The 108,947-nt window shown below is 42.1% G+C and overlaps 3 protein-coding genes across 9 annotated transcripts; 1 reads left to right on the forward strand and 2 right to left on the reverse strand.

Annotated features, from left to right (window-relative positions):
• Positions 1-23,156: 23,156 nt before the first annotated feature.
• SAT1 (spermidine/spermine N1-acetyltransferase 1) lies at positions 23,157-26,035 on the reverse strand. Its single transcript, XM_045855940.1, has 6 exons — positions 25,769-26,035; positions 25,452-25,503; positions 25,271-25,354; positions 23,941-24,042; positions 23,806-23,846; positions 23,157-23,673 (listed from the first exon to the last, which is right to left on the reverse strand). The coding sequence occupies exons 1-6, from the start codon at positions 25,832-25,834 to the stop codon at positions 23,503-23,505; spliced, it is 516 nt and encodes a 171-aa protein (XP_045711896.1). The 5' UTR covers positions 25,835-26,035; the 3' UTR covers positions 23,157-23,502.
• A 15,802-nt stretch (positions 26,036-41,837) lies between these two features.
• On the forward strand, positions 41,838-68,934 carry ACOT9 (acyl-CoA thioesterase 9). 4 transcript variants are annotated; one of them, XM_045855962.1, is made up of 17 exons: positions 41,838-42,082; positions 46,902-46,999; positions 48,206-48,232; positions 49,004-49,049; positions 51,171-51,341; positions 51,601-51,638; positions 56,455-56,538; positions 57,157-57,260; positions 57,359-57,460; positions 62,247-62,320; positions 65,928-65,995; positions 66,488-66,599; positions 66,762-66,852; positions 67,248-67,333; positions 67,792-67,879; positions 68,032-68,182; positions 68,629-68,934. In XM_045855962.1, exons 1-17 carry the CDS (start codon positions 42,063-42,065, stop codon positions 68,715-68,717), a joined length of 1,449 nt encoding a protein of 482 aa, XP_045711918.1. In that variant the 5' UTR covers positions 41,838-42,062; the 3' UTR covers positions 68,718-68,934. The 4 variants fall into 4 exon arrangements, with proteins under 4 accessions (XP_045711918.1, XP_045711919.1, XP_045711920.1 ...); XM_045855963.1 differs by lacking the exon at positions 48,206-48,232 and having other exon boundaries at positions 41,839-42,082; XM_045855964.1 differs by lacking the exon at positions 57,359-57,460 and having other exon boundaries at positions 41,845-42,082.
• A 7,536-nt stretch (positions 68,935-76,470) lies between these two features.
• PRDX4 (peroxiredoxin 4) lies at positions 76,471-92,336 on the reverse strand. 4 transcript variants are annotated; one of them, XR_006787681.1, is made up of 8 exons: positions 91,953-92,336; positions 88,697-88,814; positions 85,659-85,775; positions 83,576-83,698; positions 80,637-80,767; positions 79,360-79,485; positions 76,813-76,859; positions 76,471-76,579 (listed from the first exon to the last, which is right to left on the reverse strand). XR_006787681.1 is itself a non-coding variant. In XM_045856002.1 (8 exons), exons 1-8 carry the CDS (start codon positions 92,200-92,202, stop codon positions 76,576-76,578), a joined length of 825 nt encoding a protein of 274 aa, XP_045711958.1. In that variant the 5' UTR covers positions 92,203-92,336; the 3' UTR covers positions 76,471-76,575. The 4 variants fall into 4 exon arrangements, 3 of the variants coding, with proteins under 3 accessions (XP_045711958.1, XP_045711956.1, XP_045711957.1); XM_045856002.1 differs by having other exon boundaries at positions 79,360-79,394; XM_045856000.1 differs by lacking the exon at positions 76,813-76,859.
• Between the last annotated feature and the right edge of the window lie 16,611 nt (positions 92,337-108,947).

Genomic DNA, 108,947 nt, shown 5'->3' on the forward strand with positions numbered 1-108,947 from the left:
AATACTACTCAGCTGTAAAAAAGAAGGAAATCTTACCATTTGCAACAGTATGGGTGGACCTGGGGAGCATTATGCTAAGTGAAATAAGTCAGCCAGTGAAAGACAAATACCATATGATCTCACTCTCATGTGAAATCTAATCAACAAAATAAAGTAACAAAATAGAAACAGACTCACAGAGAACAGACTGATAGCTGTCAGAGGGGAGGGGGGTTGTGGGGCTAGGTGAAAAAGATGAAGGGATTAAGCAAAAACAAACAAACAAACAGACTCATAGACACAGACAACAGTATGGTGGCTACCAGAGGGAAATGGGGGGGCGGTGACGGGTAGAAGAGGGCAAAGGGGGATAGATGGTGATGGAAGGAGACTTGACCCAGGGTGGTGTACACACAGTACAATATACAGGTGATGTGTTATGGAAATGTACACCTGAAACCGATATAATCATATTAATCAATGTCACCCCAATAAATTCAAGAAAAAGGGAAAATAAATAAATAATTCCTAAAAATACCCACCTTCCATCCAAAAAAGAACAAAAAAAAAAAAGAACAGGAAAGAAAGAACGAATGGATAAAACCTATGCACTGTAAATCGGTACATCCACTCAGGGTTCCCACACTATTTGCTTCTTGTGGCGCTAGTGGGTATTGAATGCTTGTGACTCACTGTCACTGGAATGTTTCCCCTTATAATTCTTTTTCACAGTCGGCCTCCTGGTCTCCTTCCACCTTTGATGTTAACTGGCTAACCTTGTGGTTCATTTCCTGTTATTTGCGACTTTGGATTTAAACACATAAGTGAAGTCAAAGCAAATGAAAAGCTCAGGTCAGCTATCTTGTTAAGGGTCACAGCTGCATTTCTGGAAGGTCCCAGTGTAACAACTGGCTTGTCCTCCCAGACTCCCTCCCTCCAGTCCCTGAATGGAGGCCTCTCCTGTGCAGGCAGTTACCAAGGTTGGCCAAAGTCTCTCAGACAAAGTGTTATCTGCATGAGTGATCAGTTTTTCTATGCCGGATCATGTATTTTGTTGCTTGGGAAATGTATTTGATGAAACTCAAGTGGATAATTTGTTCCAGTTTATTCAGTGTGTAGAGCCTTGTCCTTGAACATCCTTTATCCCTCAGATACCGGGAGTAATGATATGGTGCAAATTTGCTAAATTTGCTTGCTGCTTGTCAGCGGGGGAGGAGGGGACGGTGTGAAGAGGAGGTGTTACAGACAGTTTGTTTCCTAAGGCAAAATGTAGAGTCAGAGGTACTTGCCTTCATTACAGTTTATAACTCAGTTCGGAATTTCAAGGCCATAAAGTTGAACATCCATCCACCTCACAAATTGGTTGTGTAGATTAAAGAAGATAATGTAAGCTGTGCCCAGTAAATGTTGTTTCTTAAGCAGCCACCTCATGTGATCACTTAGTATAAAAACGTTCTGCATAATTAAAATGTCAAAGATTAAAGATAAAGAGAGAATCTTCAAAGCAGCAAAGAGAGAAGCAGAGAATTGCCTACAAAGGAGTTCCCATAAGACCGTCAGCTGATTTCTCAAACTTTGCAGGCAAGAAGGGACTGGCAAGAAGTATTCAAGTGATGAAAAGCAAGGACCTACAACCTAGATTACTCTATCCAGCAAAGCTTTCATTTAGAATGGAAGGGCAGATAAAGTGCTTCTCAGACAAGGTGAAGCTAAAGGAGTTCATCATCAGCAAGCCCTTATTATGTGAAATGTTAAAGGGACTAACTTAGGAAAAAGAAGATAAAAACTATGAACAGTAAAATGATAATAAACTCAACTACCAACAACTGAACCTAAAAAACAAAAACAAAAAGAAACTAAGCAAACAACTAGAACAGGAACAGAACCACAGAAATGGAGATCACATGGAGGGTTATCAACAGGAAGGGGGAGGGGAGAATGGGGAAAAAGGTACAGGGAATAAGTAGCATAGATGGTAGGTAGAAAATAGACAGGGGGAGGGTAAGAATAGTATTGGAAATGGAGAAGCCAAAGAACTTATGTGTAGGACCCATGGATGTGAACTAAGCGGGGGAATGCTGGAGGGAAGGGGGGAACTGGGTGCAGGGGGGCAAATGGGAAAAATGGGACAACTATAATAGCATAATCAATAAAATATACTTTTAAAAAATTCTGGTTTTAATTTACTTTCTGTCATTGGAAAAGAATTGAACAAGTCTTACCTGTGACCCTACTACATACCGGGGTAGTGCTGTACATGCCGGCGGCAGCAGAAAAAGGGTCATTTAGGATGTAGGTGGGGGAATAACTCTCCCTATATGATAGATTCAGTCATAGGAGGCTGTCTATGAGCAGGGGCTATGGTTTGAGTTTGAGCGGGGCCTGATCCCCATGGGCTGGGATGGAGAATGAGAAAGACAAGTACCACATGATCTCGCTCATGTGTGGAATCTAATGAACAAAATAAACTGAGGAACAGAACAGGACCAGAGGCGTGGAAACGAGGAACAGACTGACACAGGGGAGGAGAGAGGGTGGACTGGAGGAGAGTAGCCAAAGCACATATATGCATATCCCTGCATAGCCCAGGGACACAGAACAATGTAGTGAAGGCTGAGGGAAGGGGTCTGGGTTGAGCGGGGCAAAGGGGAGGGGGTTGCGGGGGACATCTGTAATAGTGTCGACAATAAGAAAAATGGATGGAGAATGAGTAGGAGTGCCATGAGGAAGAAACATCTCAAGACACCGTGCTGTTCCCTCAGTGCTTGGCTCTGATGCCCACAGGCCTTTGGCTGCGTTTTGCAGCAGGTGCTCCTTCCGGGCACTGAAGATGGCAGCCAACAGCCCCAGGCTACGGCCTTCAGCCTGTGAACGATCTGGAAATGGTGGAGCTGTGACACACGTGTGCACCCAGCCCTGCGCCAACTCCCGGGGTTGCAGGCGTTTGGAGAGGGGCAGGGCATCGTGACTAGTAGTCTTACCAGGACACCAGGACCACGTGGGTGGAAGGGAAGTTCTGCAAACGAACAAAAGAAGGGAAACGGGCAGTGGGCTGGGCCAAAATGGTAGCCACTACAGGCGACGATGTTTGCAATTCTGATTTTCTGCTTTCCAGACAGAAAACAAAATCCAGACTATTCCATAAAATGAACAAACAAACAAACAAAACCGGAAAGCAAACAACCCTATATGTAGTTTCCCTGCACTGTGTGCAGGATGGCTAGATTAACATCATTGTCACACAGACCCCTATACAGAACAGAGCACTTAAAACACGTTCACTATGTTGCTTACCTGTTCGCCCTGCCGCTCAGCACCCTTTCTCTGTGATTTCTCACAGCCCCCTCTCCCCCTTGGTCTCTCCCCCTTCCCAGCTTGCAAGTCATGTGGTTCTGTTTTTAAATGCTTTCTCTTTCTCCTCGTCTTCCTTATCCTGTAGACTTGTCACCATATTCTCTTCTGAACTTTTTCTGAAACACAGCACTAAGAATGAAAAACGCTCCTAAAAGTTGTTAGGATGTTGTATGCAGCGAATAGAGGAGGAATTGGGACTGTTACTCCAGGAGCCAGCCCAGACCTCACTCTAAGAGTCTAGGTGGGAGTGCAGAGGTCGGGATGATGATGCCAGCCTGTTTTCAAAAGGAAAGAAGTTAGGACACGAACCAGTCCTGGCTGGTGTAGCTCAGTTGTCCTGTAGACAGGAAGGTTGTGCGTTTGATTCCCTGGTCAGAGCATGTATGAAAAGTCAACCAATCATGGTGTCTCTCTCTTCTCTCAAAGCAATGAAAAAATGTCCTCAGGGGAGGGTTAAATAAATAAACAAACAAACAAATAAATAAATATTTTTAAAAAGTTAGGCACAAATCCAACAGCATCAGCCAGAACATCTTCAGGGTTAGATCTTCCATGTAAATACTCATATTAAAAGATCATCGTTTCAGCCAGAACAAATAATCCCCTTCTAAACTTTTAAAATAATCCAGAAAACATATTTGATACATTATTACTCAAATAAGCATAAATACGTTTTGTATTTTCCTTATTTATTTTCAGTACCCAAATAGTAAAGGCAATGGTTTATGGAAGTTCTGAAGATACTGTTTCCTGAACAGGAAATGAAATGGCCAGCATTCCTCAGAGCAGACAAGCACCTAATGTGATGCAGAAATCATGGTGATTCACAGAAGAAAATGGTCTTCAGCATAATCAACTGAACATTTGCGTGTAAGTATTTTTAAAATTGTTACCTTAGAAAAATCAGATTGCCTTGTAGAAAGTCACACAATGGTGTGACCCATACACCATTGTGTGTATGTATGTATTTTACAAATTTCTGATTTACGTGCTGATTGGAAAATGCAAAAGTCACGACCATTTAACATTTTGAGGTAGAGCAGTTGGAGTTGGAAGCAGAAAGAGAAGTTATTGGTAAAATTTTAGAAAAAGCCAAGTCTGGCCATATATATTACTTTTTATTTTTTGAGGGTTTGCTTTTATGATGAACTGTTTATATTTTTGCTTTAACTCAATGAGAAAGTTGCGTAGTTTTACACAGTGTCAAAGGTTTGTTTTGTTTTGTTTAAATAACTGCTTTGGTGGCTGGTTGCTTAGTTTACCTTACAATCTTCCAAATTACTTTTAAAATTATAGCTTGTACTTTTTTTAAAAAAGTCCTTACCTGAGGATATGTTTATTAATTTTAGATAGAGAGATTAAGGGAGAGAAAATGAGAGAGAAACATCAATGGGTTGCCTCCCATCCATGGCCTGACTGGGGATCGAACCCACAACCTTTTGGTACACAGCACAGTGCTCCAGCCAACGGAGCCACCCAGTCAGGGCTACAGCTTGTTATTCTTGCACTGTATGCTTCATCACTTCGCTCACCTTTCCTCACTGGAAAGCAGAATACAAGAATGCCCAGCCTCCCTTACCACTAAGGATGGCTGTATGACACACCCGGCCAGTGAAATCTAGGTGGAAGTGCTTGGAGACGGCTTTCATCAGAACTGAAAAAAAAAGGCCAACCTAGATGAGGACAGGCTGTGCATTTTACCCTGTGCCTTCCCCCTGTGTAAAAAGTGGACACGCTGCTTGGAGCTGCTGGAAGTGATATTTAAGCTGATAGTTGAGGGGAAGTGGGAGCTAAATTAGTGAAGGTGGAGGGGAACAAGGGTCTTCAAGAAATGATATTTAATGAAGAATGATTGAAGGACTGGGTATCTGCGTGTCTCTCTTGGAGTCACGAAAGCCTGTTCAGTGAGTGAGGGGCTGTTCGATCCTCAGTGGCAGAATTAAGGAAACAGTGGGGTGAATGAGAACGACAAAGAGACAGCTTTCGACTGGGAGCTAGCTGGACTTTTTATCGTAAATGGAGCTTTCTGAAAAGGATTTGAGCTACCAGGTAGGTAGTAATTTCGCCATCTTCAAACGTGTTGAAGCAGATGCTGAGTGACACCCACCCAGGAACAGTGGAAGCTCCTGAGTCCCGCATTAATGTAGGGATTGCACTGTTTCAGTGTCTTACTGACATTGTTGCTTGACTATGCCCTGAAACAGGGGTGTCAAACTCATTTTCACTGGGGGCCACATCAGCTTCGCAGTAGCCTTCAAAGGGCCCAATGTAACTTTAGGACTGTATAAATGTAACTGCTCCTTAACTAGGGGCAAGGAGCTCGGCGCTGCCCGCCCCCCGAGTAGAAACCAGGTGCCAAATCGGATAAAACATAGGTGGAGGGCCGTATTCGGCCTGCGGGCCTTGTGTTTGCCACCTGTGCCCTGAAAGAATTTTGAACACTCGTGTAGCCCATTAAACAGTTTATTTTGTCTTTCAAGTGTTTTAATTTTTACATTTTCCCTCAATTTCAAACTGATGTATTTGTAAAATCATAATTACCTGTAAAGAATGTGATTTCTGGTGTACCGTACATTATGCACATACTTTAAATCTATTCTTATTGCTTCAAAATCTTGGCACAGCTCCTTTAGCTCATTCCATGAATGGAAAATGCTTGCTCTATCACCTAATGGCAAAGCCAGTCCTCACTATCAAAGCAATCAGCCCAATCAAACTACTTTTAAAGAATTAATCAAAATGTTAGCCCTCTCTCTGCTCACCAAACAATGGTGGACCTAAAACTGACATGATTCTTGCCTTGTGGAACTTGTGCTCTAACAGGAGAGACAGGTGTTAATCAAAGTGTTTCTCAAATAAATAGTAAATCACACTGGGAAGATTGCAGTGAAGGAGGTGTTAGTGGAATGTATAATAGGAGGTGGGTGGGTGGTCTGGGGGGGGCTTCCTGGAGGAGGTGACATTTATGCCAAAAGCTGAAAGAAGGGAAATAGAAAAATTTAAAGAAAATCTGACTTCATTTTTCAATTTAAATAAGCATGAAATATTATCTCACTTCTACTTCTAATGCTCAGATAAAGCAGTTTGTTACCTGGATAAAATAACTTCTCATTTCCATCATTATAGTTCTTTTTTTTTTTAACCAAAGCGCGCGTGCGCTCTCTCTCTCTCTCTCTCTCTCTCTCTCTCTCTCTCAGCTCTTGAGAGAGAAAATTGTCCCAAATCTAGTCTGGGATAGAACTTTTATGTCCAATGTAATTTGCAGTTGTCTTCTGGGAGATACTCAACAATCCTAATAAAATGCTTGAGCAATCTCTTTGTGGAACATTCTGGTTACCCCCCAGCTGACTGACTGCTGACACTCTTTAACCAGTAGTTCCTTTATTGTACCACTTACATCTCTCTAAAAGAGGATCTTCGAATTGGCTTGCTCAGGAGCCTCTTTCTTTGTGGAATTTGAAATAAAACCTTGTGTTTGTGCTTTTAAGCAATCTGAGAAGCTAGTGAAGGGGAACAGAGTATGTCCCCCCCAAAATATGCTCTTTGACATAAGGATTATCCTGAGCTGGTTGTTTTTTAAGAACCAGCAGACACAGGAGAATCTCTGAAAACTTGAATACACGTTACCCTTTTGTAAGAGACACGTGTCTCCCTCTCTATACCGGGAAGAGGTGGTGACTCTTGATCTCTAGAAGATCTTATCAGTGGAGAAGGCACTGACCTGGAGATATGGAACAACCTTACCCTTTTTTACTGTGTTTTTCCTGGTAAGCTTTCATAACTGACCCCTCGCCCCACCATCTTCTTTTGTGTTTAACTTGGGAGAGTATTGAAGGTGGAGGCTTGGGCCATTTTGGGCAGTTACTCAGTTTTCTTGGGTCTCTCCCATGTGTGCAGGAGGTATATAGATTAATTTAACTTATTTGCTTTCTCCTATTAATCTTTTATTATAGGGTGGTCTCAGCCCAGAACACAGAAGGGTAGAGAGAAAATCATTTTTTTCTCCATGACGCCGAGTTAACGCTCAGGAAACTATTTCCCCAGGAGCTGTATACATTCCTGAATTATTCTTCCATTTGGTGCTCACAGGTTTTTACACTTGAAGGTAGCATATTCTGCTAAGATTCAGGGTGGAGGAGGCAAACACTTTTTTTGCTTTAGGCAAGTGGGAGAAGGGTTAACTATGAAAGGGAAGATGGGTGAAGGGAACCAAATCTGACTTGTTCACTTCAGGAGCATTCTTGTCAGGCAGATTATTTCCAGAAAGAGCATATATGGAATTTGAGGTTGGGAAACCAAGTTCCTAAAACTCAGTCCCCTGGGAACTTCTCATATACCTCAAGTGGCAAGTGTGTACGAGTTTGAAGGCCTTTGACTAGGTAATTCTTGTATGCTTGCAACAGAGGCTTACATAAATGACTGTAGGGTGACTTATTAGAGGTCGCTTCAAGAGGATATTCTAAGGACTCCGGAGTAGAGGTCCCTGGGGCAGCATCCCACATCTTTTCGAAGTTCCTCAAAGGGCATTCTTCTCAGTGGCTCCTTTGAGGACAGAGTGATTATTATTCAGTGGTTAGTGTTGCAGAAAGATCATGTGGTGCTTCAGTCTGAAATGCAGGCCTGGTGTACGGCCATACCACCCTGAATGTGCCCGATCTCGTCTGAAATGCAGGACTGGATGAAATGAACTAGAAAGAAACCGAAACTATTCTGAATTTGTCTCCTACAGGTTGGAGCATTTGATACCTAAGGGTTTGTTTTCAAAGTGAAGTCTCAAAGGACCATCATTTGAACTAAAAGATTGTGTATATTTCTTTCTTTCGTTTTATTGATTGATTTTAGAGGAAGAGAGAAACATCAACTGTTCCACCCATCTATGCATTCATTGGTTGATTCTTGTATGTGCCCTGAGCCGGCATCAAACCAGCAACTTTGGTGTGAGATAACGCTCTGACCAACTGAGCTACCCAGCCAAGGCCTAAGATTGTATATATTTCATTGAAAAAGAGCACGTTCTTTTTAACAAATATGTTTGGTTTTGTCTTATCATTACCAAATGTCAACTTTTAATTTTTGCTTCCTTTCTTGATCCAAATCTCAGGAAGATATTCTTCCCTACCAGTCATTACCAGGAAATACCTAGGTTTTAAAATGTACACTTTGCTTTTTCCCATTGAGTTGTATGAAGAAAGAATAATAAACTTAATGAAATTCAAACCCAGGACAATATACCCGGAAAAATGCTAACACAATAACCTGAGTTACAAAACTTGTTTAGCAAGTTTCAGCTGGAGGTTAATTAAAACCTGCTGGGAAACCTCTTAAATCACAGACTGGAATGAAAACCACACATACCACCACCACCTAGATTCTTCCCTGAGGAGCTTTCTCCCTGCCATTCCCCTGGATCTTGGAGGAACATTTCCCTAGAGTTCCTTCTGGTCTGGCCCAAGACCACAATGTCTGTGATATGGGTGTCCGTGACCATGGCACCATCCCTTTCCTCCCATGGGGAAGAAGAAAATGTCCCCTTTCTCTTCTTAGTTCATCTGGCTGGCTGAATAATTAAGATGCCATAAGACAGATTAAATAGGAGAAAATGACTGAATTTAATTTCTTGAGAACACCGGGCCTGAGGGTAACTCAGCAGCCTGGGGTCCAGCCACCTGCTCCCATGCATAAGCACAACACGGAAATAGGTGAGGAAGGGAAGAGGTTTTTGTTAACAGGGTTCCCAATTTGGGGGAGCTGAGCTCTCCCGTGATCCAAGCCATTCTCTTCCGCAAAACACAGAAATCCACTTGTTCCCAGAAAGACTGAAATCCAAACCATGCCCAGAAGTTCACCAAGGCAGCTACATGAACGGGTCTCCATCTCTCCAGTTTCCAGGCTCTCTGGGGCACACAGTTGTGGGTTCCAGCATCACCATCTCCTGGTGCACTTTCTTCTCCACCCCACCCCGGCTTTGGGGGGCATTGCCAAATCATGCCAGCGGGCCAGCTGGAAGTACAAGGGAAGCTCCCTCTATGGGGTCCCGGTGCCCAAAGCTGCTTGCACCCCTGGGGCCAAGGAATATTCCCAGCCCGTGCGTCTGTGTGCTGCTCTCGGGGCAAGAGAGTGGAAGCAGTCCAGGACCCTTGCCATGTGGTGCTGGGTCACAGTGTCCTGCGCGCAGGCCTGCTCCAGACTGTGCAAGCAGGCCAAGGCAGGAGCCGCAAGTGGGGCCTGGAGTTTCACAGGGTCCTGTGAACACTCTGCCCCACCCTGACTGGGGCAAGGGGTGAGGAAGAGAACCCAGTTCGGTCCACGTTCTGTTTTAAAGCCTTGGCCCACAAGCTCATGAGCAACAGAGCATCTGGCTTTTCAATCAATGAGTTCTTACATCCGCCATGTTGGTCAGCCCCGCATTGTCTTTGCCCCCTTTTGGCTGCCATTTTGCAAAAGGGAGCAGAAGTTTCCCAGTTGCACACAAGGGCACAAGGGTCTCGGCCCAAGGCAGGTGTCCAGCTCCCACAGCCCGCATGGGCTCTGTGCAAACTCCCTCGAGCTGTGTCACAAGCATGCCAGTTTTTGACGCTCCACCAGGATGAGGAAGCGGGCTTGGCTACAATCCACTACCTCGAGTTTTCCTGCAACTTCCCCATTCAGGGGGGCAGGTGCTGGCCCTGGCGCCACTTCTGGGGCCCCCTGCCTGCTCCCCGGCAATCTGGCCAGACCTACCCTGTTACATGAGGACAAATCAGGCAGTTGAGTCGATGGCTTGTATGCCACCTTGAGCTAAGGAGAAGGGGTGTAATTTGGGACCACAAAGGGGACGAAGTCAACTCACAAGGAGGTGAAAAGCAAATGTTCTGTAAGCAAATGTTTGCTGGACCACCTTTCACAATGGCACTTGGATCAAAAGAGCCTTGCTAGGGTCCTCCCTGTCTTTTGCACTAGTTCAAGTTAAACTGTGTATGATGATAGCTGTCTTCCTGGAGCAGATCCACCATCTAAATTCTTTTAGGCAGTTGGGAGGAAGGGAGAAGGTTGAAGGTTCTTCTTCAGTCTTTTTTTTTTAAAGGTTTTATTTATTCATCTCCAGAGAGAGGAAGTCAGACAGAGAGGGAGAGAAACATCAATATGCAAGAGAAACACCAAGGGGTTGCTTCTCATGCACCCCCAACCAGGGACCTGGCCTGCAACCCAGGCATGTGCCCTGACCCCAAATCTAACCAATGACCTTTTGGTTCACAGCCAGCACTCAGCCCACAGAGCCACACCGGCCAGGGCTTCAGTCTTTGTGTCTTAAAAATAACTGGCTTGCCATGACCGGTGTGTCTCAGCTGGTTGGGCAGCGTTCCACAAAGTGAAAGGTGGCCAGTTTGATTCCTGGCCAGGGCTCATGCCTGGGTTTCCAGGTCCTTTCTGGTCGGGGCACATGTGAGAGGCAACATATTGAGGTTTTTCTTTCACATGGATGTTTCTCTCCCTCTCTTTCTCCCTCCCTTCCCCTCTCTCTCAAAATGAATAAATAAAATCTTTTTTTAAAAAGTAACCAGCTTAAAATAATCAACATCTCAAAGAGGCATGTTTTGGTTTTGCAGTTTCTGCCCCCCTGCACTGTCATTGCAGGGAAGGAGCAGTAGGACAGTGGGTGGGCAGTCCTTGCTTAGCAGGTGGCACAAACTGCACGCACGCGCACACCACTCCATGGACATTTCAGCCCCTCGGCGGGGGGGCAGTGTTGGGATCTGGGGCTGGGGGGTTGTGAGAATTTCCTCCAGCGTTTCATGTTTTAAGGTGAGTAGAGTAACTGTTCTGGAAAAGACATCACCAAGAGAAGTCAAAGGCAGAATAAGAGAGGTAGAAATACCATTTGATATTTTTGATTGGCCTATCAGAGACTATTGACATGGTTGAACATTCTAGAACATTAGCTGTCTATTCTTTCATAAGTTCCTGAGGGTTACCGTTGTTATTGATTTTTGTCCAGGCTTGTTTAGAGTGATTGTCAGGTAATTCTGCTGGTGGATAAGCATCTGGAAGATGGGCAGGAAACAAGGCCGGGGTATAATTATAACATAATGCTTTAACAACATTGCACAAGACTGCCTCAGTACTATGTGCCAGAGTACACAGTGACCGTCTGGCTGACAGACATTTGGATGGTGATTAGTGTTGGATCATGTCCTGGAATCAGGCTTGAAGCCAGAAAAACTGGAAAATGATTTTTGTTTTTCAACTCCTTGGAGGCCCGTGTGGAAAATTTAGGAGAGCGAATTTTTTGTTTCTAGTAACAGAACTCAGTATAATTTGAGAAGGAAAGTGAGGCGGAATGGTTCCTGACCCCACACCACGGGCCTTGCCTTGAAGCTGGCCCTATGGGGAGAAGTTGAATTTTCTCGTATAGCCATCCAAGAAGTGAAGGAAGGAGCAGGTAATAGATTCCAAACCTATTCTAAGCACAGGCATGACTTTTTCCAGGTGACAAACAATCAGCCCTGGAGCACCACCAGTGTTAATGACTCAAGGCCACTGTGTCTGGTTAAACTACACAGAGTTGTGGTTCACGGGGTCTACGTGGAGTGCCACGGTGCAGTTCAAATCTCAACTCCATTACCTCTGGTTGTATAACATAGACTAAGTTACTCCATCCCTACCTTCCCATGCACAAAAGGATGCCTTTGTTTCACGGATGAAATGACGTAAGCCATGAAAGTGCTTTATAATTATTAGCTTTCTTTAAAAAAAAAATTAAATTGCAGCCCTGGCTAGTGTGGCTCAGTGGATTGGGCACCACCCTGCAAAACCAAAGGGTCGCTGATTTGATTCCCGGTCAAGGCCAGGGTTGAAGGCCAGGTAGTGCGAAGGACAACCCACTGATGCTTCTCTCGCACATTGATGTTTCTCTCTCTCTTTCTTTCTCCCTCCTTTCCTCTCTATCTAAAAATAATAAATAAGCCCTGGCTGGTGTGGCTCAGTGGATTGAGTGCTGGCCTGTGAACCAAAAGGTCGCCAGTTCAATTCCCAGATCAGGGCACATGCCTGGGGTGTGGGCCAGGTTCCCAGTAGGGGATGCGCGAGAGGCACCCACACACTGATGTGTGTGTGTCTCTTTCTCCCACCCCCCGCCATCAAGAAATAAATGAAATCCTTTAAAAAACAAAAAGAATAAACAAAATCTTTAAAAAAATTACATTGCAACTCAAAATGGGTGCCTCTTACAAGTAATGACCTTAGAGTTGATTCTGTCTCTGTTTCCCCCTCAAACTGGGGCTTGTTTATTCCATTTACTTAACAAATATTTACTAGGTGCATAGAATAAGGCCCTCAGGCTATAGTGATTATGGGACACAGGGTCCCTGCTCTTATGATCTGTTGTCGGTCAAGGAGCTAAACTTTTTTGTTTGCACAATTGCAGCAAAAGGATAAACAAGTCGACCCGAGGCCAAGTAGTGTGGAGCAGCTGCGTAGAGGAGGGCCATGTATCTGATAGAGCATGCACACGTCTGTGGAGACCCAAACACCAGCAGCCCCTGCACTGAATCCCAGTTGCCCAACCTCTCTAAGCCTCTTTCTTCATTTTACAATGGGCCTGATTCAGGGGTGTGCTGAAGCCGGCTCCTATTAGCTTGGGGAGCCGATTGTTAAGTATTTGGGAGGTTTGCAAAACAGTCGTTAAAACCATTGGTTGCTTGAAATCAGCCTTGGTGGAATTATTTACACCGTGTTACCCAGCAAATTGTACCAATCAAGGCGGCCCCACCCCAATGGTCTGCTGGTTGAAACCACTGCTCTACATGCCAAAGGCAAAACTTGACCTTTATTCTCTTGGGGTCTTTGGTGGGGCCTGATAATTTAATTTCCAGAAAACAGATTAACTAGAGAAAAGCATACACATTGATTCAATATAAGTTTTACATGACATGGGAGCCCTTTCAGGAAATGAAGACCCAAAGAAATGGCAAAACCTAAATGTTCTGATACTAGGTGGAACAAGGAGAGACAGCTGTGTGAAAGTAACTCCGATGTATGGGGAGGCTAAAGAAAGGACTCTTTTCACAAGCTCTGTTCAGAATCCTCAAGGCTTTGACTGCCCTTCGAAAAATGTTTCTCTTCTAATACAGGGAAGGCATCTTTTCACTTGGGAATTTTATCTCCAGTTTTCAGAAAGAAAATGTGAGATCACAATGCCCTTTCTGCATCTGCTGTTTTTCAAGTGCCTTTAGCTCAAAATAATCCTTATGCCAATGTGGCATATTTTGGGGTGGCTTATTCTGCTACCCATGAAATACCCTACACTATTGTTATGCAGACTTAATGAAATGAAATCACCACAGCATCTGGTGGTACGTAGTAGATGCTCACAATAGGGTTGCTGTAAGTAGATATGTATCACATAGAATGTATTAATAATGTACACCCTGCACATCCGTATTCATAACTTAATTTAATCCTCGTAGCAACTCTGAGGTGGTTTAATTCGAAGCCCTTGAATGAAGTTTATTTTTATTCCCATGACTGAAGAAGAGCTTGGTTGTCATTCAGTTTCCTTTGGCTCCGAGTGTTCTTTCCTTCAGACCCGAACTGCCTCTGGACCCTGTCTCTCTGCAAACAAGGATCATTGTTGTTGTGGATTTAGCTGTTTCGAAACGACTTTTGTTGTTGTTGTTATTATTGATTCGCTGGATGAAAGGAGCAGTATAAGCAACAGGGTGGAAGGAGTCAGCCCCGGCCCACCACATCTGACGGAAGCCTCCCTGAGCTAAGCTGGAGGGGAATGCCCTCCCTGCTCCCAGTCCCCACTTAAAAGGCACTCCCTGCTGCGGCCCTGTCCTTATCCAAACAGAGAGCTGGGGCCCTGGCCTGCGTGGCTCAGTTGGTTGAAGCACCGTCCCTGTGCGCCAAAAGGTCGAGGATTTGATTCCCCATCAGGGCACATGCCTAGGTTGGGGATTCATCCGCAGCTGGAGCACGGATGGGAGGAAACCAATCCGTGTTTCTCCCTTCCTTCCCTGCCTCCCAACCCCTCTCTTGAAATCAATAAACATATATATATTTTCTCAAAAAGCCCTGGCCAGTGTGGCTCAGTAGCTTGGAGTATTGTCCCATACCTGAAGGGATGCAGGTTTGATTCCTGGTCAGGGCATATTCCTAGCTTCTGGGTTTGATTCCCCGTCTGGGTGTGTGTAATCCCTGGTTGCGGCTCCTGCGAGAGGCCGCTGTTGATGTTTCTCTCTCACATCAGTGTTTCTCTCTCCCTTCATCTCTCTTTAAAAAGCAGTGAAAAAATGTCCTTGGGTGAGGATAGAATAGAATAGAATAGAATAGAAAATAGAATATCCAGAGAGCTGTGTACACTGCTGGCTCCCAATAAATGTTGCTTCCCTGGGAGCCTCTGAAGCTCAGAATTACCTAGACACTGATGTCAGTTCCCGGGTGGGAGACGTATCAGATGCACCTGGGACATCTTAAAAGCAAGGAAGCTAACGAAGCCTTCTGGGGTCATGTCCAAAGCCAACTTGAAGAAGCTCTCACTGAATAATAGGGGCAACCTGAGCTTGGATAAGAAATCTAATGACAACGAATTAAAACACAGGAAATGTTTAAAATCCATGAGTTAATAACGGTACTTGGGAGAGGGGTGAGCCTGATTACAAGATGCTGGAGAAGCCACTTCATTCTTTTGAAAGTTAGTCAATACGAGGGAAGAATCAAGCATGTATCCTGCCTTTACTAGGTAAACTGTACTTTATACAAGATGAGGGGGAGTTCTCTTTCTAGAAGTATTTCAACTAATGAAGAGGGAATGGTGGACATATGATATCATCATTTTGCAACTCCTAATGAATCAGGGGACCTAGATGTTCATTTGAATGGCTGCTAGCATCACAAAAAGAGACATCCAGGCATACTGTGCCTCCTGATGGGAAAGAATCATCTATGAAATATTCTTGCTGAAAAACCAAATCTAATTGGATCAAGTTGGGGACCATTTGGTAAAGTCCTACCTCTGACACCTTTGGTTGTTTTTTCTTTTTTAAACCAAGCAGAAGCTGGCAGTGTTGCATTATGGTCATGGCAATAAGTTCAGTAATATGACCCCATTTAAAGGAAAAGAATTTTCACAGACCTCCCATGGTGATTGAAATTATTCTTATTATGTCAAATATTACTTACTACAGACATACAACTAGATATGAACATTGTATGTTCATAACTCCTATGTAACTGTAAAACCAGTATATATATTTACACATCAGATACAGACAAAACTACCAAACGAATAAAATTCAAATGAACAACGCTGATTTAATGTGAGGGAGGATGTTTTGCTGAAATGAAGTTGCTGCTTGCAAAGGAGCGTGGTACTGATGGCTGGGGTGGGTGTTTTTGCTTCCAACGTTGTACACAGTTGGATGACACAATTCTCCCACCGTTTTCCTCTAAAAACTCTCCAGAATTTTCTCTTCATGCAATGTGATGTCGCTTCAGTTAGTCTTTGCTCACTTGGCAGGAGCTCACTGTCAATGACGTGGTGCCAAAGTAAGCAGTGTGGTTGTACTCCTAACTGTGGTTAGAACTTGGTTACAAGGTGGTGATCTGCATCAGTGGTTCTCAACCCTGGCCTCACCGAGGAATGTCTATTTTCTTAAAACCTCTCTAGGTGATTCTAACGTGCAGCCAGTACTGAAAACTACTGAGCGCTCTCTCGTGCGCGCGCTCTCTCTCTCTTTCTCTCTCTCTCTCTCTCTCTGTGCTTTATTAAGATGCCAGTGATCTGAGAACATGGTGGGTTACATACCCTCAAAAACCGTCTTAACATCTCATCTCGAGCCAGCCTATTTAATAAGGAGAAGAAAGGGTAGGTAAGAGGTTTGGAAAAAAGGTTAACTGGGTAAGAGTTGCAGTCCAGGGTGATTTTCCCAGCACATCTTTGTCTGTTTTATCCGTTGATCAACAATTCTTTATCTGCCTCATGGGCATTCCCTCCCTGGACTGCAACTGCTCAGATACCATCTCCAAGGCTTACAGACCCCCTGGGCCACCAAGATTGACGTGACCTTCTACAGTCCTGCATTTCAGTTCCTGGAATAACAGCTTTCCTCAGGCTCTATGTGCATTCATCACTTAAACTTACCAACGAAGGCTAAAACCTTTAACTGTTGAGTTCCCCTCTCATTCCCCCACTGTTAGTTTTAATTATCTTATCTCTATAAAATTAGTTTCATATGGAAGTAATCATTTCGCTGTTGAATAAACAGTCCTTCCATTGGAAACCATCCTGTAGGCAATTTGAAGTGACTAAAGGCAGATGATACATTACGGGTGTTGTCGCCATTTGTCTGAGACAGTTGTTACTACAATTGACAAAGGTTGCGAGCTCTCCAGCCTGGGCAGCATTAGCGATTTTGAAAGGAAACATTTCCCTGTCCTTCAGAGTTATCATAGGTCCCCAATTAAAGATTTTATTTTTACTTATATTTAGAGAGAGAGGAAGGGAAGGAGAGAAACATCAATGTGTGGTTGTCTCTTGTGTACGCCCAAGTGGAGACTTGGCCTGCAACCCAGGCATGTGCCCTGACTGGGAATCGAACTGGCAACACTTTGGTTCACAGGCACGCTCAATCCACTGAGCTACACCAGCCAGGGTGATAAGTCCTCAATTATATGAACAATTTTGGAGGCTTTCCAGGGGAGGACAAATGCCTGTAAGACATGAAGTAAACTTTGTTCAACGTAGGTTCTTCCCGCAAGATAAAAGTCAAAGACATTTAGAACATTTTTACTAAACATACCTGAATATTTTCACCTCATTTGAAAATAATAAGTTTTCCATAACATGGGGAAAGAATAGAAATCATTGTTTTTGAAGGATGACTTTCAGGTCTTCTTGTGGCCCACTGTTCCTCCAAGGCTTGCTTTACTCTGGTGTGATAAATCCAAGGTTTTATTTCTTCCCACTTCACCATGGCGGGGATAGTGAGGAGCACGTCCCAAGGTCCAGTCCACTTTTCTCCTAGTTGGCTCTCAGGAGATGCTGTCATCCAAGTCTTGAGTAGTATCTTATCTCCAGGTTCAAAGAAATGTAGCAAACCTGTAGGGGACAGGTCTCTAATACAAGTGAGGTCATTCATTACAGCTAAGGTCTGACTTAGATGTTGTACATAGTTCTTTACCTTTGCTTCTTGATCTACGTACATGTCTCCCACCCCACTCACAGCCTGAAATTGTCCATACACAATTTCATAGGGACTCAACTGAACCCCACTTCGAGGAGCCACCCTTATCCTGAGCAGGGGAGTAGGTTAAACTTAGGCCCAGCAGAGATGAGTTTCTTGACACAGCTGGGCTGTATTTTTCTTCAAGGTGTGATTCATCTTCTCTACCTTCCTGGAAGCCTGAGGTCTCCATGCTGTGTGGAGTGTCCACCTGATCCCTAAAAATTTACTAATCTTTCTGATGCTCAGTGTTGGCAGCCGACCAACAGCTGACCTTTGACACAGTCGGGTCGGATGAGATGCATCCGCACAGCACAGGCGACTGTGGCCGGATCTCCTGTCTATCTCTTCCTGTATGCCTGTCCCTGCTAGCAATAGGTGGTGGGATTTTTGGACACCTGTGTGTTACAACAAAAAAAATCTGCATGATGCCTCTGATTCTGCATGAAATGACTTGCTGACCACAGAATAGAGACCCCTAGCAACCCTAATGTTGCCTGTTTCCCCCACCTGGGAAGTTAAGGACAAAATTAAACTATGGGCAGGCCAACTGCCAGAACGCTGAAGGAAGCTGTTGCTAGGAATGCTTCTTAAGGAGTCGCCACTTGAAAGCTTAAGATTTATTAGAGCCACTACCCCTCCCTACAGTGGACAGGAGTGTAAAGAAGCAAGGAGTTCCAGTTGCAAATAATAATCTCAATACATGAAAACGAACACAAAACATGGCCCCCCCAAGATGTATAAATCAAAAGACCTAGGCAAAAAAACAGTAACTTAACTGAGACAAATTTAATTTTAACGGACAATAGTTGATTTCTATACAACCTATAAATCACCCCTTGCACCCTTTTAATTTAGATCAATCCCTAGAATCTTAATAGACACCTAGTTACTCATTGGCACCTGAAAGTTTTATGTCCATATAGCTTCATTGGCTATCTGATTAATGACCCTATTGGTCAAAATAACCTTTGTTTAATATGGTTGATCTGTGGGACCTCCTGTACTTTTCAGTTATTTCTTTGTTTAATATGATTGACCTGTAAACCCTTCTGTGTTTTTAGAAATTATTTCTGTGGTAACCATTTCTGTTTTAATAATCACACTATGCATTGAATGTTGTATAACCTCCCCTGTAAAAATAAAGATTGATTTTTCTCGGTGAGTCAGTCAGGCCCCAAAAGCCTGACTGTCCTCTGGCACCCCACCGGGTGTCTCGCTTCATTCACTTCGCCTTAATCGTGCATCCTTCGGGGACCCCGAGACCCCACCGAGGCTGGACCCCGGCAGCCCAGGGCAGTGCATAACTGCCGCCTGTAAAGGTACCTGAACAGCCTCTAAGAATTTACATTTTCTGTTGCATGCTTTAATTTCCTGTTTATTGGAGGTTAATAGTCTCTTTCCTTTTAGATCCACATCCTCTGTCTTTTAAAGCAGTTCTGCTGGAATACACTTCACCAATTATTTCAGCGCAGCCGTGCATTAGCACAGTCCAGTCAGGCTGTGGGAGAAGGGAGGCAGGGTTTATCTTACAGATTTGAATTGCTTGGTACCTGCCTGTTCTTTCAGCAGTGAACCACAAATTGCCTTTTTGCTCCAGCAGGCTCCACAGTTTGTGGGGTGTGTCGATGGTCATAGGTTGTCCTGAGGAACACTTTGCAGCTTCCTGTAAGAGCTCACAGGTGGCTGTCCCTGGATAGTGCAATCTAGTTTCTGTGACAAAGCCAATAAGACCCCTCTGCCAGGCTCAAGCAGGAACCCAAGAAACCTTACTGCTTGTTGGCAAACCTGGGCCTGAGAACTACTGATTTCGATGATCCAGAAAATTGCTTATAATGACTATTGTTTAGATTATCATCCAAAAGGATGTCAAATTTAATCATTCTTAGAGAGAATATGAAGTTTCATGAAAATATGGCACTGAACACCCAGGGCTTTGAGAAACTTGGTTTGCAGTTTGATGCCCAGGCCTAGTTGTGGGCCCTTATACAACCTCTCTGAAGCCTGGTTTCTCACTATAAAAAGAAACTAATAATAGTATCTACCTCACAGGATGTTTGTGAGAATTAGATGAGAAAATGATATAGAGAAAGCATTAAACATAATGCCTGGTCCCTGGTGAGTACTTACTAAATGTTAGCTCTTATTTATTGTCAACTGTTACGTTGATAACCATCTGGAAACTACTAAAACCCTTTCTGTACTCATGCGAGCCCCAAGAAAGCAAGAGGTGATGGGGGAATAGGATGCTGGGAGAACATCGTGAAGAAGGGTGTTTGGTAGCCTTTGATAGGTGGGGCAACAAAGGCAATGGTGACTGGGGTGGGTTCAGTCAGGGTACAGGCCTGTCCGTCTGAGCTATGGATAACTGACTGGCTCGAAGCCCAGACTTGCAGCACAAACGGATGAAGATGATGCACAAATCACCCTGAGGCGACAATCCATAGGAAGAGATGATGAAGCAAGAAAACAATGATGAGGCCAGTCAAGCAGAAAGATAGAATCCTAGGAGCAGATATGGTTACCTGCAGACTCTGAACAGGAGGCCAGACCTCCCACACTCAGGAGGATGGTAGATGCTTGCCTTGGGCATAGCCAGCTCTCTATCAGTTGCTACTGAGCAGCCACTTACCTCAAGGAGCAGTGATAACTGCCATCCACCTGGGCCCTACTGGGGAATCACAGGTTGGGGGAGAGTGGCATTAAGGCATTCACAAATCATTAGGTTTCTTCTGAGCTGTTGCTTTTGCATTTTTGTGAAACAGACTCTACTGTCCATGGAAAGGCTGTCCCGTGAAATCCAAGCAGTTGAGGGTCTTGGCCTATGCCTGCGTCAATGCCAAACAATAGCTCTACCATGGACCCTGTAATCAGATTTGGAGCAGGATGTCACAAGCTATTTGCAGACAAACTCAGCTACTTCCCATTTTAAAAGTACAGTAGCCCTCCTCATCTGAAGTTTTGCTTTCCACCATTTCAGTTACACATAGTCAACCGCAGTCCAAAAACATTAAATGAGAAATCCAGAAATACACAATTCATAAATTTTATTTATTTTTAATTTATTGATTTGAGAGAGAGAGAGAGAGAAAGGGGCAGCGAGAGGGAGGGAAGAGGGGAGAGAGAGTGTACTAGAAAGAAATATCAATCTGTTCCACTTATTGGTTGATTCTTGTATGTTCCCTGACCAGGGATTGAACGTGCAACCTTGGTGTATCAGGACAGCACTCTAACCAACGGAGCTACCTGGCCAAGGCCCACATTTTGTAAAATTTAAATTACACATGGTTTTGAGTAATGTGATGAAATCTCATACAATCCTGCTCTGTCCCACCCAGGACATGAATCATCTTTTTGTCCTGCATCTCCACACTATAGATGGTCCCCACCCTTCAGTCATTTCGTAGCCGTCAGGGTTATCAGATGGACTGTCGCTGTATCTCAGTGCTTGTGTTCCAGTCACCTTTATTTTACTTAATAATGGCCCCAAAGTGCAAGAGTAGTGATGCTGGCAATCTGGACATGCCAAAGAGAAGCTGTAAAGTGCCTCCTTTAAATGAAAAGGTGATACAGTGCAGTAAGAAATTTTGAGAGATCCCTGGCTGGTATAGCTCAGTGGACTGAGCACAGACCTGCAAACCAAAGAGTCGTTGGTTTGATTCCCGGTCAAGGCACATGCCTGGGTTGTGGGCCAGATCCCCAGTTGGGGGTGTGCAAGAGGCTACTGCACATTGATGCTTCTCTCCCTTTCTTTCTCCTTCCCTTTTCCTCTCTCTAAAAATAAATAAATAAAATCTTTAAAAGAACTTTTTGAGACAGAAACTGAGGTCACATTCACATAACTTTTATTACAGTATATTGTTATAATTGTTCTATTTTGTTATTAGTTATTGCAAACAGCCTAGAGTTTCATCTCTTACTGGGCCCAATTTAGAAATTAAACTTTATCATAGGTGTATATGTATGTAGGAAAAAACATAGTATATGTAGGGCCCCATACTGTCCGCAGTTTTAGGCATCCACTGCGGATCTTGAAAGTATCCTCCGTGGATAAGGGGGAACTGTATCAAAAATTTTGGTTTTATACATTTTTAAGGGATAGAATAAACTTAGCAAATAATGATTATATTTAAAAAAACAGAGAAAGTCCCCTAATATTCATATGTAATAATTGACAAGTCCTTAGGCCTGAAATACTATTCTTCCCAAATGATTATGTCAGGGATAGTATTTTAGAAAAATAGTTACATTAAAACTATCTTCACAGAGGCGTTGCTTACATGGGCTTTTCTCCATCTTTTCCAGGTTTATCGTTGTTTCTTTCCTGTCCTATCATTTCCCCAGAACATGTTTTCTTACTTGCTTGGTGATTTCAAGCTTTAACAGATTTGTTTTATAGTTCAGTTTTTAAAGAGGTGTCTTTGTGATTGAGATGAACATTTAGTGAGCTGATGCTGTGGTGTTTCAGCTTTTAATATTAAACTTTAAGGGACTTCTTTAAAACGGACGCAAAAACTTCCTAAAAGCTTTCATGGTGACAACACTGGGCCCTCAGGGTTAAGCTCTAAGAAGAATGAGAAAACAAAGAGTTATTATTGTAAGTCCCTTGGTTAATCTAATTTATTCACATATTTAACCTCAGTCAGCATGTAGTTGTTTTCCTCAGAGGCCCACTTTCCAAAACACAATTTTCAAGTTTTCTTTCCCCACAAGGCTCCTTGTGTTCAGTTAACCTTTTTTATGTTAGTTAGCCAGCGTCTCTCTCCTAGTTACTTGCCACCCAAGAGGAGCCTGGTTGAGAAGGGACGCTATAAGCCTGTTTCTCGGTGGCAGGCTGTCTGAGCCACCAGTATATCCTAGATCTCCTGTGTATTAAATCCAGTACAGGATCACACTTGTTTATATGGCTGCCTTCTCACTTAGGAAGCTATAACACACACGGAAACAAAGGGATGATATGCAAGTTCCCCCTTCCACTGGGGAGCCCTGTATCCATTCCCTGGAGAACACAGAAACGGGAGTATTGTTTTTCAGGCCTGCCAACATCTTTAGGGAAGACATTAATCTGGGAAATCAGTACAGTGGTTCTTATCAACTGCCATTCTCCTTATTGTGGTAATTAGCGGGCATAGGAATTTAGATCACTGTAATGAGGGTGCTCATTTCCCTTCTTGATACCTGTGCCCAACTCTAGCCTGTTTGCAAATGTCCCGTAAAAATGTGGGATTTTTGTTCCTGCCCTATCAGCAAAGTGATCGTTTTCCTTCTGAATAGTATTTTATGAAGGATGAGATTTTTGTGAAGATGTTTTTCCCGTTTCAGAATCCCTCCCACCTCCAACTCCTTACTTGTGTTAACAAATGGGCTTATTTATTATGGTGGGCATCAGTTTCTAAGCTCTTGAAAATTGCACGGGTGAAATGTACAGTGTCATCAGTGTAAAGTTATCTTACAGGTGTTGCCACATATAAAACCTTGGAATTCAACTGGCCTCTTTCCAGATTTGTTTAAGCAGTTACAAGGTTTTAGGTTATGTTTCTTGGCCATTTTTATTTTGCACACAACAGCAAGAAAACTGTTCAGAAACAGAGGAAGAGTAAAAATGAATACATCAAACGATGAAATCAAAGAGTAGTTTATTAAAAAAGAATCAAAACAGAAACTCTAAGTACCAGTGTGTACATTGTACACATTTAAATGACTCACAAGAATGAAGTTTTTTTTTCATATACATTAAGATCACACCACCTTGTTGTTTATTGAAAGATGTTCAAGGGTAAATCTGACTCCAAACTACATTGCCATTTTAAAGAGACCACATTTCAAACATGCAACAACGCCACTGGTAATAAAGCTTTGGAATGGGTGCTCATTCTATTATTTCACTACAAACATGATAGGAAGCAAGATAAGTTGAGAACTTTTTCTAAAATAGAATGGAAGGTGTAGTCTGCACCAGCACCCCTCACTCCTCTGCTGCCATCTTTAGCAAGTACTCTTTGTCAATCTTGAAGAGTCTCCATCCCTCTTCGCTGGACAGATCAGAAGCACCTCTTTTTTTGTAGAAGTTGATAGATGGTTCATTCCATTCTGCTACCAGGAAGTGCATGCTGCTGCAGCGACATTTCATCGCCACCTGTTATACACAGGGGACAGTAAAACACAGACTCAGTGACATTTCACCTGCTATCCAGGACCCAGTTTTGATTCAGTCATTAAAATAATCCAGTAACCCTAACCAATTCAGAAATGAAAAATCAAAACGTACCTGGCTTAGATTCTTCAGAATCTCTGATCCTATCCCAAAGCCTAAAAGAAAGATGGGTCACATTTTTAAAACGTCACTTGAAGGACTGCAAGCCCTGATTTCTCTTTAGAGCCACCCTCGTGAATTCAACCATACCTCTATAATCACTCATTACGAAGAAGTCCTCAAGATACAAGAGTTTGCCAATCCATGGATCGTAGGTAAAATAGTACATGGCGAAACCAACAATGCTGTGTCCTGTAATCAGAGTATCACATGAGCTACAAGCAAAATGCATTCATGAAAGCTGCAGCTGCAAAATCCAAAGTGCATCACAGGTTTTAGAAAATATGCACGCATGTATTAGCGAGAATGCTTTCATTACTTGTCAGAGCCAAAATGCTATGATCTTCAAGTAAACCCACACATTTTTCACATCCTATTGAAATAGTGGTATGCGGAGTTGGGAATAAGGCTTATGCGGCAGTTCAGCATAGTAGATGTTTGTAGTTCAGAAACTCTGCTTCCTTAAGGTCAGGACATTAGGCCAAAGTGCAAGGTTTACTTTCAGAGCTTGCCTTCCAATGAAAACATTTTCAATTTGCTCTCCCCAGTTTTTAAGCCAGAAAGAGCAGAGGTATAGAGAAACATCCACATTGTCTCTAAATAATACTTCATCCCTTATATTTTCTTGTTTTCTGCTCATTTCTTCTAGCTTGGGGAACAGACTTCAGAAAAAAACACTTAAGCACCCACCCAAATAACTTCCCCTTTTAGTTTTGTCTTCTGACCAGTTAACTGAGACCAGCAAAAAGAATAAAATATTCAGACTCCATTTTATTTAGTGTCTGTAATTCCAAACGGAGGCAAAGATTTCAAATTAAACTTTGTTGCCATCTTATAGTCCTTTGCAAGCACAGGAAGTGAGAATACAGTTTCTGATCTACCGTGTTTTAAGTGTGTGATAATAGGGCCTTACCTCATTTTTATCATGATCATCTACTTTATTGTGTAAAGGATCTTTTAGTTACCTCCCCGCCCATCCATGTACACGGAAGGGCCATGTACATGGCGAAGCTAGAGACTGTAACCTGAAGATTGGGACAAATTAAAACAAACGTGATTTAACAGAATTAACCAAAAAGAAATGTTACAATAGGGTCAAACAAGAACCATTCATGAAACTGAATCACAACAAATGACCTACCTAAGTCCTCCCGGTCTCCACCGCACTGATACTTACCTTTAAACAGCTCAAGTTTTTCTGGGTCTCCACGGCACTGTGATACTTACTCGAACAGCTCTTTTTACCTGCCCTGGTAAGTGCAGCACATCTATTTTATTCCCTCATTAGTTCGAACACTGGCTGCCTATTATTTCTGGCCAACTTCTCAGTAACTTAGGCCTGTGTTGTAAGTGCTCCTACAGGGCATACACTACGTCTATACGACATACTAGCACTTTCTGGGAAGGGGAGGGTGATTACCTTCCGGAGTGCTGTGCTCCTTGGATACTTCTGCCACCAGGCAGTGGTAGAAGGGGTGCTCTCCGAAACCATCTTCCTGTAGATCTGCAAGAAAGGGCAGCAGGGACAGCCAGTGTTGGCCTCGGTGAAGGCGACACACACCCGAAGCTCTTCCCCTCCAGCCCCGCCACTGCGGCGTTACCTTTTTCAGTTAATATTACTTGTTCTTCCATGTATTCATATTTAGCCAGTTCCTGAGGCGATGCACATAGGACAAAAGGTAAGAGTCAGAACAGGGAGGTCCCGGCGCGGCCAGCCTAGAGGGAAGGGGGTGGGCGGGGCGGGGCGGTGATTTGTTCCCGGAATCCCAGAGCGGCGGCACCGCGGGGGCTGGGGGAGGCGGGGGGAGAAACGGGAACCTGACCGACGAGGACTCGGCCCGGGACGAAACGCAGCCACCCCCTTCCCACCCCGCGCCGCCCAGCGCCGCCCCCGGGAAGAGCCAGCGCCTCCCGCTACCTTGATCAGCCGCAGGATGTCACTGCAGTCAGTGGCGGTGGCCGGGCGGATCACGAATTTAGCCATTTTCGTCTTTTGCTTCTCTTCCCTTTGCGGACCAGGCCCCTGTACTTGAACAACAGGAGAAAGTGGTTCTTCATTCGTTTCCCGGGAGCTTCCTCTTCTCAGTCAGGCGGGCACCATGACCCGGGTAGCTTCGGTGAACAGCAGAAACACTTGACCAGATCGCACTGGGTTGGTGTGACCGTTTCGGACGTCCGCTACCGGCTTTTCTTACTTCGGAGAAGCGCCGCCCCGGACTGTGAGGCGGTGGCACCTCGGCCAATGAGGTTGCGACCGCCCTCCTCCTTCCTGGCCCCGCCCTCTCCTCTAGCTCTCCTGTGAACCCCTCCGGCGCAGGCGCAGGTCCGGGCACTGGTGGCGACGTGCGCAACCGGTTCTCTAGCGGCGCCCTCTAGCGGCGTTTTACCGAGCCTTCCCGAAAGCCCGACCTCGGAATCTAGGCGTCCCTGGTAACCTTAGGAAAAGGAGGAGAGGTTCCCCTTGGGGTCCGAGACTTGGCCTTGGGTTTAGGGGAGATTAGAGCAGCGGTTCTAAAAGTGTGGTCTGGGAAACTCTGGTTCCAAGATCCTTTCTGGGAGTCTGTGTCAAAATTAGTTTTGTAATTAGATTGTAAGACTTCGTTTGCCTTTTAAAACCTCGCTGGAATTTTTCAGAAGCAAACTCATGTGTGATTAAGTCATCACTCACATGACTGAAGAAATGGGTGTTTGTATATACATTTGTTTCCGAGAATTTCCTAAGAAGATATGTAGATTTCTCAGTCATTTATTTCTCCTATACGGTACTTGTAATTTCTAGAGTTAACAGAGTGTTTTCTTTTATACTTTTTTCCTTCTTAAATCTTAGTTCTTCCTTGTGGGAACACTCCTTCTACTTTAGGTACACGCATCATAATTTTCTTTATGGAACGTCTGCTTTTGTAAAATTTTCTGTTTTGCTTGCTTAAATATGTCTTCAATCCTTAAAATTTTTGAAGGATTTATTTCACTGCATATAGAATCTGAGGTTGGACTTACTGATGACATCTGACTGTCTTCTGAAGTCCATTGCTGTTGACAGTTGTAATCCCTACTTGCTCCATCTTCTGTGCTTTTAATACCTTTAAATTTTTTTTTATTTTGAAATAACTGTAAGTTTACAGGATGTCTGATGACATTGTTGCCCTGTCCACTAAAGGAATGTGTGTCTGTGTATTCTTATGTTTTCTGAACTTTTGAAGATAAGTATTTTTGCATTCAACACTTTTTAAATGTCCTGAAAGCAAAATGTTTGAGAAGATTTGGATTAGGATGTAGCCATTCCTGTTGTACCCACTGGAAAACGTATTCAGACCTCTTTCAGATAGACTTTTTCTTTTACAACCCATCTTCTCAGACAGACCCTCCTGAGGGTCTTGCTTGAGCTGCCCTGCCAGGATTTCTGGAAGAGTCAAAGAGAAAGCATAAAGGGAGCCTGCTGTGTTTTCAGTATGTAAAATGAGAGGTTGAACTGTCACCAAATGACCTCGCCCCAACATTTTCTGCCTTTACTAGGATTATCCCATATGTAGAAAGGAAAGCAAAAGTAGCTTCTCTGTTATGGTTCCCACCCTCTGGAGACGTCACGGGAGTTTACGAAATGTCTTTCTCAATGATCTTTTAAAATATCATTGATTCCCTGCCCTGGCTGGGTAGCTCAGTTGGTTAGAGTGTTTTCCCCATGCGCCAGGGTTGTGGGTTCCATCCCTGATGAGGACACATACAAGAAGCAACCACAGAGACTGCCCCCTGCAAACCAGATGTAGAGGCTGAGTGATTTTTATTTGTTTGAAAAGATTTTGTTTGTTCATTTTTAGAGAGAGGGGGAAAGAGAAGGTGAGAAACATCAATCAGTTGCCTCTAGTATGATTCCAACTAGGGGCTTGTCCTGTAACTTAGGCGTGTGCCCGACTGGGAATCGAACTGGGGACCTTTTGGTTTGTGGGATGATGCCCAACCCATTGAGCCACACTGCTCAAGGCAAGGCTGAGTGATTTTTAGACAAAGACGTGGTCATATTCCAAGGCTATGAATGTTTATGAGTTCAGATTGGTGTTGTTGACTCAAGGGTCATTGCTCTCTATGATGAACACGTTTTGTTTCAAGGTTCCCAACAGTGAGGCAGTTATTTGAAAGCAGGTTGTGTAACCGTGCAGAAACTTCATTTCCTTAGTATGACCTTTTCTCCTTTCTTTCCTCTTGATTCAAACTGGCCTCATCCGGCTCCCTGACTCACCCACCTCCTTTTCCCTTGCACATTCACTCCCCTAAGCATTAAGCCCGCAGGACAATGAGATTCTGGTTGGCATCCAGTTTTCTTAGGAACAGGTCTGTTGAACACAGACACACAGTTCTAGTCTAAGTAGAGAGAACACCTAGGCCTTAGTCGTGTTTCAGCTCCAGGCCCAGAAAAGTGGTGAAACCAGAAGTGACCCATGGCTGCATCAGGATCAGATGCACTGACCAACTACCTACCCCCTGTCCTACCACTGACCAATCAGTACAGACCACGACCCTGTGCATGACCCTAATTATCTTCATCACCATAATTAATTTTTCCCCAGAAGCCATCTGGGACCTCGGTCTTAGAGTAACAACCTCACCTATGATTCCAGGCTTGGTGCCATTTCCTTAACTAATAAACCTTTACTTTCTTTGCTGCAGATTCCTGTTTGCATTTGACTGGGCTATGGTGCACACAAGTGAATAAACCCCTTTAGTTTGGTAACAGTTGTCTTATAAAATCTCTTCTGTATTAATTATTTGTTGTCACATAAATTAATGCAAATTAATAATAGACATACGTCTATTATTGTGTGCTTTCTGTAGATGGGGGGGTCTAGGCATGGCTTAGTTGGGTCCTCTGGCCAAGGTGTCAGCCAGGCTGCATTCTCACTTGAAAGTGTGATGAAGGAAGAATCCACTCGCAAGCTCAGGCTGTGGGCATTAGCAGAATTCATTTCCTTAACTGAGGGCCTTGGCTTCTTGCCGCCAGTTGAGGCTATCCCCTTGTTTTCATTTTTATTTTTTAAGATTTTATTTATTTCTTTTTAGAGAGATGGGAAGGGAGGGAGAAACACAGGGAGTGAAACATTGATGTACATGAGAAACATCAATCAGTTGCCTCTTGCATGCTCCCAAATAGGGACCTGGCCTGCAACCTAGGCATGTGTCCTGACTGGGAACCAGACTGATGACCTTTTTCTTTGCAGGTTGGCACTCAATCCACTGAGCTACACAAGCCAGGGCTGTCCTTTGTTTTTAGAAGCTGACCTGCAATTCCTTGTCACCTTGGCATACCCGGTATGGCCATTTACTTCATGAAGCCAGCATAAGAGTCTGTCAGCAAGATATAATCTTTTTTTGGTGAAAACCCCCACATAACATAAAATTTACCACCTTAACCATTTGTAAGTGTATAGTGCTGTTAACTAAATGCATGTTATTGTGTAACAGATCTTTGGAACTTGCAAAACCGAAACTCTGTGTATGTACGTATTGAACCACTTCCCATTTCCCGCTCCCTCAGCCCCTGGTAACCACCATTCATTCCACTTTCTGTCTCTGTCAGTTTGAGTATGTACTTTAGATACCTCATATAAGTAGAATCATACAGTTTCTTTCTATGAGTGGCTCATTTCACTTAGTATACTGTCATCAAGATTTATCCATGTTGTAGCCTATGACAAATTTTCTTTTTCAAGGCCGAATAATATTCCATTGTATGTATATACCACATTTCTTTATCCATTCATCCATCAGTGGACATTTAGGTTCCGTCCACCTTTTTGTTATTAGGAATAATAGTACAATAAATATAGGAGTGCAAATATCTCTTTAAGATCCTGTTTTGAGCCCTGGCTGGCGTAGCTCAGTGGATTGAGCGCGGGCTGAATAAGAGTCTGTTAGCAAGATATAATCTTTTTATAGTGTCACAGGTTCAATTCCCAGTCAGGGTACATGCCTGGGTTGCAGGCCATGACCCCCAGCAACCACACATTGATGTTTCTCTCTCTCTCTCTATCTCCCTCCCTTCCCTCTCTAAAAATAAATAAATAAAATGAAAAAAAAAAGATCCTGTTTCAATTTTTTTGGATATATGTGCACAAGTGGGATTGCTGATCATATGCTAATTCTATTTTTAATGTTTTGAGGAACCTCTGTACTGTTTTCCACAGTGGCTGCACCATTTTACAATCCCACCAACAGTGCACAAGGATTCTCTTTTCTCTGCATCTGCACCAGCGCTTGTTGTATTGTTAGTTTTGAAAAATTTTTGGATAGCGGTCATTTCAGTAGGTGTGAGGTGATATGTCATTGTGATTTTGATTTGCCTGTCTCTGATTAGTGATGTTGAGCATCTTTTTAAGTTAAATTTATGGGGCTGACAGTGGTTAATAAGATTATATAGTTTTCAACTGTACATTTCTATGGTACATGATCTTCATATTGCACCGTGTGCCTGCCATCCAAGTCTTACCATTTTCTGTCACCATGTATTTAACCCCCTTTACTCCATCCCCCAGTTCACTTTGAACATTTATTTATATGCTTGTTGGCCATTTGTATGTCTCCTTGGAAAGCTGTCTGTTCAAGTTCTTTGCCCATTTTAAAACCAGGGTTGTTGTTGTTGTTGTTGTTAAACTACAGGGGTTATTTTTGTATTCTGATTCTTGACTTATCAGGTATGTGATTTACAAATATTTTCTGAAAATTCAGTAGGTTGCTTTTTTACTCTGTTGGTTGTTTCCTTTGATGCAGGAAATTTAAGGTTTGATATAGTCTCACTTGGCTATTTTTTGCTTTTGTTGCCTGGCAACAGAGAGTTTTACATAGTGTAACACAACCATGGGAGTGACACCCTATCACCTTCAACACCTTCTGTTGATTAAAAGCAAGTCGTAGGCCCTGCCCACACTCAGCAGACAGGATCACACGGAGGTGTAAACACCAGCAGAGAGGATCATGGGAAGGGGTCACCTTGAAGTCTGTGTGCATTTGAAGGGCAGTGAAAGCCTGCTTATTATTCAGCAAATATTTAGTAAGGTCTGTTTCCTGCCAAGCATCATGCCTGGGGGAATGCTAAAATAAATATCACATAGTCCCTGCCCTCCAGGAACTTATAGTTCAACAATACAGGCCCTTACAGTTCTAGTTATGATTGGAAGGGAGTCAGCCTGCTGGAGAAAAGAGACAGAGCAATCAGAGCTGAGGGGCAGATACACAGTAAGGCACCCATTCAGGATGACTTACCTTCTCCCTGAGGCCCTCCCTTCTCCCCTTCTGAAATCTTGTCCAAAGGGAAGACTCAACTCATAGATCAAGGCTTAGCTCCTCATAAATATGTAGGAAATCTGCGAAGTGCAATCAGTCATCCTTAGGTCTGCTAAAATATCACCTCTATGAATCTGAATATGGAGGTTACTCAGTAAGAAGATCATAGGGAATAATTGCCTGTTAGTACATAAAGTAAAAGACACCCCCTCTTTTCCCTATGGCCCCTGGGCACACATAATAGATTTTTAAAGTGCAGAATCCAGTTTCCCATTCTTTGTACGCTTCATAAACTGGCAGTTAAATGTTAACAGTGAATCCAGGAAAACAGAGGATACTTCAAAGAGGAAAATGTAGGGGAGTGAACTGCACCGGAGCAGCCTCCGTTGACCCGAGGAACAAGGAACAGACCCACGCACTGGCCCTGGTGTGAACAGATATTGGGTATATTCTGCTGGAGGAAACAGGTTATTACCTGAGAACTCGTCCTGGAGGTGGAGAGTAGAGGGTGAGTCATTGCTTTTGGTGGGGGAGATGATGGAAGTGGGAGAAGTGTGCAAGAAGATCGAAAAGGGACCCAACACCACAGGATTCAGAGAAATGTAATACATTTTAAGGTCTTTTAAAAATATATATATTTTATTTATTGTCCTGCTGGTGTGGCTCAGTGGATTGAGTGCCAGTTTGTGAACCAAAGGGTTGCTGGTTCCCTTAAAAAGAAAAGACTTTATAAGCCCTGGCTGGCGTAGCTCAGTGGATTGAGCGCGGGCTGGGAACCAAAGTGTCGCAGGTTCGATTCCCGGTCAGGGCACATGCCTGGGTTGCAGGCCATGGCCCCCAGCAACCGCACATTGATGTTTCTCTCTCTCTCTCCCTCTCCCTCCCTTGATGTTTCTCTCTCTCTCTCTCTCCCTCTCCCTCCCTTCCCTCCCTAAAAATAAATAAATAAAATCTTGAAAAAAAAAAAAGACTTTGTTTTTTTTATTTTTTTTTCAAAGAGGGAAGGGAGGGAGATAGATAGAGAGAGAGAGAGAAATTATCAATGTGTGGTTGCTGGGGGTCATGGCCTGCAACCCAGGCATGTACCCTGGCTGGGAATCGAACCTGCAACACTTTGGTTCACAGCCCGCGCTCCATCCACTGAGCTACGCCAGCCAGGGCTTAAGACTTTATTTATTTTTAGACAGAGTGGAAGGGAGAGAGAAAAAGAGGGAAACATCACTGTGTGGTTGCCTCTCGCGTGCCCCCTACTGGGGATCCACAACCCAGGCATGTGACATGACTGGAAATTGAACTGCCGACCTTTTGGTTCAAAGGCCAGTGCTCAATCCGCTGAGCCACACCATCCAGGACTGACTAGCATTTCTTAGTGCCCACTCTGAGTGGTATGCCTTGCTTGGCATTTTACAGCTGTGACTTCATTTAGTCTTAATTACCATGTATTATTTTTTATTTTTTATAGGTGTCCCACTGTGTCATCTACATTCAATTAAATTGAAAAGATATTTGTTGTTATACTAAAAAGGGGTAACTATACAGTTCCATTCAGAGCTTTGGGGGAAAGCCGGGAGTGAATTCAGCCATTTAAGTAAAGCTGGCCTGGATAAATATAATCTGGAAGAATATGGATTTTTTTCCCTTTGAAGCCCTCCAATCTGTATTGTTGAGATTTCTGTCAATATAGAAGTATGGAATGTTAATGATTTTCTAGTCCAAATTCTTCATCTAAGGAAACTGAAGCCCAGAGAAGGTAAAACACTTGCCCAAGGTCTCAAAGCTAGAAAGTAGCAGAGTCATAAAGGCAATCAAGTCTGACCCTTGGGCAAGAGATCTTTTATTAAAACACTGTGTAACTATGGCCCTCATAGATCTTCTGGCAAAAATGGAAAGTTTAAAAACAAATTTTACCATATCCTGTCCTAAGGCTGGAGCTTAGGCAAAAAGAAAAGAAAAGAAAAAAGCCCCCACAGAAACTGTAAATATTCAACACATTTGATCCCCTTTACACAAATTAAGTTTCTCGAGCACACACCTAGTTTAATTATAACCAGAATGCTTGCTCTTGACAATTCCAGCTTCCCCGATATCTTGCTCTTCCTATGTCTTCCTTCTGTGCCCTGCATCCCCAGCCCCCATACCAAGAATAGGACTGAGAAGTAGAACTATGGACTGTGCATCAGGAACGCCTACTGCCTGAGACAAGGAAACAATCAACTTGCTAAGAGATCCCTGCTGCCCTAAAAGGATGCAGGAAGCTACCCCGATCCAGACTCCTTCCCAGAAGAATTCCAGAGGCCGGAGGACTTTCTGCTCGTGGAGGGCTCCTCTCTGGACATGTAGTCAGTGAATCTGGGGCATCCCAACACCATCACTCTTTCTGAGATAAGTGTTATCCCAGTACTTTGAAGGTGGTCCACTGCTCTCCATTTACGTTCTTCCCTCATAGATGGTGTACACATTCATCATCTGACAGGAAGGAGGGGTTTTCTCATCCAAACAAGAGACTTAGACAAAGCCATCCTGTTGGCATGGAGCCTAAGGGTAGTTGACGTACTAAGTACTTTTTGGTTGGTGGAGTTGAGTGCGTTTGTGCAGCAGAAAAAGCAGGGATTTTGGAGGCCAGGCAGAGCTAGATACAAGTCCCAGCACTGCCAGTTTTCAACTGTGTGATTTGGGACAGAGTTTTGAATCTCAGAGTGCTTATCTGTAAAATGGAGTTAATAGTTTCCTCCTCCTAGGGTTGTGAATATTAAATGCTGTTGTAAAGTCCTTTGTAGAGTGCTTAGAATATAGTGAGTACCCTCTAAATGCTCATTCCTTTCTGTCTACCTGGTGTTATACGGATTATAACAATTTGTGGATCAGGAGGAATCATCATGAATGATTCAATGGGGAAGAGAGAAGGATTTGTCCCGAAACCTATTTTTATCCTGCCCTCACACATGATCATTCTTATTCACTGACCTTTGTCATGAAACTTTGACCATCCTCATGAATAATAAACGTGCAATGATTCTGTTAGTGCCTTCCAACCAAGGAAGCCTGCCCCATGGTCATAGAAGCAGGCATCATCACAGAGGCTGGGTACTCAGTATTGCAATGCCTATTGCACTCTGCCTGTGTTTTGTCTGCCTGGCTAGACATCAGGTGGATAAGATCCAGTCCAGGACACGTCACCAAGGATAACTTATTTGCAATCCTGACTCACTGTAGCAGTGGACCTCATCTGTAACCTGATTAACATGCAGCTATAAACCACACCCGGAGTTAGAAAAAGTTGTAGAAAATGTTGAAAAGGCCATAATGTAGATCATATTAATCAGAACACAACTTTTTTACTTCTTTTCAAAACAGATCTTATTGATTGATTATGCTATTACAATTATCCTAATTTGCCACCCTCCACCGAGCGCCCCTATTCCCTCCAGCAATCACCCCCTTAGTTCATGTCCATGGGTCACGCATATAAGTTCTTTGGCTTCTCCATTTCCTATGCTGTTCTTACCTCCCTCTGTCTATTTTGTACCTATCAATTATGCTTCTTAATCCCTGTACCTTTTCCCCCATTCTTCCCCTTCCCCCTCCCAGCTGATAACCTTCCAAATGATTTCCATACCTATGATTCTGTTCCTGTTCTGGTTGTTTTCTTACTTTTTTTTTTAAGATTCAATTATTGATAGTTGTGAATTTATTGCCATTTTGTTGTTCATAGTTTTGATCTTCTTTTTCTCAAATAAGTCCCTTTAACATTCCATGTTATGAAATAATGGCTCAGTGATGATGAACTCCTTGAACTTGACCTTGTCTGGGAAGCACTTTATCTGCCCTTCCATTCTAAATGACAGCTTTGCTGGATAGAGTAATCTAGGTTGTAGGTCCTTGCTTTTCATCACTTTGAATACTTCTTGCCAATCCCTTCTAGCCTGCAAAGTTTCTTTTGAGAAATCAGCTGACGGTCTTATGGGAACTCCTTTGTAGGTAACTGTCCCCTTTTCTCTTGCTACTTCTAAGATTCTCTCGTTATCTTTAACACTTGGCATTTTAATTATGATATGTCTTTGTGTGGTCCTATTTGGAAGAAGAGAACCCCACAGTTTCTTCTGCCATCCCAATCCCCACTGGTTTTTACAGCCAGAAGTTATGGAGACTTATCTTCCTGGCACTGGAAACTTGGGTTCGGTGGTCTGGTCTGGGGCTAGAATCCCTCGCTCTTGAAGTATCGCTCTCAATTTTTATTGTCCACACGTGGGTGTGGGACCACCTGTTCTGCATCTCCATGTCTCTGGGCATCTCCACATATCTCCACACTTCTGCCTGTCCAACCTGCCTGGATGACCATGACTTCTTTAATTTCTTGGTTGTCAGGCTTTCATACAGTTTGATTTTCTGATGATTCTGGGTGGTAGTTGTTTTATAGTTTAGTTGTAATTTTTGCTGGTTGTGTGAGGAGGTGAGCCATGTTTACCTACGCCTCAATCTTGACCAGAGGTCTTTTTGTTTTAACAGGTATTTTACAGTGATACTAGATAGGGGGAAATTATGCCATTATAGTGCTTAGAATCTGAGCAGGTCAGCAGATAGAACAATTTCTCAAACTTTCTTTCAGTGCCTAGGCTCTGGAGCCACGGTTAAAAACAAAAAGCTGATAAATGGTTGTATGTAGTGGTTAAGCATTCTTCATTTGCCTTCAGCAATATATAGCAATGAAGCAAGATTTATAATTTTGCAGTTTTTTAACTCAATTTCAGAATGTTCCAAATCCATTGAAAACTATGAATGAAAATATTTAAGAATTCCAGGGAACCCCAAGCAGCATAAACATAAAGAAAACCACACTGAGGCACTATAGAATCAAATTTCTGATAACCAGTGATAAAGAATAAATCTTAAAGATGAGACTGATAATTGGTTTTTCCTTAAAAACAATGCAAACCAGAAGATGGTGGAACAACATTTTTGAAGCGTGGAAAGTAAAGCACTGTCAACCTAGAATTTTATATCTGGTGAAAATTCTTTCAAAGATGAAGGCAAAATAAAGACATTTCAGATCTGTTAAAGCCAAGAGAATTCATCACTAGTGAACTTGTACTACAAGAAATACTATGCCCTTGCTGGTGTGGCTCAGTGGATTGAGTGCTGACCTGTAAACCAGAAGGCCACTGGTTCGATTTCCAGTTGGGGTACATGCCTGGGTTTTGGGTCACCTCCCCAGATGGGGAATGGGGGAATGTAGGAATAGGGGCGTGTTTCTTTTCTCACATTGGTGTTTCTCTCTCCCTCCTGCCCTTCCCCTCTCTCTAAAAATAAATAAGATAGTTAAAAAAAAAAGAGGTATACTAAAAAAAGGTATAGCTAGTAAGTCAATGGAGGAGATGAAATCGATTCATAAAAAAGTAATCCAAGGGAAGACAAGAAAAGACGAACAAAGAACAGATGGGTCAAACGGAAGTGCAGGACTACTGTTGTTTCTGATATCTTATATCTATTGGGAAAGTAATGACTAAGGGAAAACCTAAAACATCTTGTATTAATTTCTCAAGATTGGAATGACATAAAGAATAAGTAAACATGATATCCAGACTCCCACAAATGGAATTGCATCGCTTTTGTTGATGATAATATCAGCATTGAAATCAGTTCGGTTTATGATGAAAAAAGAGATTATTTTGGTTCAGAAATGCCTGCAACCTGGCATGACTTGGAAGGATTTGAAAGAAGTAACAGATCAGGCAAAGGAGCGCTGGGAAAGGAGACCTGATGTACTCAGTATTGTTACAGTTGGGGTGGTTGCATGATTTGGACAGTGGAATTAGAAATGAGTGAAATTAGCATAGCCTCTGAAAGCAGAACTTAAAATCCCACAGAGATATTCAAACTGGATCCTAGACCAGTCAATATTTGACTGTTAATGGACTGACTGTATTAATATAGCTAAAGAGAGAAGGTACATCTTATAACGAACTTGATCATTGTATCAGTTAGGAATGCTTTTGACTACAACCATCAGAATACTCTACTTGCAGTAGCTTAAGCCATAGAAACTTTAAAAAGCTCTGTTAGAAGCCCAGAGGCAGTCAGTTGCAGAATGAGTTTAGCAATTGCCCGTGGCCACGCTATCAACGATCTGGGCTGTTTTCCACTCTGCCAGTAATCCTCAACTCATCTCATGAACGTGGAGTGCTGCAATAACTCCAAGCATTATGTCCTCACATCAGCATCCCAAGCAGGGGGGAGAGGTCAGTAGCAAAAATTGTTCTTCTGATGAAGCTTTATCTTTTTGTCTGGGAAGCAACATCTTTCTGAGAATACCCCAGAAGGCTTCCCTTTATGTTTTGAGATGGATAAGGGAGGTAAGTAAAGGTGTCTGCTAGGATAAGTCCTAAAAACGTAGAAGAAGAATCTCAGAGGCCAAAATTAGCACTGCTCAATCTGGCCCTGTACTGGAGCAAGATGGATAATGGACTGATTAAATTTAGGATGCTATGGAGGATAGCTTTTGAGGTTGACACTTATCACAGATTAACTAAGTTGTTCTCCCATACAATAAATCAGCCTTTTTTCACTTTTTTATGGTTGAATCATATTCTATTTTGTATATGCACCACTTCTTTATCCATCACACATACCATCACACACTTGCCTGATTGAGGCAAGAACTCTGGTAGCTGACTCTTGAGATGGGTGTTTGCATATTGTGGAGATAGATACAGCAGTCTTTCCTTATTTAATATTTATTTAATTATGCCTTTTATTTGACAGATTTTTATTGTTTCAGGTGTTGTTGTAGACTCCATAGTAATTATAGCAATAGAAAATTAGACAAAAATCTTTGCCTTCGTGGTACTTAATTTCTAGTAAATGTATCTTAGCTGAATGCAAGTGATGCCAAACTCATCAGTAAATGTTCTGAGTATAATTGGGTTTCTCATGGGACCCAAGCAGTCCCACATTCATTATGAGTTGAGAAACTGATATTCTTATTTCGTTGATTAGTCTTTTGGTTGATGTGAGGCCTGATGGGGACATAGACTCAACTCTACTGAAGTGACAAATCAAGTGTCCGACCTGTGTATCTAGGGCCAGTACCTGAACCACGATGGATTCAACAAGGCATTTCAATGCAGTGAGCCAGTATGGGAGACAGAGAGCCACACAGCCTTCTCCAGTGAATACCCCAACAGCGCCTGTTTTCCCTATTTGGAATGTTTAAACTTATTCATATGTGTGAAAGGGATACAACAAGGGGATATTAAATTAGAAGCATTTACTTTATTAATTTTTATTTTTAAAGTGCTTTTTTGTTAATGAAACCAATCTAAAAGATGTACAGTCAGGCCCAAGACGTGCAATTCATGCCCTGGTGGGTGTGGCTCAGTGGATAACTGAGTCATGGGCAGTCCAGCGGGTTGGAAAACTGTCCTGACGGAGTCCTGAGTGGTCTGGCGGGCTGGGAAACTGGCCTGACCCTTTTAGACTGGAATACTGGGTCAAAGAGTATGTGTGATGGATAAAGAAGTGGTGCATATACAAAATAGAATATGATTCAACCATAAAAAAGTGAAAAAAGGCTGATTTATTGTATGGGAGAACAACTTAGTTAATCTGTGATAAGTGTCAACCTCAAAAGCTATCCTCCATAGCATCCTAAATTTAATCAGTCCATTATCCATGCAGTAACTTAAACCCTTCGAGATTCCCCCGTCTCCTCTTCCATCTGGCACCGTCAGTCTGTTCTCTGTATCTATGAGTCTGTTTCTACTCTGCCTGCTTGTTTGTTTTTGGATGGAGCGTGAATATGATCTCTAATGTAGGCCCTTTGGTTTTTATATTATGCTCTTGGGGGAGGTTCTTTAAACCCAGTACAGCTGGTTTTTGAAGGCTGGGTTAGGAATAAACCAGGGTGTCCAACCTTTTGGCATCTCTGGGCCACACTGGAAGAATGATCATGGGCCACACATTAAATACATTGCAACACGTAATCACAGTACAACAAAGTCTCAATGTTTTAAGTACATTTACGATTTTGTGTTGGGCCGCATTCATAGCCATCCTGGGTGGCATGTTGCCTGTGGGCTGCAGGTTGGACACCCCTGGACTAAACTATCCTTTGAAGGTGGGAGTGTTGCCTACCATTCCTCTGCCCCAATTAGTAGCCCACTCAAAAGCTGGTTTCCATCATCCAGTCAATGAAATCATAACTAGATATTAAGAATGAACTATGTACCCAGACTTAAAATTTAAAAGAGGACTCCTGTCTTCAAGAAGCTTATAGTTTCATTGGAGTACCACAAGAATATTTCTTTTTTTAATTATTTTTTAAGATTTTGTTTATTTATTTTTAGAGATAGAAGGGAGAGAGAGAGAGAGAGAGAGAGAGAGAGAGAGAAACATCAATGTGCGGTTGCTGCGGGCTGTGGCCTGCAAGCCAGGCATGTGGCCTGACTGGGAATCGAACCTGCGACACTTTGGTTTGTAGCCCAAGCTCAATCCACTGAGCTATGCCAGCCAGGGTAGAATATTTCAAATAATTAAAGAAATAATACAAGGCAAAGTATAATTCAGTGATAAATTGTCAGAAACAGACTTAGTGAAATAGAAGTGCAAAGAAAGTAAAAGTTAATAATGATTACAGGAGTCAGGAAATTCTCTTAGAAGAAGCAGAACTTCAGTTAGGCCCTGTGCGTCCGTGAAGGGAGGCAGGCACTCAGTGAAGGGAGTACTACAGCATGAACAGACCAGAACAAGAAACCAGAAAGTTCAGAGCCCCGGTTTGCTTATCTGTGAAATGAGTCAGGAAGCCACACACGAGCCCCTCTGCGGCAGGGGCCGCTATTTTCAGTCTGTGGCTCCAGCATCAAGCAGATTTCCTCTCACGGAGTAGGCACATGATATGTGTGTCTTGACTTGAACAAACAGGACACAAGGAGGAGATGGACTGGAGATCTGTCTACCCGGGGACAGAGTTCATGTTAGCCACGTGGTGACTCTCCGTCAGCGAGCTGGGGCTGAGCTCAGAACTATTCTGAGAGGCATATGACTTCCCCCAGGAAATGGAACTGAGTCATCTGAGAATGCAGCACAAAGGGATGTCTTGCTTATTCAACTCACTTCCGCTGAGGACGCACAGCCCTACGTGCCTTCAGTACAAGTTTTATCTGGCTTAGTAGTGATGGTGACACTGCCAGGTCCTTCAGGAAAGTCTCCTTCCAGGAAATGCTCAACAGGGCCATTGATGCAGTGGTACTTGGCCAGCTTCCACAGGTTCCTTTAATTAAAACAACATACTTAAGTTAGCCAGGTATATATGACAGTGTGAGACAGAAGGGCAAATAAACATGTTCCCCGTTAAGTTTTGGATAACTTTCTTAGCTTTTTTGTAAATGATTTAGTTATGAAACTGGAAAATTCAATTTGGATAATTTATTTAGTCTCGTTCTTTAAGGGAAGAACTCTTGCAAATGTCACTTCCTTTCTCTGGCTTTCCAAGCCACTATCCAGACTCTTCACCAAGACTCCTCCGAAACTCCATCCCAGCTGGATGCATTATTTGATTAAAATTGGCAAATTTTTGGCAAGCATGGGATATCAGAAGAAGCACACAATATGGACACTGTCTCCTAGGAAATTAGCATCTTCTCCAAAGATGCCCTCTCATTACTTTATTTCCTCTTCAGACCACTTTACCATGTTTGAAATATTATTTGCTCACTTGCTTGCTCACTTCTTTTCCTTTCCTGTAAGGTAAGCCTCCTAAAGGCTGGAATTTTTATCTACTTTGTTATGTCCCCAGCATCTACAATGTCTGGCACACTGGAAAAAGCTCAATAAGAATTTGTTGGCCCTGGCTGGTGTGGTTCCCTCTTTCTCCTTCCCTTATCCTCTCTCTAAAAATAAATAAATAAAATCTAAAGAATAAAAATAAAAAAAAAGAATGCGTTGAACTCTGGCTAGTGTGGCTCATGGGGTAAGCGCCAGGCTTGTTGAACCGAAAGGTTGCTGGTTCGATTCCCAGTCAGAGCACATGCCTATGTCACAGGCCAGAACCCTGGTTAGGGGTGTGCGAGAGGCAACTGATGGATGTTTCTCTCCCTCTTTTCCTCCTCCCCTCCCCTCTCTCTAGAAATGAATAAATAAAACCTTTAAAAAATTATTTGTTGAATGAAGTGGAGAATAAGCTGCTAGCTAGGGTAAAATCATCTTGAACTCTGTGGCCTTGAATTTTTCTGCGCTGGACTAGATCTCCAACTTCTCAACACTAGGGGGCAGGCCGAGATTAGAAGAGGGAACATTTTTTCTTTCCCTTTAGGTCAGTGGTTCTCAACCTTTGGTACTTTAGCATCAGCTGTGACCCCTGCTACGCCCCTGACTGACTAAATCAGCGTCTCCAGAGGGTGGGGCTCAGGCATCAGTAGTTTGGAAAATTGCCCAGAAGATGCCAACGTACAGTTAAAGGCAAGAATCATGGACCTGGAGCCGAGGCGCGGCAAAGTCACGGGGCCTGCAGCGAAGACGAATAACCAAGACGAGCTCTAAGGATCTGGCTGCACTTGACTCTCACGTCACGCCCTCGCCACGCTCAGTGGTGCGTTTAATCAACAATGGCGGGGTTAAGCCGGCCCCCTAGTTTGTAACGCGCTCCCCACCAGCTGATTGCGTCGGAAGCTCTACGGAACAGACTCCAGTTTCCCGCCAATGAGCGGAGTTGCAGGCGGAGCGGGGCCCCGCCTCCGAAGAGCGAAGACCCGCCCCCAAACCAAGCGGGCGGAGGGGCCCACCCCGGGAGGCTTGGCTGTCGGGGTGCGGTCGTGGAAAGCGAACTCTGGTTCCGCTGTCGTGCAGGCAGTCGCACGCGCTGTCGCACTCTCCTTTGCCTCTACTTCTCTCTGCCGACGGGCCTGCGGAGCGGGGGTCTCTGGCCGCGTGCGTGGAGGCAGAGCGCGATGAGGCGTGCGGTGCTTCGGTAAGTAGCTGGGGGGCGTCTACGCCTGTGTTCCGCTGGGTTAGCGGGCCAGGCGGGAGGTCCGGGCTGGCGGCTGGCGGGACGAATGCGTGGACATTTGGGCAGAAAGTGAGGCTGGGTGGGAAAGGGCTCCCTCCTCCCGCGAGCGCGCTTCACGGGCCTGCAGTCCACGGGGGGAGCACCGCCCTACCCACGTTAGTGTGTGCTGGCACTGAGTGTGATATTAAAAGCGAAGCGGCGCTTTACGGGAGGAAGTTGGGTGTTCCCTGAAATTCCTTTCCGTTTGGCCATTAGGGGTGTGGTTTGGGGGTAGCCCCTTTTAGAATGCTGGTATTTGGAGTACCACCTGAATTTTCCAGTACTTTGCGCTCCTTTAGGGCTAAGTGCTTGGCCTATTTGGACTCAGACTTAAGTGTGTTGTAACGTGGGCAGAGATTGTAAGGTACCTAAATGGGCTCTCAGAACTGTATGACCAGGACCCCCTGATGCTGATTGGAACTTGAGCTTTAAAGAGCAGCAAAGCAAGGGGAGGGGAGCCTTTGATTGGGTCACTTGGACGAGGAGGATACTATTTTGTTTTTGTCATCATTCCATCACTCCAGGGCACGTCTGGCTCTCTTCCAAACCCCTTCCCTGGCATCTATTTAAGTTCTTTTTTCATGGCTTCGTCCCAGGGGTCTCCCCGTTCTAGGTTCTGGAATCGTCCAGCTACAGGTGCGCGGGCCTCTCTGGTGTGGCCCATAGTGGTTCTGACACTGATTTCCATCAATTCTCTTGGGGGTCCCGGTTCTCTCTCATTATTCCTCTGGACCTTGCTATCAGTTGAGAAAGGTTCTCTGTGTGTGTGTGTGTGTCTTGTTTATGGCGCTTAACAAAATAAAAAAAAAAACAACCCTTCATTACACTGTTTGAAAACAGTTTGAAAGTTGGGTTAAAAGGACCACAGAAGGCTTTAGCTTGCATTGGACACGATGTGAAAGGCCCTCTATAAGTTCCACAGTCTTGCTCACGTTCTTTCTCCCAGGAAACCTTTCTGATCTCTTCTCCCCCAATTTGGAAGTCTTCTCTGCACTGAATGCCCATTCTTGTGAGTTCTACTGAACCTTAAGCAGGCACTCCTTTAGTGTCAATGAGTTCAGAGTATCTGAGATGATTAGGTTATTTGACTGGTGGGCAATCTTCCTAGCTTTCTTTTCTACTCACAAAAGAGCCACCTGAATTTGTTTAGTCTGTAAATAGAGGTGTTCCCTCAGAGTGGAGGGCATGAATGGCATTGCCTGTTATTGTACTGAACAGTCTTCCCAGACTCCCTCCCTAAGCTTGGGACCCAGAACAGAGCCAAGACACTTCTGTTCACACCTTCAGGTGACTTCTGTGACTCCCTAAGCAAGCAATGGAGAGGTTGGGCTCCTTGGTCTCCTTTCATTGGAAAGGTTCAGCTATAAAGGGTAGTGATAAGTGATTCTTCCTCTCCCTCCACCTCACTGCTACATATGTAGAGGGAAGTAGCTGAGATTGTGAAGAGCAATTGCGTGTGTGTGTGTGTGTGTGTGTGTGTGTGAGAGAGAGAGAGAGAGAGAGGGGGGAGGGGGAGGGAGAGAGAGGGATCAGAAGAACTGGGCTCTATCTACTTGACTGGCACTGGGAAAAGTCATCTAATTTGTGCAGGGGTGAGGGGCCTCAGGTTCTTCAGTAGGTTGGTCTGAGTCAGAATTTCTTAATATAGGGGCCTATGGGGGTGTCAAAAGGAGGTGGTCTATAAACCTTCTGAAATAGTATATATCATTTTTATATACCAGTTTTTCATCAGATTATCGGTAGACAGGATGCCAAATTGTAGTAGAAAGTTATCATAAGCTGAATGTTCACAGGATAATAGGAACTTGTTGTACCATGATTAGTGTAGTCAACAGTTTTTAATAAGTGTTCAACTTATGCCTTTGTTGTGTTACAGGGATATATTTCCAAATTTATCAGGACAGTATGCAAAGAGCAGGGCTGCAGGGCCACGGTTTTCGCAAATTTGGCCCAAGTGTTTTTTTATATTCATCAACTCCTTTTACTATCTCCAGCTGATTCGCCATTCAGAGATGGCCCGTCATGGCGCCTAGCTTGTGCTTTCTAAATTTCTGGTCCTTTTTGACTTTTAGGGGAGACTTTGGAGAAGGATGACTTTCTGGAATAATAATACCTAATTTTTTTGAGGATTTATCAGAGTATCAGGTTTAACATGTGTTAATTTCTTTATCCTTAGAGCTATCCTGTGGGATAGGTATTATTATTGTCCCTATTTTACAGATGAGGAAACTGAAGCTCTGCGAGGTTAACTTGCCCAAGTCACCCAGCTAACAAACAGCATGTTCATGCTCTTAACCTCTGTACTATACTGCCTTTCAGGCAGGATGGGATGGTTTTCATCACTCTTCAGAAAATGCTGCTGCTTAGGGTAACAAAACAAAAATGCTTGTGTATATGTGTATTTACCCAAATATGTGAGATGGTTATATACCTCCTGTTAGTTTGTTATGAGTGTTCAAAATATTTAGCTACTCAGAATCACATCTCATTTCTTATATTGGGAACATCTATTGCATCTGTTATAATTGCTGATATATTTAGGGCATGATTTCTTTTCCTCTCTCAGCTAACAGTAGCAATGAAAAATATTAGCTTTTCCCAGTGCGCTTTTTAAAACCTGATACATTCAGTTGCAGAATGCTAGTTTCTCAGAAGGCTGAATAAAGGGTTGTTTTCCTCAGGAAAGGATTTGAACCTACAGAAAATACATAAAATGAAATAGTGAGAAAAAAATTCAGATCCTGTTCTGAGAAAATGCAAATTAGAAGGTCAAGAGTTAGGAGAAGTGGAAAGTTTATTGTGAAAAGATAAATCCAAAATTTTTTAGAGAGGCTTATTAGCTATGTGATTAAAGAATAAACACAGAACCAAAACCCCAAACACTCCAACAAGCGGTCTGATCTTAGCGAATCAGACCGCTTAGCGGACCAGTAGGGATTGTGTCCCAGCTAGTGTGACGACTGGATGGCTAAGGAGCTAAAGTGACCATGAGCATGTGGTCATATTTATGCATTCTTTCAGTGAGATTAGTTGATTCGGTGAAAGGACAAGGCTTTGTTCTAGCAGCACAAATGTGGAGACTATGTGTAGGTCTCACCAAATATTTTTACTGAGAGACTTTTCTTGAACACTGTATATAATTCAGAAGAGAAATCTAAAGTGAAGTTGGGCTCTACAGACAATAAAAAATACAGTGGTACCTCAGTACTCATGAATTCATTCCGGAACTATGAGTGCCAAAACCAACAAGTACCGAACAACGTTGCATTTTCTCTTGCGGGATGGCATTGTGACTCATACAAGTTCTAGCAAGAATGACGAGTCCTGAGCAAGTGCCAAGTGCTGAAACATTTTTTTCTTGTCAATGCGAAGAGTTCAGGGTTTGAGGAGTTCTGAAGCCCACGAGTACAGAGGTATGACTAGATACTTTTTGTTTGGGGCAGGGTAGTCATCATTTGTCCTGGCATTAGGTAGTAAGAATTGGCTAGTAACTTGAGCTAGAATGAGTAACAGTATTTAGAGTTCGTGATGTCTTCAATGCCTTGCCTTCTTCAGCTGTGCTCTCAACAGATCAGTTTGTCAGTGCCTAATATTATGTGTGTGTTATCCATGATATCATAGTGTGTGATTAGGAGCCAGCACTTAAAGCAATAGTGAATCAAAGCCAGCTTAAGTAACTTATTTTGGGAGAATAGGGTAGGCGCATTTGGAGAAATAGCTTTTATTTTATTTGTTGGGGATTAGGAAATTTCTACCTAAGTCCAATAAGTACTCTATTTGAGTCTGGAAAGGGTTAATTTTGTTTTCAAAGTTGATTAACCTGTACTTGGGTTTATCTTATCTACTGAGGAAATATTGTGTGATAATGAACAAAATGAATGTTCATAATGAATTTACTCATTACCAGATTGATTCTGGGCTTCTGAAGCTAATGAAGTAGAAAGAGTAAAAGTAAATTCATTAAACCTGGTTGATATCTTTTATTTATTTTATGGATAGTTACCTAATTAGTCTTTGCTCTAAAGAAATGTTTGCTCTGAGACTGATGGTTATCAGAGGGGAGGAGCTTTGGGGGATTTGGTGATAAGAGTGAAGGGACTGGGAAGTACAAATTGGCAGTTACAGAATAATCACGGGGAAGGAAGTACAGCATAGGAAATATAGTCAGCAATGCAATACCCATGTATACTGCCAGGTGGGTACTGGAAATATCAAGAGGAACACCGTGCAAAGTATGTGATCGTCTAACCGCTATGCTGTACACCTGAAACTAATACAAAATAATATTGAATGTAAATTGTAACTGCAAAAATAAAATAAAATAAATATTTACTCTAGCTAGAGAGATAATTTATGGAGTAGCCTCATATGCAACTATGCATACACTTGAGAAACAAGTGCAGACTGCTACGAGTTAATGTACAGTACGGTAATGCACAGGGATAGTTTTGAGAAATACATTGTTAGGCGATTATGTTGTGTGAACATCATAGAGTGAACTTATACAAACCCAGATGGTATAGCCTACTATGCTCTTAGGCTATATGGGATGTCACCGTCATCCCAGATGTCAGTGGATGTCACCGCATGGTTCGTTGTTGACCAAGATGTTGTTATTTGGTGCATGACTATGTGCTAAGGATGTAGGACAGCCAAGTGCTTTGGGAGGAGGCGCAGGTCTTTGTGGTTGCCAGGAAAGAAGCCATGAAAATGACGCTAAGTGCTTTTTCTTGTTTTGTAGGCTTTGCACCTTGAGCAAGGGCCTGCTTACTCCTGGCAGAGGACTCACTCAAGGGTCCCAGAATCCTGAAAATCAGAGAGTCTTCCACATTCATGAAGGCAAGCATGGGTGTTTACTTTTCAGGCTCATGTGGTGAAAAACCCGGTTTTATTTGGGATGTGTGTATAGATACTTTAGCAGGGGTGTCAAACTCATTTTCACCGGCAGCCACATCAGCCTTGCGGTTGCCTTCAAAGGGCCAAAATAATTTTAGGATTGTATAAATACAACTACTCCTTAACTGTTAAGAAGTCGAAATTACATCTGGCCCTTTGAAGGCAACTGGGAGGCTGATGTGGTCCCCCGGTGAAAATGAGTTTGATACCCCTGCTTTAGGGCAAATGAGGCATACTAAAGGTAGATGTTTCATGCACTTCTCATTTATAAAATGACCAGGATAGCTGTGGGTAGAATTCTGAATTCACATTCAGCATTTGAGCTTTGGTTCCTGGGAACCTTGGGGGCTGAGCCCTTTTAGTTAATTGATTTCCATTTCCCGTGTGTAGGTTCTGAAGGGGAAGGCACAGAAAAAAGAAATCTAGTGCATAAGTAAGAGACGGATGCTTCAGCTGTACCAGCTGAATGCTCCCAGTGCAGTTTTGCTAGAGGGACCCTGTTTAATCCATGTTTAATTGAAATTCATTTCAGTTACTACTGCTAATCTGACATGCAAGCTATGGATGTTTATCAGTTTAGGAGTATTCATTGTAATTAAAATTGTGGCTTCTTTAAAAAGTCCACATAAATATATATGTATACATATAATTTAAAATCTACTTTCCTTCTTGGCCCTCAACACTGGCAAAAAGCAACACTGCTTTTTACACTGACTGAACTAGTAACAATCATTTCACGTTATCCAGCCCCAATAGTCTATATCCTGTTGGGCCTATTTTCTGTTTATTTTTTTATTCAAGGAACTCAGGAGGAAAAAAAATCAGAAATAAGACTATTTATGAATGGTTATTTTTCTAGTTCTCCATGATTTATTTGTAATTAGAGTTTGCACGAAATTTATGGTATATGACAATTGTTTGATAGAAAAATCAATGTTTTTTATGAAAGTTGAAGTGCATGTTAATCTAACGATATTTGGTTTTAATCAATTAGTTATTAAAGGACCATTAATTTCTTGTAACTGGAGTGTATATTTTTAAGTGCTGGGAAAAAAATGAACTAAATGCATTATTTGAAATACTGTAGACTTACGTTTTAGTTTTGAATTACTACTGCTTATCTAATTTATGTTTTCTTTATCCATATAGCATGTTCACCTATACACGTGAATCATGGTGTGTGTGTGTGGTAATTAGTATCAACTAAATGCTTAATTTTTTTTTGTACTAATTCTTTCTTCCATTTTTGAGCAGTGGGCATTAACTGAAATTGAATCACATTCTTTGCCTCTCCTTGATTTATGTCTTTGCTTCATTTTTCTGGCTTAAGCTTTTCTAACAACTACAATGGTATAAATATTCATATATGGGAAGGGGCTCCTACCCTTCATGACGGCATGGATGGAACTGGAGGGAGAGGCATAGGATTGAATGTGGGAGGTGAGAGTGGGTAGGGAAGGGGAGAGTAATGGAGGGATAATGGGGACAATGGTAATTGAACAGAAATTTAAAAAAAGAAAAAGAGATTATACAAAAAGAAACAAAAGAAATCAATTAGAATGATACTCAGATTTGGATATTATTGTTAGTGCCTGAACTAAGTCATTTGACCTACTTCCTATAAGAAGGTAGGTGGGGATTCTGTTCCTTGTATCTCCATCATAAAGGGTCTCCTGCTGACACTGAGTTATCCTTTTTTGTTTCTGTAAACCCTAGTGATTGGCATGAGGGTATTCTTTTCTGCACTAAGGAGACAATTGTTGTTTCAAGTTTTCAGGAAGCAGAGGCCTGATCTCTTCTCTCAGCCATTTTTGTGGCATTAAATGGAAATTCGTGGATCTTGAAAGCTTTCGAGCACATGAATCGCTTTTCATAGTTCTTGAGTTGCCATAATTCTGTTCTCGTATTTCTTTGTTTCAAGGGATGACCTCTTTATTTTTGTTTCAGTTCGAGATAAGTTGCGGGAGATAGTAGGAGCATCCACAAACTGGAGGTACGCGCTTCTGTGTATTCATTCCTTCATCCCTAAAGTGGTGTGCGAGGCTGCATCTGGGCTCAGTGGATGGTCTCATTCTAGGGATGGGGGGGCCTGTGTACGCAGGTGGGTTGAGAGGTATTTTTACTCCAAGGAGGAGATCAACATTCCGACATACTCGTCAGGTTTTGCATTATTGGCATGAGATAATGTGATTTATGTGAACTGTACTTTTTTCAAAGTGCATCCGGCTATATTACCTCACTGGTTCTCAACAAAATTGGTACAGGCTTCTGGCACACATTCCTATCCCCCTTTTTTGACATGGAAACTCAGAGAGATCAAATGATTAACCATCAGGGTTTGGGACTTGAACCCAAGTTTCGTTTTTTTTTTCTTCTCCTGATTCATGCAGCCTGACTCTTCATTGCTTCTTGTTAATTCACAGTTAACGAGGTTCCCATACGGTCTTTCTCTTTCAGCATTATTCTGCTGTAAAATAGGATAATACTCCTTTTAGTGCACAGAATTTTGAGGCTAAAATGAGATAAAAACAAAAAGTACAAGCGATCAGTCCTGGCTGGATAGCTCAGTTGGTTAGAGCATTGTCCCCATATGCCAAGGTTGTGGGTTCAACCCCTGGTCAGAGCATATAAAAAAATCAACCAGTGAATGCATAAATATGTGGAACAACAAATCGATCTTTCTCTCTTGCTTTCTCCTTCTCTTCCCTCCCCCATTTCTCCCTCTCTTTCTCTCTCCCTCCTTTCCTCTCTCTAAAATCAATCAATAAAAAAATTTTAAAAGTACAAGTGATCACTAGACATATAGTAATCTATTTTTGGTATAAAAATTTTGTAATGACTTTTTAACCCTCATAGAAACATTTCAATTTATTGAAACATAGGGAAAAAAGAATACCTATGTTCCCTCCATTTGGATTAGTTACTTACTAACATTTTCCCAGATTTGCTAATACACATATATTGGGCGAACTATTTCTAAGTCAATTATAGGTATCATGACTCTTCAGCATACCTCTCCAATAAAGAATATATTCTCCTATGTAACAAAATCAGTAGTCACGTATCTCCAACAAGCAAGACAGTCTGTTATATAATGAAATTGACAGCAGTTCCCTAATGGTATATTACTGATTTATATTTGTAATTTCTCAACTGCTCCTCAAATGTCTTTTATAGCTTTTAAAAAACACATGAAGATCCAGTAAAGGATTGCATATTGCATTTAGTGGTTATAACTCTTCAATCCCCTGAATCTAGAATAACAGACAGTTCTCCCTAACTCTCTTTTTTAAATCCCTATGAGCCTTACTTTAAAGGGGCCAAGCCATTTGTCTTGTGGAATGGTCCACATTCTGGATTTACCTGGTGCCGTTTAACTTGTTCCTCTATCCGATGTATTTTTTTGCAGGCTAAACCTTTAATGAATACTTCCTAATTGAAACTTAAAAAGACATCTTATTTAATGACATTGTCAACATTTTAGTTTCCTGTTCCCTTGTCTCTCCTCTTCTACCTCAGTTGTCTCTTCTTTTTCTTCCTTTTCTGTCTCCTCTTGTCCTTTTCCTGTTTGCCTTTTGCTCTGCTTTCTTTTGGATATACTCCATTTTTCCTCCTCTGTCTCTCTTTCCTGAAATTGAAGGCAGAGAGAGAGCAGGAGAGCGAGGGAGGGAGAGGGACAGGTGGAGGGGAGAGAGCGCATGCGCTAGCGTGCTTTGGGGCACAGAGAGGATGAGAACTGGCAAGGTGAGACATGGGAATACGTAACTCAGTGGCCGTGTTGCTATTTAACTCACATATGTGTATATACTATTGTGTCCATCTCCGTATTTTTAATTTGATTTCAAATATTCTATTCTTTGAATACACTTTTTGATGAGGATGAATATATGGTTCATTTGGGTATGTTTTTCTTATCTACTAACCTAAAGAATTTTAACAGAAAATTTTAATTGTACCAAGTAGCAGGTATGAAGTGGGGGAAGGAAGAGGAAACGAGTTAGGTCCAGACCTCCTCTTTTCCTCCTCTGATGGTGCCTGTCTGGCCTCTGTGTCACCGAAACTGTGGGGTAGCCCTGCTCCTGTGTTTCATGAAGCTTTCATCCTTTCTTCTCAGAGACCACATGAAAGCAATGGAGGAAAGAAAATTACTCCAGAGTTTTTTGGCTAAGTCACAGGAAGAACTGCCGCCTCGGAGAATGAAAGACAGTTATGTTGAAGTTCTCTTGCCTTTGGGCAGTCAGCCTGAATTACGAGAGAAATATCTGACTGTTCAAAATGCCATAAGGTAACATAGTACTACTTTTATTTGTGTTATTTATTTGTTTTCATTTATTTTCCTTTCTCTATTGCAGCTTTGAGGTATAATTCACACACTATATCATTCACCTATTTAAGTGTGCAGTTCTGTAGTTTTTAGTATATTCAAAGAGTTGTGCAAATATCACCACAGTTAATTTTAGAACATTTTTATGACCCTAAAGTGCGTTATTTTTACAGGGCTATCATCATGATTGTCATTTAATCCAGTTTTCTTTATTTCACAGATTTGGCAGGATTCTTGAGGATCTTGACAGCTTAGGAGGTACTGGTATTATTTTAGTATTTTTAAATAGATACTCAGAGCTGTACATTGAATCCTATGGCTACAAAGGGATTTTTAAATTCTTTAACTTGCACAGATGAGGATAGTCTAAAAGAACAGAAAAAGAAGGGTTACTACCTCTGAATTGTCATAATTTTATCCTGAAAATTTTGATTTCTATTTAACAGTTATAATCTGATTAATCCTCCTTTCCAATAACTTTTTGAAAAGTCTCAAAAGTTGCAAATAAGTACAAAGAATTGTTCTTCCCTAAATCATGTGAGAGTATGTTGCTGACATGCACATCACCCTCAAATATTTTCCTGTGTATTTCCTACAAGCAAGGACCTTCTCCTACATAACCACATTTAATGGTCAAAGTCAGGAAATTAACACTGGTACATTACACTGTCTAATCCTCAGACCCCATTCAACTCGCACCTGTGGGCCTTTATAGCAGAAGGATCCAGCTCTGAATCACATGTTGCATTTAGCTGTCGTGTCAGGAATAGTTTCTGAGTCTTTCCTTGACTTTCATGACCTTGCCACTTTTGAAGATTATAGGCCACTTCTTTTGTGGACTTTCTCCCAATTTCGGTTTGTTTGATGCTTCCCCAAGATTAGATTCAAGACATGCATCTTTGGTAGGAATGTCACAGAAAGGATACATCTTACCAAGTGGTGCATAATTCTAATTTGTTCCATTACCACGATGTTAACCTTGATTCCTTGTTGAAGGCAGTGTCTGCCAGACCTCTTCACTGTAAAGTTATTCTTTTCCCCTTCGTAACTAATAAGTACCTTGTGGGGAGGCCCTTCGAGACCTTGTAAATATCCCATTCCTCAGACTTTCAACTTATTACTTTAAAATCAATATGGACTCATGGGTTCCTATTTATTGAGTGGGTTATAATACGTTACTTCATCTGTTTTGATGCTCAGATTGTACCAGACTGTCCTAGTCCCTTCAGGCTGGCTTTTGTGTGTGTGTGTGTGTGTGTCTGTGTGTGTGTGTGTGTGTGTGTTTTAAATTTAACATACACTTTTTTTTTAAGATTTTATTTATTTATTTTTAGAGAGGGAAGGGAGAGAGATAGAGAGAGAGAGAAACATCAATGTGCGGTTGCTGGGGGTTATGGCCTGCAACCCAGGCATGCACCCTGGCTGGGAATCGAACCTGGGACACTTGTGTGTGTTTTTTTTTTAAGATTTTATTTACTTGGGTGGGTGGGCTGGATTGGGAGTAAAAGGGAGAAAACTGTACTTGAACAATGATTAAAATAAAATTTAAGAAAGATTTTATTTATTTATTTTTAGAGAGGGGAAGGGAAGGAGAAGGAGAGAGAGGGAAACATTGATGTGCAAGAGAAATATTGATCGGTTGCCTCTCACACACCTCCAACTGGGAACCTGGCATGCAACCCAGCCATATGCCCTGACTGGGACTCAAACTGGTGACCTTTTAGTTTACAGGACAGCACCAAACCTACTGAGCCACACCAGTCAGGGCCGTGGTTTTTTAAATTTTTAAAAAAGATTTTTATTTATTTATTTTTAGAGAGAAGGGGCGGGAGGGAGAGAGGGAGCGAAACATCAGTGTGTGGTTGCCTCTCATGCATCCCCCACTGGGGACCTGGCCCGCAAGCCAGGCATGTGCCCTGACTGGGAATTGAGCTGGCAACCCTCTGGTTTGCAGCCTGCAGTCAATCCATTGAGCTAGACCAGCCAGCGCTTTTATTTATTTATTTATTTTTGGGATGTGTTCCCATCATTCTTTGAGCACTTCCTATCTTTCTGACATGGCAAGATGTTCTAGGTTTACTTGTGCTTTCCCTGCCCTTGTCCTGGAATCAGCCAAATCTCTAAAGAGCCCTTGTTCTTTTTAATGGCGAATGACATTTAGAAACCAAGATCTGGGAGCTAGAAGTGGTCATTGCTGCTCGGCTGTGACTGCTCCCTTGCCCCTCCATTGAATGAGCTGGGGATTATATGCACTCACAGATTTACCTCTGTGTTTATCTATCTGTTTCTCTATGGAAACCATGAGTTCACTGATAACTCCAATTCAGCACCACAGCTTCCTTCTTATTTCTTCCCCTTTCGTATTTGTTAATTCCCTTCTCCAGCTGACTCCATCATCCTTAATACATTTATGTATTTGGCCGCTTCCCCTGGATGTAGCCAATTTCACCTCCCTGCCCACCCCGAGCCCCTCATTGAGACTCCCTTCACCTCACTGGGGTTCTACTCCATGCCAGGTCCCCTTCCGCAGGTCACGTGGTCACCTTCCTCATTGTGCTCAGGGTGCAACATGCTGAGCTGTTGCTCTCCTTGCCTCTCTGCATGTCCTTCTGACCCCACTTGGGTTTCAGCACCCTACTCTGGGCCACCTTGCTTGCTCCTGCCTAATTACTTATAGAATGAACTGCTGGGAAAGGGTTTAAATAAAGAAAGGCTCTAATTAACTTTAAAAATACAGATAGAACTCAACTGTGAGGCTCATACCTAGCTACTTGTTTTTCTTCAGAGTAAATAAACGTGGTTAAAATTTCCTATTAACCTTTTAAAAGTTAAACACATATATTTGACTTTGGTTTACTCAAGTGTCCCTAAATATACAAACTCGCCTGCCAATACTCTGTTTTTCCTTCATTACATTCTGTTGATGGCCAATGCCTTTCACCTGTTTACTTGCTTCTGTTCCTTCCGTTTCTTTAAGGAACTTGCCTTATCACATATTTAAATCTCTTTTAAAATGAAAACTATGTGAAATTCCCTTCCCAATAACACTCTCCAGCTGTCTTTCTCCCTCACTTCAGAGCTAAGTGAGGGAGAAAGAATTCCCTTTCTAATTCTCTCTGGAAAGAATTCGGAAAAAAAAATCATTTCCTCTCATTGCTCCGTACCCTGACCTCCTGTTATTTCTCAGCCTGCCATGTTCTGGCTTCTGCTCCTCATGCCACTGAACTGCTCTGGCCAAGCACTCCATTGGCTGCCTCATTGCATGATCTTCTGGGCACTTTTTGGGGCTTACTCAGACCCTCTGTGGCGCCTGATGTACTCAGACTTCTCCTGGGGCTTTGCTGCCTTTCTTTCTGCCTCTCTGGTTATTGATTCCTAGTCTCCCACGTAGGCTCCTGTTTCTCTGTTGATTCCTTAAATGTCGCTTATTCCCGGGGTTTTGTCTTCTGCCCCCTCCCTTTTTTTTTGGTTACCTGCGCATTCTCTAGAAATAATCTCATTTACTTCCCGTGCTTTAGTTGCTATCAGTATGGGGCATACTTAGGAAGGTACTTTACCTGGCCTGCTTTTCTGAGTTCCAGACCAACTTGTCCTCCTCTGTGCTAGACGTCTGATGGGCTATAGGGTTCTTAAATTCAACCTGTTGAAACAGCCCCTTCTCCTCTTCCTGTATTCTCTTTTTCAGTGAATGGTACATCATCTTCATTCATGCCAGCTGGAAACCTGGGTTTAGTCAAGCCTTATCACGTCTCCCTGCTCCTTAGCTCTTGGATCTTTCCTGTTCTCTTCATTTCCACTACTATTGCCATGGGTCAGATGCATCTAGTTTCTTTTCTGGGTACCATAAATGCTTTTTTTTTAAAAGACACATTTATTTATTTATTTATTTTTGGATAGAGGGGAAGGGAGGGAGAAAGAGAGGGAGAGAAACATCAGTGTGTGGTTGCCTCTCACACTCCCCTTACTGGGGGCCTGGCCCACAACCCAGGCATGTGCCCTGACTGGGAATCGAACCAGTGACCCTTTGGTTCACAGGCTGGCACTCAATCCACTAAGCCAAACCAGCCAAGGTCATAAATGCTTTTAAATGGAGTTTCTTTCCATTAGCCTCTCATTCCCCCAGTACATCTTTTAGCAGGTGCATGGATGGAAGGATTTATTGTCACTCAGCAAATACTTATTGTTCACAGACCTAGTCCTGAGGGTTGATACACATTTGAATGAATCATGGAGGAAGCAGGGAGGCCACTAAATACAGAAGCATAATACAACTTTCAATGAATTGATGATTGTGAGGTACATAGAACCATGTTTGGCACAGACAAATACTTGTTAAAATATGAAAGATACGCAGATAAGCACAGGGTGGTGTAGGAGCCGAGGGTGTTGTGGGGAAGGCTGCATAACTCTGAGTGAAATAATTGCTTCATGATTAGGGAAGAGTCAGGAGGAAAATAGGTAGCTGAGTTTTTGTAATTGTTTTTCTTTTCTGAAAATGTCTGATGCTGTCAGAGTCATGCGCTGGGGTCTTTTCCTGATTCTGGCACTGTGTCTCTGTGGAGTGGTGACAAGCCACCTGGTGGGCCTGGGCTTTGGGCTTCAGTTTCCTCACCAAATCTAAAACTGATTGGGCAGTTAGATTAGAGGATCCCTAAAACTTTTCAGTGTATAAAGTCTTGGGTCCTAGGGTATGACCACCAGTGGAACATGGGGGATTGGGTCTTCGAAACAAGGTAAGACTTTTTAAAAAAGATTTTATTTATTTACTTTTAGAAAGAGAGGAAGGGAGGGAGAAGGAAGGGGAGAGAAACATCACTGTGCGAGAGATACATCCATCAGTTGCCTCTCACATGCCCCTAACTGGGAACCTGGCCCGCAACCCAGGCTGGCCCAGTGTGCCCTGACTGGGAATTGAGCTGACTGTCCTTTGGTTCACAGGCCAGTGCTCAATCTCCTGAGCCACACCAGCCAGGGCAAGCAAGATAAAACTTTTTATAGATTTCAGGGAGTGAATTGTAAATGTTGAGAAATAATTTTGCTTTGCCTTTATTTGTTCTCTTCTCTTTTCCTACAGTTCTTATTTGCTACATGCACACCAAAATGCATTCGACTAAGATGTCTCCTTTATCAATAGTTACAGCTCTGGTGGACAAGATTGGTAACCAATAATTATTTTCTATGCATACTTAGAATTCTTAATAATTGTAAGATGTTATTATTTTAAAAAATCATTTTGTATTTTTCAGTTACAGTTGACATACAATATTTTATTAGTTTCAGGTGTACACCCCAGTGATCAGACATTATATAACTTACTAAGTGTTCTCCCTGATATTTCCAGTACCTACCTGGCACCATACATAGTTATTAGAATGTTACTGACTCTATTCCCTCTGCTGTACTTTACATTCCCATGACTATTCTGTAACTGCCACTTTAATTACAAGATATTACTGAAATTAGAGAAAATATTTTCTTTTTATGGGGGAATTTTTATGTACATATGCATGTGGAAATGTCTAGAATGCTATATACCAAAATATTATCATTCGGATGGAAAGAATTTAGCATGGTTCCAGTTTTATTTTTTATATTCTTTGCATTGCCTATGTATTTTTCAGAAAGACACACAGCTGTCTTTGGTATATTCAAAAAGTCATTATGTGCGGGAGCCAAAAAAAGAAATGTAGTGGAATTTACCAGCATTTTAAATTCCACTTACAGCACAGAAAATTCTGGGTGCAGTTTGAACGCAGATTGATTTTCTCTTTTGCAGATATGCATAAGAAGTGCCTAAGCCCAGAACAGGACATCAAGTTCAGTGGCCACGTTAGCTGGGTTGGGAAGACATCTATGGAAGTGAAGATGCAAATGTTCCAGGTGTGTAAGCGCCCACAGATTGCCCGCTTGTTCCAATGCTGGTCAATTCCACTACATTTCTTAGTGAAAGAAAAACTTATTTATTGACGTGTCCTTAGACACACAGCTTACCAGCTCCAGAGAAACGATTGGAAGTTCGGGTCACAAAATTGGTGGGTTATGAACATCCTCCTCCTAGACAAAGATTGACATGTTACTTGGTGCGTATTGCTTTCACATCATCTCAGCTCCACGTTAGAGTACTTGTTTCTGTGTTTGTCTGGAGAATTTCACAAAAGTCTGAGTTGTGTTAGGCATGAATGGGATTGCTCACTGTGCGAGTTTCCTAGGGCTGCTGTAACAAAGCACCATGAACTGGTGGCATAAAATACCAGAAATTAATTGTCTCACAGTTTTGAGGCTAGATGTCCAAGATCAAGGTCTCAGAAGGACCATGCTTCCTCTAAAACCTATAAGGGAGAATCATTCCCTGCTTTTTCCCCTGCTTTTGATAGTTTGCTGCCAATCCTTGGCATTTCTTAGCTTGTAGCTATAACACTGCAGTTTCTGCCTCCATTGTTACATGGCTTATCTCCTTGTGTGTCTGTGTCTCCGTGTCTCTTCTTGTTTTGCTTTATTTTTATTTTTTAAAGACTTTATTTATTCATTTTTAGAGAAGGGGGAAGAGAGGGAGAGAAACATCAATGAGTTGCATTTTACACACCTGCAACTGGGGACCTGGCCTGCAACCCAGGCATGTGTCCTGATTGAGAATCGAACTGGCAACCTTTCAGTTCACAGGCCAGTGCTCAACCCACTGAACCACACCAGCCAGGGCTCTCTTCTCTCTTTATAATAACATCATTAATATTGGATTAGAGCCCACCTTACTCCAGTATGACCTCATTCTTACTGATTGTATCTGCCACAACTCTACTTCCAAATAAAGTCGTGTTTGTAGATCCCAAAGGGTTAGGACTCAGACATACCTTTTTGGGGGACACAGTTCAACCCAGAATCGTCACTTAGACTGTACAGCAGTTAGAAACAGTCTCTCTAGCGAGCAAAACACAGGATAGCTTTTATAAAGAAATAAGCAATTTGACAAGAAAAACTACCTCAAAGAGGATGATAGCACAGAAATCAAATAATTCAGCGTATGTCCAAGATTTCATTGTGAAAACTTAAGAATGACTAACTTGTGCCCAGGTATTCAGTAGACCTGTTTTTCAGATATATTTTTTCTGTTATGGAATTATGAAGCACTTCACCTTTTGGAAATGTCTGAAGCTTGCTCTGCAGTAATTAAATTATTGGTGAAAATAGTTGAAGTGTTTTTTATATGATGCTGTGTCTAAGCATTTGGATCCTGTAACTCCCATGTAGTTGTAAATGACAGTAATACTGGTTTTTTAAATTTTTTTTAAGATTTTTATTTATTTATTTTTAGAGATGGAAGGGAGGAAGACAGAGAGAGAGAGAGAGAGACATCAATGTGCGGTTGCTGGGGGTCATGGCCTGCAACCCAGGCATGTGCCCTGACTGGGAATCGAACCTGCGTTGCTTTGCTTCGCAGCCCGTGCTCAATCCACTGAGCTACGCTAGCCAGGGCAGTAATACTGTTTTTAAAACAAACATACCCTAAGTTGTTGGGGATGCTGCTGTGAGTTGTCCACATACTTTTTTCATCTTCATGGCTGATTCCTAGCCTGCTCAGTGCCATGTGCAGTGGACTGCAGGTGCAGGGCCAGCTCTCTAGGGAATCTTGAGATTTTGAATCTTGGACAAGTACGTTGACAAAGAAATACAGGAATTATTGGGAGGAGAGAGCCAGTGAAAATCGGTATGTCAGGCAAGTACACACTTTTGTTTTAAATTTGCATGTCTCCCTTGCTCTTTTGCCCAGTAATTCATTACCTGAGTGATCCTTTCTATTCCAGAAAGGGAGCTTGGTGATAGGTGCCCTGCCTCTGGTTTGAGTGCACGTAGGTTCAAATCCCAGTTCTGCTGCTTATTAGCTGTGTGACTGTGGGTAAATCATGTACCTTCTCTGGGCCTCTGTTTTCTTCAGGGCACTGTGGAAATAGTGGTAGCACCACCTTGTATGGTGTGGTATAGGTGAAATGGAAAACAGCCTACCTCTCTGAAGAATTTGATACATTGCCTGTCACACAGTATTAACATTAATGTTAATTTATTATCATCACTGTGGAGATGGTCCCAGATCTCTATTCCGGGCTGGACCTTCAGACCTCCCTCTCTGAATACCTGTCCTATCTCCACCGACATGGGCTCTGACTCCCTCCAGTCCAATGTGTTTCAAATTGAGCGTGTCAGCTTCCTTTCTAATCCTGATCTTTCTCCAGTTTTTCCCCTTTGCCAGCCTCCTGGTTTCCCAGTTCTAAACCTTTGTGGTAGCTTAAGTTTTTCCCTTTCCTGTGCAGCCTTTTGCCAAGTCCTGCAGATTCATCCCCCTCAGCAGCTCACCAGGGTCCTTTCTTCCTCTTCCCCTTGGCTCTTGTGTTCTAGTCAAGCCCTCACTGCCTCTTGTGTGAATACCCGAGCTGTCTTTTAATTAGTCTGCCTGCCTCTAGCCTGTTCTTGCTCTCTGTTAATTTTACACATTTTTTATCACATCTCCCAAAGCTGATTTTACATCACATCATTCCTCTAAAACTGCCCTGACTGGTATGGTGCAGTGAATTGAGTGCCAGCCTTCGAAACAGGGAGTTGCTGGTTCGATTCCCTGTTGGGGCACATGCCTGGGTTGTGGGCCAGGTCCCCAATTGGGGGCGCATGAGAGGCAATGACACATTGATGTTTCTCTCCCTCTTTCTCCCTCCCTTTTCCTCTCTCTAAAAAGAAAATAAATAAAATGTTTTTTAAAAAAACACCTTCATTGACCATTATCTGTGCACTAAAGTCTAAACTCCTTTGACTAAGATCAAGGGTGCTCTTAGTTAGGATCGAGGGTGCTCTGTAAACTAGCTCCAACCTACCTTTCTGTCTAGATTCCTTCCAACATCATTCAGGTACTTTCTTAGAGCCCACTGCTGGACACTTGGAACATCCTGAGAGTAGGGACTTGTTCGTCTTTGCATTCCCAGTGCTTGGTGCTAGTAGGTGTTCATTATAATTTAACAGCAAGCAAGTGGCCGAGCATCATCACCTAGGCTTTTTCCTCTGCCTAAAATCCCTGTGTTCTGGCTCTGCGCAGCCACATTCCACTTGTGCTTCCAGGTCACTCCATACTTGAACCCTTCCCCGGGCCTCCCAGCTCCCTGTACCTGTTCCCGCCCACGATGCCTTCTTCAGTACCCTGCTCCTCAGAGCTGCGGAGCAGCATGTTTTCTCTTCCTCTAGACCATGTGCTCCTCAACCTCAGGACGTGGGTATGAGTCACCTAGCCCACCTCCCAACATCGACGCATTTAACAGTCGCTTAGCAGTCATTTATTACATGCCTGTCCTGTGCTAGATGTGCAGGCATGCGCAAAACATAGTTCCATTCTATTGGAGTTTATATTCTGGCAGTTCTCAATAGTGACCTGCCTCAGTTCGCTCGTCGGCAGTCATTGGCCAGGTATCTGCTATCTGCCAGTCTTTATGCTAAGCGCTTGGGGCACAAGTGTGAGTGAAAATGGTCTTTGTCCTCAAGGAACTCATGGTACAGCAGGGCGGCAGCCACGTAAAGAAATGGTCATGATTTAGTATGTGAAGTATTATGCAGTGTTTCTCAACAGGGACACGATTGGCATTGTATGTGGGAAAATTCTTTGTTCTGCAGGACTGTTCCCTGCATTGTGAAGTATTCAGCTCCTTGCTTACCCCTGTTCCACTAGTAATGTCTCCCAAGCCATGTGGCAACACAGACCAGCTCTACATGTTTCCAAATGCCCCCCTACAGGGATGGGCAGGTGAGAACCAGTATCAGGAGAGGACTTTTTTTCCGTTTAGCTGGCAGACAAAGGAAGGAATGATGAACTGTGCCTGGGGCGCAGGGATGGGTATTGCTCTCTGGGCCAGGAGGAGTTTGTGCGGAAAGCAGCCGCTTGGGAGGTATTAGGCAAGGCAGAGGAGGTGTTTGATAGCACGGTCCAAGGTGTTTGACAGAATGGTCCGTTCTAGGACTTCCAAGTTGTCAGCCTCACTGGGGGGGAAAGGTGCAGCTGTGAGGGAGTGTTTGTGAACAGCTGGAGAGGAATCTGAGCTCTGTGGTGGAGGGCTTTTTGTACTGGGCCAACAGGCTTAGAGCAGATGCCAGAAGAAAGTTGAAGGGAAAGGTACTAGGGCCTGACCAGGCATTAGTGATTGCATACTGGTGATGAGGAAGGAACTGAGCATTAGGTTATGATAGGATTTTATGATGTGATTGTCCTGGAAACACACATTTCTAAGGGATAAAGAAACACCTTAAAACCTCAAAGGCTTGTGCATTATGAATATTTGGCTTAATCCACAGGATTATCACTGATCTTTCTCCTTCTTGGGAGCCTAGGACCTGGGCTTGGCTAAGGAATCCTAAGCATGTGCTGGTAGTTGGCACACTAAGGTTCCCTGAAAATACTAGAATCTGTGAGCGCAGCAGGAGGTCCACCTGGCTCTGTGTGCCCTTCGTAGGACAGGTAGGCCTGAAGGAAGCCAGAGTTCTGCATGAGGCAGGTCAGTGAAATGATGCAGAAGGTCCCTCTGGAACTCCAGCCCCTGGGTCACAGTCATGCGTAGTTCTAGAGCCTGTGGTTTGCGTCTGTCCCAGCATTTTGCGCAGTGCACTGTTGGGGATTTTGGGGTGTCTTTCTCCTGCTGGGCCACAGGCTCCTGGTCATGCTGCCATCCCCACCCGGAGCCTAGTTCTGTGCCTGGCAACTCAGCAGCTGGTGGTTCATGAATGCGCTTCTCTTTTTCTAACTGCAGCCTTTTTCAAAGCATGTGTGATGACTGTTCTAACTGTAGGTTTCCCCAGGAAATGCATTTCTTACATCTGCATTTTCTTTCCTTTGTTCTTTAGTTACATGGCAATGAATTTTGTCCTGTTTTGGAAGCAACATTTGTAATGGTGGCTCGTGATTCTGAAAATAAACGGTAATTGTTCTTTTTTTTCCTAATAAATCATTTTGAAAAATTTCCAAGATACATAATACTGCAGAGAAGAGTATGAGGTGGATGTCTATGTACTTATTATCACCTAGACTTAAGAGTTTTAACATTTTTGCCATATTTCTGTTTTTAAAGTATATTATTTTCTTTATAATATTTTAAAGCAAATCCCTTGCCGTGGCTGGTATAGCTCAGTGGATTGAGTATGGGCCTGTGAACCAAAGGGTCACCAGTCCAATTCCCAGTCAGGGCACATGCCTGGGTTGCAGGCAAGGTCCCCAGTAGGGGAAGCATGAAAGGCAACCACACTCTGAAATTTTCTCCCTCTCTTTCTCCTTCCCTTCTCCTCTTTCTAAAAAATAAATAAGTAAAATCTTCAAAAGAAGTAAAGCAAATCCCAGATATAATGACATTTTACTTCTACATACTTTAGTGTAGGCATCTCTGTAAAAATGAGGATATTTTCTGAAATAACTATATTACCAGTAGGATACTTAACTAAAATACTAATAAATTCTTAGTATATTCCAACAGTTCATATACAGTTTTCCCCAAATATCTTTTATGATTTGTTCAAGTTAGGGACCGAAAAAGGTCCCTATATTACATTTGATTTTTATGTCTTGTAAGCCTGTTTTGTTGGTTAATGGCTTTATTGAGATATAATTCACCCATTGAAAGTATTCAGTTTTATGGCTTTTAGTGTATCACAGATCACGGAGTTGTGTGGTTTGTAAAGTCTCTTTAACACCAGAGCAGCTGTGTGTCCCTACTGCCCCCTCATTGTTTTATCAACTTGTTGAAAGGCCGGATTGGTTCTTCTATACAGTGTCCAACTTTCTGGATTTGTCTGATTGCTTCCTCATGGTCTTGTCTTTTCTTTTTCTTTTTTTTTTTTTTTTGGCAAGAATACTTCATAGGTGATCCCCTCGGTGTATCTCATATCTCATATTGCATCTTATCAGGAGGTATAGGTTGTCTTACTCATGGTGAGGCTAAGGTTGATGTATGTGTTCAAGTACTGACAGACTGATCTTTCCACTGTAAAGTTCAGTTTATCTGCTTATGATCAGGAATGATCTACAGGGCAGAGTACAGTGCAGGGTCCAGAGTATACCTCCTCCTCCTGCACACAGCTCCCTATCACTCTTTCTCCAGGGCTCTTAATGTCCTTTATTGATCATTGCTTTAATCATGTGGGAGTTGTAAAGTGATTTTCAAGTTCTGTCATTCCTTCAACATTTATTAGCTGGAGTTTGGTTTCCCTTATGAACTAGGGCAATTTGGTTTGTAAAGGGAAGTCAAGACTAATGTTTCATTGCTGCCCTTTATTTACACATTTACAAAATAACGAGATGGTTAATTAGCTAGTGATGACTTGGTTTTTCTACTTTTTTTGCTTTTTAAAAAAGTATCATTGTAGCCCTGGCTGGTGTGGCTCAGTGGATTCAGCACGGGCCTGGGAACCAAAGGGTCGCAGGTTCGATTCCCAGTCAGGGCACATGCCTGGGTTGCGGGCCAGGTCCCTGGTAGGGGTTGCGCAAAAGGCAACCACACATTGATGATTCTCTCCCTCTCTTTCTCTTTCCCTTCTCCGCTGTCTAAAAATAAAGAAAGAAAATCTTTTTTTGAAAAAGTGTTATTGTGAATTCATGGATTTTAATCTATAAATACATTTTTCTGAATTGCAGCCGTTGCTCTTGCTGCTCGTAGTTTACCATATGGTCTTTGGTCAGTGAGAGTTCCTTTAAGCTGGCTCATGTAACAAGCTCTTTTGACATTTCCCCATTAGTCTTTAATAGCTGCCTGCTCTCTGGTGCAAGGTCATATCTTGGGCTTATCTTACCCATTTCCTGCCCCAGGCCTAGAATCAGCCATTTCTCCCAGGAGTCCTGGGGTTCCTATAAGTGGGAACTGGTATTTAGAGTCTAACTCTGGGCTCTCGAACTGTGTGTTGTTACTAGTTTTTCATTGTGTCTAGGCCTTTTCAGTGGATAGAGCTTGGATATGTGTTATAAAGCAAACAACCTCATGAATTTATACTGTCATTTTCAAGTCAGGTTTAATTGTACAGGCTTTAACTAATATTTGGCTTCATACTTCATTTTTTTCTCTTAAATTGAATTCTTGGTTCCAAACAATAGTTACACGTAAGGCCTTCAAATGGGAAAAAACTGACCTGACTGTGTGTGTGGGAGTGGGGTGGGGGAGTGTTAGAGGATTCCTGTTTGTACAGGGTAGAGTCTAGAGGCCAGTGAGAAGTCACCTTTGTGTTAAAAACCTGGAGTTAGGAGTCTGCGATGAGAAGTCATTTCTGCTGTGTGGAAAGCTGACATGGAAAATTCTGTCAAGGTTGAAAAAAAAATAACTTGGTGACTGACATGAGTGAAGAATACACCCATCTAGTCTAAGTCCTTCCATCAGCCCAGCCGACCTGCTTGCTGCTCCTGGTGCCTGGCTGGGGGCTCCTTTGCCAGCATTAGGGGGCATTAAAGCTCCTGGCTCAGCTGATGTATTTCAGTTTTCCAAGCTGCCATTTCAGTTCTTGTGTTTTCCTTTGTTGTTGCATCAAACTTTTGGACCACCACAGTGAAATCCTCTCTTCCTTTTTGCTCAGTTTTTTATTCTAAAACGTTTGACACCTACAGAAAAATGGAATAATGCAATTAACACCCATATGTCCTTCACTTAAATTCACCAGTTAACATTTTACCACCCTTCCTGCACTGTGTATAAATACACACGTATACACATTTCCACCCTGAATCATTGGAGACTATTTCACCCAGAGATAGTTCAGCATGTATCCCCTAGAGAGTAAGGTAATTCTCCTACATAACCTCAATGCTTTTATGAGACCCAAGAAATTTAACAGCGATATCATTGTGTTATCTAATATATGATCCATTTTCAAACTTTGCTAGATGTCCCTAAAATATCCTTTATAGCTTCTTCCCCTAAGGCAGTATCTGATCAAGGATTGTGTGTTGCAGTTGGTTACCCTGTTTCTTTAAAATAGTCTCCTTGCCATTTTCTATCTTTTAAGACATTGCCAATTTTTGAAGAGTCTGTTCCAATTGTGTTGCAGAATGTTCTACAACCTATTTTGACTGTTTCCACATAATTAGAGTCAAGGTGAAACATTTTGGTAGCAGCCCTGTCCTGTTTATAATGTGACCTTTCTACTGTAAAGATAAGTCTGTAACCAGAAGCCTCCCCTAGTGGTTCCAGAGTTTTTGTGTGAAGCAGCCAGTAAGCATTACTCAAATTGACCAGCAAAGAATTTAAAAGTAGTAGGTAATTGTTCATCTTTCATTCTTATTGGATATAACATTTTATTTATTTATTTTTAAAGATTTTATTTATTTTTAGAGAGGGGGAAGGGAGGGAGAAAGAGAGGAAGAGAAACATCAGTGTGTGGTTGCCTCACATGTGCCCCCCACTGGGGACCTGGCCTGCAACCCGGGCATGTGCCCTGACTGGGTATCAAACTGGTGACCCTTTGGTTCACAGGCTGACATTCAGTCCACGGAGCCACACCAGCCAGGGTTGGATATAACATTTTAAACTATATTCTTTGTCTTCTCTTCAGGTCGGCATTTGTAAATCCACTCATCGCTGAAGGCCCCAAGGAAGAAGAGCTCTTTAGACAAGGAGAATGTATATTAATTTATTTATAATATAAACTTTTAAAAGCACTTTACTGCAGAGGATATTATTTAAGAGTATCTGTGGGCTCCTCATACCAATCAAGTGTCTTACTCATGCCGATGAATTTCTTGAAATTAAAAATAACTTATTTTTTTTGTTCCATGAAGTCCATACTTGGAACGGTTTTATCGATCAGCCAGTATTTATTAGTTGAAGTAATTTTTTGTCATTTTTAATGAGATGGGAAATGTATCTTGATGAAATCACTGCTAGTTGGGGCTCTAGGTCAAGGTGATGACAAGCGCTTTTACACTGAGGTGATAGTTTCCATGTGAAGGCAATGAATCACTGAAAGTTTTGGGGAGGTATAGGTACAGTTTCCAGTGGGATGTTTGCAGCCTGGAAATACTGTCTTTGTAGGATCCCAGGCAGCCCAGGTCGGGAACCCCAGTGTGCAGTGGGACCCGCCTGACCATCGCTTCTTATTGCCCCATGTTTCAGTGAATAAGGGGAGAAGGGTGGCCTTTAGCTCCGCGTCATTACTGAAAATGGCTCCCAGTGCTGAAGAGAGGATGACCATACACGAGATGTTTCTTAACACGCTGGATCCAAAGTAAGTTAGGCTGGTGAGATTCCACATTGGGAAAGTGTGGAAACCTTGGCCTCCTCTAAAACCAGGCTTGCCTGAGCATTTTCAGAATTGTTTGCAAATAGTTTACTTTTCAGCAGCAAAACTATGGCCTTAACAAGGTTTACTGAGTGTGTGTTTGTACAGGACTATAAGTTTTCGAAGTCGAGTCTTGCCCCGTAATGCAGTGTGGATGGAGAATTCAAAACTGAAGAGCTTGGAAATTTGCCACCCTCAGGTATTGTGGTTTAGTGGAGATTCTTCTAAATAGGATAACTTGCATCTCGGTAGTCATCTGCAATTTAATTGCTTTAAACTGGCCTCTCTTCTTTGCATTGTTAATTCCTTTGTTCTATGTAGATGGGTGACCGTGAGCATGTGTTTCTTTAAAAAAAAGATTTTATTTATTTATTTTTAGGGAGAGGGGAAGGGAAGGAGAAAGAGAGGGAGTGAAACATCAGTGTGTGGTTGCCTCTAGCACACCCCATACTGGGGATATGGCCCGCAACCCAGCCATGTGCCCTGACTGGGATTTGAACCCGTGACCCTTTGGTTCGCAGCCTGTGCTCAATCCACTGAGGTACACCAGCCAGGGCTCTTGTATTTCTTAACATTCATTTTTATGCCCTATAGGAGAGGAACATTTTCAATCGGATCTTTGGTGGTTTCCTTATGAGGAAAGCATATGAACTTGGATGGGCTACTGCTTGTAACTTTGGGTGAGTCAGATTTAAGGTAGTCTTAACTTCTGAGAAGCAATTTTTAATGCTGTTGAAATGCAACTTTTTTTTTAACACACCCGCGAAAGAAAAAGTATGTGTGTGCTCCAGAAGGAGCCTGCTGAAATGAGACATTCTGGACCAGTCTGGATGTGTCGGGAAACTTTTTTTTTAAATATGACACTAGTACCAGCTAAGTTTAATCCTTATTGTAGAAGAATGTTACTCTTACTAAGTAAGCTAGTACATTACAGGCGTACCTTGTTTTATTGTACTTCACAGATGTTGTGGTTTTTATAAATCAAAGGCAAGACCCTCCACCAGCAAAAGGTTATGACTCACGTTATTTCAATGCTTACTTTATTCTTTGATTGAAGTTGAGCTTCAGCCAGTTGTTAGGGAAAAAATAGAGATCCTTAGAATTTTGCATTGACCCCGAATTCTGCCTCTCCCAATAGTGGTTCCCGACCATTTGTAGTAGCAGTGGATGATATCATGTTTCAGAAACCTGTTGAGGTCGGATCCTTGCTGTTCCTTTCTTCCCAGGTAGGTGTGCGACAAGATAAAATACAATTTTTTATCATTTGGGCCCAGAAGAGAAACTTTTGTATTATAATGCTCCTGCTCCTCTTACCACTGCCCCGTTCCCTCTTCCCAATGTGACTGACTGACTGGCCGTCACACCCATAATCTCTTAGGTTTGCTATACTCAAGGCAATTACATTCAAGTCAGAGTCCACAGTGAAGTGGCCAACCTGCAAAATAAAGAGCATACAACCACCAATGTCTTTCATTTCACGTTCATGTCGGAGAAAGAAGTGCCCCTGGTTTTCCCCAGAACATACGGAGGTAAGCAGCGTGATTGCTTGTCCCTAACAAAGGGAAGGACTTTTAAAGAAATTTCCCCCTTTTAAGATTGTTGCAGGAAGCATGCTGACGCATTTTAGCTCAAAAGCATCTCCTTAGGGGATTGTCTTTTGAGGCTCTGCAGCCCTGAAGGCCAGGATGCTTCGTGGCCCGCAAGCAGCTGTGGCGGCTCTGCTGGCCCACCTGTTGTCTGAAGGGCTGGCGCCAGCTGCAAGCAGCCAGTGGCGCTCAGACTGGTCCAGAGGAGAGGGGCAGGAGTCGAGACCCGCTCCCTCGGGAACCTTGCACAGCCCTGGCCCAGCAGTGCTCGCCGGGCACCAGTGTTGCGTTCTCATCACCATCCCAATGTTCCCGAGTAGGCCTGTGTCTGTAGCATGCTTTTCTGAGGCACTGTAAGTTCCTCCTCGGTTCTCTCTCTTGTGTTTCAGAGTCCATGTTGTATTTAGATGGGCAGCGGCATTTTAACTCCATGAGTGCACCGGTGACCTTGAGAAATGACTACCTTGTGGAGCCGTAGGGAAACCCACGCTTGGTGAAGACCACCCTTTCTCAGTGACATAGAGCCTAATGAAGGCCTCATCACGTGTATTGGTTTTAGTGTTTATGCTCATCCTCCACAGAGAAAAGAATGTATTCCACTTTTTAGGGTGATTACAAATGCAGAGTGAGAGAGTGGCGGGGTGGGGCACAGAGAGAGAATTATTAAATAATAAACACTTTCGAAACAATTTAAATTGTGAACCCGCTGTGTCGCTTCCTGTCTACTGAAGGCATTAGAACAAGTGCCTTTTCACACCATTGAAAACAATTCTTCTCTTAAACATGTCGTGGACTACGAGTGTATACATGGCTTCTTGCCAAGGCATTTGAAGGACATTCTTTATGGCTGACCTTCGCTGCAGTTCCCGTGCGTCATCTAAATCCCCTCATCCCCACCTGATTCCTTTGTGGTTTGCCTCCCTCTGCTTCCCATCTTTTATTGTTAGCAGAGGCAGACGAAAGGTTGGGGTGAAGGGATTTGATGAAGGATGTGGCATTACAAAAGGTTTGTGGGAAGCTTTAGACCTCAAGTCATAAGCGGAGGTGTTCAGAGTTGAGCCAGTGAGGAAACACAGGGCCCTGTGTTCATTTTCTCATTAGACAGCTTTTAGCGCCCTGTGCTGGAGGTTGAACAGGATATATCATTAAGGAAGAAGGACAATAGTAATGACAGCAGCTTATGCTTTTGGAGCACGTGCCATGTGCCCTGTAGGCACTATCCGAAGCACTTGACATGTATTAGCTCATTTATTTCTTCCATCGACACTATAAGGGAGCTCGTGTGGCCCTCTCATAGGGTCAGGTCATTCGGGATACTGAAGCACAGAGAGGTTAAGGTACCTTCCAAGGTCCCACCACTAGTGGGTGGTGCTGGGATTCGGAACAGGGCTGTGTGGGGCCAGGATACTCTTGACCAGTACAGTGTATAACTTTCTAGGATATAGCAAGGGAGGCCACACCCAGTGTCACAATGTCACCCAAAGGGAGGTATTCCCATGAGTTTGCAGCCAAGAGAGTTTCTTCCTTGATGGGACAGGAAGTCCATCAAGGTCAGAAGAGACAAAGGCCAGGCTGCGTAGAAGAGTGTCTCTGAAAGGTGTTTCCAGTCTTTAGTGTGGGTTCCACATTGGTGGTCACATATGGCTCTGCGAGTTAGCTGGCATGCTTTTAAAGGAAATCAGATAAGTGTATTTGTGGGAGTCACAGCTACCGTGAACAAGCATTTGCAGCAGTCAGTCATAGGCACAGACAGCTGCTGTGGAGGCGTGTGAGGTGACTCCTGAAATCTGGCCTGTGCAGCGCGCTGGGAGCCTGCTGGCATCAGTCCTGTCTCCCCACGCAGTACTTGCCACCATCCTGAGCCCCACCTGGCCCTTTAGCTCAGCATTTGCCTGTCTACCTACTGGCCGCTGGGGTCCCTGTGCTGTCTGACACGGGATGAAGGGACGGGCTCTGGGGAGTTGCGTGAATGTGTTGAGTGAAATTCAGGTAAGAGACCTACTGCATCCTAGTGTGTAGATTGTAACTTACCCATTCATCCATTTGTTGCTGTGCACTGAAGCTTTTTCTAGAACTTCCCTTGCTCTTTTAAGCAATGTTGCAGTAAATATCCTAAGTGGCTAAAACATTTAACCCGTAAATTATTTCCTTAGGAAAACTGTAGAGAAGTGCTGTCTAGGTCAGAATAGTATCATCGAAGGCTTTCAGTACATATTTCACATAAACCTCCAGAACACATTCACTTAGCAGCAGTTTTCTTGAACTTCACCAAATGTTATCCTATTCTTTTAAAAACATCTTTGCTATTTCCATAGGTGAAAATGACATTCATTAATTGCCTTTCTTTGAATGCTGCTGAGATCGAACTTTTAAAAAGTGCTCCTTCTGTTTTTAGTTTAGTTACTTGTTCAAGTAATTTTGGACATCAGTCTTAATTCAAAATCTGTTATCTACCAATAAAGTTTTTTTAATAATAAGATTTAGAGGCTTTATTTTCCAATATAGGACTTTTAGAGGATGAGAAGAAGCAAACTACGGAACATACCTGATAGGTTCTAGTGATTTAGTGTATTGCCCCTCTTCTTCAAAGAACGGCGGACTTTTACCCAGTACCAGCTCTGCCGCATGTCTGGCGTGGAACTTCCTAAGGTGGGTCAGGTGTGGATTAGTCCATGCTGATATATTCCAGTTTTACTTCAGGCATTTATTACCAAGTTCTTAGTTTTTGCTCAGGTATTTCTTCAATGGGCAGTCTTCAAGGGTGGTGTCTTTATCACTGGTTTATTTAGAAAACAGTTCACATTAGTGTGCTTTGCATTGTGTCGTGTGTGCCCGTGCGACTCTGGATCCTTTCTCGTGGTCACTCAAATACACTGTGTGCGTGTTCCGTTTGCTACCTGTGTTCTCTACGGCATGATCTACTTTCTCTTGGTAGAAATTAAGGTGTCTACATGAGTTGTACTTAGTTTTGAATTGCTCTGAAATTTTTAGTAATTTTAATTTTTTTCTAAATTAGATTGGCTAAAAACAACAACAACAACACAAAATATGCTTGCAAGTTAGTTGTTCTTTCAGTTTAGCCTGAAAGGGGCCTCCGTACTTGGCAGGTGTTGAGGGATTTCAGTGCGCCGGTCGCCATCTTGTGGCCTTTGGGTTACTGTGCAGCATATACCCTTTACTAGAAAACAAGTAAAATCTCATCTTTCTTTTTTTAAACTTTATTTTATTTTTAAAAGCATTTATTATTTGCCCCCTTTTTTGAAGCCATTTGACTCTTTTTAAAAAGATTTATGTATTTATTTTTAGAGAGGGAAGGGAGGGAGAAAGAGAGAAAAACATCAATGCGCGGTTGCTGGGGGCCGTGGCCTGCAACCTAGGCATGTGACCTGGCTGGGAATCGAACCTGTGATGTTTTGGTTCGCAGCCTGCACTCAATCCACTGAGCTATGCCAGCCAGGGCTTATTTGCCCTTTTAAAAAAGATTTTTACTTACTTATTTTTAGAGAGAGGGGAAGGAATCACGCACCCTCTACTGGGGACCTGGCCTGCAACCCAGGCATGTGACCTGACTGGGAATCAAATTGGCAACTCTTTGGTTCACAGGCTGGCACTCAATCCACTGAGCCACACCAGCCAGGGCAAAACTTTGTTTTTATTGCCTACACTATTACAATAGTCCCCATTTTTCCCCTTCCACCCAGCCCTCGCCCCCTTCCCTCTGGTCATCACCACACTGTTGTCTGTGGGTTATGTATATATGTTTTTTGGCTAATCCTTTCCCCTTTCATCCAGTCTTCCTCTCCCCGTTTCCTTTCACAGCTGTCAGTCTGTTTCATGTATCCATGCCTCTGTTTTGTTTGTCAATTTATTTTGTTCATTAGATTGCACATATAAGTAAGATCATTTAGTATTTGTTTTTTACTGACTGGCTTATTTCATTTAGCATAATAATCTCCTGGTCCTTCCATGCTGTCATAAAAGGTAAGAGCTCCTTTCTGGTGTCCCAACTGAGCTAAAAAAAAAAATGAACAGAATTTGAAGGTAAAAAAACCACAGCTGCCCTGGCTGGTGTGACTCAGTGGACTGAGCATGGCCTGTAAACCAAAGGGTCACTGGTTTGATTCCCAGTCAGGGCACATGCCTGGGTTGCGGGCCAGGTCCCCAATATGGGGCACACGAGAGGCAACCACACATTGATGTTTCTCTCCCTCTCTTTCTCCCACCCTTCCCCTCCCTGTAAAAAAAGTAATATCTTGAAGGAAAACACACCTGCAGATTCACTTCTTACCTGCCTTCCATCTCACCTTGGCCAAAGCCTGAACCTCCAATCCTAACCAGTCAGTTCTAAAGTATGTGCCATCTCCCAGCAGATTATCATGAGAGAGGAAAACCAGTCAGGGCTCCGGCTGTTAAGTTGTGTCACAAGTACAGTTTTTAAAAAATTTACTTACTGATTTTTAGAGACAGGGATTGAGAGAGAGAAAGAGAAACATAATCATTTGTTGTTCCACTTACTGATGCATTCATTGGTTGATTGTTGTATGTGGTCTGACCAAGGATCGAACCCACAACCTTGGTATATCAGGCTGACACTCTAACTGAGCTAGCTACCTGGACAGGGCTGAAGTAGTCTTCTTATATAAGGACAGTGCACTCATAGGTGATACGACTTTCAGTGGAGGAATAGGAAGTGGGTTTACACTCCCCGCCTTTGTAACACCTCCCCTCATCCCAACTTTTCCTTGAGCAATAGTACTTCAGTATTCGTTGGCTTCAGAACTCGTCAAACCTAGTACTCACAGCATTTTCACGAGAAAAAAGTGTTTCAGCTCTCAGTGCTCGCTTGCTACTCACACCTGCTAGAACTTGTATGACTCACAACACTATGCTGAGAGAAAACATGCTTCATCAATCATTACTTGCTCATCACTCATCAGAATAAATGAACGATGACTACCGAGGTGCCGCTGTAGTTGCTCATGCTCACCTTGGAGTAGCACAGGTGACCATTGTTAGCGTTTACTGCGCTGTGTTGCTCTTTCCTCATGCTTTCATTTGGGAGACTGTGGGCTTCTTGAAGGAAGAGATTGTGTCATTTTATCCGCATTGCCTAGCCAAGTACCTTGCACATGTGCAGATAATATTTTCGGTGTGAACAAATGCATGATTGAGGTGAACTTGGGTGTTTGCCTTGGCTTTTGAATTTTTAAATTTAAAAAATTGTAAGGTTAAGTCTGAGAAAGGTGGGCCTTTATAACTATATTTTTACGGTTTTATCTAAGTGTGCATTATGCCAAAATTGTGTTGCTGTGCTAATAGTGGAATTGGTAAAGTTGCTTTGCTATCTAAGACTACATACTAAGCTAAACATTTTCCTTTTATAAGCTAGGTAAGTCTACGGCCATACCACCCTGAACATGCCCAAACTCATCTAAAAGCTAGGTAAAATTTATAATGAGTTTATAGAAGCCTGAGTGTGTACATGTGTATGTATACACATATGGGCATATACAGGGGCCAGCACAAATAACACCCCTGTTTATGAGCTGGTAATCTATACCAAATATTTTATTACAAAATCATAAGCGTGTAACTCTGTAACGTAACAATATCACACTCAAGCACACATGGTATTTTAGGTGAAATGTTCAAATTGCTGTCCATTTTCATGTACCCTACCAACCACACTCATGGCATTACTTCTGCCGGACCTGTATCTCTCTCCTCACATGGAGACCTTTATGGAGCTGTGTAACTGACACACACACGTTATCCCATTCATATGTTAATGAGTTCATTCAAAGATATTTCCATGACATGGCGTCAGAAAGTTCATGGGTAATGAAATACAAGGACACATTCCATGATATCAGGTGGGGGGGATTAGAGCACAAAATATCAATAAATAGGGAAATACTGGTTAATGTATTTGAGAACAAAATATACAACCTGGAAATCTACTGAGGGAGACTTTAGGATGTAGGATTAGCTGTGCTCATGGATACAGAAGAAATGATGGGAGGGAGCACTGATTTCTTGCGCGAGATTGGGGGACTAAAAAATCCCTGGAAGAACAGTCTGCTGCAGTCACTGTAAAGCTCAGCATGCTGCCAAGGCTAAACTGGGAAATACTCAGAAGATCAGAACTTGGAGGGAGAAGCATGGAATTATAGGTGAGATATGTATGTATGTATGCATGCACTGAAAAGACATTGCCTAGTGTATTTCATACAAAATTCAAGTCACCTCTTGACCTGATATTTTGGATAAGCTCCAAATGGCAATGGCAATAACTATATTGTCCTCCTGCTGCAGAGGCAGCTACTAAACTATACTGGTCTGCTGGCAGCTGTGTCCAGAGAGGGGCGTGCCAACCTTACCACTGTTGATATCTTGGGCCAGGCAAGTCTTTGCTGTGGGGCTGTCTGCATTGCAGGATGTTCAGCAGCACCCCGGCCTCTACCCACTAGATGCACCCCCACAGATGTGACAGGCAAAAACAACTCCCAGACATTACCATGTCCCCCGGGGTCAAGTTGTCCCCAGGTGAGCAGCACTGATCTAGGTCAACATGTTCTGGGAATAGGTCCACTGTAGCTGCAACCCTGTCAGCCCTAGACCCATCCTCTCCAGTAGGGGCACTGACCTTTCTGGGCTCTTTGTCTAGTCTCCTATCAATGGCCACATGAGATCATCTTTAGGATATCATTTTGGGCCTGCGGGCTTTCAGAAGTGAGCTGTTTGAAGGGCTAGGTGATAAAAAGCACCAAGAAGGCGTGCATTTAATGCTATGTTATTCATGGCTATTTACATTAACCCAACTGATACGGAAAAGGTGAGTCAGGATGTGTTTTCACTTCTTTGGAGATCCCCAGAAATTACCTCACTAGCAACACCTACTTCAGTAATCAAATACTGGTACTAAGCTCCTTAAGGGGTGCAAGTTGTCTTTGGCTACTGATATACACCAAGTGTTTGGACTAGGTGACCAATGGCTGCTATGTGTTCAATGCACCAGTAATGACTGGCTTTTTGGAATACAGGGTCTGGCACAAATAACACCCCCTTTTTATGACAGAATCTTTCATAAGCATGTAATTCTGTAACATAACTATATTGCACTCAAGCACACATTTTAGGTGAAATGTTTAAATTAAAACTAAATTATTATACCCACATTATTACCCTACTCACGCAGGCGTTACTTCTGCTGGACCCTGTAGATACAAAAATAGCTGTTGTCGTCCTTGTAAACATACCTAAATGAACATGTTAGAAAAGCTCCAGAGAATAGAAACTATTGATCAAGAAGATATAGGCTATTCCATGAGTAAAAAATTTGTACTGTTCAGATTGGAAGGAAGAAATCTGAGAACAGGATTGGAAGTACTGACAAGATCATTACAACCCTGTTTGAACACTGAAGGACTAGCAGTTTTCACCTTTAAAACAGGTTGGCTTCTAAAATTGTGACTGTAAGCTAGCATGTAGAACATTCTTCCATGGCCCACCTGTACATGATTACAATGAAGTCATTGCCATATTGGGGCGGCAAAAGGCGTGATGTACTAGTACTGGAGTTCAGCTTTATAGGTGGTTTGTGAGGAGCTAGCTACATTTAGGGATTCAATGTTTGTTAAACTGAATTTAAACATGTAAGTTGTTACTTACACATTTGGTATAAGTCGAAACATGAATTCACAGAAAAGGGCTGGTGGTGACTAAATGGCTTTGTTGTACAGAGCAGTGAGCTCTGGGTTCAGCTGTCCCTTAGCAGGTACCGGGGGAGAGGACTGCTCACCCCCGAGCCTTTCCTGCTACCCTGAGGGGTACAGACATGGGCCACCGTGGGATGGGAAGAGCCCAGCAAGCAGAATGAGTCTGTCTGGGGTTCCACTCTGAGTCTACCTTTGCTAGCTAGCTGTTGCCTGGGTCAGCAGTTTATCTGAGCTTCAGTTTTCTTGTCTGTAAAATCAAGAACTCAGTTGCTGTGAGGATTAAATGAAATAACTCACATAATCTGCCTAAAGCGACACCTGGCACATTATCAGTTCTACGTAAAGGTGAGTTATTGTTGTTCCTAGTTTGATTCAATGGGACATCTCTTAGTTTGGAAACAGAATAAGTGTCTATCTTTTCACATCAGTGTCTGACTTGAACACTAAATATCTTTGGAGCCCGACATGGATTTTTTTTTATTCTCCAAGAAATGACTACCGTAACTCAACACGGTAAGTAACACAGTGTCCTTTATTGACAGCATTCAAACATTGTAACTTGAAGTATTTTTCAGTTCAGTTTGTCGAAATACTTCAGTTTTCCAGCGGGATCTGGGATTATCTATGAAAAGAAAAGAGCGAAGTATTCATTTCAGAAGCCAAAGTACATCATTAGCAGTGTGCTAGTAGTTGCCCATGTTGAGTAAAGAGGAGGACCGTTCTTGTGTACGAAACTCTGTCGTGTGTACGTAGGAAGAACTGGATTTGTCCTACCTCCTAATCTCAGGTATCCCACGAGGAACATAACTTGTTACTGAATTAACATCTGTACTCAGGCACCCCAAATGTACTTACAGCTCTTCTCGTGGCCACCAGGCTTTCATGGCATCTTCAGGTTTGATCTGATTAAACCAAACACATTGAGAGAGCATGGCTACAGATGTTAATGTGTTTCTAAAGTCATCTGCTGATGAAGTGTTGGTGTGCCGCAACCCCCTGGGAAGGGGGCAGTGTGTTCAAATGGAGTTTCTGGAGGTCCGGAAGGCAACCTTTTGATCTCAAACTGCAAAGTTAAAAAAATACTCAAACACAACATGGAGTATTACCTTGCATAAATATTTAGTGAATGAACAAATACTCTGAATGAAAACAAAATGCTCCCTACTAGATCAGAGCCTTAGAAACCTACTTTTTTTGAAATTTTCATATAAATTGACCTCACATTAACTATGTCATTTGATAGTTATAGGTAAAGTACATCTATCCCTACATATACAAAAACCCTCTTGTAATCAGTTTATAATAGTTGTATACATGTTTTCTTCATAATTTTCCTTCAGCATAAAATAATCATCATCTAGTTTTTCAGGCATCGCTTCAGGGAGTATTTTGTCTTTGCCAGTTTACACTTTGTCTGCATGTAAATTCAGTTTTCAGTTACTTACGGAATAACTATGTTGTGTCAATAGTGGGTTAGGTGGGGGGATCTAGGGAACTACCATGGTCCCTACGTTTGAGGCTCATACAAGTATGTGGGAAAGATGTCCGTGGATGTGACTGTTTTGACACAATGCACAATATGATCATGTGTGATACAGGCTATGTGACTCAATGGGGGCTGATACGGCATTAGGGGCAGTCTTAGAGAGGAAGTGGCACTGAAAGAGGAGTAGAATTTAGAGAAGGGCACAGGGATTCCAGGCTCTAGAAAGACCCGTGCAAAGTCACAAAGGTGTGAAAAAGCAGGGCTTGTTTGTGGGAGAGATGAGTTGTGATTTGGTGGGATCACAGTGTTTGTGCATGAACTGTAGGGAAGGTGACTGGGTAGGGGGCAGTGGAAACAATGCAAAGGCTTGAAGGTTGTGCCCTGGGTATCAGGCCTTTGTCCTGTGAGTGCTGGGGAGCCACTAAAGGTTCTGTCTGGAGAATGACATGCATTGGAGTGCAGAAAACCGAGGTCTGGAAGTCAAAGCAGGAGGACTGTGCAATAGACAGGGCGAAGCTGAGGGATATGGAGGTGAAAAGCCCATCTATCTTCGAAGAAACACCACCACCAAACCTTTTTTGATCCTACATGCCCCTCTCCTGCTACTTTCTTCCCTTCTCCCCTTCACAGCTCTATTTCTTGACCTGGTCACCCTTCATCTCCCTTTCTTCACCCTGCTCTCTCAGCACATGTCTTCGACCCACGGCGATGTGCTGCGTCACTCACTGTTGGTTCTGCTAAAGCTCCAGGTGCAGTGTCCCGAGCCTGAAGACCTTACCTAGAAATGCTTTTTAAGGCTTCTCAGGTGACGCCTGCAGCTTCTGATTCCTATCTGTGAGCCTCATGGTCAATAATTGTAAATTAACCTAATGACTAATTTATAATTTAAAGTACTTAGTGCTCTAAGTCCCTTTACTGTTTAACTTCAAATCCATTTGCTATCCATCAGACCTATGTCGAGGTGAATAAGGTTGTATTGTAACATTAACTTTGACCCAGGAGGGCAAAGCCCTTTTGCATATCTATCAAAAACTGGTTTAAAATTAGTGAAATGGCACTTTACGTAATCTGAGTGAGGTTAGAGTGAATTTCTACATTTCATTGTCTATGGCTAATGGTACTGATTTTTTTTCTGGTGGGGGTGGGGGGGGCGGCATTTGCTAAGGAAGGAAGTCTTAGGAGTCTATATTTTCCTTTTATCCTACTATAATGTCATCTGATGCTGTAGCATTTTTCCTAACTATAGTTTGTATAAACCTCTTGATTTTTACAAGATAACATGTTCACTGAAAAGAGTTCAAGCAAGTTTTACAAGTTGTACTTTGGCCAGGGACTACTTCAGGGATTGCCTATAAATTATACAGCCTCCCTATGAAAGAATGTACTTGTTTCCATATTTTTTGACTTCAAGTGATGAAAGAATCATGAAATTCAATGTTGATTAAGCCAGAGTTTCTCAAAAGTTTTTATACAGGCATGTGTGCGCGCATGCACACACACACACACAGGCACACACCTGTATATATAACATACAGGTGTATGATATAGGTAATATATTACACACATGTGAAATATATCACACATGTATATACATGTATAGGTATATATATGTAATATAGAATATACATCTGTATACCTATAGGTTTTGCTTGTGATTATTTTCTTTGCCTTTAATGGTTGGTATATTCTGCTGGATATTTGGCTTTAAAATTCTTAGCATGAAGTCCCATCTTCTGCTTAGTTTCAGCTACGCTCCTTACAGTTCAAAGAATGCCTGTACTCTTCTGATTTTTGCTGAGCAAGGTTTAGTTCATTTACAAAATCAAAGCAGTGCTATTACAGATTATCTTAAGGTTGGCATTTTTGTTTGGCTCCAGACATCCCCTCCCCTTAACAGAAAAATCCATTTGACTTACTGTTTCACTCCCAGGTTTCCATCCAGCAGGGCACACTGAAAGGAATAAAAATTGGCAAAAGACTGTTGAGTTCGGTTCTCTTCAACTCTCGGCTTTTCTTTTTCCGAATGAAATTGAAAGTAGAGCCTGTATTAATGAGATCATTTCTAGGCCACTGAACACATGACTTCTGTTAGTTTGCCTGCTTGCACCAATTTTAGTCATGAATTTTAGTCACGGAGCTTATCAGTAGGTAGCTAGTCTATTTTCATTTTTGCCAATCATGTTTAGTTACATTTATAATTTAAGAAACCAAACTGATTCTTCCTCTAAGAAAGTTGGAAAGTTGGGAAATCTGGTGAACTGAAAGTTCTAGGCATGGTAAAAATTTCTCTGACTTTATATAAACTTACAATAAGCTTATTTGCTATTTCTTGCAGTATTTTGTACTGATGCCATGGTTTGCTGTTTCTCAAAAGAGGCTTTATTTAGGAAGTAGGCTTTTCCTTTTAGAATGAACCTGGACTGAGGCACCAAGTTACACATTTGAAAGGAATATAAAGCATATGTTCTATTTGAGGAAAATCTGACCTTTCCTATGTAGCTATTGTGAAAGCTCAGAGTGAAAAGATGAACTGATACATTACTAGTGTGATACTGGATAACCCTGACGATTACTGAATTACTCTGAGGAAAAAATCTGCATCAAATACTGTAAATGGTGCACATAAAACATAAAACCTATGTTACTATATATTGCCAGTTTGGCACATTTTAAGTTTATAGAAATATCATTTAAAAAATTGTAGCAGCAGAAACTTTTCTCTTTGAGCTTAACCAAAAAGACTGCAAATAATATTTTCGCATTTTTAAATTCAGTAAGTAGTATATATTAGTGATATTTTGTTAAAATGTACTTTAAGTAATTTGATTTACTAAAAGATCAGCTAACAATTTCAAGACAATCAATGAGATGACTTTGGAAACTTCCAAATTATAGGATAAAAAACTAAACTATGCTGCTATCTCTTTTCAAATTAAATAATCAAAAGGCTGCCCTGGCTGGTGTGGCTCAGTGCATTGAGTGCCAGCCTGTGAACCAAAGGATTGCCAGTTTGATTCCCAGTCTAAGGCACAGGCCTGGGTTGTGGGCCAGGTCCCCAGTGGGGGATGCATTGATAGGCAACCACACACTGATATTTCTCTCCCTCTCTTTCTCCTTCCCTTCCCCTCTCTCTAAAAATAAATAAACCTTTTTAAAAAATCAAAAGGCTATGATGTTTAGAAGGAAAGAGTACCTTCTCCATGTTTATCGGTGTACTGGAATGCTTGAACCAAACGCAGTGTCTCATCCACCGATCTACCCACAGGAAGATCATTCAGAGTAATCTGTCTTAGGATCCCTTTGTCATCAATAATGAAGAGACCTCTATAAAACACAAGAGTGGTAGAAGTGAGACCATTCCATATCAGTTAAGACAAGTGTTTGTTAATGTAAATCCCTGTACCAATCACACAAGGTTGTTATACAGAACCAACCACACACTACCTACCTACTTGACTGGCAGAGGCATGCACACGCACCCATATCCATACTTATCTGCTATATAGCTTGAGATTACAATTGTTAAAAGGGTAGCTTTAAAATTAAAAAAAAAATTATTGAACCTATTGGGATGACATTGGTTAATAAAATTACATACAAGTGTACAATTTTATATCATTGTATGTTGTAATATGTGTTCACCACCCCAAGTCAAGTCTCCTTCCATCACCGTTTATCCCCCCTTTATTCCTAACCTCCCCCCATTCCTCAGTAGCTTTAAAATTCTGTTCTTGCCTATGAAATGTCCTATAGTATTTATAGTTGAATCTTCATGTGTACTAGGGTTTGGGATTTTAATGCACTGTGAATGAAATGATGGAACTACATAGCAGAGTCTTCCTTTGAGTGAAGGAATGATCCATCTTTCTCATTACTGGTTATTTAGAATGTCTTTTTATTTCCCTTTTCAATGGCAGAAAAAGAGAAGGTCACCAATATAAGCAAAGTTACCTTTCCCTCTAAATCTCTATATGTGTGATTCACTCTTATGGCCTGGGGAATAATGAAGTACTTTGACCAAAAATATCTGTTACTGCAAAAGGGAGAAAAAATTTGAAAGGACTTTATAGTCAATTTATTTAAGTCAGTATGAATTTCAACCCAATATTCACTTTGGACTAGAACAATATCTCAGGTACTGGGGCTAATTGCTTGTGTGTAAGTATTACAAATAATGAGATTTTTAAAAAAGATTTTATTTATTTTTAGAGAGGGAAGGGAGGGAAAAAGAGAGAAAAACATCAATGTGCGGTTGCTGGGGGTCGTGGCCTGCAACCCAGGCATGTGCCCTGACTGGGAATCGAACCTGTGATGCTTTGGTCCACAGCCCATGCTCAATCCACTGAGCTACGCCACCCAGGGCTTAATAATGAGATTTTTAAAATAGACATATGGAATTACATATCTGTTTCATGAAATCTTGTTTCATAATTACATGAAACATTACTAAAGTATTCCTGTTTATCCTACAATACATTTTTTGAATGAGTGACTCAATGTCTGAAATAACTAGAGCTCACGCTCCTTGGACCAGGTGAACTTCCTTAGTAATTATTCATGTGTGTGTTTTTTCACGTGGCTACTTTAACAGTTGAAAACTGTTGTCAGTGGTGATGAAGTATGTTCTGAAGTGAGGCTGATCTGAAATTTTGAGCTTTCCTCTGTAACATACATCATATAAACACATAGCACACAAAAACAAATATGTCTTTTCTTTGGTAGCAAATTCTAGCTTCTATTTTCTGTTTTAATTTTGTGAATTTTGCTTCTTTGGTAGACTTTGAGACTAAGACATTTGCCATACTTTGTGTGATATACATGTATGTCTCTTCCACAGAGAAGAGACAGGTCATTCTTATAAAAAATTAGAAATTAAATGGCAACAGACATCTCAGTAACCACCCCAGAAGCTAAAGGTAGCGGGGTTATTTCAATGCTTTGAAATGTTTTCAGGAAAATGCCTTTCAATCTACAATGCTATATACTCAGCCCAATTATTTACTGATTAATATGAAGAGTAGAATAAAAACAGTTTTTGACATGTAAGCTCTCAAACCATTTTATCTTCCATGACCTTTTCCTAGGAAGCTATGAAGATGTGCCTTACTAAACAAAAGGGATTCAATGAAGAAGGCAAGCAGGCAGCCATGGGAGCCAGAAAATTGGGGGAAAGGGGGAGTAACTGCTAATGGGTATGAGGTTTGTTTTTGGAGCAATGAAAATGATCTAAAATGGATTGTGGTGGCGGTTGCAAAACTCTCTGAATATCCTAAAAACTGCTGAATTGTATGCTTTACATTGGGTAAGTCATGTATCTTAAGAAAGCTGTTATCAGCCCTGGCTGGTGTAGCTCAGTGGATTGAGCATGGGCTTGTGAACCAAAGTGTCAGTGGTTCGATTCCTAGTCATGGCATATGCCTGGGTTGCGGGCCAGGTCCCCAGTACTGGGGCGTGAGAGGCAAACACCCATTGATGTTTCATTCCCTCTTTCTCCCTCCCTTCCCCTCTCTCTAAAAATAAATAAAACCTAAAAAAAAGCTGTTATTAAAAACAGGATTATAAAATACTGACACTTTATTAGTACTGAAAAGCAAATAAACAACATAACTACAACAAAAACGGCAGTTGCTTTAAGATGAAATCACCTTATTTTCAAAGAATTCTATTAGCATTTATTAGCTCAAGTAACCAAGTGAGAGCTGTCAGATAAAATATTTCCTTAATTTTTCCTACTTCAAAGACACAGGTTTGCTAAATACTATGATACCTGTATTTAGTAAAACCATTACTGGAGTCAGCTTGGGAAGAAAAGAAATGGATAAGAAGTTTGGGAACCAGGGTTCAAGTCTGTACTCTGCCATTAAGTAATTCTATATCCTCAGCAAAGGTCCTGGAACTCTATTAATCTGTTTATCTGTAAAGTGGCAGGGCTGGTCAAGCACTTCTATGTACTCTCCCAGCTCTAACAGCCTGTGACACATCATAGTTTAAATAGGGCACTCACGAATTATTTTAAAGAGTATCTACAACATGTTTGCAAATAGAGCAAACATGATTTCTTGATCAAACCTTGTTATCTTCTAACTCCATTTCAAGGAGGGTTTCAAGTATATCTGGATTGGCCATAATTACCTAAGAGTGTGGCCTGAGTCTTCCAGATATACGCCATAGTCTTTTGAGATCTGATGGGTCAAATCTGAAAGCAGTGGAATCTTGATGGGCCCAAGTCCTCCTTGTCTTCGAGGGGTGTTAATCCTGTAATGGAACATACACCTCTCAGAGTTAAGTACATGACATATATCAAAACAGCACTCTCTCTGCATATGCACACACATGAACACACACAACAAACCCATGCTATTCCTAAAAAAAAAAAAAAGGGTAATATACATTCTATTTTCTTGCCTTTCCCCCTACTTAATAACATATTCATATCTTTTAAACACTAAATATGGAGATACACATCACATTTTTAGTGTTCAGGTATACTATATTTTACTAATCTCTACTGAGACATTTAAACTATTTCAATTTTTTTGCTTTTATAAAATACTGCTGGAAATATCCTTGTATTCTTAGTGTTGTACACTTGTCTGATTATGCACTGTCATAAGAATAACCTTAGAACTGTGATCACAAAACAATTCCATAAGAGAGGCAGAATACAACTGGATATTTGAATATCCTGAGACAAAGAAATGCAAAGTCCATATGTAGCAGTGAAGGAAGTTAGCTATAACCACCGATGTTATCAGTCTTCAGATTGAAATATTCTCTACGATGAAACCAGGGGATGTGGGCTGGTGCCCCAATGGGAGGACACTGACACAGCAGAGCAAAAACAAGGAAATGCTGCTCCAGATGCCCGCAACCAAGTCCTGACACCCATGGGGAAATCTGGGGTTGATATGAAACCCATACAGCTGAGAATGTACCCCAAAAAGTTCCTTGGGGAAGTAACCCCAAATTTTTTGTGATGACATAAACTTTTTCCCTTAGGGGATTTGTGTTTTAATCCCACGGTGATTCAGAACTACAATAGAAGTTATAGATTAAACCCATGGTTTTAACATTTTTATATTGAGAAATAATCAGTACATATTTATATATTTAATTATAATGTTTACGTGAATCTGGCATATTAGAATACAATTTACTTTGTGATTCCAATTTAAAATGTGTAAATTGAAATTTTATTCAGTTTATAAATAATAAAGAAAGACTTTAAAAGGACTTAAGACATACTATATTTATTAGATTTGCAGGAATTAAGTTCTTAGGGAGAGTGTCTGAAAATTGAGGTACTTAAAGGAAATCAAATAAAATATATGAGAGCATTTTAAAACACTTAAGAGATTAATTACTTAAGGGAATGTAAATTAAAATTGTAGCTCCTGAACTAATTAAAAGTTTAGTTTCATATGCATGCACATATATTTATGTATATACATATAATTGTAAATGGAGAAAAACTTATTTTGAATTTGTTACTTTAATGAAGTGAATATTGTTTTAAAACCAATATAATTTTGAATAGTCTTCATCATGCATAAAATTTTACACACAAAATTGTGGATGCAAGTAAAAACCTCACACCAACACGCACATTTAAAATTCTAAAATATGTTGCCTAATTACTCTCCAGAAATGCTGAATTTGTGTATGTGAGTGCCATTTCTTCCCACCTATGTCATCACTGCATTAAAGTTTTCAATGTTTGAAATTTTGGCCAATCAGATAGGGGAAAATAGCACCTCTTGTCATTTTAACTTGCAATTCTTTGCATTTGATTAGGTGAAAAATTAAAAATTATTTCTAAAATTAATTTAAAAATCACTGGTTCTTTTAAAGTGATTATAAAAGCTATTTTGAGTTTGGCTTAATACCAGTCAACTGCATAACAGAGAAATGGTATTTTAAAGATTTTTCTCTCCAGATTAAGGTTACCCAAAATTTGTCACAATGAAGCAATCATACAAATTTGATAGTTTTGGCTATGGATATTACATCTTTTGCATTGAACTTTCCTCCCAATTTTGAAATATCCTATAAAATCCTTAAGCATTTTTATGTGACTTCGTTGAACCAGCAGTTCTCAGACAAATCTACTCCTGAGTTGTCTGATAAATAACTATATTGCTATCTTGTTAAGAGTTGTCTGCCCATAATTTAAAAGTATATCCATTTTCCCCATACAAATGAGAGAAATACTGACCAGGCCAAATGGGTAAACTGTGAATCAACAGAGCATGCCACCACTTCGGTGTTGATAGATCTGAATTCTTCAATTCTATCACCAAAGGCGATGATTTCAGTTGGACACACAAAAGTGCTGAAAGTAAAAAAAGTACACTCAGTATTCTCCAAGTACGCATATACATTGTAAATGACCTAGTCATTACAAATACATTTAGTATATAAAACGTACATTAAGAACAATTTTATATATGAACCTTCTCATGACTGAGTAGTCTAATATGCTTTATAGCGTTCCAAGGACCTGTACAAATCTTTTATCATTTCATTGTTACCAGCCTTATGAGCTAGATGCATCCATCTCTGTTTTGGAGATCAGGAAATTCTCTCCTCTCCCCTCTATTTCTTGATAAGGTCCTGCTGTCAGAAGGGCATGTTCAGAGAATATTACCTTAGGGTAGTACTTTTCAAACTGTGGTAGGAATTACTTAGGCCAATTTACTGAGTTCCAGTCCGCATTTTAGAACAGTGAAATAGAAAATATGAGAATACATCATTCATAGTACAGGTAAGTTATAAAACAAGCATATACAAGTTGCATACATGGTCTGGCACACACAACACCATTTTTATTACAAAATTATAAGCATGTAATTCTGTAACATAACAATACCACACCCAAGCACACCATATGACATTTTAGGTGAAATGTTCAAATTGCTGTCCATCTCATGTGAGACATTCACATACCCTACCAACCACAATCAAGCAGGCATTACTTCTGCTGGGCCCTATATATGTGTTCAGGAGTCATACTAAAAATATTTAGCAACCTTAACTCAAAGTCGCCTTCAGTGCTGGAGGTTTTGGAAAAGGACCAGGGGGAGGAGTAATGTGGGGAGGGGATTGAGAAAGTGGCTACTTTATGTGCTGGTATGGACGTTTTTCAGGATTTCAGTATAGCATGGCTGTATTGGTGCACACAGACTGATTGTTACCCTGTGTGTATGTGTAAGTGTATTGGGCAGCAATGAAAAGTTTATTTCCTATTGTGTGTCATGGTCAAGAAAGTTTGAAAAATGTAGATTTAGGGGACAAGTTCCTACCATCGCCCTAGGCTTTTCAAATATTTCATTTGTTCAAGTGAAGGCTGTCATATGCAAGCAGAAAGTTCTAATCTACATTATGTCCCTGGAACCTGGGCTATAATATGTATTTTTAATATTTTCCAAAAAGTGAGAATGGTCTGACCCTGCCTTCCTTCCTATTATCCCAGGAAATGCTATCTAGACTTAGTGAAGAGAGAGAAAAAAGTCTGGCAGAAAATGGAAGGGTTTTGTTTGTGATTTTCATCCTTGTAGACTGTGTGTGGCAAATGCCTGAGAATTCCTCCCCCTCTAACCAGTCTGCATTACACAGAACAACAGAAAGACGCTATCTTAGCCCCTTACCCCAGAAGATCATTGCTAACATCATGCATAATTACATGTCTTATTCATTAAGGAGTTTTAAACAACACTGGAGAAACAGAGCATATTTGTCAGCTATGTTAGACTAATTCCAAAATTCAGGTTTAGTGTCACATATATTTTACATATGTTTTAACTTTTTGGTTTTTTAACAACATGAACTTAGAAGGCCTATAATTTTTGTGTGTTAAAATCTGAACTTCTGGTTTCTATTGGAAATTAAAGTATATTATACATTTTAGCTAGTCAAGCTGCTTTAAAAATTATTAGGTAGATTCAAGACTTGTTTTAGTCTCAATGAACTAATTTTTATCAGAGTTTTTCCTGTTTGGACAGACTAAGGGTCAGCAAACTACAAGCCACAGGCCAAATCTAGTCTATCTGACTTTTTGTAAATGAACTTGCAACGGACCACAACACTCATTCGTTTGTGCACTGTGTAAGCCAGTTTTTGTGCTATGACGGTCGAGTTAAGTACTTGGAAAAAAGATCGCCACAACGCTGAGACTAAAATATTTACTATCTAGCCCTGCACAGAAAAAGTCTGACGACCACTGGCCTACAACCTATAGAGATGAGTTGAAGTATATCCTCCCCGTAAGTTTAACATTTATTTACATAGTTCAACATGAGTCCTAACAGAAAAAAGACTTTAATATACAGTGACAAAGATAGAAGAAACTTCTACTTACTTTTGTAACCAAAAAATATATTCAAATAGAAAAAAGATAAAAGTTGGCTCTTTTTAGTACCACTTTGCTTTCATAGAATTTGAAAAATGCCTGAAATAAAATTAAAGTCTCGATGTGACTAATGCTACAAGAGTCTTTACTTTGAGTCAACTTTCTGACTATCTACAGAAGTTGCTCATGGTCACAGAGTTAAAAAGAAAACACTCCCACAATAACCATAATTTATATCAGTAGGCATCATTCATTAACTACATGCAGTCTTTTCAGGCAAATGTTCAAATCACAGAAGAGCAACGGGTGCAGCAAAGAATAAAAACAGTAAAACCATAGTTAAATGGCACCACCAGAGAAAAGGGCAATTGATTTTCTATTTAACAAGGATACATTAAATAGCTTTGTGGCGTAAGTATTGCTATTAAATGCTTTCTAATATACTGTCAGTCCATTTTCTTGACTTAGTGGGTGTACCTTAATGAATATAATTGTATTTTTTCTCTACTGATTATGTGATAACACAATATGAGTGTAAAGAACTGGGGTCAATGGGTTATGATTCTGAAATACACGGTAGATGTTACTTGGAAAAATTTCTCATCAGATGTTTGCCTTTTGGAACCAAGAGCTAAATAAAATATTCCTATGTGATGTTCTTTTTATTATTGTTATTCTATTACAGTTGTCTCAATTTTTCCCCCTTTGCCCTTCTTGGCCCATCCCACCCCCCACGGTGAATCTCTACACTGTTGTCCATGTCCATGAGTCATTCATTCATACTAGTCTCTTCCCCTCTTTCCACCATTATCCCCCTCCCAACCCCCCTCTAGCCGCTGATGTTCCTGATTAATGATCAATAATAACTGAGGTTTTTACAAGCTGCTATGTACATTATTACTTACAAATCAAGTGGGTAGAAGAAAAAAACCAGGTATTTTCCACGGTAATCAGTTAACTTGAGCTCCTTAAACTCTCCATTTATCACAGCTGTTCCTTCCCAATAAGGTGCTGGCTTGGAAACTAAGGAAGAAAAATAGAGGGTGTTTTGTTAACACTGCCAAAGCTGGTGGGAGCACAGAAGGAAGGGCAGCTTTAGGAAATCACTAAAAATCATACTTCTCAACCTTTGGATCTCTTTAGCAGTCCATTGAAGCTTACAGAATTCCTAGAATAGTGCAATTGAATGTATAAAATAGAATATATAAAATTACAAAGGAAAGTGATTATATTGAAATGCAATGATCAAATATAAAAATACCATACTGGTGATGTAGTAATACATGTACCCTTTTATTAGCACTTTTAAAATGCAGGGTCTAGCAATGATCTAATAACTACCCAAATAGTGAAGAGTGTAAATGATGTTTCAGGATACCCACAACAACCAACAGCTACAAGGCAGTATGAAAATATCTGTGGGTCTCCTGGCAAAAGGTACGTGCAAGTACTACTGAAGTTAGTGTGCTTTGCTGCTGACATTATAACGGAAAGAAATGCTCAATTTCAGTTGGAGGTTAGTGACTACTTTCTATTCATGCTCACAGCTCTGCCCCCGCATTCTAACCCCGCACTAAACCCTACTGGATACTTCACTATAGCCCCTCCAAGTTGAACAACTTCCTACATTTCAAATAAGCAGATGTTCCTTTCCCTAATGGCAGTGTTTCAGATGTACTAATTTAAACATCTGTCCAGTTTCTTAATACTCATGGAGGACCTGCTGCCACACTCTAGGAGTAGGAAATCTGCAAACACATCAGGCCAGAAGTGTAAAATCCCACACTATTGGACTGTTTTCCTAGAGGGCTTTGAAAGAAGAGACCCCCTTGAACAGGTTTCAAGTGACCTGATGGAAATTGAATAGTTGGTGCTGCTCTCTTGTAAGGCATGTGGTAATTCTATCCAACATGCTTTGATAATAATACACCTTGATCTTCTGTTACACTCAGATAGCACTTAAACTTCCAGAACCATTACATATATTGAAGTCAATATGTGCTTCCAAGTTTGACTATGGTTTCTAGAAAGGTTTCTAACAGCCAGCATTTTTATAGTCACTCCGAAAAGAGACACAAACTTAAGATAAATTTCTCTGTAAAGTTAATATATAACATTTGATTATTCATCTTGAGTCAGCAGCCTACCTCATATAAATATCCTTATCTGATTAGGTAAAGGCCAGGAGGGAGAACTAGATAGTAGAAGGGTACTGAACTATATATGTTTTATGTATACATTACTGAAAATACTACTCAAGAGTATAGAGTAACAGGATACATTACAAAGATGTGTGGTTAGACTTATAATGATGTATTACAATGACACTCTTTAATGATCTTAGCATATTGGGAAAACCATCTGAGAAATTTTATCAAAATTATCAGTTAAAAAATTTTGGGTTCTCGATTTAAGAATTGCAGTGTTAGTTCAAAGAAAAAAAAACTGTCATCTATTTATCGAGCAAAAAAAATCCAGCTACTTTGCTAAGATCTATAAATGGAATTCCCCAAGCAACCCCATGTGTCTATTAAAATCTTGAATATAAATCATACAACAAAGATTCTGGCAAATGCAAAGCAGTATAAAGAAGAATACTTAAACCTCCTCTTCTCATAACTCCATTAACTACTGTTCACATTTTGGTCTTTCCTTCCAGTCTTTTTTTAAAGACAAATTTGATCATGTTGTACCCCTTAAAAAAAAGAAGCAACAGTAAATCATGAACACTTTTTATGTTACCAAAAATTATTTGAAAGTATGACCTTAACAGCTCTATAGTATTCCACTTTATGAATAGAAGTCCTGGTATCTTTAATTCTATATAAGCCTACATGTGACAGAGATGTAGCAAATACCTAAAATTTGAAAAAGTTTTCTGGCAAAGAGAAATTACTATTTTTCTTTTTTGCTTTTATGAGCAGAGTTGGATGGGATTTGTTCCTTATAGGAAATATATGTAATGCCAATAAACACTTAACTGGCTGACATATTTCAAAATATCTTCTGAGGCAAGTAAAACTAATGGCACTTTGAAATACTGTGATTTTCAAAGTGCAAGACTGGCTTTTGAAAAACCAAAGTCCAAAATTAGTTAATTTTCGGCAGGAAAAGAACTGCAAATGTTTAAGGCAAAACAGTTTTCCTCATTTATTACTCCCACTCCATCCTAAGTCATAACAACATCCTATTTAACACTAAGGATTCATAATTGTGAAGCTTTTTTCACTGCATATGGGCATAGAACATACTGTAACAACCACAAAAGCCAAATACACATCTTCTGAATGCCAACTGATCTATAGGGAAAGCAGGGTACTTAAAAGCAAGCAAGGGGCCGTCTTTATCCTTTAATCCCGGTCACTTCTTTTTGGGTAATCTTAACATCTAAATGCAGCAGGCCACAACTTTCTCAGTATCTCAGTCTGACGTGTCCTTCCTGAACCTGGCCATTTGCTGTGTACACTGGACAGAAATGCAAGTAATCAAGCCAAACTGGCAGGACACAAATTTGCCATGAGGTTTATCATCAACCAAAATACATTACTTCCAACCTCCTTTTGCCTCCTCTCCCTACAAAGAACACCATGTAATAAGTTCTTCATTTCTAAGAGACACACACAAAAATACCTGGTAATTATATAAATTTGGGGGAAGGGCTTAATAGTCATCTTTATAAGATGAAAAAAAGAAACGTGAAATGTTTGCTTTCCTTAACATTTGTTTAGTCACTTTTCTGTTTAATCAAACTTCCTACGAATCATTATTCGACTTAAGGTATTCTTCCCTCAAATAGTACTTGGAAACAGACGCGGTGTGCAGCAACCACTTTGTGATGTTTGAGGAAGCCTTTCAGTTTGCACAACATCCTTCGATGCATGCAAGTCCCAGACCAGGGCCACCCTCTTTCCCTTTTCTGCGGCTTTTGGGGTAACCACTATTTCCAAAATCTGATTAGCGGAAACCATCCCTTTCTCACAGCTGGACCCTTCCCCGCCCCCCCAAAAAACCGGGTCCGCCCAGGGACGGAGGCAGCGCAGGGGAGCCGCCCAAGTCAGACTCCCGGGTGGACCTTTGGCAAGGCCCACGTGTCTCCCGGCCCTCCCCATTTCCCGCCTCATTCTGCCACAGGTCAAACCCCCTTGACAGGGAACCACCTACTCTTGGCTTTGCTGAGATGCAGGGAGTGGTCGGCGACTGAAACTCGGGACGCCTCCCCCGGGTACACTTGTCCCCCCGCATAGAAGTGGCACTCCTCTTCACGGGTTCGGGGCCTCTCCTCTGCCTCCAAGGCCCGCAGAGCCCGGACTGGCAGCAGGAACAGCAGTAGTGGCAGCAGCAGCAGCCTTCGGCTCCGGTTGGGGGCTGCAGTCGTCGCGGCTGGCAGCGGCTGCGGAGCCTCCATGGCCATGCGAGTGCAGACTAACGTCCCTCAGCGCGAGCGCTACTTCTCCCGCCGTCAGGCAGCTACAATCGCGCGCCGGACAACCCGCGAGTTCGGGCGCGGCCTCGCGAGACCTGCTCCGCCCTCTCACTCCCCGCCCCCCTGCTCTCCGGGTTCCCTCGACCACCCCCACCCCTGGCCCCGCCACGTGGCCTGCTCGCCCCAGGCCGGCATTTGCGCCTGCGCCTTGGGGCGGGCCAAGGCTGGCGCTCCGCCCAACTCTGAGAAAGATGGCTTGGCGAGTGACTGGCCTCCGAAGCTCCCGTCCTCTGTACTACTTCCACGCCCGCATCTTCAACAAACCCACGACACCGTACACCAGCCCCTTAACAAAGTCAAACTAACCTATCTGCCTTTGACCTGCTTGCATCTATACTTCTAGCAGTTTTTTCCTTTAAGTGATCTGTGTGAACAGTGCCATTACTACCCCTTCTATTTGCAGACCTTTAAGCCCTGCAAAACTTGAAGAAAGTCTAACCATTTATTCTCCAGCAGGCAAGGACAAACAGGCATTTAGGTAACTTAAGCCTGTCCCAAGGTGTCTTTTAAAAGAAGCTAGATTTGAAAATCTCCCAGACCAGACTTTGTCCCAGCACACTGTTGTTCCATTTTCTGACAACTATCCCATCACAAGAGGATCCAGGATCCCTTCTATCTTTGTCATCTTTCTGAAACCCACAGAAATCTATCACTCGGTCAGCTCCCTGGGATCGAAATTGAAGTCGAATTTATCTTTGTTTCCCGAGGCATGTAGCATGTGGCATTTGCTATTTTCAGCATTTGGTTTTGTAAGTAACACCAATATTCCCGACAGGCTGTCTCAGTTTCAGGTTATTTTCAAATTGTTTTCCTTACTCCTGCAACAACCCTTTCAGGCCGATAGGAAACCTGTCCTTTCCAAACTTATTCCTCATCTTAGTCCTCCCCATTATAGGCCCTGCCCCTCCCCCCACCCCCGCTAGTGTTTGCGCATGCGCCCTGGCGAAGCCCAACTTGCGGAAAACCGGCGTCGAGTGTGACTGTTTTCCCGCCCTCTTGTCCTCCTGCCCATCTGTTCTCAGCATTGTTTTTAGGCCCTGCTCATCCTTCTAGTCCCATGTCTTCCAGAAAGCTTCACTGGAGACTGGCCTCTCGCCTTTACCTTGGCAGGCTTGCTGCCGTTATAGTAGACGGGCCTGCCGCCATTACAGGTGACGGGCCTGCCGCCATTATAGTAAACGGTCCTGCCGCCATTACAGGTGAGCGGTCCTGCCGCCATTACAGGTGACGGGCCTGCCGCCATTATAGTAAACGGTCCTGCCGCCATTACAGGTGACGGGCCTGCCGCCATTATAGTAAACGGTCCTGCCGCCATTGTAGTAAACGGTCCTGCCGCCATTACAGGTGCGGGGCCTGCCGCCATTATAGTAAACGGTCCTGCCGCCATTACAGGTGAGCGGTCCTGCCGCCATTACAGGTGAGCGGTCCTGCCGCCATTGTAGTAAACGGTCCTGCCGCCATTACAGGTGAGCGGTCCTGTGCGCTCAACCCTGTTTTACACTCTTCTCATCTTTCCATTCCACCGCTCCCCAAAAGTCTCACAGCAGCACACCATCCTGCCTCCTCTCAAAGCTGAAATTAACCCTTCTGCCTCTGAATGGTTTATGTTTTATATGTATTCTGCTTTTCCTAGCAGTGACTTGGGTGAGCCATGCCCTGACTTGCCTCTCCAGCCGTTGCCTTTTTAAGTTCTGGGCAAACTTGGAGAAGAAAGGTCTAACCTGAAAAGCAGTATTTCAAGACTATTTATTGTTTTCCAGTGGGAAAGTCACAGCTTGGTGACATAAGACTGTCTGCCTCAATGTATGTCTTATTTTTTTTTTAAATCAAGACTTGAAACCCTTTTTCTCCATCACAGTGTTCTACCTTCTGACAATTACCCCATCAGGCACCCATTTGCTATGATGGCAGGTGAGGACTGGGGTGAGAGAGACACAGCACACACCAGAAACAGAGGAACCTGTTGGCATCCTTTATGTCCCCAGGAACCCTTTTTCTTGTGAGCTCTCGTCATCTTTCTGAATCCCACAGAAGCTATCCTACCAGTTTGACTTTTCTTTATTAGTTTCTCAACTCTCTAGGGACGAAATCATTGTCAAATTCATCTCTGTTTCCCAAGGCTCCTGGCACATGGCACTTGCTATTGGAAGTACTCGATTTTGTTAATAACACCTAATATTCCCAACAGCCTGTCTCAGTTTCAACTTGCTTTCACATATTATATCCTTGCTGCTGTAACAACCCTTCGAGGCAGATAGGAAACCTGTCCTCTCCTAACCCTTCCCTTACCCCAGTCCTGCCCATTATAAGTTTTGCTTTCTGTTTCCTGACCCCTGTTTCCTGTGGGCATAGGAAGAAAAATATGAAGCCACCTCCCTTTTGCTGAGAAGGGGAGAGGTTGTCCTTACCCATAACATTGTCTGCCAATTCTTCACTTTCCAGGGGCGCGTAGGTAGCAGTCCTCTGACGAGGGATCTCTCGCTGCTCCGAATCTTGTCCTCTGGCCTCCTGTTCCACATGCAAGGCAAGTGGAGCACTGGTGGTGCGGGACTGAGTCCCAGGGATTCGGCTCAGGCCTATGCTACGTTGTCGGTTTCGGTGATCCATGTTGATTGATTGACTGTCCTGCAGACAGCCACCAAGCCTCAGTGAATTCTAGGCCCTGTGCTGGGCCTCTAAGTTTGGGAACTGGGAGAGGAAGCTTTGGGAGAGCGATATTTCCTAACCTCTGCTAGGCTGAGCTGATGTGCCCCAGTTGGCAGCAGGGGTTACCCACCAAGTGGGCCCCAGTGAACCTCCTGCCCACTGGAGAGTGACCAGATAGGCCAGCTCCCAGGCGCCAACTGTGTGCCCCTCAGTTCCACTAGAACCCTTTGCCAGCTGACATTCTAAGTGGGAGGTTGCTCGGAATCCTGCTATCCAATGATATTTCCTTTAGGCAGGCATTGTGTTGTCATGCAGTCATAAGGAAGCTTGGGCAGGGACCCTGCCCCTAAGGCACTCACCATCCAGCTGAAGTCAGCTGTCCATATTAAAAACATAAAACCATCAGGCACAGAGGGGTGGTTCTATGTATAGAATGCACCTGAGAATCAATGGGGGACCCTAAAAACTCAAGTGCGTGGACCAAGGCCCACAAAGGACCTAAGAGGTCCCTTTGTGGGGGGGGGGGTCCCAAGTGTCTGTTGTTGCACAAATGATGTGTCTGGTGAAAAACCACCACTGGTGGAGGTTAAGAGCACAGGTTGTAGAGCCAGCTGTTTCCAGGTTCCAGTCTGAGTTCTGTCACTTCTTGTCCTTGGGACATTGGGAAGGGTATTTAACCTCTGAGCCTGATGAAACTCAGGCTCAGAGGTTATCTGAGGGGAAATCTGTAGATGGGGGACATTAATACCCTCCCCATGTTGTGAAACTGAAATGATAAGAGTTTCATTATAGAAGGGTAATCCTAACTTGGAATGTGGGCCAGGCTTTGTGACTTACTTCTAATGCATGTGACAGGAGGAATGCTTTGTGACTTCTGAGGCCAAATCATAAAAAGGATCGTTTCTGCTGTCTGGCACATAGATTACTCATTCTGGGGAAAGACTTGTCCAAACATCTTTGAGATAAAACTCACAAAATGTACAATTTATCCTTTCAAAATGTAGAATTCAGTGGTTGTTAGTATAGTCACATTGTTCTGCTTTGTGCTTACCACTATTTAATTCCAGAATTTTCCCATCACCTCCAAAAAAGAAACCTCATGCTTGTTAGCAGTTAATTCCTCCCTCTCCCCTAGCCCCTGGAAAAAACTAATCTGCTTTTGTCTCTATAGATTTGCCTATTATGGACATTTCCTATAAATAGAATCATACAATATGTGCCTATTGTGTCTGGCTTCTTTCACTTAACTATAATGTTTTCAAGTTTCATTCATGTTGTAGCATGTACTAGTATTTCATTTCTTTTTATTGTGGTAAAATATACATACCATAATACTTAATATTATAACCATTTTTATTTTTAAAATATATTTTATTGATTATGCTATTACAGTTATCCCATTACCCCCCTTCATTCCCCTCCACCCTGCACACCCTATAACCATTTTTAAAATGATTTTATTTATTTATTTTGAGAGAGAGGGGAAGGGAAGGAGAAAAGAGATGGAGAGAAACATTAATATGTGGTTACCTCTTGCACACCCCCTACTGGGGACCTGGCCCGCAACCCAGGCAGGTGCCCTGACTAGGAATCAAACCAGCGACCCTTTGCTTCACAGTGTGATGCTCAATCCACTGAGCCACACCAGCCAGGGCATATTATAGCCATTTTTTAAGTGTATAGTTAAGTGTCATTAAGTACATTCACATTATTGTACACTTATTACCATCATCTTTCCCCAGAATTTTTCATCTTCCCAAACTGAAACTATACCCACTAAACAATAATTTCCCATTCTCCCCTCCCTCTAGCCCCTGGAAACCACCATTGTACTTTTTGTCTCTGAATTTAACTACTGTAGGTACCTTATATAAGTAGAATCATACAATATTTGTCCTTTTGTGTCTGGCTTCTTTCACTTAAGCTTAATAGTTTTAAGGTTCATCCACATTGTAACATGTATTGGTACTCCATTTTTATGGCTTAATAATATTCCATTGAAAGGATATACCAATTTCTGTTTACTCATTTATAATTTGATGGATATTCAGGTTGTTTATACTTTTAGACTTATGATTAATGATGCTATGAACAATCATGTACAAGTTTTTATGTGAACATACATTTTTTAGTTCCCTTGGGTATGTATCTAAGATTGAAATTTCTAGGCTTTATGGTAACTCTTTAACTTTTTGAGGACCTGCCAAAGTGTTATCCACATGAGCTGTACCATTTTAGTTACACCAATAATGTATGAGAGGTCAAATTTCTCTATATCCTCTTCAGATCTTGTTATTATCCATTGTTTGGGGGATATAGTCATCCTTGTGGGTGTGAGGTGGTATCTCATTGTGGTTTTGATTGGCATGTACCAAATGACTAATATTGAGCATTTTTTCATATACTTATTGGCCACTCGTATATATTTTTAAATGTATTCATTTAATTTTATTACTAATTATTCATCTTATTAATACTTGAATGAAGAATAGGAAAATTCTCAAATATACTAATTTTAAATACTACACATCATCTTTGAAAATGAGATTGTGGACTTCCAGTCAAGATGGTGGTGTAGGCAGACATGGCTTGCCTCTTTGCACAACCACATCAAAATTACAACTAAAATATAGAACAACCAGCACTCACAACCATCAGAAATCAAGTTGAATGGAAGTCTCACCACTATGGAATTAAAGAAACCACATCCATCCAGACTGGTGGGAGGGGTACAGACACAGAATGGGCTGGTCCCTCACCCACGTATAATGGATAAAAATTTGTGAGGGATATCTCATAAGTGCGGAGTCCCAGCCCCACAACAGTCTTCCCAGCCTAGAGTTCCAGTGCCAGGAAGATAAGTCCCCACAACTTTTGGCTGCAAAAACCAACGGAGATTGAGTCAGTGAGGAAAATACTGGAGCCTCAAGCAGTTCCTCTTAAAGAACTCACGCATGGACTCACCTACTCAGATTCACTCCCTCCGAGCTACAGCACCAGGGAGCCGCTTAAAAGGCATCAGTGGTATACAGGGAAAAACTGAAGTGCCTGACATCAAGGCCAGTGGAGGCCATGAGGCCTTTTCTGAATGCTCATCCCACGGAGCTGGGAAGCTAGTGCCATATCTGAAACTCCATTAACCTGGCTAACATTGTTAGACCTGCCTTGGAAGTCCCCAGAGACTCTACCCCACCCAACTTATGGGCCCACCCAAGCAGCTTTTCCATATGAATGGTTGGCCTTGCTTTATGGTACACAACTTCCTAAATCCTTTCAAACAAGCAACAACTGGCCGCAGTGAGCCCCAGGCCTGGCACTAGCAGCAGCCAGCCTAGATTCACAGCTTGGCTTTGCTTGGGAATCTCCAAGCCCAGCACAAGTAGCAGCCATCTCAGATTGCTTTATAGCTCAGGTAGGGTGCACCCCGACAAAACACAGGTGGGGGCTTACCTTGGCTTCACCACCCAGGGAAACCCCAGGCCAATACAGCCAGTGGACAGCTACAGATCATGTTGGAGCACCACCACTCTGCCCCTGCACAGCTGATCCTTCACGGAGGGCAGAGGTTGGTGGTCACTGGTCACAGTCAATCCTTGCAGCTGACTGGCCTGGGTAAATCCCTCCCATTGATTTGTCAACAGCAACCAAGGCTCAACCACAAGAGGAAGGTGTACTTAGCCCACACAAAGGGTGCACCTCTATTACCCAGCTTGGGTAATAGGGAGGCTGCACCACTGGACTCTATAGGACACTTACTACATTAGGCCACACTACCAAGACACAGAGTCAAAGCAGCTCTACCTAACACATAGAAACAAACACAGGGAGGCTGCCAAAATGACGAGACAAGGAAACAAGGCCCAAATGAAAGAACAGATCATAACTCCAGAAAAAAAGCTAAACGAAAGGGAGATAAGCAATCTATCAGATGCAGAGTTCAAAACACTGGTTATCAGGATGCTCGAGGAACTTAGTGAGGACCTCACTAAGTATAAAAAAGATTCAGTCAGAAACAAAAGATACACTAATTGAAATAAAGAGCAATTTACAGGGAAACAACAGTAGAGTGGATGAAGGAGATAATCAAATCAATGATTTGGAGCAAAAGGAAGCAAAAAATAAACAAACCAACCAATCAATCAGAACAACAAGATGAAAAAGGAATCCAAAAAAATGAAGGTAGCATAAGCAGCCTCTGGGCCAACTTCAAGAGGTCCCACATTTGCATCATAGGGGTGGGAGAAGGAGAAGAAAAAGAGCAGTAAATTTGAAACCTAGTTGAAAAAATAATTAAAAAACCCTGGCTGGGGTAGCTTAGTGGATTGAGTGCTGGCCTGCAAACCAAAGGGTCACTGGTTCAATTCCCAGTCAGGGCACATATCTGGGTTGTGGGCCAGGTCCCCAATATGGGGCATGCAAGATGCAACCACACATTGATGTTTCTCTCCCTCTCTTTCTCCTTCCCTTCTCCTCTCCCTAAAAATAAATAAATAATCTTCTAAAAAATAATAAAAGAAAACTTCCCTAATTTGGTGAAGGAAGTAGACATACAAGTCCAGGAAGCAGATATACAAACAGGATGGATGCAAAGAGGACCACACCTTGAATCCATCCAAGATACATTATAATTAAAATGTCAAAGGTTAAAGATAAAGAGAGACTCTTAAAAGGAGCAAGAGAAAAGCAGGTCATTACCTACAAAGGAGTTCCCATAAGACTATTGGCTGATTTCTCAAAAGAAACTTTGCAGGCTAGAAAGGACTGGCAAGAAGTATTCAAAGTCATGAAAAGCAAGGACCTATAACTTAGATGACTCTATCCAGCAAAGCTATCATTTAGAATTGAAGGGCAGATGAAGTGCTTCCCAGACAAGGTAAAGTAAAGGAGTTTATCATCACCAAAGCATTATTATATGAAATGTTAAAGGGACTTATTTAAGAAAAATAAGAAATCAAAACTATAAACTTTAAAATGGCAATAAATTGTCCTTGCTGGTGTGACTCAGTGGTTTGAGTGCTGGCCTGTGAACTGAAAGTTCGCTGGTTTAATTCCCAGTCAGGGTATATGCCTGAGTTGCCAGCCAGGTCCCCAGTTGGTGGCACGAAAGAAGCAACAGTTAGATGTTTCTCTTGCACATGGATGTTTGTCTCCCTTTCTTCCTCCCTCTCTTCCTCTGTCTCTAAAAATAAATAAATAAATAAAATCTTATAATGACAATAAATTTACGACTATCAACAATTGAATCTAAAAAACAAACTAAGCAAACAAGTAGAACAGAAACAGAATCATAGATGTGGAGAACATTGTGATGGTGGCCAGTGGGGAGGCACGTCTGGGAGAATGGGAAAAAGTGAAGGGCTTAAGAAGTACAAATAGGTAGTTACAGAATAGGCAGGGGGATGTTAGGAACAAGTATAGGAAATGGAGTGATGCCAAATAAATTATATGCATGGCCACTTGTATATTTTCTTTGGAGAAATGTTTATTCAAATCTCTTGCCTGTTTTATAATGGGTTGTTAAAAACCCATAAATGGGTTGTTTTTCTTTCTGATGTTACATACTGCTTATATAAAAAATTTTACATATAAGTAAAAGCTTATGAAGAATGTCCTCATACATGGAAAGACAAACTGTAATTTATTCAGAAATATTTACCGAATGCCTTCCAGACCATATACTGTTTCTAATCTATAATGGGGGCCAAGAGAATGTGAGGATTGGGGGAGAAGGGTGCACCCTTGCACCTTTGGCAAAGTTGCAGTATGGCCTGGGGTTCTGCAGTTTGGGGGAAATCCCTGTCTGACCCTGCTATGGGGACGTTTGCAGATTCCTTGAGGGACCTCAGAAGTGCCGGCCTGCCTCATCCAGTATCTTTCCTCTGAATAGTTATTTAGACCCTCCCCCCACCCTACTGCCCAGTCCTTAGGCCTTTTGTGACCTACCCCTGTATTTGGGTCCTTCTGCTCCCCTGGGTGGCCTACTTGGCTCTTTTTCCTTTTGTGACAATTGCAGCTCACTGTCTTTCTTGGGGTCCATATCTATCCACCAGATACACAAGTTTTTCTGCATTTGTTTGCAGTTCAGTTTACATCTAAGGCTGTCATTTTACTGTTCCTTCTGCTAGGGACCGTTCCAACCCCAGCCTCTAGACTTCACTTGTGTGAGTGAGACATTAGTTCCTATGATCTTCAACCTACAGGAGACACAAGCTTTCTGAAACCTTTTTGCCATTTGCTTGAGGTAGCAACATTTGTCCCTCTCTTATTCTAGAAACCATCCACCAAGTCATAAGGACAAGTCAAGCAGCTCCTGGGGAAGTCCACGTGGAAGGAAACTGAGGTCTCCCACATGCTGCCAGCTGTGACCTGCTAACCTTATGACCGTACTTCCTTGGAACCAGATCATGCAGCTGCAGTCGGTTCTGATGACTGCAGCCCTGGTGACATCTCAGCTAAAGCCTCAGGAGACACTCTGGGACAGAACCACCCAGCTCAGCAGGTCCTGAGTTCATGACCCACACAAACAGTGAGTTTGATAAATGTTCATTATTTTTAATTTTGCAGTTTTTAAAATACAATTCATGTATATAAACATTACCCTTTTAGGGTGTGCACTTCAGTGGTTTTTAGCAAATTCACTGCTATGCAGCCATCACCACTGTCTCATTCCAGAACATTTCCATCACCTCAAAATGATACCCCATACCTCGTAACAGTCACTCTTAGTTCTCTCTACCATTAACATACTCTCTGACTATAAGGGTTTGCCTGTTGTGGACATTTGCTATAAATGGAATCATAAAACAAGTGGTCTTTTTGAATGACTTCTTTTACATATCAGTGTTTTCAAGGGCATCTGTGTTACAGGACAAGTCATTCATCCCTTTTTCTAAACAAAAGACTTATTTTTTTAGAGCAGTTGTAGGTTTATAACAAAATGGAGAGGAAGGTACAGAGATCTCCCATATACCCGCTGTCCCCACACATGCATAGCCTTCCCCATTATCATTTTTAGCCAAGGACGAACCTACATTGACACATCATTATCACCCAAAGTCTATGGTTTACCTTAGGGTTTACTCTTGGTGTTGTCCATTCCATGGATTTGGACATATGTATACTGACATAGAGGGTGGGATAAAAGTAGGTTTATAGTTGTTCATATGGAAAATAATACAATAGTTAATAAACCATAATACAAGAATAAATTCTGTGTTTCACGTACTCACAGCTATAAACAGACTTTTGCCTTACCCTGTATATTTATCATTATAATATCATACAGAGTATTTTTACTGTTCTAAAAACTATCTGTTCTCTGCCTTTATTCATTTTTATAGGTGAGTAATAATTCCATTGCAAAGATATGCTGCATTTTGTTTACCCATTTATTAGCTGATGGACATTTGGGTTGTTTCTACTGCATGGTTATTATGAATAATTCTACTATGAACATTCAAATATAAGTTTTTGTGTTTACATATGTTTTCAGTTTTCTTGGGTATATGAGGGTGGACACCCCAAAAACCAGAATTGTCTTCTGGGGGGGTGGCCCCCTTGTAGTGCAGGCTTTCCGCACTAGGTGAGTGCTCTAGGAACCCATTTGTATCAGTGTATCAGCTGGTGTTGTCGTGAGAGGCTGCGTTTGGCTTCAGTGAAGTTTTTTGAAGACTCTTTGAACACATTTGCCCATTTCATGATGGGTGATTTACACGAACAATGTATGGCAGTAAAATTTTGTTTCCTGTTGGGGAAAAATGTGGCAGAAATGGTCGTTATGCTACAGACTGCTTACAAAGAAGCTGCTCTGAGTAAAACACAAATTTATGAACTGTTTTCTCGTTTTAAAATGAGGCGAAATGTTGATTGATGATCAACCTTGTTCCGGGTGTTCTTTGACCAGCTGAATGAAGAAAATGTGGTAAGAATTCTTCAAGCCATCTTGGAAGATCACCATTGGACTACTGATGAACTTGTGGAGCTGACTGGGGTGTGGTGGAGTTCCTGTCAGTGAATTTTATTTGAAGATTTGGCCATGAAATGCGTTTCAGCAAAATACATGCTTTGCTTGCTCATGCCTGAACAAAGAGACAGTCGCTTGGCTTTGAAGGAGCAGGTGCAGGCTGACCCTGACTTTTTTCCTAAAGTCATAACTGGAGGTGAATGTTGGTGCTACAGTTACAATTCTGCAATGAAACTGCAATCTATCCAATGGAAAACTGCCACTTCCCCATGACCCAAAAAAAGCATGGCAAATGAAGTCAAAAGTGCCAACAATGATCATCTGTTTCTTTGATGTGAGAGGGATTTTGAGTCGGAATTTGTTCCTCTGGGTCAAATGGTCAACCAAACTTTTTACCTGGAAGTTTTGAGAAGGTCGTGTCATGATTTGCAGAAGAAACATCCTCAGTTGTGGCAGACAGGTGACTGGTTCTTCCACCATGACAACACACCTGCCAGCACTGTGCTGAGTGTTGAGCAGTTTTTGACCAAGAAAGGATAACCACCATGCCTGACCCTCCCTATTCATTGGATCTCACCCCCAGTGACTTTTCTTTGTTTCCTTGGGTGAAAAAAGTCTGCAAAGGGAAACATTTTGCTGATATGGAAGAGGTGAAACAAAAGGTGGCAGAGGCACTAAAAGGCATCCTAATCAATGAGTTCAAGAACGGTTTTGAGCGATGGAAATAACATCTTGGTAGGTGTATTGCATCAAATGGAGACTACTTTGAAGGTGACTAAAGTTTAAACATTTAAGAGTAAATACACAATTTTTCACAAATAAATTCTGGTTTTTGGGTGGGGTTCTCCCTTGGTATACCTATACTGGAATTGCTGGACCATAAGGTAACTCTATGCTTGACTGTTTGAGGACTTGTCAAAGTGTTTTCCACAGCGACTGCACTATTGCATGCTGGTAATAAACAAGGGTTCTGATATCTCCAATCTTCTTCAACACTCGTTACTGTGTTTGTTTTTGATTATAGCCATCCTAGTGGATACGAAGTGGTGTCTCGTTGTTGTTTTGATTGGCATTTGCCTAATTACTGATGATGTTGGGCATCTTTTCATGTGCATTTTGGCCATTTGTTTATCTTCTTGGGAGAAATGTCTGTCTATATTTCACATTGTTTAATTTGGTTGTCTTTTGACTGAAGTTTTTGAGTTATTTGTATATTCTGGAGACTACATCCTTATTAGATATACAATTTGGTAATATATTTTCCCACCTTGTAGATTGTCTTTACAGTTTGTCAGTATTGTCCTTTGACAGAAAAGTTTTTAAGTTTCGATGACTTTTTAGTTTAATTAAGGTTACTTTGGTTGCTTGTGCTGTTGGTGTCATACTCAAGAAACTGATGTATAACAAATGGTTGCAAAGACAACTATTTTTCCCTTCTAGGAGTTTTATAGTTTGTAAATAGAAGGTGATTATGATAAGGGAGGGAGGAAAACCTAATTGAGGCTTAGGGTTTTTTGTAGATGTATATACTTTAAGAAAATATACATAAGTAAGATGATATTGAGGAAATAGAGTCCGTTAGGACTCCATGCCCAGGTACCCCTAAGAAAGTCTTCTTGTAGGACTAGGGGGCTCTGACCTGAGCTAGAGAAGCACCTTATTCTTACAGATACACCTTTGTGTAATGAGTGAGAATAGTAGAGAAATGAGGAAAAGTAATGAAAAAGGGGAATATGGCAAAGAATGAGAAAAAAGAGGATACAGGAGAATATTGATAAGTTGTGCTGGGGTAAAGTGAAGCAAGCTGGTACTCCTTTATCTCCTCCTCGTGGAATTTGTTGGGGTGCATAGACACCGCCCACATATGTGACTGCCTTCAGATATCTCTGGACCAAAATTCTCCTGGTTGTTCTCAGAGAAAATTTCCATATTGAATTGTCTCCAGTGTGATTTTGTCTCTGCACTTTCAAGTCAGTATTTAGCTTTCTGGGTTATACTAGTGATCCTGCTTTGCAAATTTGAAGGTCCCTTTACAGTCTTAGTATTTGTTGGTTGTTGATCTCACTGCAACTTCTTGCATCTGTTCAGTCTGGCTGGCAGTGTAGGTAGGGCTTCATTTTGCTGAACATTAGTTTCTCATGACTGTATTCCTTCTGCCATTCATAAAGCAATATGTCAGTCCTCCAGGATCTATGGGCTTTTTGCCAGGCCATGAACCCCAAGCTGTGCACATGCCAGCAGTGGTGCCTTGAAGTGGATTGTCTTCATATTGGCCCCTGACCCAGGCTTTTGTGTGCTCAGAAACTTTGGACAGATTGACCACATGGAATTTTGAACTCCATGTTTTATTGGAAATATACGGATAATATCTTACAGGCCCAAATGGGATGCTATCATCTGAGCATCATAGCTGTGATGTGGGACATTACCATCTCCTGTTTCACAGTTGTGGCAACCTTTTCAAAAGTTATCTGTTACTCTGGATGGATGGCTCAGTTGGTTGGAGTATAATCCTGTGCACCAAAAGGTTGCAGGTTTGATCCCAGGTCAGGGTACATACCTGGGTTGTGGGTTCGATCCCTGTTCGGGATGTGTACAGGAGTCAACCGATTGATGTTTCTCTTTCACATTGATGTTTCTCTCTCCCTTTCTCTAAAATCAATAAACATGTCTTTGGGATTAAAAAAAAGTTATCTGTTCATGTTTGCATAGCCCTTTTAAGAACAGCTTTCACAGCTTTTTTTGATGTTATTGTCCTAACAATTGTTGGAGTAAAAGCGGAACTTTTCCAAAAGATGGATTTTCTTCTAGAATAGGTGTTTTTTTAAAAAAAAAGATTTTATTTATTTATTGTTAGAGAGAGGGGAAGGGAGGGAGAAAGAGAGGGAGAGAAGCATTAATGTTGCCTCTTGCGTGCCCCCTATTGGTGGCCTGGTCCACAACCCAGGCATGTGCTCTGACTGGGAATCGAACCAGTGACCCTTTGGTTTTTGCAGGCCAGTGCTCAATCCACTGAGCTACACCAGCCAGGGCCATAATAGGTCTTTATCAATAGTTCATTGAATATCTTTTGATGAGCATAAAAAGAAAGTAACTATAGTTTCTGATTGTGCATGAAAACTGCCTTGGGTATCTGCTCTTCCCTAGTCTGGCAGGAAATCTCCAGAAGGTCCCATAGTCAACTTTTAACTCTTAAGTTACCCCACATCCTGTGGTCACTTCAAAGCAGTGAGAAGCCTAGTGTATTATAACAATCAAAACCTGTCCTGGCTGGTGTAGTAAAGTTTACGTACCCTGGCATGGTCAGTAAAGTTGTAATGTGAACAGAGGAAATCCTGAACTGATGCTCTCACGTGCATGTTTGGAATTTTCTGAAGAGACCTCAGACTGCTGGCTCCTGTCTCATCAGGAGCCTTTCCTCTAACTGGCAACTCAACTCCCTCTCACTCCTTACTCTCTTAGGACCCACGCTTCTGTTAGGGTCATTGCTTCTCTGGGAGCTTTACCTTTGTGCTTTCCTTTTCAGACAGCCTGAGTACACTCACTTTTACAGGGCTTCCCTGACTACTGTGGAAATCACAGTCCCTCTCTGCATGTGGTGGGAGTGCAGTGCCCCTTCAGTCCAGCCTTATTGTATCTTCCAGCCAGGCACTGCCAGCCCTCCATTCCTGACTTCGTTTGCATGAGTCAGGCATTAGTTCTGGTGTCCAGCTAACTGAAGAAGACAGGAGTCAAGCTATCTCAAGCTTGTTTTCATCTGATTAAGGTCAAGAGGAAGTAATCCCTGTCTTGTGGTCATGAGGGTGGAGAAAATGCCCATCATTATCGCTTTCTCACGGTATACATACTGACCTTGGAAACACAGACCTTTCCTCCGGAAGGCACGCCCACCCCTAGCTTCTCTTCCTGTGTGAGTTGTATACCAGTGCCTGTCTCCCTTTATTTGAAGGGTCCATGGCTGCAGCTTCTGTCTGGACTTTAAACTCCCTAAATACCCAGGGGTTTGCTATCCTCTCTTCTGTTGGAATTTTCTGTCTCTCCAGGTGCTTCTCTTGGGTGCTTTCCTTTTGAGACAGTCTTAGTCCATTCACTTTTGCAGACTCCATATGTCGACCCTGGAAAATACAGTCAGTTGTTCTTTCAGTAGGTGTTAGAAGCACTGTTTGCTCCAAACAATTCCTCTGTTGTACCTTCAGACCCAGTCAGTTCCTGCCCCAGGCTCTCAGCTTCATTGCAGTGAGTCCCACACTGGTTCCACTGTCTCTCTAACCCCAGGGGACATATGTCAAGTTTTCTGAAGCTGTTTGTCAGTTGCTTGAGGCAAGGGGGAAGTAAGGTTTGTCCCTCCTTTGTAAGAGTACAGAATATGCCCACTATTGTCCCCTTTTCAAGGTCTGAATGTAAACTTTGGAAAGCACATTCCATTCTTCTGCAGCTGGTGGAATTGTAATTCTTTCTGACGTCAATTGCCTTCCGTCTTTTCTAGCAGGGGCAGTTTCAGCGTCAGCTCATATTTCTATATGAGTCTAGGGAACACAAGTGAAGCTTTCTGAAGTGTTGCACATAGGTCAGCTGGTCCAAACCCCATCCTTATGAGGCAGTTTTCTCATCCCCTCAGGGTCTATGGGGATTTAATCTGCAGAACAGAAAACCATTATGCTGTAGCCTAGAAGTGGCCCCTCTACAAGGGCATATCCTATAGCTCACATTCAAGTCATTAGTTCCTTATGGTTGCCCTGTCATCATTTTGGTGTGTGGGACAAAGGTGGTGGGGGAGGGATGGGCCTTTTGCCCCATTCTTAATTTTACTCTTTTTAAGTGCTACAGTGTTAAAATGTAAAAGTTTTTTTCTCTTTTTAGTGTAATAATAATTTGAGCCCTGGCCTTGCATTTTCTATGTAAGAAATGTGCTTACCCTGTCTGCAAACAAAAGACTCAGGGGCTTGGAGTACAGCAAAAGTGAGACGTTTATTTACGATCTTGCAAGAACAGGTGTCTAACTGTTAGCAGGCACACCTGGGTGGTGCAAAGCAGATAGTTTCATCCCTAATGCAATTGGCCCCTCCCCATTTCTCCATTGGCTGAATACTCTAGGGATACAATCTGGTGCGATTTTGTCTAATTCTAATTGGTTATCCTGCTGCCACTGCCTTTGCTTCCTTATTGAAAATCCCTAACAAGTTTTTCCTCAAATAGTTTAGCCACATATCCCGTTTATCAGTTCTTGGTGCCCTCTGTGGTTTTGAATTTATGTATCCTCTGGGAAGTTTCCACTAGACCTCAGGGTTTGAGAGTCACCTTGCTTTGAGTTTCTCACATCTATGTATGAGATGACAAAATTGGTCTATACTGTGTGGCCAACAAAAAGTTATGATGCCTTTTTATTAGACAACAGGATTCTTTGGTCAGTTTTGTGCCTAAGGTAGATTCCCTAGCATCTGGTAATGTATACTGTAGTTTAGGTGTGTGAGAGGGTCAATAGGGTCTCCCTACTAGGGGATTGTACATTCCATGTTTGAATGGACAAGGCACTAGGAATCTGTAGCACCTGGGTTGACCCAGGTTGATCAGTGGATGAGATGAGACTCTTGTGATCTGATAGCATAGCAAGAGCAGGTTAGGAGACCTCAAGGCTCCCTAGGATCAGTTGCACAATGTGGGCCAAATTATGATTGGTATGACTCCCTGAGGTCTCGTGGCACACCTTGTCTACATGTTGTGAGAGGGAACATACAGGTCCTCACCCTGTCCAACCTCCTCCAGGGCACGTGGGCCAGTTTAGGAGTAAGATAGGTTCTGTGGAATGTGATAGTGAATGTTGAAACAGTTTGGAGGATTAGGCAGCTAGAGGTAGGACTGAAATCACCTGTCCAAATGATGCCTAATTATTGTACTTTTTTTTTTGTGGCCCTGAGAATGGCTGGAAGTACATGCATATCAGTGCTTACTAGTGCCACTTTCTCCCCCTGCATGTTCCCCTCCACCTTATTTCCTGGGATCCCAACAAAGGAGAGTAGATGGTCTTCAGGAAGCTGGTGTTGGTGTCTGTGTAAAAACATCTGTG

The sequence above is a fragment of the Phyllostomus hastatus genome, unplaced genomic scaffold (genome assembly GCF_019186645.2).
Source record: "Phyllostomus hastatus isolate PE091 unplaced genomic scaffold, TTU_PhHast_1.1 phas_scaffold_12, whole genome shotgun sequence".
Taxonomy (NCBI): Eukaryota; Metazoa; Chordata; class Mammalia; order Chiroptera; family Phyllostomidae; genus Phyllostomus; species Phyllostomus hastatus.

Excerpts from the sequence above, each read along its gene's own strand:
- SAT1 (XM_045855940.1), bottom strand. The coding sequence starts at position 25,834 with ATGGCTAAATTCGTGATCCGCCCGGCCACCGCCACTGACTGCAGTGAC. Across the intron at positions 25,504-25,768 it reads ACATCCTGCGGCTGATCAAG|GAACTGGCTAAATATGAATA; the intron begins GTAGCGGGAGGC and ends GCATCGCCTCAG. Across the intron at positions 23,674-23,805 it reads TTCTGAAGAATCTAAGCCAG|GTGGCGATGAAATGTCGCTG; the intron begins GTACGTTTTGAT and ends TGTGTATAACAG.
- ACOT9 (XM_045855962.1), top strand. The coding sequence starts at position 42,063 with ATGAGGCGTGCGGTGCTTCG. Across the intron at positions 51,639-56,454 it reads GGATCTTGACAGCTTAGGAG|TTCTTATTTGCTACATGCAC; the intron begins GTACTGGTATTA and ends CTTTTCCTACAG. Across the intron at positions 57,461-62,246 it reads AAAGATTGACATGTTACTTG|TTACATGGCAATGAATTTTG; the intron begins GTGCGTATTGCT and ends TTTGTTCTTTAG.
- PRDX4 (XM_045856000.1), bottom strand. The coding sequence starts at position 92,202 with ATGGCCATGGAGGCTCCGCAGCCGCTGCCAGCCGCGACGACTGCAGCC. Across the intron at positions 88,815-91,952 it reads GCATCTCAGCAAAGCCAAGA|TTTCCAAGCCAGCACCTTAT; the intron begins GTAGGTGGTTCC and ends TTTCTTCCTTAG. Across the intron at positions 79,486-80,636 it reads CACCGATAAACATGGAGAAG|GCTCTACTTTCAATTTCATT; the intron begins GTACTCTTTCCT and ends TCATTAATACAG.